The 105,303-nt window shown below is 40.7% G+C and overlaps 1 protein-coding gene across 3 annotated transcripts; it reads right to left on the bottom strand.

The window, feature by feature from the left end:
• Positions 1 to 4,898: 4,898 nt before the first annotated feature.
• Positions 4,899 to 102,005, bottom strand: LCORL (ligand dependent nuclear receptor corepressor like). 3 transcript variants are annotated; one of them, XM_014069348.2, is made up of 8 exons: positions 101,840 to 102,005; positions 65,913 to 65,978; positions 56,869 to 56,948; positions 54,953 to 55,082; positions 51,202 to 51,456; positions 45,322 to 45,409; positions 32,184 to 36,838; positions 4,899 to 13,436 (listed from the first exon to the last, which is right to left on the bottom strand). In XM_014069348.2, exons 1-8 carry the CDS (start codon positions 101,958 to 101,960, stop codon positions 13,312 to 13,314), a joined length of 5,520 nt encoding a protein of 1,839 aa, XP_013924823.2. In that variant the 5' UTR covers positions 101,961 to 102,005; the 3' UTR covers positions 4,899 to 13,311. The 3 variants fall into 3 exon arrangements, with proteins under 3 accessions (XP_013924823.2, XP_087580745.1, XP_013924824.1); XM_087724619.1 differs by having other exon boundaries at positions 101,844 to 101,973; XM_014069349.2 differs by lacking the exons at positions 4,899 to 13,436; positions 32,184 to 36,838 and adding an exon at positions 41,810 to 44,088 and having other exon boundaries at positions 101,840 to 102,003.
• Between the last annotated feature and the right edge of the window lie 3,298 nt (positions 102,006 to 105,303).

The following is a 105,303-nucleotide window of genomic DNA, read 5'->3' as shown; positions in this document are numbered from 1 at the left end:
AGACTGTCCAAAGCTGAATGTATTTAATCATAAAGAATATTGATTTTTTACGCTGAACAAATGAATATTCATTATGGTTCTTCAAACTGGATAGGTGTTGCTTCTCTTAATAGCACCTCAGAACCAAAACCATGTGTCCTAACATGTCTTGAAGTGCCAATAGTTTTACAAACTTGCAGCATCCATGTATGAAAATGTAAAGGGAGTTGAATTAGAAGACCTTCAAGGCCCCTTCAACTCTATGTACTAAACTACTGTATTTTCGCTCCATAAGATACACTCCGCGCCCCCACCCCCCACCAAACCCCACAATGGAAATATCTGTGTCTTATGGGGCGAAAAATACGGGCTGTGGTGGCAGGGTTCTTTTACAATACTGAACCCCGCCTCTTCTGTCTTTGTGGCTGTCTATTTTCCTCTAAACCTAGGTGTGTCTTATAGTCAGGTGCATCTTATAGTTTGAAAATACGATACTTTCATTGTTAGAATATATCTATCTGCTATGAGATATTCCTGGGTCTCTTGCATATGAGTCACATTCATAGACTGTGCACCAGGAGAAATTGTGTTACCCATTGCACTTGATTATAGTCAGTTGCAGCATCCTACAGTCACATGACCACAATATCAGATTTATCTTTGATTTCCAGCAAAAAACCCATTGAGTACAATGCATTAGTTAAGGACCATGGTGTTTACTTAACCACTGCATTTGGTTAATGACTGCAGTGTTCATTGAACCGCCACCATGGTGGTTCAATGATAAAATTGGTCATGGTCAAATCATGACTGCCTTAATGACTGCGACAATTTAAGATTAATTCTGTACTTGATTAGTTATAAGTCAATAACTACCATATTTTTCAGAGTATAAGGCGCACCAAGGTTTTGAAGAGGCAATTTTTTTAAAAGTAGGTAGGTAGATAGAGGGCTAGAGAGGGAAAGAGAAATACAGTAGGTAGGTAGGGGGAGAGAGAGAGTAGGTAGGTAGGTAGATAAAGGGATATATATAGATAGAGAGTGAAATAGAGAAATACAGTAGATAGGTAGGGAGAGAGAGGGTAGGTAGGTAGGTAGATGTTTCCAAGTGTATGTATCCATGTGCTGGAGAAGGAAATAGCTGACAATCTGCAGCACCCAAGACTTTGTTTCTGCTGGCACAGCACTTGATCAATGTAATTCTCATCAATCAGTTAAAGAGCTTTCCAAAAGGGGGGGAAAGTTTTTGCACTCTGCAAACCTCCCCCAAATGGCGTGTTTTTCGCGAAAATGGGCCGATTTTCCATCAAAAAAATTGCATGCATAGCCTTATGGAGCCTTATAGAGTTCTGCTGGAGGCTGGGGAGCAAAAAAATGACCCGTTTATTGCTCATTTCTGCCCTCCCCAGCCCCCAGGAGCTCTCTGAAAGTCTCCATAAGGCTATGCACGGCCATTTTGGTGAAGGAGTGGGGCTTCGGGAAGCAAAAAATGCTGCATTCAGTGTATAAGACTCACCCAGATTTTCAGCCTCTTTTTTGAGCAAAAAAGGTGCGTCTTATACTCCAAAAAATACGGTACCTGTATTCTGCATCAGCTGGCTATCAAATACATCCATATCTTCAGTTGTAAATTTAATCTACCAAAAGTGATCAAAGCAGAACTTAAGTCACTACCCAAGTTTCTTCCTAACAAGTGCAAATTAGGATGAATCCAATTAGTGTTCAACTGAATCTTTTTCTCCATTGGCATTCTGATGTCTTTCAGAGCATTTTGATAAGTGATATATAGGATTAGATGGCTTATTTTTAAAGCAAACGACAACTGGAATGGTAAACAACAAATTCAGAAAAGAAAAAGCAGGAGATAGGTTGCAACCATTTTAATCTGAGTGTAGTCTAACTTCCCACAAAATGTCACCCCGCTTCCCAATATTTAATAAAATGTTGATAAAGTGAAGGCTGGTTAAGTGACTCAAAAGGTCTTCTTTACAATCAGTGGCCTTTCAGCATTAAAAAAAAGACATTTCATACAATAAATGAAAATTATGATTTAGAAAGCATAGCATACATTCTCATTATCTGAAAGATTTTACAAACCCTTTGCATTTTTATACAGCTCTGCAGCAAGGTAAACTATTCAATTTCTGAATAACTTTTACACATCACATTACATAAATATATTAACATCTGTGCGCAAAATTAAACTAGAGAATATATAATTAGCGACAAAAAGATGGGAAAATACAACATACTGTTAAAAAGATAGCTTCTGCTTCATACAGGTCTTAGAATGAAGATACTTTTTGTATTTACATGCAAAGAATACAGCGAGTGATCAATATTTGTGATTATGGAACTATAGCATGTTATTTCATGATCAAAATGTTATTTAACGGGGAAAATCCATATAATGTACAAAACAATAGTGCAAGAAGAGCTTCAAACAACTGTTCTCTTCGTTTTTGAGCTTTTGGTTAAAAACTATACATCTGACCAAAGATGCTGCTGTGAAACTTCGCTTTTACTCCACAGGTAGATTAAGGCACATAATCATTTTCAAAGGTTGGTTGCTTCTTTATGTCAAATATGTTCCAGTTTTCACATTTTCATTTTTAGAAACCAATCAGGGTAAGGAATACTATTTTTAATAAATTATTTTGTAAAGACATAGTAGATGCATCTTTTGACTGCTAGTGTACTGTTAATAATAAAAATGCTGTTGGCTTATACAAATGTTAGCCTTGTTGGAACATAGTTCTATTTGGAGTAAACCATATCAAGTACACAGATGCCATTTAATTATATTACAAATATTTTCTTTTTGAAAAAAGTGTGGCCTCTTTTTATACCTATTTAAACAGCACAATTTTGCTTAATTTTTTAATTTTGAAGCAGAAAAAAGCTAAAGCTTGATATGCCTAGAGAGAATGTTAATCAATCCCTGATACAGGAATTAGTCAAAAGTTGATTCCTTTATTTTCAGTAAAGTTAGATACTTGTCTCTAAAATTATAATGTCTAACTTTTGGGATTCTTTTTACACATTCCAATAGTTTTCATGCCTACACATTGCTTCTCTTGCATGATGGTATTCAGGTTGGGACCTGCTGGATTACCCCCAAGTCTTTTAGTTTCAACAAGATGAATGCACCATGTACCTTCTAATCAAGGCTTTGGCCTTCTGTATATATCCTAACAGTAATGGGTGTGAATTTCTTCACAAGTTCAGATTCTCAAACCTCTTTTAAGGTGCAGAAGAAAAGGGCAAGGGACAGGTTTGTGTGTTTATATATCATCCCCTCCCAGCAAACTGGACAGTTCACTGGAGCTACAGAATCACAAATGAGAGTGCTTGTGATAACTGTTTCCCAACCGCTCCTTCCTTCTCCCCAAATGCTCCAAAATATACCAAGTGCACAAGAATGAAATATGTTTGACAAAACCAATCTAAGATCTTCTGCATTATACTTCCTCAAGGGATTCTTTCTAATGCAGTGTTATAGGTAAAAGGGAAAGAAATTTGTCAACGGTTCTTAGGAGTGAAGCAATCTGCTTTGTTAAGCATAAATACCAAATATATTTTGTTCTCAGCATTTTTAACTCTAAAATCTGACTAAATGGCTGAGCCCTTCATGCCCACAAGAGATCCAAGTCCAGCCCACCTTGAATTCCTGTGACTATTATCAACTGCCAATTTGCATGGGCATTAATAGTTCAGATTCTTGTAGAGATGTTTAAGCGTGCATTAAAATTTTATACCCTTTTGAACTGCCTGAATCTCCTGATTTCACTGGTGCTTGACAATTGCTCAATTTGCAATTCTATTAATTATACCTCAATAATAACTAGCCTCATCTTTCCCATTGTATGGCTGAATTTTTGTAGGAGAGAACAAGCGAACAGTAAGCTGTTTTTTGCTGATTTGTTTGGGTGCCTCATCTATAAATAAATCAACTATATATAGACAGTTATTCAAGTGCTAATTCAGGGATATCAGATAGTATGCCTGTACAACTGTACAATTGAAGCCCATGATAGAACCAAAGAAATAGAAAAAGTAAAAGTGTGTTACACTGACTGCCATGGAATGACTTTCCTTTTTATTAGGAAACATCAGACAAAGCCATAACTTATTCAATAGAGCAGGGGTCCCTAGCCGAGGTGGTGCAGTGGCTAGGGTGCAGTACTGAAGGCCACTACAGCTGACTGTTATCTGCAGTTCAGCGGTTCTAATCTCACCGGCTCAAGGTTAACTCAGCCTTCCATCCTTCTGAGGTAGGTGAAATGAGGACCCAGACTGTGGGGGCGATATGCTGACTCTGTAAACCGCTTAGAGAGGGCTGAAAGCCTTATGAAGCAGTATATAAGTCTAACTGCTATTGCTATTGCTATTGCCTGTGGGCTATGGCCCACTACTGAGCTGTGGCTTATCTGCAACTGGGCCATGTGAGTGGCGGGCTGGCACAGCCCAACTTGCGTGAGTGACAGTTACTGGCACGTGCAGCGCAACTTGCGAGAGCAGTGGACACTGGCACTCGCAGCCACTCTCATGTGCACAGCAGGCGCCAGTGCTCACAGCTCCACTTGCATGAGAAGCGCCTGCACCCGCCCGCTGCTCACACAAATGAAGCTGTGCATGGGTATATGTGCAAACCTACCCCTCTTCACACACACACACACCATGCAGGGCTGCCAACTCAGAATGGTTGGGGAATGTTGCAGTAGAGTTCAAAAGTTCTACACGTAATTGAACTCAATGACTTTTGCACTTTAGATGATTGCATATAATCCATCAGCTTGGAATTAGAACATAGAACCTAGGATAGCAGTTGGAAGAGACCTTGGAGGTATTCTAGTCCAACTCCTTGTTCTAGCAGGAAAACCCATCTCGTTTCAGACAAATGGCTGTAGTTTCTGTAGTTTCTTCTTGAAAACCTCCCATGATGAAGCATCCACAACTTCTGGAGGTAAGTCACTCCACTGATTAACTGTTCCGATTATTAGGAATTCTGTCCTTAGTTCTAGGTTGGATTTCAACTTGATAAATTTTCATTTGTTGATTTTTGTCCTGCTTTGGAGAATAGGTCAACTCACTTCTATGACAGCCACTCGAATACTGCAAGACAGCTATCATGTCACCACTAGTCCTTCTTTTCGTTAGACTAATTATACCTAGTTCCCTCAATCGTTGGTCATATGGTTTATCATCTAGACCCTCTTATCATCCAGATTCTGCTGCTCAGCAGTGTGACCAGAAGAGATTCTATCAGAATGATATATGGTATTTACTATATCGTAAAGGCTTTGAACCCTATCATAATTGGGCTCCATAGGTCTGATGATTCCCAATGAGGATAAAAATAGACACATATCACTTCTTGGTGGTCAGTGAAACCTAATGAAGTACACAATGTAACCCACAGGATATGGACTGTGTAAACATGGAGAAATGCCTCTTCCCCGCCAAGAGACAGGTATTGGAAATTAAAGGTAATCATTGACTTTCAACCCCAATTGATCCCAACATTTCTATTGCTAAGCAAGACAGTTATTTTGCTCCATTTTATGTTGGTAAGTTAGTAACATGGCTGTTAAGTGAATCTGGCTTTCCCATTGACTTTACTTGTCAGGTCACAAAAACGATCCTATAACTCTGGGACACTGCAACAGTCATGAATACATGCCAGTTGTCAAGCAGATGAATTTTGATCACATGACCACAGAGCTGCTGCAATGCTTCTAAGTGTGAAAAAGGGTGTTGGTACTTACCTGTCTGCCTTCTGATTGGACTGAGTCTGATTAAAGTTAAGACACGCCTCTTTTTGCTAGCCTTACCCAGCTTTTCGGCGAAGAACTTAGACTCAACGTGTCATCGCACAAACAGTTTAGTTAACAAACGTCTCAAGCAAGAAAAAATGAACCATAGTATTTACAATAACATGTTAAACGCAGAGCCCTGTTTGTAACTCATATCACGTAAGACATATCCTTATAGCATGTAACAGTACATCAACCAGATCAGCCAGAGAAGCGAGGGGATGGATGCTATCTCCATCCTATTTGAGGGGGCGTATCAGGTAAGTACCAACGCCCTTTCTCAATAGAGGTGGAGATAGCATCCATACATGGGACATACGCAAGCCCTGTTGTCCCTACGGGAGGAAACCAGATTGATCTGGAACAGGTGCAGTAGAATGAACAGCCTGCAGCCAAATGCCACATCTGCAGGAGCAAATTTATCTATTTTATAATTGGAAATGAACGGGGAAGGTGACGCCCAGGTGGCTGCCCGGCAGATTTCTTCGAGAGAAGCCTGGGTGTCCAGGCTGCCCTAGTAGCCGCACTTCTCGTAGAGTGCACCATGATGCCCCTAGGTTCTGGCTGATGTTGCGAATTATACATCCTGGCTCTGAAACTACAGATACACCTGCCAATAGTCGAGGCAGGCAGACACCTTCCTACCTAGGGTCTTGGACTGAAAGGAGACGAACAAGGCCTCCGACCTCCTAAATTCAGATATGTGACTGATGTAGACCTTAAGGGCCCGCTGCACATCCAGCTTGTGCCACCATCTCTCCAAGGGGTGAGGAGATGAGGGGCAGAAATTGGGCAAACCTACTTCTTGTGCCTTATGGAACCAAGAGGAGATCTTTGGTGTAAAGGAAGGATCTAATCGAAGCACCATTCTGTCGGTGTGGAAGATGAAAAGATCCTCCCTTATCAACATAGCGTGCAGCTCCGAGATCTTTCTGGCGGAGGTGATGGCCACCAGGAATGCCACCTTCCATGTAAAGGGCTGTAGTTCCAAAGAACGAATGGGTTCAAAGGGGGCTCCTGTTAGAGCAGACAAAACTTTGGGCAAAAGTGCGGAGGTTGCATATTGCCTCGGGTGGTGAATAGGTCCACAACTGGCAAGCCCAAGCAGGCCGAGATCTGTTGAAAGAGACACGGGTGGAGGCACCATTCCACATTGTCCACCTTGGCCTGGCTGAGCCAATCGGCCCAAACATTCGCCACCCCCAAGATGTGTTCTCCAGTCAATGAAGCCAAGTGTCTCTCCGCCCAGAGGCCCAGTTCTCTGGCTTCTTTCATAAGAGTCTTGGACTTCGTACCGCCTTGACGGTTGACGTAGGCTTTGGCAGCCACGTTGTCCATCAAGACTAGCACGTGTTGCCCAGCTATGCTGGCAAGGAATGTCTAGAGGGCCAGGTGGATGGCTCTTAGTTCCAATCAGTTTATGTTGTGAGTCCTGTCCACCTTGTCCCACTGTCCCTGGGCCATCTGCGCCTGCAGATGAGCCCCCTAGCCATAAAGACTGGCGTCCATGGTGACCATCAGCTGTGAACCACCCTGAAGTGGCAATCCTTGGTGATGGCAGTAGACTTCCATCAACGGAGAGCTTGGAGGACGTCTGTTGGAATAGTCACCTTCAGCCGTGATGTGCTCCTGCGAGCCCTCTGGAATGGTAAGAAAAACCACTGAAGGTCCCTAGTGTGGAGACGTGCCCAAGGCACTATGTTAATAGCCAGCATTAGTTTCCCCAGCAAGTGGGATAAGGTGGTCACGGAGACCCTGTGCTGACTCAATACCTCCCCAACCAGATGTCTAATGCTCTTCTGCCTATCCCCTGACAGGAATATCTGACCTGAGATTGAATCGATCCACGCCCCTAGATGTAATATGCGGGTGGAGAGTTTGAGATGACTTTTTCCCCTGTTTATTGAGAAGCCATGACCCTCCAAGGTGCATATGGTAATGTCAAGGTCACGCCTTGCTCCAGATGCTGACCCGGATTACAACAACATGTCATCGAGGTAGCATTGGACCCGCACGGGCAAGAGCCTCAAATGTGCAGCCAATGCCGCCAGCACCTTGGTGAATGCCCAGGGGGAAGACAAAAGATCAAATGGTAGGGCCGTGTACTGAAAATGTTGTCTCCCGTAACAAAATCTTAGAAATTTACGGTGCTTGGGCAGAATTGGGATGTGCAGGTAAGCCTCCGTTAAGTCAATTGATGCAAAGAGGTCACCTTCCCGCACCCCTGCCAGAATGGAATGCAATGAATGCATTTTAAACTGGCGGTTAAGGCACTTTAGGTCTAGAATTGCTCTCCAACCCTCTGAGGCCTTAGGTATAACAAACAGAATAGAATAAAACCCCTGATGTAATTGGTCGTCCGGAACTGGCTGAATCGCCCTGATGTCCAGGAGATGTTGTATAGCCGAATTCATGAGGGCTTGTCTGTCTGGATTACGAGACATTGGGCAACGAATAAAGAAACTTGGAGTGGAGAGAAATCCTAGAGCTAAGCCAGACCTAATGGTCCGTTGAACCCATTCATCCGAGGTAATCTCATCCCACTGGTCGGCGAAATGTTGTAACCGCCCCCCGATAGGAATGGAGAACTCTTGGGAGCTAAGGCTTTCGGGAATTATGGTCTCTGTCCCCCCTGAAGAAAGACTTCTTGGCCTGGTTACCCCTCTGGTAACGAAAGGACTGCTAACACTGTTTCGGGTGATACCCGGGGCCCTATAGCCATTGGAGCCATACTCATGGCCTCGAAAGGAGGGACCGTAGCAGATGGCAAGATTTTTCGCTTGTCCTTGTCCTAAATAAGAAGCAGCTCCAGAGCTTCTTCAAACAGGGACCCCCCCTTTATAAGGGGCAGACACTAGCTGCCACTTATACCTCATGTCTGCCTGCCACTGGCATAGTCATAGCAGGTGGTGGGAGGCAACTTAGACGGCCATGGCCCTAGGGGCAAAGCGAGTAGCATTAAGCGTAGCGTCAGCCGTGAATTGGACAGCAGCCACTATTCTATTGAGGTCTTGATGGGTCCTCAGGTTGGTTGCAGGAATCCATTGTTGAAGTTGCTGTAGCCAAAACAGACATGAACGGGAGAAGAATGATGCCAAGGTGGAAGCCCAGACCACCCAAGCTGCCGCTTGATGGCCATGCTGCATTGTGAGATCAGCCCTTTTCTCTTCCAGCCTAAGGTCCTCCTCTTGGGAGCCGGGGATGGTGGTCGCCGAGTGAAGAGCCGCTACCGGGGTGTCGACCTTTGGAACCTGGAGGAGCTGTCCTAGGTCATTGGCCACATTATAGAATTTTTTGTCTGTGGATGATGGTGTAGGACCCGATGTTGGGGATGCCCACTGGCGTTGCACCACATCCAGAAACAATTTTGGGGCCAGAATACTGTCTGCTCAATAAAGAGTCTGCTGAAATAGAAGCTGCCACAGGCGCCTGTACAATTGGCAACGCTGCAAAGGTAGTAGATGCTTTGGCCTTAGTCAACAAAGTCTTAAAGTGGGCCAGGTGAAGAGACCTGAAAATGATTGTTTTTCCGGTACAGGCTCCTCATCCCCCGAGAAGTCCGCGTCCGTGATCTCCCCATCTTCCGAAATGGGAGACTGGCTCCCGTGAGACCTAGCCAGTGACACAGGTTGCTGCACTGATGGGACCGTCAGAACAGGTGGATGAGTGGCAGGAGGAGGTGGTTGGACAGTCCCAGGCCTCTGTTGCAGGCCAGCCGCTATGCCCTGGGCTAAAGAAATGATGTCCTGGATGTTAGGAACCGCCATTCGGGCATTTAAAAGAGCTGAGGTGGTGCAGTGGTTAAATGCAGCATTGCAGGCTACTTCAGCTGACTGCAGTTCTGCAGTTCAGCTGTTCAAATCTCACCGGCTCAGGGTTGACTCAGCCTTCCATCCTTCCAAGGTGGGTAAAATGAGGACCCAGATTGTTGGGGGCAATATGCTGACTCTGTAAACCGCTTAGAGAGAGCTGAAAGCCCTATGAAGCGGTATATAAGTCTAACTGCTATTGCTATTTGAATATCTGGGCGGAGCCCCGCAGCTATAGGAGTGAATGTGGCCATCGCAGGTCTGCTGCCCACTGCCCCAAACTGAACATCATGCAAGTTATTTTCCTGCAAGTCAGCGCCTGAGCCCTATAGCCCAGAAGTGTTTATAGGGAACAGGGGACTGAATGGACCAGGGGTCTGCTCTAGGCGAATAGGGGAGGGCTGGACAGACTTGTTGCCACCTGCCTGGGATACCCGGTTCCCTTTGGAGGAGGAAGAGGAATGCCTGAGAGGTGCCTTGGGGTCTGTCTGCCTCCGTGTCAGACCTTTTCTTTCCCTTATGATCAGAACCAGCCTGGGAGGGGTGTGTGTGGAAGCCTCCACTGCAATCAAGAGCCCTTGAGCAGAGCTAGCCATGCCCGGACTCATAGGCCCCTCAGTGCTTGGGACTGAAGCAGCAGCCTCCGCCATCTTAGAAAAGTCTGAGTCAAACAAAATGGTGGTTCGTGCCCTTTTCAAACAGTCTCTGGGACAGATGGCAGCAGAGAGAAGGAATAGGCTGATTGGAGCGCTCACTTGCCTGTCCCTCACAGCGCGTTACCTCCTTGCAACTCTGAGGCCTCTCCAGGCGCTCCAGCAGCACTGACAACAAAGCCCAATTCCACCAAATCAAGGGCTGGTGCTAGAATCCGCGTGGCTCCACAAACAGCGCTCCGGCAGTTTCCAAAGCGGGGTGGCAGACATCTGACAGCCGTGCCTGCCTCTACTCGCTCCGGCCACAGTTCAGTTCAGAAACGGCACAGTGGCAACTTGACAGCTGTGCCACTCACAGCCGCACCTCTCAGGAAGATAGCGATTGGGAAGAGCTCCAGCAGCCACAGGAACGAACGCCGCTGCTGCTGCGCAGCAAGCCACCCCTTGCGCAGAACTTCAAAGGCCTCAGTGCTGAAGCTGTCAATGTCCTCTCTGAGGAGAGCCATGGCAACGCTGCAATTAACTCTCATGCCGGAGATAAGGGGGGTCTGGGGCATACTTAGTGACCCTTCAAAAAGTGCTGCGCTCTCTCCCGCTCTGTCAATGCCTTCAGGGCAAGCAAAGGCCTCACAGGGCAAGCTATGGGCCTCAGCCCTCTCGCTCCAGCCCTCACTGACAGGTCAGCCTACAGATGTTAGTCTCAACAGTCAAGATAGAAACAAAATATAGCTAATTCTGCCAAATACACAGAAAAACAATATCTTCAGGAGATATGCGATGACACGACCGTCCCTGAAGTGGACTGAGTCGAAAAGCTGGGTAAGGCTAGCAGTAAGGGCCATGTCTTAACTAACTTTAATCAGACTCAGTCCAATCAGAAGGCGGACAATGTCAACCCATGCATGGATGCTATCTCCACCTCTATTGAGAAGCAGACAATGTAATTCAAACAGTCAATAAACTAATGGTTGTAAGTCGAGGACTACGTGTAATGTGAAACCACATTCATAACGTAATTCAATCATGTTGCTGCAAATTTAAGGGAAGATAGACTACATATTCCGATAGGTACATATTGCGATAGATCAGCACCCTCACCACCGTCCAGGCCTTCCGCACAGCCCTCAAGATCTGGCTATCCCGTCAGGCCTGGGGATAAGACTTTACTCTCACCCCTCCCGAATGTTGAATGAATGTTGTGTTTTTACCGCTAATTATTTTTACTCACATTTTCTTTTTGTGTTTTGTCCTGCACTCCCCTCCCCTATTATTGTAAGCCGCCCTGAGTCCCCTCAGGGAAAAGGGCAGCCTATAAATGTTTAATAAAACTAAAACTAAAAAACTAAGGTACAAGTAGTCCTTGACCGACAACAGTTCAATTAATGACCATTTGAAGTTACAACAACATTGAAATAAGTGACATGACCATTTTTCTTGCTTTTGTCTGTTGCAGCATCCCCATGTTGACATGATCAAAATTTGGACAACTTGACAACTGATTGATATTTACGACAGTTGCAGTGTCTCAGGGTTGTGGGATCACTTTTTGTGACCTTCTGAGGAGCAAAGTCAATAGGGAAGTCAAATTCACTTACTAACTTAACAACTGCAGTGTTTCACTTAACAACCGGGGCAAGAAAGATTGTAAAATGGAGGAAACTCACTTAACTGTCTTGCTTAGCAACAGAAATTTTGGGCTCAATTGTGGTCATCAGTCGAGGGCAACTTGTAATGCCTTGAGCACTATCCAAGAAATATATGTGTGGGTTAGCCTCTCTTGCTCTAGTCTTTCTTATGTGTCCATGCAGATATCTCAGGAGAGAAGAATAAGACCTCTGCAAAGTACAACACCAATGAAGCTCTGTATAATTGACTGGCTATTTGATGATAGTCTGGCAGACCTGTCTCTGGAGAGGACAAATAGCTTTCACCCTCCACAATGGCAACACTCCTTTTTTCCTTGTGCCTAAACCAGATATTCCAAAGCTAAGTTCTTTTGAGATTTTTGCAGTCCACCAAAGGGTATCATTTAATCAAGAGAAAGTACAAAATATGACTAGGAATTAGATTTAGAGGCAGTTTTCTTACTAGAAATATCATTGATAAACCCTACAAGTTTCAAGTGGTACATATCATCAGCCTCCATACACTTAGGACAAAATAATTTAAGAAACATCTAATCTAGTGCCTTCTGATTGTGTCTTATACTTTCTAGAACCCTGATGTAACAAGAGAAATCTGGACATAGAAACAGGCTTCCACTAACACACCAATTGAAAGTTATCATAATGTTCATTTGAACTCACTTAACCTCTTGGCTTGAACTTTAGGCTGGAGAAACCTCACCCATAACTGTGCTAAATGTTTCTCTAGATTCTAGGCCTTATATTAGTTTTCTCTTCTTTTTTTTCAGAATGCTAATGCCTTTCTTGCCTTTGGTAACTCATTATTCCTGTAAGCAGGGCCTCAAGGACAAGTTATCAGTTGTGCTGTCCACCAGAGGGGCAGTTTTTAGGACACTCTGCAAGGCAATTTTTAACACATAATGGAAAAATAAGGCTATGTCACGTTTTCTGAATTTTCTCCGGTATATTCTTCCAGATGGATTCCCTTTTAGTCTTATTTGTTGAATCTTAAGATGGATATCTTAACATGCATGCAACTTGTCACAAATAAAGAGAAAATAAGTTCCATTGTACTATTACTCACTGGGTGTGGGGATAACATTTGGAAGCCAATATGCAACCATATGATTGGAATGGTTAGCATTCTTGAGATATTTTGATAGGCATGTCCCAAGGAACCAGTCCTTAGATCCTTCACATCAACACGGCCACCATTCTATATGCAAGCTTGTCACTAATTTGTGCATCAACAGAAATAACTCTTAGCCCATCTTGCAACAATTTCAATTAAATGCAGCCTCCAGAAAGGAGTTTGAGTGTTTAGCTCTTCAAAGCAGTTTTGTTTAGTTAGTACAGCAATGACTTGCTCAGTTTGACAATCATTCACAGTACTGCATGCTTCTCTGGGATGATGACAGATGAATTCATTTTAACAATTCATGGGATTTACTTGAGAGCTTCCATGGAGAGGCAATTGGAATGGGATCATGGAGAATTCAACAGCTCTGCTAGCAAGTCCACCCAGCAAAGACAGCCCAACAGGTTTAAGAGGACCTAAAAGAAAGGAAGACTCCATGATAACTTAATTTGCAATATCTTCACATTACAAATCTGGCAGGAAAAAGTTGAAATGATACAAATTGAGAATAATGTATTTATAATTTTAATTAAGAATAATGTTTAATTTAGAATAATGTATTTATAACTTCTGTTCAATGCTGTTTTTTCTTAAAGAAATGTAGGTTGCAATTTAGCAGAGTCCCAACCTTTTCAAATCCAGAGGTTTTAATCAGAAATGTAAGCATGTTTTTATTTCTCCTACTGACAAAATGGCAAAACCTGTCTAGATGGCCAAAGCTCTCTTTTTTTCATTGGACATATTTATAAAAGTGTAAGATGATGCCAAGAATAATTGTCACTTGCTTATTAAGTAAGGTGCATGAATATATAGTACAATTCATCTTAAATCACAGTGAATTTAAATAAAAAGTCTAAATAGTTTGCTTTGTGTTCTGAGTGAACAATGTTGTATGAGGAGGAATATATAAAAAAGGGAAGCTATAGGGGGTAACTAATGAAACTGCCTAGAATCAAGCAAAGTTATAGCCAGAAGCCAATACATGTTTGTCAAAAACAAATCATATCAAACAAATCTTATTTCATTCTTTGACTAAGTTGTCTAAATCAGTGGGCCAGCAAAATGCAGTGGACATTATACACTTGAATTTCAGTAAGGCATTTGACAAAGTAGACCACAAACTATTTGTTGATAAGCTAGAAAAATGTGGGATAGGCAGCTTCACCACCAGATGGATTTGTAACTGTTTGACAAACTTCGCTCAATGTGTAATCCTTAATGCAACTACATCTACATGGAGGAAGTAAGCAGTGAGGTACCCCAATGTTCTGATTTAGGCCCAGTACCCTTCAACATTTTCATAAATGATTTAGATGAGGGAATAGAAGGGGAACTCATCAAATTTGCAGACGACACTTAACTGAAAGGAATAGCCAACAGCCCAGAAGATAGACAAAAGATAAATCCAGATGGATCTTGACACACTTGAACACTGGGCCATATCTAACAACATACCATCTTCTTGGTAAGCTAGAAAAAACTGGGATAGATAGCATCACCATCAGATAGATTTGTAATCATACTCAATGAGTAATCGTCAACTGTACTACGTCTACATGGAGGGAAGTAAGCAGTGGGGTACCACAAGGTTCCGTCTCAGGTCCAGTTCTCTTCAATATCTTCATAAATGATTTAGAAGAGGAAATAGAAGGGGAACTTATCAAATTTGCAGATGATACTAGAGTGGGAAAAACCAGGCTTAATAGCCATAACTGTGAGAGGGATCTTGGAGTCTTAGTAGAGAACCAATGTTCACTGGCAGCCAAAAAAGCTAATGCAATCCTAAATTGCATTAACAGAGGGATTTAATCACGATCATGTGAGCTGCTAATACCACTCTATAAAGCCTTAGTAAGACCACACCTAGACTATTGCATCCAGTTTTAGTCACCACACTATAAAAAAGATGTTGAGACTCTAGAAAAAGTGCAGAGAAGAGGATGATTAGGGGACTGGAAGTTATGAAGGATGGTTACAGGCTAGTCTAGTGAAGAGAAGGACCAAGAGAGACATGATAGAAGTGATCCAGTATTTGAGGGGCTGTTACAGAGAGGAGAGGGGTGTCAAACTATTTTTTCAAAGCACCTGAAGGCCAGACAAAGAATAATGGATGGAAACTGATCAAGAAGGAATTCAATCTAGAAATAAGCAGAAATTTTTATGTGAGAACAATCAATCAATTGCCTTCAGAAGTTGTGGGAGCTTCGTGTCTGGAAGCTTTCAAAAAGAGACTGGATTGCCATCTGTCAGAAAATGTGTAGGGTCTCCTGCTTGGGCGGGGGATTGGACTAGATGACCTACAGGATCCCTTCCAACTGTTATTCTGTTAAAATGAAATTCAATGTAGAGAAAAGTAAGGTTTTACACTTAAGCAAGAAAAACCAAATGTACAAGTGCAGATTAAGTGAAACCGGCTCAATAGCAGTAACTGTGAGAGGTATCTTGAAATCGTAGTGGACAATCACTTAAATATGAGCCAACAGCTCATATTTACCTAATCCTAGGATGCATTAACAGAGAGAGAATCAAGATCACATGAAATATTAGTACCACTTTATAAAGCCTTAGAACAGTGGTTCTCAACCAGGGGTGGGTTTCAACCGGTTTGCGGCAGTCCCCGCGAACCGGTTGGTCGGCAAACCCGAAAGTAAGTAACTTCCGGGAACGGCGAAGGGCCCACCCGCCCACCCACACTCCTTACCGGTCTTTGAAGGCTTCTGCACTTCCACACAGGCGCATGGCACATACAGCACCTGTGCGATTCTCCACGAGCAACTGGATGGCACATACAGCGCCTGCGCAAGTCTCCGTGAGCAGCTGGAGCATCGCACAGGCGTTAAGATGCATGCGTGAACTGCACGCGTGCACGAGGACGCCGGCGGCCCCGTTCCAACCGAACTGGTTGGAACGGGATTAGCAACCCACCACTGTTCTCAACCTTCCCAATGCTGCAATCCTTTAATAGAGTTCCTCATGTTGTGGTGATCCCCAACCATAAAATTATATTTGTTGCTACTTCATAACTGCAATTTTGCTACTGTTATGAATTTTTAATCCCGATTCACCTAACAACAGTGTTACTAACTTAATTTGCAGTGATTCACTTGACAGATGTGGCAAGAAAAAATGGTAAAACAGGGCAAAACCCACAACAAACTTCTCACTTAGCAACATAAATGTTGGGCTCAAGTGTGGGCTGGTAAGTCGAGGACTACCTGTATCTTAGGCTTGAACAAAAACAGGCCAAGAGGCGAAGGGTCTCCATTTGTCCCTATTTGTCCAGCAGGGCAACGTTTGCTTCTTAAGGATGTCAGAGAGATCCCCGCTGGATCTCTCACCAGCGGGGCAGCTTAATTGGGTCTGCTGACTGTCGCACTTTCAAGGGCGCCCCTGGACTTCCTTTGCTGCTTCCAGGAAGCTGTGGGCTGGGCCATAAGGGCAAGCACCTCTGGGGTCGTCGGAGAGCAAAGCCGGCTGTCACTCAACACACTGCCCGGCTTGTTCGCCCGCCTGGCTTTCCCGCCTCCTTACCAGGCCCAGGAAAATGGTGCAAAGAGCAGCCAAAATGCACCACTTCAGTGCCCGCTGGGAAGCCGTCACTGCCACCACCAGCTTTCTCGTGTCAAGGCCGCCACCTGCCTGGCTTCTTCGCCTGCTGCCACCGCCCACCTTTATGACAGGCTGAAGGGTGAGCGGCGCCGAGCTTCCAGGCGGCAACTCTCCGGTGGCCGCATCCTCCCCAGCGTCCCCAAGGGCTCCTGCTTCTTCTCGCACTCCCTCCTCTTCTTCCAACCGGGCAAAGTGGACCTGCTTCTTCGCCCCCACCCCCACATGTCTACTACACCCAAGGGCCGCCGCTGCAGAGCTGGGCAGGCGACACGTGACCAACTAATCCTGCAGCCAGTGGCATCTTGGCGGGTGAAAGGAGCACCTTAAGACCACACTTCCCAGAAAGCACCAGAAACCAACTGTTTACGGTGCGGAGGCTGTCGCTGCAAAACGCCTCCCTTTCCACACTGAGGTTGGAGAATGCTCCCGTTGGCTAGCATCAGGTGAATTAATTCCCCTCTCCAGTTATTGACTCTAGGCCCTAGAGGTCTTAGGCGACCCGTATGAAAGGGTCGTTCAACGCCCAAAGGGTTTGCGACCCCCAGGTTGAGAACTGCTGCCTTAGAATATTGCATCCAGTTTTGGTCACCATATTATATAAAAAAATGTTGTGACTGGAAAGTGTGCAGAAAAAGAGCATCAAAGATGATTATGGGGTTGGAAGCTAAAACATATGAAGACCAGGTTGCAGGAATTGGGTATGTCTAGTCCAGTGAAAAGAAGGACTAGGGGTGATATGATATCAGTGTTCCAATATATAGTGGGCTGCCACAAATTAGACAGGATCAATCTATTTTCCAAAGCACCAGAAGACAAGACAAGGAGAAATGGATGGAAACTAATCAGCAGGTCAGTTTTCTTTGTATAAATGAAAAAGGTATCTTTGAAAAAGTAATTAGATGGGAAAGAGAACTCCAAGGCCCCAAGCAATTTACACTGCTTACACAGTGACATAATGGGTATTATTATCAGGTATCTTTTGAAAGTGTATCATGAGGCATGATTTCTTTTTTTAAAAAAGAAATTACATTAACAGAGAGAAAAGTATTACAATAAGGGGGGCAGACATGTCCTGAGTAGTAAGAGATTATATACAATCAATGATAAACTGAATTAAATGATGGGTCAAATTGACATATGTCTCTAGTTCTTCCTATTCAACTTCCTGCTGACTGCAATTATCAAATATGAATTGGGGTAAACTGATCAGTATCAGATTTCCACTTCGCTTTTTCAGAACATCTGAAACATCAAATAGATTACACTACTGTCCAGAAAATGAATATCTAGGATCCTCAAATGCTGAAAAGCTTCAGTCCTAAATACAGTAATGTAGAATAAATCCCTCTGAATTCAGTGATATATATTTATTTTTATTTCCTATTTCTAAACCACCCATCTCCCTGGATTAAACTTAATACTTAAACAATTTCCTTAATATTTATGTAGTCAGTACAATTTTATCTATGGCCACTTTACATAAAGTACAGATACATGAAGCTAAGGCTGTTTTGTCATGGAATGCAGCATGAGCAGAAGAAAACGAGGGAAAGAAAATGAGATATATCCAACAGGGAGACTCATTTTTGGTGAAGGGAAACAAAACAAGGAAGAATGAATGTCTTCTAACCTATTTAACCAAACATAATAAGGAGCTACATGGACAGATCTCTTGCTGTAATCTTGGTACAATTGCTGTCAAAATGAATCATGATCTTGACCTAGATTAGTTTCTCTCCGCATCTTCATCAACTACCTCCATAAAAAAGGGTATTGACTTGACTCTATTGAGAAAATGAGTGTTGCCAATCAAAATAAAGACTTGAGTTCATTTATAATCAGTTCCATGTGAATCTGGATTAGAAGTTTTGAAAGCCCAACTAGAGCAAATGGACACAACCAACTAAAAGAATCAAGGTATTATATTTGCCTCTATGTTTACTAGGAACAATTATTCTGGCCAGATTTACTGATCTGAATATGGCAGTGCCATTTACAGAAATGAAGATATATTTTAGACGGTCTCAGCCATGGCTAAATAAATGGGTATACATTACTAGTGTAGAAATGGGGAGACTCTCCCCAATGGAATCTTAATGTGAAGGTCAGAAGGAGCTCTAAAAAGAACTCTGAAATTTATTTATGCCATTAGGTCTTGGCAGAAAATCCAAAGGAATGATTTGCAATTTGTGTTTACCTTTTTATTGTAAATATAGCCCTTCCTGGCAGAAGGAACCAGCAAAGACTGCGTTAAATCAACATGCCTAATTCCTCTTAGCAGACTGCATCATTTCATAAGCCTTATTAACAGCAAATGAAGGACAATTCAAATGTCATTAGTACTGCCAGGTTCGATTGTCCTCATTGGGGTAGTGTTCTCCACCTTGGCAATTTTAAGATATGTGGACTCCATCATGGTTGGCTGGGAAATCTGGGGTTTTAAGTCCACATATCTTTAACATTGCCAGGGTAGAGAAATTCTGGTGGAGAAGGGTGAGGAAAGCAGAGGTTCTTACCTGCCACTGAGATACTTCCAGTGGGCTCTGGGTCTTCCCTAGTTCATCAGAAACTTCCAAGGTTTTAAATTTTTTTAGTAAAAGTTTGGTCCCTTGTGCATATACACCTAGGTGTGACACATCAGTATCCTTAATGTTTCACACCTCTTATGCGTGGAATCTGATAGGAGCCACTGGACCATGGAAGAGCAATGTGAGTATAAGAACGGGTTCCTTGAATTGTACTTAAAGAAGCTCAGTGATGTAGAAGTAACCAGTTCTTTACTGCCAATTCCGGCAATAACAAATATGGTCAATTTGCTGCTTACCTGGAAAATATCAGCTCTCATAGAGGAAATGGTTGCTCTCACAAAGGAAGCCTGTGAATAAAACCTACTGTGGCAGATTTAAAAAAGAAGCTAAAACAACCTTGGACTAAAAAGCTACATCAGGGCACAAAATCAACCTGCCTCTATACATAGTCAAGGAGAGGTAAGGGGCTGATTGCAATGCACAAAACTCCCCTATTCATCTCTAAGGTCATATTTTATAATACCCATGGAAGAGAAGTTGTTGAATGTTTGGAGTGAAGCAGCTCAGAAGCTCAAATGGGTAAGTCATCAACTTAGAAAAATGACCAAGAAGTTCCATGTCAGTAGCAGCAAAGAATATGGAGGGGCCAGTGCAATCATTAACTTTTTATCTCTGTGTTTGGAGATACCTGCAATCAGCAGGCAAGATGCAGAGAGCTAGGACAAAGTTAATTCCCATTGCTTCCCACACATCCTAAAATATTTTTGTTGATAAACAGTGACTTCAATTCCATGGTTGAAGGATGAATTGCAGTACTGAGGCCAACTTTGTACTACCCTGTTTGTTAATAGAGTGCTACAGTTTGGAAATAAAGTATACCTTTGCAATGCCATCTTGAAAACCTCAAGGAGCTTGTATGTGTTGATATGACTGTTACAAGAACTATCCAGAATGGAGGGACAGAGGACATTTTGCCCAATATGAAGGCATCAGTAGTCAGAACCTCCATAGGCAATGGTGCGTAAAGGACAAACCTTTTAGAAGTTTGTAAAAATGAGACCACTATAGTAGTGACCACTTGATCCTAGGATAGACAGTAAGCAGGGGCCTTTCCATGCTTGAGTTCAGTTAGATATAGTATTGGTATATTAGGTGCATCTGAAATTGAGCCTAAAGTGTGACAGTGCTGGATTTGATTGTGACGGTATGACTCTGCTGTTGATGTTCAGTGAGTCTCTGAAGATAGGGAGCTCTTGGTAGAGGAAAGCTTTGACTTGCCTGGTCTTGTTTTACTAGAAAGGATGGTGAGGATTTTTCAATGTTAATGTCAAGGGGGTAGATTCATTCAATTATTGACAAACGGCCAAGGCAGATGGCCTGATCAACATAGAAAGTGGTTGGGTCAGGACTGATTTGAATACTGAAAGCACTGAACATTTGCCCTAGTGTAGCAAATTAGATGTGCAGGAACACAACTGCCAAGATAGAGTAACGTTCAAACAACTGCATGAGCCTGCAGAAAGCTATGACTGGTTTGAAGTTTAAAAATGTCTTTCATATATGCTGTTCCATTTCAAGGCACTTATTTTAATCACTTCAGACAACCAACTCTACTTCTGTTAGTAGGACATACTCTTGGCACTGTATCGCAGCCATGTTTGAAAGGGACCTTGTAAAATAGCCAACAGTGATTGTCTGGGACTTTGGAACAGCAGCAAGCGGAATGGAAAGACAAAAGCCATAGATATATAATCTAAACCGTGGGTGTTTAACTTGCGGCATCATGTTGCTGTCACATGACAATTTACAATGTTTTTCCACTTTGCAGAGCTGGCCATGTCCTGTGTGTGATGCATCCGAGCCATAGACCTCCAATTTGATACCCCCTGAAAAGCACTCAAGGCCTTAGAAGCTTTTAAGACTGCTTCCAAAATCTGATATTTAGGTTACCAGTTCTAGAAAGAATCCACTACCTCTCCCCACCCCAAAAAATGCAAATAAAGGGAAACTATGTCTGCTGAAAGGGATAAGTTTACTCTAGCATGGAAGGAGGCTTCAAAACCATAAAGACAAGGTTAAACCAGAAACTCGATAAAGTGACTCAATACTGCTTTAGAACTAACTCACTGCTTTGGACAACACCCAAAAACACAGCATTGGTTGAAGAAAAGTGGAGGGGATTGGGTCATTCCATGTCAAGTGGTCTGATGTCAGAAAAGTGCCCCACTCGACCATCATGGATTTCAATGAAATTTTGTGTGAACATGCACACATGTTCCCAATGAACATTGGTAAAGTGTTACATTTGCTGATGCAATACTTGCAGAGATACAGGTGAAACTCGAAAAATTAGAATATCGTGCAAAAGTTCATTTATTTCAGTAATGCAACTTAAAAGGTGAAACTAATATACGAGATAAGACTCATTACATGCAAAGCAAGATAGTTCAAGCTGTGATTTGTCATAATTGTGATGATTATGGCATACAGCTCATGAAAACCCCAAATCCACCATCTCAGAAAATTAGAATATTACACGCAATCAATAAAACAAGGATTGTACATAGAACAATATTGGACCTCTGAAAAGTATAAGCATGCATATTGCCAAGAGAAAAATGAGAAACATGAGACTGAACAATGCAGAAGAGGTGAAGGCTGCTATTGAATCATCCTGGTCTTCCATAACACCTCAGCAGTGCCACAGGCTGATAGCTTCCATGCCACGCCGCATTGAGGCAGTAATTGCTGCAAAAGGGGCCCAAACCAAGTACTGAGTACATATGCATGCTTATACTTTTCAGAGGTCCGATATTGTTCTATGTACAAGCCTTGTTTTATTGATTGCGTATAATATTCTAATTTTCTGAGATGGTGGATTTGGGGTTTTCATGAGCTGTATGCCATAATCATCACAATTATGACAAATCACAGCTTGAACTATCTTGCTTTGCATGTAATGAGTCTTACCTCGTATATTAGTTTCACCTTTTAAGTTGCATTACTGAAATAAATGCACTTTTGCACGATATTCTAATTTTTTGAGTTTCACCTGTATAGTCATTTGTTTGGCTCCATACTGCAGCCTTCTACAGTATGACTCTAAGGTTCCAGCAACTTTGAAACATAATATCTCTGGCAATATTTTGTTTAGAGAAACAAAACTTGGCCATTTTCTACAACGTTTTGTGCTCTATTAAACAAAATAATAAAAACACTCTCATGAGCGATCTCCCTTTGCTCTCTCTTTGGAGCAAAGTTGGCTGAAAATATTGTGGCTCGAAAAAAGGTTAAAGTTTGGGTTGTTACATCTCTGGAAGGAAAGGTATGATAAACGTGAAGCTTTTTTTTGCGTAATAATGTAGCAACACAAGGTTGTCGAATATAAAATTTCATTCTCCTACTGCTTTCCAATAGTTAACAAATCGAGTGTGAAGTTGACCGTTTTTGTAAAAATGCCAAAACTAGGGTATTTTCAGCCTGCTTTTACAAAAAAAGACCTTCTGGAAACTCTGTTAAATCATTCTTATTAGAAAGAGCATGTTTCAACCCCCCTAAAAAAGGTTGGTTTTTCCATTGCTGATGTATAAAGCCCTAAAAATAGGGATAAAGGTATACATCAACATGCATTATTTTATATTGTGCCGTTGTTATTTCATTTATCCTGGAGTTTAAAGTGTGCAATTCATTTCTTGCATGCTGTATGAATCTGTTAGTTTACTAGTGGTGCTTCTACACAAATGACAGCAGTTAAATCTGCTGTAAGTACGGTATTTTTCAGAATATAAGACGCACCTAGCTTTTGGGGAGGAGAACAAGAAAAAAAATCTGCCTCTGCCTCCCAGCAATTTGCCTCCTTTCAGCAAACAGCACAGATGATATACACTGTTTGCGGTGTATTTCTGTGCATGTGTGCCTGACCCACAGAAATAGCAAAGAATTGGAGAATTGTACATTATGGCAGTATATTAATGCCAGAAAGTTTTCTTAAATGTAGTCACACTAACTCCTCCCAAATATTTAAATAGATATGCTTGAAAAATGACTAAGTCAGGGTCTAACTCAGCTGCCTTATCTTAATACTACAACAGGATACTGTTACTGTTATATAATCTAACGGTTGGGTTGGCAATATATAAATCATGTAACAATGCTATACCTGTTTCTTTAAATCATGCTGTAGATGTGATTGGTTGCTGTTTCCTCAATTGGCCATAAGATGGAGCCAGAATCACTGTTAGATGCTGATCTGATCTGAGTGTTTTGGAAGCTGGCTGTTAGAGGTGCCGTGATCAGCATGAGCTATTGTAAGTTTTGCAACTGCTAGCAAACTTCGTGTACTGGACTGTTTGTATGATTATGGACTACGTTATTTGGATTATCCCTTAACTGAAAGACGTTGATGACTGACTGTCTTAACCGTGTATGACTTGGACTGTTTGATGGACTCTGATACCTCTATTTCCATGAAAATAAAAGCCTACTTAAACTGCAGTGCCTCTGTATGCTGATTTGTGTGTCCTCTAACAGCACTCTCACAATGCTTCTCTGAACGTACTCACTCTCCCAACGGGGAGCTTACCTAACAGATACATTTCAGACTATACTTGTACAGATGCTGTTAAAATTGATATGGCTTTCTGCAAGTATACGTTATTCTCTGCTATTTAAGCGAAGATACAATAGCACTGGGCCTCTTCAGATCAAGCATTTATTTTAAAAAGCTTCTTCATTCTGTTAAGTTGTCTAGAACAGTAATGAAGCAGACATAAAAAAATAAGTCTAATAATTTGAACATTCTATAGGCAGTTATAGTTATTGACTTGCCTCCTTGCAGCAAACAGCAAACAGCCAGTTTCAGTACAGCCTGATTTGCACAAAAAATAAAAATCTGCCTCTGTCTCCCAGCAATTTGCCTCCTTGCAGCAAACAGCAAAAGCCCAGTTTCACTTTCAGTTTTACCACAGATTCATTAGCACACGCCTCCTGACAATCAGCTGCATGGGATTGCTGCATGCCTGCAGCCTGAAACAGCTGATGGTCAAGAGGCCGACAATCAGCTGCTTGTGCTAATCAGGCTGTGCTGAAACTGAAACAGGCTGTTTGCTGCAAGGAGGCAAATTGCTGGGAGGCAGAGGTCAAAGGGTGGGGGCCGGTGGGTGGACAGGGCTACATTTGGTGTATAAGGCGCACCCAAATTTTCACCCTTTTTTGGGTGTATGTGTGCGTCTCATAGTCCAAAAAATACGATACTTTAGTGATGCCACATGTTAGCATGTTGCGGCTATAAGATTCTGAACTGTACAGGTGTAATTGTCATATTTCTGTCATTAGCACCATATATAACTTGTATGTTTCAGATTTTGCAGCAATACACTTTATATTATTGCAACTTTCCATAATATGCGAAATCAATGTCAATGAGACAACTGGCAATCCAACTTTGCCCAAAAGCATTGTTGGAGAAAAACTGAAGTCAACTTGACACCATGGTTCATTTTATTCTAACAAAATTGGGCTGCATTATGTGCACAGTTTGTTCACCGAAGAAAAAAAATAATTATTAATAATCGGCAATCAGATGTTGAGCTCACAGAGGATGACCAAATCTGCTTGCATCACAAAGCGATGTATCTGAAAAAGTATGACATGAAGCAAAAGTCATGCTGCAACTTATGTGACAAACAAAATCACATAGCTAAACATGGGCTGTTGAAAGTCGATCTAGACATGTCCAATGATTTAAAAAGAGTGGCAAAAACAAATGTGAAGCCAGGTCAAAAGATTTGTTTCAAGTGTAAAGTCAAATACATTTCCATGGTCTAAAGCACAGCAGACTCTTCATCTTTGGATAATTACGATATTAACATTTTGGACACTGCTAATCAAAGTTTCACCAATTTAGGGACTTCTCCATTAAAATTTAGAAGTTGAGCAGTAGAGATAAAGCTGGCTATGTGAAACAAAATATTGAACCCGTGCAGAAAGTGGTAGCAGACAAAATAACGTTAGCGGTTGGAGTAGCAGCTGAAGTTATTGGGTAAACTAGCGAGTCTGCTGCTAAGGAATGCCAGTCATGCCAGGATTATGCTGACCTAATCGAAGACATGAAAATGAAAATATCTGATAGTTTGACAATAGTTCAATAATTAACTTTGGCCCCAAAGAGTTAGTTGATACAGGTGACAGCAAAAATGTTTGGCGTTTCAGAACGTATGTTTAAAACAGCGAGAAAAATAAAGAGAGAGGCATTTGTGTACTACCAGATGCAAAAATTGGCAAATTGATGCCAAAGGAAATTGCTGACAGAGTTCGAGATTTCTACAAGGATGACGAATTTAGCAGGATGTGCCCCAGCAAAAAGGATTATTTCCATTTGGCTTGATGGCGTCAAGGTTCACAAACGAAAGCAGTTGCTACTGTGCAATCTGAAAGAACTTTATGTGGCATATCGACCTAGGATAAGCTGCCCAATTGTCAACTTGGGAACTGGACAGATACCCACACAAGGCTTTGGAACCTTGAGGAAGAAACCAAACTACAAGCTTGGGATCCTGAATCAAGAAACCCAGCTGTGGCTGGTATTGCACAGCTATTAGACAAACCCCTTATGGCGATGGGGTTGCTGGGACAAGTGCCTGAACTGGTAGTGACAATGTCACCATGGACCAACACAATATAATAGTAGTAATGATGTCTATATAAAACAAACAAGTCAAAACAATAATATAATACATGTGACATTGCCATACAACATTGTCACCTTTGTCCCTATTTTTAGGCTTTAGAAGTCAGCAATAAAAAACCAACATTACTTTTTTAGGGGGTTTGAAACATGCTCTTTCTAATTTAGCAGAGTTTCCAGGTGGTCTTTAAAAAAAAAAACTAGCTGAAAATATACTATTTTTGGTGTTTTTACAGAAACTGTCAACTTTACACTCAATTTGTGAACTATTGGAAAGCAGTAGAATGAAATTTTATATTCGACACAACCTTGTGTTGCTAAGTTAGTACACACAAAGTTTCATGGTTATCATACCTTTCCTTCCAGAGACATAACAAGCCCAACTTTAATCTTTTATCAAGCAGCAATATTTTCAGCCAAATTTGGTCCAAATTATCTAAATGGAGATCGCTCATGAGAATGCTTTTATTGTTTTTTTTTTAAATAGAGCACAAAAAGTTGTACAAGATGGCCAAGTTTTGTTTCTCTCAACAAAATAGTCCCAGAGATATTATGTCTCAAAGTTGCTGGAACCTCAGAGTCATACTGTAGAAGGTTGCAGTATGGGGCCAAACAAATGACTATATCTCTGCAAGTATTGCATCAGCAAATGTAACACTTTTACCAATTTTAATTGGGGACATATGTGCATGTTCACACAAAATACTGGATGATCCAGCAGGGACCCCCAGCATGTAGGTCAATGCTTTCCCCAAATCTCAAAACTCTGGAAGGTTCTGACTGGAACTCCATGTGAGAGCCAAACCTTTGATTCAGAAAATTTCAATGAAGAAACCTGATACAGTTCCAATCTGTACTCTAAAAGGATTTCCATGAGCAACAGTTTAATGCTTCATTCGTATTGTTCTTGGCATAAAAAACCAAGTTCACAACAAGTATATATACCTACCGCCCACTTTTGTGTCTCTGTTAGTAGTAAAATTTTCTAACCGCCCACTGGTTCCACAGTAATGGTGATTTATAAAGTGGGGAAGTAACTTTACTTTATAAAATTTATAAAGCAGAGTTACAGCAAACCCCTACCGCCCACCATGAAAGCTGGAACGCCCACTAGTGGGAGGTAGGGACCAGGTTGACTACCACTGCTATAACAACTATAGGTATCTCAGGTAAAAAAAAAAGTCAAAATGGAAAATCACATCCAATGATTAAAGGGCAAAACTTCAATTGCAGACTTAGGGCTCCTATTTTTATTTATTTTTTACTCCTTTTCTGGAAATAACCCTAAGTATCCTGATTTTATGTTGACTTCCAGCAGAACATAACTACTGTTTTACTTCTTAAAAAGTAAGAATTTGTTGAGAAACAAAAGGTATAGCTGTTTCCCCATGCATGTTTGCCTTTTATAAATTCTATAAATAATATCTCTTTTAAATAATTTAAATAACAAATTGTCAGTGAATGTTACAATATGTATTTTGCATTTCATTTCATATTCAGGAATATGTTTTAGAATATTTTTCATCTTCTCTTACAGTGGTAGAAAATCAGCATTTAATTTTAGATTTTGAAAAAAAACTTTCAATTCTACAAAATATCAAAATCTAACTATTTTAGATCTGAAAGAAAAAAGTCCGAGACCATCTGAACATTCCTGCTATCTCTTTTCAAATGATGAAACAGAATGAGACGGAAAAAGAAATACCAACTAATATGAATGACGTGCATTTATGTACATATATATGTAAGGAATGCTATGTTTCTGGTGCAAGCAAAGAGGCAGATATTGGGCATAAGTGTTTGCCTAATGTAAGAGTGTGTCTGAGGACACAAGGGTGTAAATTCTGCCACAGGTCTATTCTCACAAAGAGGAATTGTTTTCAGTATTAAGTGAACTTTATGCTAACTTTTTATTTTCGTACTTGGTTCTTAAGTTCTAGCCTTTTTCTTTCAAAAATTTACTATGGCTCTCAGTTGTCTGCATAATCTATAACCTCAGGTTTTCCAAGAAACTTCACAATCACAAGAGAGGACAACTGCTTGTAAAAGCAGCAAAGGAAAAGCACAGTTGGATAGTTATTCATAATGGAGAGATTGAAGAAACAAAATTTTCTCAAGCTCTGCTTTTGGTTTTATACTTTTTAAATGAACTTGGGATGTGTAATAAGTTTGTCACATTTGGACTAATCCAAAGTGATAAAATAAAAATGGATGAAGAATTCTAGAAAATCACTTCAAAGTGGATCAATAGCAGTGAAATAGATATAGTATATATTATGACCTTTTTGCCTTCTCCTGAGATGTTTTTTTTGGATTTCTCCTGGATTTCCCCCATACATTTTCCCCAAGGGCCAATCAAGTCAGCAAGCCATGGATTACTATCTTTAGAATAAGCACTAATAGGTATAGATGCAGTCCTTAATTTATAACCAGTCGCTTAGCAACCTTTCAAATGACAAAGGATCTATCTGGAGGCTACTTATGACCTGGATTTGAAGTTCCAACAGTCAGTCTCCTCCAGGGCCACATGACCAAACTTTGGGCACTCAGCAACCAGGTTGCAGTTATGGCTGTTTCCTGCTGCTATGTGGCCTGGGTTTTATGAAAGCTGAAAGCTGGCATTTACTTCTCGCTTAACCATAGTGACTTGTTTAACAAGCACTACAATAGACAGGTTCCATGCCATTCTAAGTCAAGGACTACCTATATTTCTAATAGCTGCAGACAGAAGAGGGCTACTGCTCTCAATCAGACATCTGGGCTGGAAAACTGGAGCAAGACAGTGGTGTAAATGGGTCTAAAATAGCAGTGGACTTTTAAGGACGGTAATCTTCCAAGGCAGTATAATAAATATTGACAGAAAAGCTTGATGTCAGATGGCCTAATATAAACTCAGTAGGAGAAACTAGGTTAAAAGAAATGATTCATGTACCTTACAGAACTATTTAGTTGTTTGTCCATAACCACAGGACAGTCATTCTTTTTAGAAACACTAAGGTTGCTATCAGTACTGTACATTGTGAATTCATTTCATTTATTTTCCAATGAAAACCCCATCCCACAAGAAACACTGTCGAATCATACCCTGATCATAGAGTTAAATTTTATACTTTTCCACTAAACACTGAGTAGAGAGCAGCAGCCAAGCCCTCAAGATTGGGCAGTTGTAAGAACCTGGAAATACAAATGATATCATAGAAGACATGCTGACATTGCTCATGAAGCTGAGAACTAGAGAGGATGCTTGAAGACAGGAAATCTAATGGAACTTGCCACCAACGATTTAGAGCCACTTACGTTATCATTTTTAATTTATAATAAAATTTGGAAAAAAGAGTTTTGGAGGGGAGAATACTATAAAACTCCTAGAAGATAAGCACTGCAGTGCCTCGCAGAACGAAGAATTGGTTTGCTAAGGTTATAGGGACTTTTTTTTTTTAAAAAAAAAAAGAATGCTATAGGAGCAAGGTCATTTTGTCCTTCATTGGAAGCTCCCAACTATACTGTTGCTCTTCAAATTACAAGTTATACAGATGTTTAGAGAGGGAAAGAGAGATGTAGCACCAGGGACTCAATGCTGAAAGTCAACATTGATATGCTTGGTTCAAGATTCACTTTCCTTCTGCAGGACAGGAGAGGCTGTTCTAGCTGACAGCACATTCAAGTTGGTGTCTCCCTTTTGCATCATTTCCTAGTATGAAATGTTCAAGGATACTGGATAGGAAGCCAGCTGAAATCCAGACATTCCTTTTTATTACACATAGTTAACTGTTTTATTGAACTCAGTGGGGCTTTCTTATGATCTACCATGTACAAGGTCCATCTTATTTATTTAAGATGCAATGGCATTCTAGGTTTCTAATAATAATAAAAAGAGCTTATGCCTGTGGTTGTTAATCCCTGGAAGCAAAAATGTGAAAAACAAAAGTATCCCTGAGAAATTATCCCCCTGTGTTTTGAAATACTACGTGGAAGAATGAACTCTCTCGCTTTAAATACATATGGAAAATTTGGTAAGAGGATTCCATATGGTAATGCCTGAAGTGTCTTATTTTTGACCACATTCTTATGTGCTATATTCATGCAATTACTTACACTTGTGATTGAAGAATCCATTGTACAGACTGCCCTGAAGTGTGGGCATTTCCTCGTGATTTGTTGGAAAAGGAAAAGGAACTCTTAATAATGCAACTACAACTACAACAGCTTTGAAAGAAAATGAATGCAGGGTTATCATGGAATTGTCCACCGAGTGTTGGTATATTTTCTGTAAATGCTTATGTACTGGAAACTTTGAACAACAGAGAAAACAACATAACAAAAATCTGAAATAAACAATGAAAAACTATGAAAAAGTTATCAGGGTTTGTTCGTTTGAAAGATGCATGACTATTAGAGATTTGTGTAGTGCCTAGCACTGTCTCCCAAAGTTGCAAGATCTAAACCTCTGGGAGAGCAAATCTGAAGCACTGCCAAGCCAAATTGTCTTAAACTTCCTTTTTATCAGTTTTTAAGAAGTGCTCTCTGTTTGACTGCTGTGAAGGCTAAATTGGTCAAGTCACTCATCTCTTCTTTCATTTTAAAATATATAGGCAGCAGAGTAGCAGTTACATGGGCCTCTGTTGGTCTCTTATCCCCCCACTTCCTTTTGCTGAAGTGGGGGGACAGGCTATGCAATAGGGCCCAGGTGGAGCTGGAATCCTGTTGAAATTTTAGGGATATCAATGAAAGAGGCTCCATCTCTGGGTGGCAATCTAACAATCCTAGCCTTGAAAAAAGTAGACAGTCATGAGAGAGCTCTTTGTACACATTAGAAATAAATCAATGGGAATTCCATGTTCTGACAGGGGATCCTGAGTTGGATTTGAATTTAAGGTATTTGAAGGGCAGAGTCCAAATTGAAATATCCCTCTCCTCCTCTAATAACCCTGCATGCTTAAACAATACTGCTGCTCTTCTGAAAAGAAAAAGCAATTAATTCCATACAGCAGCAATTCCCAACCTTTGCAGCTTGGCGGATCTGCTGGAGGGGGAGAGAGGGGAACTGGACCATGTAAATGGCAGGCTGGCATGTATGCAAATACATGCATCTATTGCATGAGTGGCAGGCCGGCGTGCACAGCTCAACGTGAAAACAGCACCACCAGTGTGCACATGCATGAGTGCCCGCCACTTGTGCAAGATGAGCTACGTGTGCGCACACACACGCATGTGCTCCAGCCAGCCAGTCGTGGGATCCTATTCCGAATAGGCCACAGCCTGGGACCTACTGGGGACACCTGCCATACAGCATTTCTTTTCTTCTATTTCTGGAGGGCAAAAGCAACCTGATGTTTTGCATCGCTGTTTTAATTTGTTTTATTTAACAGCGTCATTAAACAAAACACGGGACAGAACATTCTATTTTCGATTTAATCACTACTAGATGCAAATTTTATTGCAAAACACCTAGTCCTTTTCCCAGTTTGGCATAATGCAGTGTTTTTAAAGTTTGCTCTCCATATTTTTTTTTATTGAACTTCCATCCCACCTACACATATCACAAAGTCAGTCAATGTGGCACTTGGCCTACTTCTTTCCCTCTTTTTAAATTATAGGCCCAAAAATATAAGGAATATGTAATTCAATAAGGAATATGTTTCAGCCTCGTGGTATTGTCTTTCCCTGATCAGAAGAATGGAGAATTTGGTAATACATTAACAATTATTATGAATTAAATAAAAAAAGTAATTTTTGCATAATACAGACTTTTGGAATAACCAATTGTCTCACCCCCCTCCCAGACAATTGAGGCAGAAAGGAAGCCTACTCTACCCCCTCAAATAGCAGTAGACTTAGCAATAGCAGTAGACTTATATACCGCTTCATAGGCCTTTCAGGCCTCTCTAAGCGGTTTACAGAGAGTCAGCATATTGCCCCCAACAATCTGGGTCCTCATTTTACCCACCTCGGAAGGATGGAAGGCTGAGTCAACCCTGAGCCGGTGAGATTTGAACCGCTGACCTGCTGATCTAGCAGTAGCCTGCAGTGCTGCATTTAACCACTGCGCCACCTTGGCTCTTCAAATAACACTTTGGGGTGAATGACACCCCTTCAGATGTATTACACTTTCCTGGCATAGCTTTTCTGGACTCTTCAGAATGCAGTATTAATAAAAATGAACAGAAAATCTTTTAAAAACACTATTTAAGCTGCATGATCAGCAATGGGAAGTTTTAGACTATTGCCCTGGTTTTGTGAAATCTATTTTCCTATATTTAGCTTTTTCTTGAATTATTTCACCTGCATGTAAAGTTAATAGAAGTTTGTCAAGGGATGAGAGGGAGATGAAAGAAACTTACCCAGGTGGTATTTTGGGTAACAGTTTGATATTTGGCCAGTACTACATAACCGCTTCTTATTCCTTTTTCTTCTGTTCAGCTCAGTGAACTTGCATTGCGTCTTCTTCCGCTTCCTCATTTTTTTAGGGGTCTCGATTGGGCCATCCTCAAAAGCGACACGTTTGCTTGACTTCTTGACTTCATTGAGCAAGCTGGAATGCCTGCTTCTGTCAGAAGCCCCTCCATTCCTTTCATCATTTTCAGCCATACTCGGCTGAACACAGGGGGACCTCAAAGGGCAACCATTTTTTTCTGGGCAATAGATGTGGCTGCTGCAATGTTCCATAGATTCTGAAGTAGAGATGGCAAAGTTCTTATTAAACACATGCTGTTTATCCACTGGATTAATTTTCTTCAAAAATATTCGACAATCCTTAAAAGTCTGCCCTCTCCGTGCACTTTCATTACATTCATTAGGGGCATGTGCTTGTCCAATACTTTGCTGATTGCTGTACTTGGATTTACTACTTGGCCTACAGTTTGAGAGTGAGTCACACTTTGTGCTGAGGTCAGACAATTGTGTATCTTGTTGAATAAATGCATCTCCGATTTCATTTCCAGTTGCTGAAGTGATTCTGTAAGATTCCAACAAAGTTGTTGGCTGAGTTTCTACTGGGTCATTCTCAAGGCTTGTACATAGTTTGTTAAGTTTCCCAGTTGCATCATTCAAACACTGACTTTGGGAGAAGAATCTCAAGTTTTTCTTTTTTGATTTCCAGTCAGATGTTCCATGATTATACAGTTTTTTCACTTGTCGCCATCGAGCATGTTGCAAGTTCTCAAATTTAGTTCTCAATTTAGTTAAGGTAAAGCTATGCTCCCTGCTTAAGACTTGAGATCTGACAATGTTATGTAGAAGCTGCAACTTTCCTGTTGATTTTGAAGGTGTGGACAGTGCAAATTTTTTAAAGTGCTTTCTCAAAGGACTAGTATTACAATCATTTTGTCTTGTTCCCATTTTGAATTGACTTGTATTGATTACTTCAAAAGGATTACGAGCATTTGCTTTTCTGACTAGTGATAGTGATTGTGTTTCTGTTGTTTGCATAAACCATGCACATAAGTCATCTATGCTGCATTTTTTCTGGAAAAGCATTCTTATAGGTGAATTTTCCAGTTCCAAAATGCAGGAGTCCAAAGGATTTGATACTTCAATGCTACTATCTTGTTCAACATGACATGTTCCATTATATGGCCATTTCTCATATTCTTCTCCATTCTCCCTTCTCACATGCAACCAAGTCTTAGTTATCTGGTCATATCTACTGTTTAGTTCTTTTAACAAAGAATCATTAGAAATGGAAGGATCCCACCATCTAAGGGAATTGGATGAAATTAAAGGATCCAAAGTAATATCACCAATGGATCTGGATTTACTATTCTCAGAACTATTTTTTGCATTGTCTGCCCTTGTATTTATTGAGGTATTTTTGGGTGGCATTTTTGAATGCTTTACTTTGCGATCTTTACTATTTTTCAAACGGAGTTTACACGGTTTCTGCAAAAAGGCACGTTTACAAGAAAATGAGCTAGAAGATGCTGATGAATGTACAAAAGGCAATGATGGTCTTCTAAGGGAGTGTCTCAAATGAGTTTCAGACCTTCTTGAAGCAATGATAATCTTGGGTGAAAAATTCCCTGCTTCATCATTGCAAAGGCTTTTAAAATCATCGCTTTTATTGCATTGCTTAGGATCCTTCTTAGATGGTTCACAAGCTTCTTGTTCTAAGGGAGGCAGACAGCTGCTGATACACACTTTTCTTTCCTGAGATGAAATCTGATTAACAGTCACTGATATGCCAGATATTTTTACTTTTGCTGGTCTGCCAGGTTTTCTAATAATATTTAAAGGCTTTTGGTTTGGTCTGATATTGCTGCAATGGGATGGTAGCACAAGGCTGCTTTCTAGTGGTCTAACATCCTCATAGCCACATGTAGAGGTTTTTTCTTTTGTAGAATATTGCATAATTTTAGATTCTGGCAAGTTGTTCCTGGCATCTGAGCTTAGTGTTATTTGATCAAGGTCACATACAACACTGCAGTAGCTGTGAGGTTCTGGTGCAGTTTTAACTATATTTAGGCTACCTTCAGAAACACACCTCTTAATCCTTCGAGATCTTCCAAAAACAACAGTCACTGTAATATTTTTGTAAATGTTCTCTTCCTCTAGACATTCCATGTTAGAGTTGGCATTTTTTGCAACACCAATGGAGTCCTTCCTATGACTACCATTATTACTCACATCAACTTTTGGTTTGGGAGGTCGTCCAATCGGACGCTTAATTTGTTTTACAACCTGAGGACCAATTTTTTTGGGTCTCCCAGGTTTTCTTTTCAGGGAGGATCCAATGTTGCCTTGTTCCACAGGTTCTTCCTTAGGCTTAGGATTGGTTACAGTGGCAACTGTTGTAGGAAAACCAGTTCTCATTTTATTTGTATCTGTATTTTCATTATAGCTGCATTTATCAATAGATACTTTTTCATCAGAATCCTTGGCCTCCAACTGTTTTCCCAACAGCTTATTTGTTTTCTCCTGAAGAGAATAAAGATCAATGTTTAATTTGGATGAATCATTCACAGAGGTTAGTGTGTACTTGATTCCTTCACTGCTATTAATCTTGGAAAGGAACATAAGTTTTATGGGGCTAGTGTAATTCAATGTTGATGAATTGTCCTCCAAATGAGAATTTCCTTGGGATTCTTCCTTATTTAAGGTCAACATATTTGAATCTAATATTGAGGGTTTCAAAAGTCTTTCATATCCTTCTTCACAAGATACATTTTCTTTTTTTGGCATACAATCACTTCTGTTGCTATTTCTAGCTGGTAAATGACTCTGTGATAACACACATTGCCCCTTACTTCCAGTTTCACTCACGCTAGTAAGGAGGCCAATTTTAGATTTACTGTTCACATCAGAATTTTGAACGTCTTTCATTTTGCCCAATATTTTATAACCATTACACATGGGCTGTGTGGCCTTTTGAGCCATATTTATTGTATCTTCCAAATGCTTTACAACAACATGTAGACTGGTTTTCTGCATAATCTTATTTATATTTTCATTGCTACATGACTTAGCTTGAAAATCTTTGAGAATTTTATCCCCTTCTATGCTAGCAGCAGGTTTTGATTTTATGTTTTTCCTTAATAAAAAATTATTTGCTACATACAACGAGCACCATTTAGGAGAGAAAATATTATGTCTGGTTCTCTCCAGGCCTCTATCATAATCTCCTTTCACACCAGCTGGATCCACATCTAGTTCAAGTCCACATTGTGTTTTAGCCAAAACCGTTTGAGAGGTTGTAGAGCTGTTTGCTGCAAATGTTACAAAATCATAACTGGTTTCTGAGCTGATGAGAGGTAGTACTATAGTTTCTTTTTGACCTAGTGGCAAAAGCTTCGACTTAGAAGAAAATGTCCCATCTTTATTTTCATAGCCTTGTACATCAAGCTCTTTTAATGTATTGTATTTGTCATTTTTTGTATATTTTTTAACTTTTCTCTGTGAATTTGCCTTCTTTCTTAAGAAAGTTTCATCAAGGCTAGCCAACTCTCTTTTGATTTGCAAAGACTTTCGTCTAAATAGACATGAATTGGGAGAACTATGCATTGCAAACAAAGTTTCTTGTCGTTTGCGAAATCTTGTTTGGATAATTTTATTTTCCACTTGCTTATCATGTTGATTCAGTAATTCTGTAAAATTGTAATCATTGGTCTTAGCATCATGTAAGAGAGATGTAATGAAGTTCCGTAATTTAGAATCAGTTTCTGTTCTTTCATCGCTCTTAGGTAATTTTGCCAATATTTCTGTATCAGTAGTTTCTATTGATTTCAACTTCTCATTGATTCGATCCATTAAATTCTGAAATACATCAGCATTTTCAAGCTTTTCAAGCTTATCAGAAATTGTAAGGCTATTTTCTTGATTCACAGTTGCAATGCCTTCCTGCAGGTTATCGGGCACTTCTGCAAGATATGTTTGATATGTTTGATTTTTCTCCTTGTGTTCAGTGGGAAATAGTGAAGGAGGCTGGTTATAGGGTTTTTCAGGTGTGTTATCTTCAGCCAATTCCTTTGGAGAATTGTACCCATCAGCTTCCACAGGAGACAATGGCGGTGGTGAAGGGCTGCGGCCTTGGCTACCCCTATTAATTTTTTCCCCCCTTGGAAAGAGGTATGTATACAAATCTGCCTGGATAGAATGGATCTTACATAGTTGTAGCTGTTTGGGACAGTGCCCATGAGGATGGCAAAGCAAAGAATTTTCTTTGTTCATTATTGTGTTAACAAAGCCTGGGGCCATTGAGTGGCATGTCAAACAATCCTTATTTGGTCTTATATTTTGTGAACGGCACCTTTTCATCAGCATGTTGTCATCACAACTGAAGCCTGGAATATGAATCTCATCTTCCTCTCTCTCAGAATATTTAGGGTAAGGCAGTTGACTACTGCAACCTGAATAACATGATTCTTGGATGAAAAATTTCAACATGGCTAAAGTCTGATGCCAATGATATGAACATAAGGAAGTCAACACCTTGTTTAGAGTAGAATTTCCTCTTTCCAATTTAGTTGTTTCCTCTAGTTTTGCACCAGCAGCTGTACTTGAACTGAAAACATAAAGCAGATCGAAACAAAAAGTAAATTACAATTAAATATGGAACATATGATAAAAAACCTAATGAAAATATGGTATCATTCAAAGCTTATAAAAATGTTATATTTATAAAAATGTTACACTTCTGCTCAATGCATTTTGTAAACACATTGTAAAGGGGGAAAAAAACTTAGCAAAAAAGCTTAGCAAGATGTGTTTCCATGTAATGCATTCCGTAGCATTCTGTTTACTATTTCAAGAGCAATTAAAGAATTTTTTAAAATCCAACAAACTGTTTAAATAAAGAAATTATAGTTATGATTCTAACTATATTTTAATCATACACAAACTATATTGAAATCAACAAGGACTCAGATGTCTTCTGTATAAATTCCACTTTAAAGTAAGAAATCCCATGTATCTTAAAAGAACATTTTGGGATATATACCTGGCACAGAGATGACATATGTACAAGACACAATTTTTGTACTTGTGTCATATTTATGGAGGAAAGTGACAGTTTGCTGAGCAACCCCTTATTTTTAATAATGATATTTAGGATTAGGGAGGAGAACATATACAAATTAAATGCCATTTTGAAGCTTTTCTATGAGATGTCCAATGGAATAAAAACCAATTCCTTTTTAAGATCTTATTTTAGAGGGAAAGTATACAATTAAGCAAATTAGTATATTTAATTCCTTATTACATTAATGAAAATAAAAAAGCTTCTTATTCTGCCTATGCTTAACTTAATCTACCTATGTGCTTAACTTGATCAATTTCTTGAAAATAAGTATCTTCTCAGAGAATCAATTCTTTTTAAGTCTTTGCCACAAAATATTTCCCTGTCTTTCTCTTGTTGTGTATAATTGGAATTTAACCTGTGGATTTCCTAGGACATTGAGGGACAAGATTAACAAACTGTAATATATAATGTATACTTTTCTGGTAAACTAAACTATATACAGAGCTCTATTTTATTAATTATTAAAGTGGCTTTCAGATGGCAGATATATATTTATCTGTATATATTTTAGTTTATAAAAAACTATATACACACAGTGACTACACACACCCACACTCACACCATTATGTGTATAAATATGTGTCTTCCTCTAGAAGTAAATAAGTTAAGTCAGCTATAACTAAGAATTCACCTACACCTACTGCCTGAAATATTCCAACTACAAAATATTAAAAATTGTTACTACTTACCAAGTCATTAATTCAAACTGAAAATTGTTCACAACAAAAAGTAAATAGTGATTTAACGGGGGAATTTGCATAATGTAGCCTCAAATATTAATGTCTATCAATAGTTTTAAATGTAAGTAATATACAATTCTGTTTCAGAAAAGTAATGTATTTCAAACAGATCACCAAACTCTGAACATGACACACTATCCCAGCAATGGTGAAATCTACTCCAAAATTACAACCATATGATAGTAATCAATCCTGTCTAATCAATTTAAGAAATGACTGTTTTGATTCCTGCCTTTCTGAAGAAACCAGTTAATAGGATGCAACATCAATAACGTGTCTTTGGAAATCTGTGTAAAATCATATTAAATTTCCATTATCTCCAGCTAAATTATCTCAGGGTTCTACCGATTAGGTTGACAAGTCACTGCTAATCTGAGAATTAATCGGCATTTAGATGACTGAATGATGTGATCCTTCAAAGGGGGACTCTATCTACAAAGTATGAATGTTTCTTTGCAATGGAAGTACTGACCATAAAGAGTTATTCAAAGCAGGGCTGATGAAACTATTTGGTAAATATATTGTAGACAAAAATGATAAATCTTGCTCTTAACTCTGCAGGTATATGTTCACACAGTATGCAAGCATGTAGTATAGAAAGGGATATCTCTTATAGTTCTTCAGTAATCTGTCCCTTCACAATCTTTATTAAGGTTTATTTGCTGATCCTCAGTTCAGACATTTAGTAGAAATGCATATACTATGGTGTGTGTGTGTGTGTGTGTGTGTGTGTGTGTGTGTGTGTGTGTGTGTATGTATGTATGTATGTATGTATGTATGTATATATATATATATATATATATATATATATATATATATATATATATATATATATATATATATAGTGTGTGTGTATGTATGTATCAACAATTCAAACTTCATAATCTTTTCCTCTCCTATATGATAATAGAAAAATTGTAAAGTTATTAAATAGAATGTGTTTATTAACATATTTTGCACCATAAAAGTCACACAATTCTGAAGTTCTGGAAACTGAGGCTTAATTGAACTATGCAGTCTGCAAATGAAAATTTATGAACATAATTTAGTATTAATTTATAATTATAGTTATAATGCTACAATTCAATTTCTTAAACTTAACAAACCAAGGGCACAATCATGAAGTCTTACTGCACAAAGAAATATGTAGATGTGCAAAAGAGCAGCACTTTATCTATTAAGTTATCTTTCCTGGTGTCTAATGTGCCTTGCTTTATAGTTCAGTCTGCACTGCCATTTTACCAATAAAATTAGGCCCATAGAGTAAATCAAGTAAGCCATCATGAAGCATTTTTCTTTTACTGAATGACGAATCAATCACACATCAGTGTTGTAAATTTATGTGCAAAAGCATTGAAGTGCTTTACTAAAAATTACAACATAGAAACACATTAAGAAATTCATACAATCAGATCTGGAAATATAACAACACAAAGAGGAAACAGAATTACAGTACATGTACAACACAAGACAAATACATGGAATTCATTAGAAAATATTGTAATAAATAATTCATGAATTATAGTGCAATTGATTTATGCATAAATAGAACTAATTGCCTAGATATTGGTTATTAACAAAATCTGTCAAAAATCAAGGCAGCCACAGAGTATTACTAAATTACTGCAACAATGAAAATACTGCAATTTAAAACAAAAACAAAACACAAATACAAGTATTTGTACTGTAAACAACTAAAAAAAATCAGTCTCACTAAAGTTATTATACAATTTAATGTAATATAAAATAGTCATTAGCTACCAGAAATGGTTTAATTTACTGAGCAGTAGTTCTAAAAACAGAGGCACTGTTTTTTTTCTTTTTAATATAAAATACTTGAGAAACATTCAAATAAATAGAAAGCAAGAAGGCCTGCTTTCATCTTCATTTAAAAGTCTACTGAAATATGAATTTTCAAAAACTTGTCAATTTCTAAGTAGTGACTGGTAACTGAATTTGAAAAATTATAATTTAAAATTATAATTTAAATAGCCTTTTGAATGGATACAATGGGGCAGATGAGGGGGGAGTTTATGTATTTCCCTGCTTTTCCTCAGTTGTATAATCAAAGATTCAGCCTATTCATTACAAATAATTAACGTTTCTTTTTAAAACTTACAGATTGAACATTATCTACAAACTATCAAAAAATATTTTAATATACTATTTCTGGCCAAAAATAAATACAAGTACGAAAATGCTGAAAATTAATTGTAACATTACATACAAAACTACCACAGTTAAAGTCAATAGCAAAATGATCCCTGATTTTATGAATCCTGTTACTTTTTGGTCAGGCCACCATTTAAATGATATTAAAAGAGTACTGCAATTTGTCTTTGATATAGACCTGAATTTAATATTGTCTAAAACATTTTAAAAAATGGCTGGGAACAAGCAAGTCCCAATCGTGAATGGGTGTATTCTTCCTCCTTCCTTGATCATCCTATCCTTATCTCATAACCTTCAGGAATAAGCTGGGGGAATTAAGGAGTTGTAACAGGAAGTTGGATGTAAAAGCTTTGTATCCCAAGTCCACACATCAAGCAATGAACCACAGATCCTAGCAGTCCTCCAAATAAACCTGAAATCTTGTTTTCTATTGGGGAAATATATTATTAATGAATAATCTTAATCCTGATGAACATATGGCTTAGTTCTTTAAAATGAAGGATGACCTTGACAAATGTTAATCTCATCTGTGGTATGACTTTTAATTTTTGAGCTTGTTTTCCATGCAGTTGAGCTGAAGAAAATTCAGCACAGATCACGTAAATTCTCAATGAATTGATTACATGGTTGTGTTGCTTTCATTTGTAAGTAACCCCAATTTATTAGGGGTCAAATCTCTTCCTAGTCTATTCTGAAATTACCAAGTTGAATGACATCTTCAAAAAGTATCAAATGTGAATATACTATAGACAGTACAATTCACAGAATTTAAAGAATGAACTCTTATATTAAGTGAAGTTAAACATATTCAGTCAACCATATATGGGAAAAAGAACAATTTTGGAAATATTAATTTTCCTCATATAAAATCTAGTTTTTTCAATGAAAAATTGATGTCTTCATTCATATGTAGAAATGGTAGGAAATGATAAAGTTATGTAATATATAAAATCAAATGAGTATGGTCCTTCTAGTAAGCAATTGCTTACCCACAGTGAAACTACTGTAGAGCTCCAGAGAAATTTATTCCTCCCTTTGCTCCCTAACTAAAGATGCATTGAGGCATATGATCGATCGATCAATCGATCGATCAATCAATCAGTCAGTCAATAACTGCAAGTTTTTGAATTCCCACACTGATAGATATTTGATAAAGATAACACAAATGCAAGAACTTGTATAATTTTAGTAAGTAGTGCAATTGCCTAGGAATACATGAAAAGCATGCAAACCTTTTAATTCCCTTGAAGCTCAAAGGTCTGTTAGCACATTTGTAAGGTGAGCACATTTCTTTCTGAATCCTACTGGATTTTCTCTGTGAGAAGGATCATTTCCAATTATGAGTTATCTGAAGATCATTCAAAAACTGTAATATAAAGCACTGTCCTCTGAGGTTTCTCATATATATATATATATATATATATATATATATATATATATATATATATATATATATATATATATATATATATATATATATATATATATATATCTGTGTGTGTGTATTACATACATATATATGTGTATATATATATGTATACACACACACACGCACAATAGTTCTTATATTATAAAATAAATAAAATGAAATGTCCAGCTTCCATATAGTAAATACACAAAGAAATTCTAGTACTGAAAATTCAAAACAGTTTTTACTGTTTTTTAAATCGGTAATTCTATCAAGACCCTGAACTGCAAGATTTGGTTATTAGCAAAATGATGATGTATCGGCCCACCAAAATGAAAACCTGATATTCATTTTGATAAACTGAAAAAGGTTTGAAATGTCACAGCAGCGAACACGTTACTGTTATCATGAGGTTTTCAGTAGGAGTGTTAAACAATCCTTAAATAAATGTAAGTAGTCATAAAACCAACTAACTACCAGCACACTTAAATTAATATAACCATTTTCAAGCTCATTCTGTGCACATTATGAAACATGCTCTAATATGCATTCCAACTTTTCTCTTCAACCCTTATAAGTTAGCTTATTTTCTATACTAAAGGAAAACCATTTTATGTATGCCTTTAGTATTCCATCTCATTTCATAGTTATTCTATCGCTACAACTAAATTTGTCAGTTTTTACAAGCATATATTTTGTAAACACCAATTTCTTGCTAAACCAACAATAACATTTTAATAATCCAGTTTTGTTGCTAACACACTTTTAAAAATGAAATATTTACTTTATATCCAATGTTACGCTCTAATGTACTTTCTTTTTCATTGTCTGGTTTTAACTAATACTTCATATCAGTTTCCACATTAAGAAACTAGAACTGTCCTCTTCCCTTGATTTGCTTATTTTCAGTTGCGAGCGACTTCTGAAAATATTTTGAGAGGATAAATGCCCTAAAAGCACGAATCATGTATTTCCTTAATAGGATGGATTACTGAGCTAGCGTCAATCTTCAACAGTAAAAAGTAATATTTCACATGACAAATAGAAGTTGTTCCCAACATTTTATGCTGACAACTAAATAAAACCTGAATCCTTTTCACTTATTTGTACAAGGATTATATTAAATACAAACTATCACAATTGTGATCAATTCTATCATATTGTCCACAGTGAAAACCCTGAATAAAATTATTCTTCAAAAAGGCATGTATGTGGTTTCTGAACTGCAAAATTTCATTTCTTCTAAGTGAACATTTGTTTCTCCCGCATATATGCTTACACCTGCACACGCACGCACACACTCACACACGTGTACACAAACACACGCGCGCGCACACACACACACACATGCACACATACAAACACAGTGTTTCTAACAAATTAACTACATAGGCTTGCTGCTATTTTTGCAGGTGCCAGTCCCTGAATCAGTGATATTAAACATCCCAGTGTCTGGTAATCGGAGCTTCTTCTTCGGAGGTGTCTTCAGAGTTCCAGATCTCTCTTTAACTTTGTATTCTAAAGTGCTGTGAGGTACTCCATAGATCCCTTGTGCTTTGGAAACGCTCATTTTCCCGCTCATTACCATTGCAATAGCTTCCTCCATTATTTCATGATCATATTGCCGGTAGCGACCACGTTTTTTCCTTGGTTGTTTATTATCCTTACGGTCTAAGCCGTCTTCTGTGGATTCGGAGGTGCCATCAACAATGCCGTTCTTAGTATTAAGACACAAAGGAGAGAGGTCCCCATGCAAAAAATAGGTGTCCAGACTTGAAGGAGTTACAGATGCAGAACATTCCACTTTGCTCTGTTTGGGGAATATAGTTTTCAGTTTTTGAAGAGCTGATCCTTCTAAGACTGATGAGGTTTTGGAAACATGGTACATAACATCCAGAAGTCCAGCATTCTCATGCTGTTTGGGAACAGCACTGATCCTCAGCTGAGGAATTTTTAATTGCACAGCTGGAGCTGACATTTCATATTGTACACTTTCATTTTTTTCTTTAAACTGAGTGACCATTCTTTGCAAAGTTAACTGGTGGAGGTAATTGGAAGCTGTTGGGAATCTTAATTCTGAGGTTTCAAGTAGACTAAGTTTATTTTTTTCTGTGCACTTTGCTTGAGCTTTTGCCCACAAGGCTACTTTTTGCAGCACGGCACAGGGTTCTGGACTGTCCTTGTAAGAACAGATATCCTTGAAATCTCGAGTTTTGTTTTTAAAGAGTGCAGGGTTTCCTGCTGGTAAGGCTTCTAAGTGGAGAAGTAAAGTTTTTTGAGGTATGCCATAAAGGATGCCTGCTTTATTAATGTCCAGTGCTCCAGACTGAACGTCTTTCAAGGCTTTTGAGAGCAAACCATCTGCAAACTCAGCACTTCTTTCCACAAAGTCCTCTCTGTTTCTGTGGAGTCTCCTGGATGGATGGAATGAAACGATGGTGAACTGATGCATGAGAGACTCTCACACAGCTATGGAAGGGAAGGGTCCACTCCTTTATTATACTCCTTGCTTAGGTAACATCACTGCTTCTGACACTTTTAAGGCTTTGAGTTGTGGTAGCTATTGATTACCATAGCAAATGTTATAGAGTTCTGGTAGGACCATGTGAGAAAATGATAGCCCAGCTTCTAGAGCAGCCCTTCCAAGAACTTTAAATCCTAGCTCAGGATTTGGCAACTTTGTCATCTGTTTTCAATTCCCTTTTGACAGATGCTCGCAGAGTAACACTTAAAACTTCTCTTTTCACAATCTAACATCCACTGAATGTCCCCATCCTAAAGGAGTTTTGTTAGTAGAAACGTGACGTTACCGCTAAACAAGTAATAAAAGAGTCAACCCCCTTATAGAAACGTTGTTTATAACTATTAAAAAGAACCTTAACATATCCAGTTTTTGTAAAAAATGCAATTAAAAGTCCTAAATACTACTTCTAATTTCTAGTAAAGTTAGAAATGTGTGTGACTAGTAGGGGGACAGGGAGATAGAAAGAAAGATACGTAATGCAAGCAGTTTTTCTGGGGTTTTTTCCCCCCAAAAGAATAATTCTATTACACAAATGATAAGTGACTGTTATGACTGGAAAGATGTCAGAATTATAACATGTTACTTTAATGTAATTTCAGTAAATATTGATCACAGCAGCATATTAACCATTCATAAATGGTATCTCGGTAGCATGTCATCACATACCATAGTAAAATAAAAATGCAAGAGCCTTCTCTTTTTGGGGTACTAAAATTGTAGTTCCTTTAATTTTCTTCTAACATCCAAAATCTATTAAAATGTAAAATATTTTTCTTTTTCCAATGGTAAAGGTTTAAACTCATATCAAATAGTTTTGATTCTATTACTTAGTTTCCTAATTGCATTATGTACATAAGCATTTTATTTTATTTTTAGGAACATGAACTAAAGTTTGGTGATTGTTCTGATAACTTTTCTTTAACAGAAAAAAGTGAAAAACACAAAATGAATTATATGAGTTGTACACAAACATACAATTATGAGTGAAACCCTGGCATAAGCAAAGAAGAAGAGTGTGTCAACATACATTTTATATAAGTCAATTCCAAAATAAATCTTCACATTTCTCTTACTTCCACCTACTCCCTTTAAAATAAAGCAGAGTAATGCTTATTATGCTTACCCAGACAATGAATTTTCAGAACATGACCCATCATACTGTGACTGTTCCAAGTTTGTTTTCTTCGTAGAGAGATCTAGCACTCCATCTCCTATTATAAAAATGGAGCATGAAAACATATACTATTATCAATAACAAAATGACAAAGGGCAACTGCTAAGACACTCTCATGCTATACATCAATTTCTGTTATTAACCTTTATGTCTTGTGCTGTGCAACTCAAGGATGATGCCAGTACTATTATTGCAAACACTCATTACTTTAAAAAAAAATTCAGTTGGTCTCTGAAGACTGCAGGTGCCTGCAAATGTTGCCCATTTGACTTTCTTTATTCTTGCTAATAGGAGGACAGCACTAAGTAGATAAACCCTATCCATCAGAATTACATTGTGGAGTCTGAATTAGATTAGAACAGTATTCTGCTCTTTTTCAACAGTTCCCAATATTTAAAAACTTCTGGACAGTAAAATCAATTCCAGGATTTAAAAATTAAAAAGATTTAAACATTGTACTTGTGGGAATATTCCAATAGGGGGAATATTTCAAAATGCAATATTCAGCTAATGTGGAACAATGTATCATAGAACAGACGCATTGAGAAAGATAATTGTAAATACCATATTTTTCGGACTATAAGACGCACCAGAGTATAAGACGCACCATGATTTTGAAGAGGTAAATTTTTTTAAAAAGTTTTTGCACTCTGCATGCCTCCCAAGCCCTCTGCACTCATTTTTTGCAAAAAAAGGGGGGGCATGCAGAGGCTTGGGAGGCTTGTAGAGTGCTCCTGGGGGATAGGAGGACCAAAAACAAGAAAAAAATGGCCTGTTTTTTGCTTTTTTTTTGCTCTCCCTAGCCCCCAGGAGCACTTTGCAAACCTCCCAAACCCTCTGCACGTCCATTTTTGCAAAGAGGGCGGAGTTTTGGTAGGCCAAAAATGCTGTATTCAGTGTATAAGACGCAATCAGATTTTCACTCTTTTTTGAGGGAAAAGGGTGCGTCTTATACTCCGAAAAATTTGGTAGTTATCTTTCGCAACCACCAACAGTACACACTGGAAACTCAGATTGAACAACAGGCCCAAAATGAAAAATGGCTCTTCACTACCACAGGACCTATTAACCAATAGTGCAAATCCCATAGCTGAGAATTGTATACATTTCTTATTTTTCAAAGTGGCTCTTTGATGATGAAGATGATAACTTAATTTGAAGATTTATTTAAGCAGAATTTTTAAAAAAAATCTCAGTAAAATATCAGGTATTAATAATGAATTATAATCTTGTATTAAATCATAGGTTAGTAAGTTTCCATTATTGTTAATTCCTGGTATTATCAAAAGAAAACTCAAGGAAAAAGTTCTATGCTATTTTTTATAATAATAATAACATATACAGGTAATTCCCAAGTTACAACAGTTCACTTAGCGACTGTTTGAAGTAATGACCTACCTCCCCAACTACTTACGAACCAGTCCCAAAATTATGAATGTTGCAGCACCATGGCCATTGTTCACACTTACGAATGACAGCAGAGGTGCTGCAACATTTGCCTTGCCTATTCCCCCCACCCCTCCTCTCGAGACTCATTTACCTTGCACAGATCAGTCACGGTTTCTTTGCCTGCTTTGTTGTTTCAGACCTTCAGTGCATTCACAGAGAACAGAGGCCTCTGTGCAAGATTAGTAGCGCAAAATCTCGTGCTACTGATCTTGTGTAATCTCGCACTACTTTAGGCCTCTGTTCTCTGAGAATTGAGGCCTAGAAGCCTGAATATTTGCAAACAGAGGGAAGACTTAGGTCCTTCAGGCCTTCCCTCTGTTTCCTTGCCGAAGTCTACAGGGAAATTGCATTCCTGGAGGCTTCGGCAACCCTTTGCAAAATGCCTGTCGGCACCAGCGGAGCTTGGGAGGGGTGGACGCATCCCTCTGAAGATCTGTTCCTACCAGCAAAAGCTTTTTACACAAGGCTGCGGAAGACTAGTGGGATGCAATCCTCAAGCACTTTTCCAAGAGAAAGGAGGTACAGAGGGGGGTGCGAGTGCCTCTGGACTTCCTTTCTCATCACTGAAGGCCTCCTCAAGCACTTTGGCAACAATAAAGGCGGCCCGAAGAGGCATGTGCATCCTTCCAGGCCTTTTTCGTTGCTGAAGGCCTCCTCATGGGTCACCAAAGGTCTCCTCAAGTGCTTGGCGGCACTAAAGGAGTCCTGGAGGGGTGCGCGCATCCCTCTGGGCCTCCTTTTTCATCACTGAGGGCCTCCTCAAGTGCTTTGTCGATGAGAAAGGGGGGAGCAGGAAAAGAAACAGAGAGGCTGGAGAGGAGACAGATCTTCATGATCAGGTAAGTGACCCGGAATGGCAGGATGGGGGAGAGCACTTCAGGTAAGTGACCCGGAATGGCAGGATGGGGGAGAGCACTTGTAGGGACCCCAGAGGAGGGGGAAAGATATCTCAGTTGATCAGGGGAGGTCTTGGGTGGTCCAAAGCAGATGGCCTGTTCCACTGCTAGGCCGCCCCTTGACTTCCCACTCTGAGATACCTCATGTGCAGTTAACAATCCATGCATTCGATTAGTGAATGCATAGGCGAAAGGAGGGAGTGATTGTGGTCAAGTCACTCCTACGAAACCTTGGCTTACAAATGTAATTGGCAGGTTCCATTACATTTGTAACTCAAGGACTACTGTAATTTCTGCAATATAGCAGAAACAAGGATTTTTTTCTGCAAAAGATTTCACTTTCTTCTCCTTTGATCAGTGGTGGGTTTCTACCGGTTTGGACTGGTTCAGTCGAACTGTTAGCTCTGACTGCAAGACGGGAGCGAACTGGTTCTCTGTTTCTGTAAAGGTGGGTCCGCCCGCCCGCCCGGGAGTTATACTGAATTAGAATTCTTATACTGACCTTTATTTCTGCTTCTGAAGCCCAGCTGATCAGTGGCAGCAGATTGAATTGCCACCCCTCAGCAGCTTTCCTTGCTCCTTTCCTTGTTTGCAATGCGGAAGTTCAATTTTTACTAAACTGTGCATGTGCGCGCAGCAAAGCGCGCATGAAGCAAACCAGTTGTTCAGCCGGTAGGAACCCACCCCTGCCTTTGATGAAAATGAACATTGACTGAAGAGCACTTTGTTTCTATGTTTCCTATTTTTTTCTGACAATTACAAAACAGAATGAAAATTTAATAGTGTTTATGTGTGTATATGATGCAAAAAATTTAAAATTATAATCATCTAATGATCATCTAATATGATTATGAATCTTAACTTCGACCACAATTTTAAAAAAAAAATTAAAATAGGATTCAAACTCAACTAACATAAAAGATGTACACTACGTAAGATGTTTGGTCTCAAAGGCAGTTCTGGGTTGTACAATTAGCTTTCTTTCTCAGCTTTTTCCTTATATTAACATATTCATCCTTTTCAGCTATATTAAGGAGAAGTTGCATATTTTTCTGCATGCTTTTCTACACTAAGAGAACGCATGTATTGTTATTTATAATATGTATTTTTACCTTTTATTTCAAATATGCTGCAAAGAAAACTTAACAGAAAAAAATTCAAATGCAGCAGGAAATTGCAAACAAACTGATAAAAGCAATAACATCTATAAAATGGTTATGATGTTTAGAATTTGGGCAGGGACAAATGGAAACAGTTGAATTAAAATATATTCTAGTCTTAGGTATGAAGTTTATTAAAAGGTTAGAACAGTACTAATTTGAGCTCAAATACTATTAGAGGTCCAAAAAAGTAACTCCACATTAATAAAAAGTACAGGATTTTTAAAAGAAACGTATTAGGATTAGTAGACCTCAAAAATTTTGGCTTTGGTGCTAATAACACCAATAGTGGCACATAAGTAGTTCCAAATCAATAAAGGCACACATGCCTTTACTTTAGTGTCTACCGGTACTTTGCTTAAGAGGGAATGAAAACAAGGCACATGTACATTTTCGTAATTGCAAAGCAGACTCTGTTTTTTTTTTTTATTCTCAGATATCATAAATAAATTTTAGGATTGAAGTGGGTGGGTGTGGCCAGCACAAGAGGCACTTGGCCTCCGGTTTCTTTTGCAGCAACAATCAGCTGCAAAAATGGCCATGCTTACTGGAGGACACCTGTGAATCAGCTGTTTCGTGAACTTGCTGCAACTCTTCGAGAAGCTGGCATGGAGGGCCACTTGCCCCACCCCCTACCTTATACTGATACATGGGGGAGGGGAAATAGGACCCCTCCCCCCAAAAAGAAGCGCTAGCTGATTTTTCAGGGGTCAAAAGAAAGTAAGACCCAGTCTTATTCTTGGGGAAACACAATAGCACCATGGCTGCTTTTTCTTCCTTTTTTCTTCTCTGGATGTTTTATCATTTTGCCAAAGGAAGAGTTCCTGAAAAGGGGTATGCTTGCAACCATTTGGTGAATCATGAATGAGAATCCTTATGACAGCCAATTTAGCAGTAGCGTATGACAGTCCATTTAGCAGGAGCATTGTATCTCTGTCTTGTAATCAGCCACTTGCCTCTAAATTGTTGGCACTGTTCATGAGCAGACATCTAAATGATTCTAACTCCTTGCCAGAAGAGCATCTAGGAAATCAAGAAGCAAATCAAGACTGGTTGGACCAGATGGATGGGCTGGTGGCTGGATCAGAAATGGTTACAAGCTCCATTTGACTCAGATGCAAGGGTAGGTGAATACTAGTATGTGCTGGTATTATGAAAGATGAGCTAGTTGGACCTTTTCTGGTTGAAGATGGACTCAAAATGAACTCCAAAGCCTCCTGCCAGTTTTTAGAAGACACTTTCTTCAAGCAGTGGTACAGGAAAAAGTCTGCATCTTTCAAGAAGACCATAATTTTTATGTAGGAAAATGCTCCATCACATCCATCAAAATACTCCATTGTGTTGCTAGCAAGTAAAGGCCTTAAAGATGAAAGAATTATGACATGACACCTTCCTCACCTGACTTAAACCCTATTGAGAACTTGTGGGTCCTTCTTAAACAGGAGATTTATGGTGAAGGAAAATAGTACACCTCTCTGAAAAGTGTCTGGGAGGCTGTGGTTGATGCTGCACAAAAAGTTGATTATCAACAGATCAAGAAACTGATAGACTCCATGAATGGAAAGCTTATGACTATTATTGAAAAGAAGTGTGGCTATATTGGTCACTTTTTCTGGAAATGTCAGAAATGTTCATTTGTACATTTTGAGTTGTTTGTTTATTATTCTCACTTTAACATATACAAATAAACAAGTGAGATGTGCAAATTTTCATTTTTTATTTAGTTGCATAATAATTGTGCACACTAATAGCTGCCCAATAATTGTGCAGATATTCTCCTAAGAAAGCCAAAACCCCATTTTTATTTTAATATTCAGGTTTGAGGTTTATTAATATTTTGGATTGACTGAGAGCACTGTAGTTGTTCAATAATAAAATTAATCATCCAAAATATGTGTCTAATAATTATGCACAGTGTATAGCTAATGAAAGCACTGAAAACAGCAATCACCTCTGCAGGAGCTGGTTCCAAAATATTAGCAATTGTTTTTAACAGAGATTTCACTGCTTCAGCAATTATTTCAAAGTCACAGAAATAATTCACCCCATGGCTAAAATCATCCATCATTTCAACTGCAGATTCAGTGAGCAGAGTGAAAAAATGCTACACTAAATTCATATCCATATGCTCCTGGTTGTCACTAAGTGCAATCTATAGGTATTCAAAACAGATTTTCTAGTCTCAAGTCTAATCTAATAGCAATACCAAAATTTTCAACACTGTTTTCAGATATATTATAATTATTTTTTTAAATTTTTTAAATTTAATTTAATTTATAATATTCATCTTTAACAATATCAAATGAATAACTCAAAGGGATTACCTTGCTGAGTATCCTGTTCTTGTGTTCGATTCACAGTGAGGTCTAGAGGGCTATCTTGTTCTTCCTGAAGTGGATTTTCGGTTTGGTTCATTTGGAAATCTTTACATATCAGACTCATTTCATATGACGAACCATTTCGATTTTCTTGCAGTTTACTATTTTTTGAAATATATTCAATTGCAAATTGACGAATCATCTTTTTCATTAATTCCTGAGCAACTAGGGGAATGTTAGGATCACAGTTCTGAGGAAGATCTGTGGGAAGAAAAGAGTACCATTCACATACACATTAAAATATATTCCAGCATATCTTTAACAAGACAGAACAGCAAGAGGGACCTTGGAGGCCTTCTGATCCAACCCGCTGTTTAAGCAGGAGACCCTATACTATTTCAGACAAATGGCTGTCCTGTCTTTTTGTAAAAGCCTCCTGTGATGGAGCACCACAACCTCTGAAAATAAGCCATTCCATTGGCTTATTGTTCTCACTGCCAGGAAATTTCTCCTTAATTCTAGGTTGCTTCTCTCCTTGGTTAGTTTCATCCATTGCTTCTTGTCTTTCCTTCTGGTGCTTTGGAAATCAGCTTGACCCTCTCTTCTTTGTGGCAGCCCCTCAAATATTGATACACTGCTATCATGTTGCCCCCTACTCCTTCTTTTCACTACTAGACATATTGAATCCTGCAACCGTTCTTCAGATGTTTTAGCAAGTCTAGGACAAGTCAGTGCAGGCATCTTGGCACGGCCATCTCACCACTCTGCCAATTTACTACTGCCAAGTTGTCGCAGGGTAACTCAACACAACCAATTCACTATGGGGACAACTCACCATGGGCAGCTGGAGGCAAAGCCAGGGGAGCAGGCGAGTGCTCAGAGCAATGGCTAGAAGCTTCCCACAGAGGGAGAGTTGGCAAGCAGGTGAGCAAGCAGGTGGGCAGAGTGCAAAGCGCAGCTGGGAGCTACCTATTTTCACACCCTCTGTCACTACTGTCATGGGCCATTTGGCAGCAGTGGCAGTGTTCGGCCCATTCAGGGGTGATGGGTAAGGTGGGCAGCAGGGAGGCAGTGGAGGTTGGACACATCTCGTTTTCACACACCCTCACTGCACTGAGTTCAATCGCTTGCTTGAGTTCGGCACGGTGGCAGCAGCGAACTGTGTCTCTGCCACCTCCTCTGGTAGCCCTCTTCTCTTAGCCCCATATGTTTGCCCACTTCAGCTTGGGTCTTTAATTTAAATGATACACCAGCATATATTTCATTGAGTCTGAATGATCATTTATTCCATGTGAAAAAGCCAAATTAACATGTAACTGTTTTACTGCATCAAATTCAGAAGAAGCTTCTTTGGATATTTTATTGTTTAATTTTGTTTTTGACAACTGATAGTTCTTTGTGCAAATTTCCATCAATGCATTCTGAATTATTCCTATAATTCCTTTTGTGCTTTTCAGGACCATTCACAAAAAGCACAACAAAAATAACACACGAGCTAATTTCATCAACAATTAAAGCACTGCATGCCAAAAAGAGCTTACTTTTCAGCCTATCAAGCAACTTGGAGTAGAGGAGTCCAATTCAACGTCTGTGGAGTCCAACTGAAAAGTTCCTACTATATTAGAAGGGGCTACTTTTTGGAGGGTTATTTTTCTTGTAAATATACCATCTGAAGTCACAATAGCATTAAATAAATAAAATAACTAGTTTTGCAACCAGTTTTTCTATTTACAATTGTTGCAGTGTCCCACAGCCACCTGATCTCCATTTGCATGCTTCCCAACCAGCTTGTGATAATTAAGTTAGTGGAGAACAGTTCTAGACATGAAAGTTGCCTGGGGATCTTGGACCAGTCATTGTCTCTCAACCCAGCCCACCTTACAGGATTGTTATTGCAGGGAAAATAGGAGGAGGAATGAATATTATGCACATTTGCCCTCTTGAGTTACTTACAAGGTAATAAAGGTGGGATAAAAATCTAACAAAATAAATGAGTAAGGTAAATAAATTGTAAGTTTCAGTTATGCAATATTTTGTCTACAACTATAGTGACTCGCTTAATGACTAAATGGGAAGTGAGATTGCAAGCCTATTGTGATATTATTTTTTATTTGCCAACTGCAAAGCTTAGCTCTAGAATTACTGGTCTCTCTTACGGCTGCTAAAGAAAGATTACCTGTATATCTTATATATATCATAAATCAGTGTCTCCCCAACCATTTGGGTGCCAGGGACCAGTTCTGTGGAGAGGGGCTTTTCCACGGACTGGAAGGGGCATGGTTTTGCATGCTGCCTGCATCCTGTGCAGATGGGGCTTTGTTGTTTGCGTGGACCCGTTTCTGGCACCCTGTGGACTGGTGCCAGTCTGAGGCCCAGGGGTTGGAGATCCCTGGCATAAGGTATAAAAATAAAACTTTGGAACTAAGAATTTGACTTCAGTTATGGCAAATAGAATAATATTACCCGTTTGCCATAAAAATGTAGCTCGAAGTATTTCAACTCAGTTTTAAGTCTTGATATCTTTTCATGATAAAATTGCATTAATTTTATTTACGCTTCTTTATTTAAAATACTTTTCTATTTTTCTCCTACCAAAACATTTTGCAAACTATGAAGAAAACAAACCAGTTGACATTGTAACAGAATGTAAAAGATTACATAGAGTTGGTAAATTAACATAAATTAACCGTATAACATGACATTTGAAATATAAAATTCCTGGGCAAATACATAGGGTTGTTTTCTGGTGCTAAAAAGAATATAATTTTACACCTTTGACCCTCCAAGGTCAGAGGTTATTAGCATTTGAATCTGAGATGCTTGTTATGCAGAAATAGATATGGAAAATATTCTGTATAATCGATAAGTAAAAGCCCTATAAATATTCTATGTCCTTTTCTTAGTGATTTATACAGATTTGGTTGTATTTTTTTACCCCATAATTTTGTTCTATGAGATTAATTCCAAAGGTATATAAAAAAGAAAACCACAAGAATCTAACCAGCCCACTCCTAATAGCGCATGCAGTATGCAATGAAATTTAAATACTCTTCTGAGTATTTATGTCCATAAATTAGCTTTAGTTTTTTTAAAACATGCAAAGAAGAAACTATTAAAAAGAAACTGTCAACTTTAAAATGTAGCTTTTTAAAATTCAGCTAATTTAATGTTGCTTGACTTAACAACTCAAACTCAATAAAGGACCCTGCATCTCAAAGTTAAAAAAGAAACAAGTTTATATACCAAACCAGGTTTGCGGACAGAATACTAATTTCATACTTCCTCACCTTCGAACACTAATCATTACCCCACAAAAATGAATCTTTTTCTTTGTGGGATAATTAAAAACAACTGTCTGAAAACTGGATGCATGCTTCCTGCAAGTATTCTGTGAGGTAGGAAAACAGATGTCTTGCAAATTTTCCTTCACTGCACTCCAAAATATTATGTGCAGCACATGAGCATAGAAAGATGTATAATATTATATTAAACTAATGCTCAGTTTAAATTACTTGAAATGTTACAAGATTTTTAAAAATTGGAAAATAAATAAGTTTTTCTCTCTTTAAAAATTAATTTCCTCATAAACTAAATGCATATGAACAGCTCAACTCGAGAAAAGCTATTTCAACTGCAGAACTTAAGTTACAGAACTTAAACTAGACCTGGAGAAGAAGGTTTTTTTAAAGAAAAAAGTTACATTTTATGTACAATTTCTGTTGAGCACTATATATCACAATATGAAGTTAAGTCTTACCTTCCTTACGAAAGAGTGCATTTAGGTAAGTCTCTGCTTGGCACTCAATTTTATCAGTGTTGGACTGGCCCTGAGATGACAACTCCTCTGTAGCTGTTGACTGCAAAGAACCAAGAACCACTGTAGGATCCTAAAATGAATTTAAAAAACCCCAATTTTCTAAGTAAAAGTAAATCTTAATAGAGATGAGCAAGAAAAAAGTTCCATTATATTACATACAGTTGCAAGAAAAAGTATATGAACCCCTTGGGATTACGTGGAATTTTGTATGAATTGGTCATAAAATGTGCTCTGAACTTCATCTAAGTCACAACAATAGAAAAACACAGTCTGCTGAAAATAATACTACACAAACGTTAGATGTTGCCATGGTTTAATTGCACATAACATGTAAACATTCACAGTGCAGGGAAGAAAAAGTATGTGAGCACCTAGCCTAATGACTTCTCCAAGAGCTAATTGGAGCCAGGAGTGAGCCAACCTTGACTCCAATCAGTGTGATGATATTGGATGTGTTGCTGACAGGTGTTCTGCCCTTTAAAAACACACACCTGTTTTGGGTTTACTGGTTTCAAGAAGCACTGTCTGATGTGAACCATGCCTCGCAGAAAAGAGCTCTCAGAAGACCTATGATCAAGAATTATTGACTTGCATGAAGCTGGAAAGGGTTACAAAAGTATCTCCAAAAGCCTTGATGTTCATGTGTCCACGGTAAGGCAATCTGTCTACAAATGGAGAAAGTTTAGCACTGTTGCTACTCTCCCTAGGTGTGGTCATCCTGTAAAAATGACTGCAAGAGCACAGCGTAGAATGCTTCATGAGGCAAAGAAGAATCCTAGAGTGTCGGCTAAAGACCTACAGAAATCTCTGGCACTGCTAACATTTTTGTTGACACATCTACAATAAGGAAAACATTAAACAAGAATGGAGTACGTGGAAGGACACCAAGGAGGAAGCCATTGCTGTCCCAAAAAAATATTGCAGCATGTTTGAAGTTTGCAAAAGAGCACCTGGATGTTCCACAGCACTACTGGCAAACTATACTATGGACAGATGAAACAAAAATTGAGTTGTTTGGGAAAAACACACAACACTATGTGTGGAGAAAAAAAGGCACAGCACACCAACATCAAAACCTCATCCCCACTGTAAAACATGGCGGAGGGAGCATCATGGTTTGGGGCTGCTTTGTTGCCTCAGGCCCTGGACGGATTGTTGTCATTGATGGGAAAATGAATTCCAGAGTTTATCAAGACATTTTGCAGGAAAACGTACGACTATCTGTCTGCCAACTGAAGCTCCGCAGAGAATGGGTGATGCAACAGGACAATGACCCAAAGCATACAAGTAAGTCAACACAAAAATGGCTTCAACAGCACAGAATATGCCCTCTGGAGTGGCCCAGTCAGAGTCCTGACCTCAACCCAACTGAAATGCTGTGGCATGACCTTAAGAGAGCGATTCACACCAGACATCCCAAGAATATTGCTACAATGAAACAGTTTTGTGAAGAGGAGTGGTCCAAAATTACTGTGCAGGTCTGATCTGCAACTACAGGAAACGTTTGGTTGAGGTTATTGCTGCCAAAGGAGGGTCAACCAGTTATTATATCCAACGGTTCACATACTTTTTCCTCCCTGCACTGTGAATGTTTACATGTTATGTGCAATTAAACCATGGCAACATCTAATGTTTGTGTAGTATTATTTTCAGCAGACTGTTTTTCTATTGTTGTGACTTAGATGAAGTTCAGAGCACATTTTATAACCAATTCATGCAAAACTCCACGTAATCCCAAGGGGTTCACATACTTTTTCTTGCAACTGTATTTATCAATGTTTTATATAGCACAATAGTTTAAATAACATTGGAAATTTGAACAAAATGTGTGTCGAGTTAAAAGATCATATACTTACGCTGACTATTTCTTTATGTAAATTACAAAAGGAACATTTTTCATCCATAGACCAGTCAGTCACTTCTTCTGGTTCACAGTCTGGAGATGAAGAGCAAAGGAAGAGATAGGATGACAAAAAATAAATATCATTCCAACACCTAAATTGTAACCAAAACTTCAAATTTGCTCCCCTGCCAAAAATGAGCCAAGAAAATATTTTAGATCAGTGTTGGCGAACCTTTGGGAATCGTGCCCAAACTGCACGTGCATGCATGCCCAAACTGAAAGGGGCACACACGTGAACTTAGTTATGCATGGACATGCATGCATGCATGCATATGCACAAATGTGTACATGTGGGTACATGCACATGCGTGGACATGCACACATATGCAGAAGTGACCTAAAGACCAACTGGCTGGCGGAAGGCAGAGCATCCCAACACCGGCAGCACAGTATAGCTCATAAGATAAACTATGACACACTAAAAGAACTAAGAACTATCATTCTATGTGCTAATACAAATGCAAGGTCCTCTGCACACCATCTTACTGTTACGGTAAATTGATTTTAGTAAATAATAGATTCTTTTCATTGTCATTAAGATCTTATTTCCTTTTCCAACCTTAGTAGGAAGATTTTAGGACTTCTCAATTATCAATTATTTTTCTATAAATTTGCTTTTTGGTGGATTCTGCATATATATTGCTTAAAAAATAACTGCCTTGACAGAAGCTATCTAGCTATTTGATTCCTGAGAATGGGTAATGATCTACTAACTTTGACTAATGCTCTGGTTCTCCATCACAAATCTCTCCATATACTAATAACATACATGTTTATAGTTTTTTTAAAACAACAACACTGTCAGAAATGCTGTGAAAAAAAGATTCCTGGTGTACCACATTAACTCTTTCTAGAAAATAAAGAACTTTATTAAATTGAATTGAACTGAAGGCTGCCCATCATCAAGTATATGATTTTGACTAACAAATCTTACAATTACCGTATTTTTTGGAGTATAAGATGCACTGGAGTATAAGACGCACCAAGGTTTTGAAGAGGCAAATAAAAAAAAGTTTTTGCACTCTGTAAACCTCCCAAAAATGGCCCATTTTTCACGAAAATGGGCCTGTTTCCCCCCCCCAAAAAGGCATGAATAGCCTTTAGGGGCTTGCAGAGTGCTCCGGGGAAAGGGCAAAAACGAGCAAAAAACAGCCCATTTTTCATTTTAAAAAGGGCATAGATAGCCTTTAGAAAGCTTATAGAGTGCTCCTGGGGGCTGGGGTGGGGGGTAAAAGTGAGCAAAAAACAGGCCTTTTTTGCTCATTTCTACCGTCCCCAGCCCCATGAGCTCCCTAAAAGCTTCCTACAAGCTATGCATGGCCATTTTGGTGAAGGGGGTGGGGTTTCAGGAGGCAAAATAATGCTGTATTCAGTGTATAAGACACACCCAGATTTTTTTATGTACAGTGAATATATTACCATGGGATTACACATTTAAAAGTGCCCCCCCCCATCCCAATAAAGTACTGTTGCAGCTTGTAACTTAAATGATCTTTTCACTAACAATATTGGCTTAGGTTGCCTTTATTACTTTTTTATAGTGCCATTTCCAATGATTCTTGGTAGTTAATAGTGCTAACATCAAAAACTCAACATTTAACTATTAGAATTATCCATCTCCTCCTTTAAAGGTGCTCCCTTTCCATTCAATTCAATCCTTTAAAACAGGGGTCCCCAACTCCCAGTCTGTGGACTGGTACCAGGCTGCAGCATGCGAGAAACAAGGCTGCGTAAACAAGCAAGATGCAGGCAGCACATGAAACCACATCCCCTCTGGTCCATGAAAAAAACCTCTCCCCATGGAACCGGTCCTAGGTGCCCAAAAGGTTGGGGGCTGCTGCTTTAAAACATCTAAGCTGAAGAATCATTACTTCACAGATAATTGTTAAACCATGGTTAATTTTATAGGAATATCCAGAATCTCAGATAGGTCAACTGGCATAGTCATAGAAGTCTCAGCTTCTATAAGAGAACAACTGCAAGTTGAATGAATATTCAAACATTAAACAGTGCTTAATTTTAATTGTGATTGTTGAAACAAGCTGCTCCATAAATTATAACTTGAATTTTGGTTGATCATGTTCTGATGGCAGAATAAGCTGTGGACTCTCTCAGCTCAACCTATTTCACAAAGTTGCTATTATGAGAAAAACAGGTGGAGTAGTTTTATGTATTCCATCTAGAGCTCCTGAATTAAAGGTAGTATAGAACTGTAATAAAATAATAATAAAAACTGAAGTAGAAATTTCAAAACTCCCATTTGTTGAAGTGAGGGAGCATATAGGCAAAAGGTTATACTGCAACAGAAATAACTTTTAACTAACCATTTAACTGGACTTCTGATTGCAGTAATTCTAAGGTGCATACTAAAACCAAAGGAATTAATTACAGTCTATTTCAACAACTATTTTTTTAAAAAAAACCAAACAGATACAGTGGTTAAGAAATCTATGGTGCAGTATCACAGTGGCAAATCTCATATATGTCCATTAGTATGACCTTAATTATGAAAACATAAATGTCATTGTATAATTAATTCTGATGAAATCTGTATGATACATTTTGCTATTTTAAGTATTTATGATACTAAGCATTATGCCAAATCTCAAAACTGCAAGCTGAGCAAGATATATTTATATCTTTCCAACATAAATCAGCTGAAATGTGTGTCTGTCTCATTTGGGATTCACACACATGCACACGCACACACACATTAAATAAATATGTTTGTACAGTTAAGCAAATTACATCTTTACAGTTTTATTTTAAATTACAGTATGTCCCTGCAGGTTAATGAAACAGATAAGTAGTAAACAAAATGGTAATTAAGAACAATTTTAAACATTTATTTAGCAAATATTTAAAGGTCAGCAAATTTAATGCTAAACATATTTTTATGCATAAAGCACTTTATAACTTTGAAGATGTTGTTGAAAAAGATGCTATAATAAATATAAACCTCATTTTCAACAAAATATACATAACTTAAAATTAGCCTGCACAGATATAAATACTGTCCCCGCATCGCCCTTCCCAGGATCTTTTTTATTCTTTTCTTTCATATTCTTACAATGGAAGCAAACAAAAGGTTAAGATTTCCCACTGAGGTACAGTGAGATTCATGCTCTGATCTCTTAACACTTAACTCAAAAATAATGTTATATCAGCTATTTTTTGAATTAATCCAAACTGAAAATTTATTTTGCATATTTATGTGGAAATAAGTTCCTCTGTACAGGTAGTCTCGAGTTATGACAGTTTACTAAGTGATGATTCAAATTTACGACACCACCCACAAAAGTACTTATGGCAGTTCCGAAGTTATGAATGTTGCAGCAGCACTGCAATTGTTCACCCTGACAACCGATTGCAGAGATGCTGCAACAATCCCCTGCCTATTCCCCCCCCTCCCATCACTGATTGCTCACTTACATTTCGAAATGTGCAGAGTCAGGGCCATGTGGCAGAAAAGTGGCTGTCTTCTTACATACCTTTCTGTCCCCTTTGCAAAAGGGTTTTGGTGCGAAGAACAGAAGCCTTCAAGGGCCTGATCTTGTGCTCCTTCAGGCCCCCGTCCTCCACACCAAAAAGCTTTTGCAAAGGGAACAGAAACCTTTTGAAGTGTAATCTCCTGCTCCTTCAGGCCTCATGTGAACTTAACGATCTATGCATTCGATTAACGAATGCATTGGGGTAAAGCAGGGAGGAGTCACATTCATTTAATTTGATCCAATTAACGAATTCTAAGGTTACGAATGTAATTGACAGGCTCTATTACTTTCTAGGATTACCTGTATTCTGTGAGGGAAATGAGCAGTTGTAAAATTTGATGAATAAATAATAAAATAAATAAATAATTTAACAAGATTGATTAGACATATGGAAGATTACAAAGGCCAAATGCTTCTTCCTACTTTCTACAGGAGGCTTTAAAAATGAAACCTAAATTAAAAATGCTGCTTATTAACATGTTTGCAAAATATCATATTTAAAAAAAAACAATAAAGTCTGTGATTTAAATTACTCTCCCAAACTTCTAACAAGTTTGACATTATTTTCTGATGTCATCTATACAGCCCAGATTGCATAACTTCCATGAGTTTATGGCAAACATAAGATTTTAAAAAATGGATTTCTGGTTTTCTCTCTTAAACAGAATTTTACATCATAGTCTCTACCATTTCAGACTCCAAACTGGAGATCACATGTATAAAATGTTCCATTTGAAGTATTCCTTTTCTGTTTGACATTTTTCCTACTTTAATTTTTAGTATATTTCTATTATTGATTCTGCTCAGTGACCACAATAAAAATTCTTTTTTAAAGCATAATTGTGTGTTTGTCCTTCCTTTAAGATCCTTTTTTTTCTGAATTTATATGAAAATTAAATTACAAACTTGTGCAAGAGTCTTTAATTTTAATTGACTATGTCAAAGTCTCTGGGTAGCAATAGACAGGCCTCCATTTAGTTATTTACTCATCAAATTTTTAAGCCTCCTGATACTTCCTGACAATTCTGGACAGGTTCACAACTAAAAATAAATAGAAAACAGTATCACAGAAGAACAGAAAGGGAGTCAACCACAGGGAATAAATTAAAAAGAACATCTGCTCCATCCTCCAATTGAGATTGGCCAACCATTCACTAACCCAAGGCCTGGGGGATGAGCCAAAATGTAAAGGCCATTTAAACATGGTAGCTATACAAGTATCCAGGGAGACCCTGTTTTCAGATGGCAGGTGCAGCAATAGGGAAGGATTGTTTCCTGGGTCCTGGTTGTTTAATTAATATAATCCAAAACAAGCCAACTCTGTTGGATTGTATGGAATGGTCAGACTCTATGGGAGACAGATGAGCATTTTGATAACTATGTCTTCTGCCATATATAGTTTTAAACGTAATACAAGAACCCTGAATTCCATCTGGAATCTGATTAAAACAGCTAATTCAGCATAGGTATTACATGGGCAGATGTTTGCACCACCTGTAGCTTCTGAATATCTCTTTAAGAACAACCCCATGTACAATTTACTGTAACAGTATATCTGCATGGTGGTGAAGAGTGACTGGAAGGAGAGACTCTCTGTCCAAGAATGGGCACAACTCCCATATAGGTTGATCCTCTGCCACCTGCTCCTCGAACTGGAAATGGCAATCAACCCAGATTACACTAGTTCTGATTGGGGCAATGCAAGCCCATTCAGGACTAGAAGATTCATCGAACCAAACCAAGTGATTGAAGGAGAAGGTTGTCACAAGTACCTTGAGTGCTTTTAAGCAAGCTCACCAGACTCCTTTCACACAGGACCTATTTAGGGGAAATATAGCCAGTGGCCAGTTGAAGACTACCCCAAGAATCTACATTCTTTGACTGCTCCTATTCTAAGACAGGCAACGGCAGATTTTCCTATCTGACTCTATATTCCAAAATTGTGATGATTGCCATGTTCAATAAATGTCACTGCCATTGGCAAATAACTTTTTAAAATCTTGCATAAATCATGCTATTAAGACTCTGTCAGATCATTAATCTATTACCACTAAAGTACAGTAACTCAAATAAAAACAATATTTCTGCCTGATATAAAAATGTATTCTTCTGGAAATCCTGAGATTCCTCCAGGGCTGCTAAAATTTCTGTTTTGAGAATACAAATGCTGTTTGATTAATTAAAGACTGATGAATAGAGAATTAAAATCTGAGAGATCTGTCAAAATAGAAAGATTGCTTAATTTTTAATAACTAATACTCAAATGGATCAAAAAATTAGTAATATAGAACTGGACAATTTCCTTCAACTCAAATTCTTTGGAATCACGAAGCCACTACATGTTTGACTGTCGTGTTAGAATGGAACATAGTTAGATTCTGGGATTTGTAGTAGTGGAGGTTGAAAGGCTTTTATAAAACATTAATGGAACTGCTCTTCCAATCCTAACTATTTGCCTACTATAAGTAACAAGGAAAAGCAAAACTAAAGTATACAATTGATTAGTCTCATAACTCCAAAAATTCTACCCACATTTTCAGGTAGTGCAAAACAGGGAACATTCAGCTTATGATATATTTCTCACAGATAATCCAAAATCATTATCAGTGCTATTTCCAATTAACACCATTATGTATGTTTAACTGGTCACAGAAAACTTTGAAGATTCTTTTATATTTGTCTGAGGCTCATGATACATACCATTGTGATACTAACTACTGTATGCTGAAAAATTACATGGCAAACAGTGTTCACACATAAAGGGAGAAAAATTGAAATATACCCTAGTTTCCTTCATTCAGAATCATCACAGGTTTTCCTCTAGCATTACTCCAATCATTATTATTTCCAGAACATCCAAGTCCCCTGAATTCAGGCTCCAATAAGACTCAGAGATTATCTTGTCAATACCCTAGCCCAGTGATGGCGAACCTTTTTTGGCTCGCGTGCCAAAAATGGGGGGAGAGCAGGGGGGTCATGCACAGGCGTGTCACACCCATAATGCTATGCGCACGACCCCACTGTGCATGTGTACACGACCAGCATTCTCTCCCCCCAATTTTGGTGGGCTTTCTCCCCCCATCAGCTTCCAGAGGCTTTATAGGAGCCTGGGAAGGGTGAAAACAGCCTCTCCTCCCCCAGAGGCTTCAGGAGCTTCCCCGAAGCCTCTGGAGAGTGAAAAACCAGCCCTATCAGTAAACCGAAAATTTGGGAACGGACTTCCGGTTTGCTTGTAGGTCTGGTTTTAGCCCTCCAGAGCCTTTAGGGACTTTCAGGAAGCTTCCCTGAAGGCTCTGGGGGGCAAAAAATGACCCTATGAGCAAACTTCCAGTTTGTCTGTAGGGCTGTTTTTTGTCCTCCGGAGCCTTCAGGGAAGCCTCCTGAAGGCTTCTGAACACTCCGGAGGGCTACGAGCAAACCCGAAGTCACTTCCGGTTTGCTTGTAGGGTCAGTTTTAGCCCTCTGGAGCCTTCAGGAGGCTTCCCTGAAGTCTGTTCCTCAACTTCCGGTTTGTGCGTAGAGCTGGTTTTTCAGGGAAGCCTTCGGAGGGCGAAAAATGGCCTCAAGGCTGAAGTCAGCTGACCAGTGCGCATGCGCACTGGTCAGTTGTGAGGGCAGCGCCTCGCATGCCCTGACAAATGGCTCAGTGTGCCACCTGTGGCACGCATGCCATAGGTTCGCCATCACGGCCCTAGCCATTTCCTCATTAGACCTCAATGAGAATTTAGTAACATCAGCATTTTCTAAATAAAGAATTGGCAATGTTGATCTTTCAGGTGTTAAACTCCAGGTCCTAACAGCCCTAGCCAATATGGTAAGATATGGAAGATAATGAGAATTACAATCCAACAATATCCACAGGGACATACATTGCTTATTACTCATATCAATCTTCAGTTAACTCAAAGGTAGGGAACTATGGCCCCTTTATGACTTGTGGACTTTAACTCCCAGAATTCCTGAGCCAGCATCAATTTCAGCTTCAACTTTAGAGTTGAAGTCCAAAAGTTGTCAAAGTTCTAAGTAATAGCCCCACAGAAAGCAGAATTCCGAGACAGTTTCCTCAAAGAAAAGTTTTATTAGAGATATCATATTGGCACAAACTGGTGAAAATGACTCTGAAAGTTCCTGCGGTTTTCACCTGATTAAAAAGGTGAAAGTTCCCCCTTTCCCCAAACAATCAGTCACATTGTCCAATCAAAGTGCTGGCTGGTTACCTAGTTACTTCACCCCTTCTTCCCCAGCCACCTGTTGGAATGTCCTTGGTTCCCACAGAAAACTATTTTGTTGTAGCTACAAAAACCCCATCTAATTATTTCCCCCCTCCCTATCCCTTCTTCGCATTGTGGCAAGACTCCAAAATGGCCCCAGTCAGGTTTGCTTCAGGGTTGACACAGGTCATAAAAGAGGCATCGTTCCCTACCCCCGAGTTAGCTAATCTAACTCCACATTACACATCCATATAGAGGAAAATAATCCTGGTAAAACTAAAAAGATTTTAGATTTAATTTGTCTATGTTAAAAGAACGATCATAGTTACCCATCTATAGATCAGGTATCTCTCATAAAGATATCATGGAAGTCATAAAATCATGAGGCATGTTTATCAATTGGCTTTTAATATTCTCTAAAATCACACCTCTGCAGTAGTCCAAGAGCACCTATATCTATTTTGGCAAGAAGATCCTTGGATTGTGGAAGAAAACATATACCACCAGAACCACTATCCTGACACTTATCATTCTGGTGACTGCTGATGGGATACTTGAGATGAAAGAACCTCAATCCTCCTTATTAACTGCAACATAAAACAAAAATAAAACAAAATCACACACTAGCACTAGCACTGAAGGTTAAATATGTGCTTCTCTTTATGCTACTGTGCTCTGAACTGCCTCTGAGCATCATCTTTACCATACACCACTAATGATCAAGATGATACTGTCTGGGAAACTATATATCCCAGGGAAATATAAATATCTACTGAGAATTCTAAAATTTCAGCCACCCCTAAAATGTCTTGTCTGATTCTATCGACTCTGGGTAGCTAAATCAGTTCTCATTAAAGAATTGTCCTGTTATGTTCCAAAGAAATGGCATTCTTTTACCAAAAAAAGAAACAAATTATATTGCAGGGCATATTAAATAAGAGCAAATTGATATGAAATCATTGTACTTTTCAGGTTTAATCACTTTCTACACAATTCAATGCTATTACTATAATTTCATTTTCTAAGATTCCTAATGAAAGGAATAAGAGTTAAAGTATTCCAAATGCTACAGATTACTCTAGATTGACTTAATTAATTCAAGGAGTTTATAGATTAAAAATCTAACTGCATGTTTGCCGTTTTAAGCAATAACTTTGAAAGAAAATGAACATGAATCAATGTTAAATTGTGATATTTACATTAAAACGATCAAGTAAGATTTCTCAATGTTAACAATGTTTTGAACATTTAACCGACAATTAAGATGTTAGTTTTTTAAAATAGTTATTATTTACCTTCAAATAAACTGAGGTCTCTTCGTAGCCTTGATCCATAAAGCCCTTCTAAAATACTTTCAAAGCCTAACAAAAAACAAAAATTAAACATTTTACTATACAGTATATCAAATAGTTTCACAAATGTAGCAGCTGAAAACTACTGCATAAGCACATTGTTACAGAAAAGGAAATGTTTCTGGATACAGGTAGTTCTTGGTTTACGATCACAATTTAAGTTGCTAAGTGAGACATTTGTTAACTGAGTTTTACCCCGTTTTACTACCTTTCTTGAATCACTACAGTTGTTAAAGTTAGTAACATGGTTGCTAAGTGAATCTGACTTCCCCATTGTCTTTGCTTTTCAGAAGGTAGCAAAAGATGATAAATGGACCTACAAATTGCAACCATCATACATGTGTCAGTTGCCAAGCACCTGAATTTTGATCAGATGACCATACGGATGCCATGATGATCGCAAGTATGAAAACAAATAATAACTAGCTTTTTTCAGTAATACTGAAACTTTGAACAATCATAAAATGAACTGTTGTAAGTTGAGGATTACCTTTACAGAGATTTCAAAGAAAAACTCGATCTAAAACAGGGGTGTCAAACTCAATTTCTGTGAGGGCCACATCATCATTATGGTTGCCCTAAAAGGGCGAGGTGCATGTAAGACTATGATGAATCACGCAGCTAAGTGAGCATGGCTGGGTAGACATGGCTGGTGGAATGCTGCTCACTAGGCACGGCTGACTCAGGTTGTCTCGACTTGGGGACAATTTGGTGCCCCATAAGCTCCTTGCCTCCCCAAACTGCTGGCAGCCAAGCACATGCGTGCACCCACACATACTGTATTCTAAGTTTGGGGACTTTTATCTACAGAGGAAGGAGAGGGCCTTCTCCCCAAGCTCAGGCATGATTGGCAGTTTGCAAGCTCAAATGTGGATGAAAGTCTCCAAGCTTGGAACTGTGTTCTTCTCCCAATCCCAGACACAGTTGGACATTGTTTCCCTGTCCGATATCCCCTCCCAGCAAAGCAGGAGACAGAGGATGATGCTGCATGTGGAAGTATAGAGGACAAAGTTTGCAGGAAGCAGTTTCCTCTGAATCCAAGTACTGCCTTGACAGATCTCTGGAGAGCAAGAGGCGGCGGCAGGAGAGCAGTACTTCCCAGTCCAGCATGGAGGCTGGCCGTTCTCGAAAGGGAATCCCTATTTCCAATCGTGTAAGGATTTTTAGGGCAGTCTTACCTCATGCAGCTCCCCACCACCACCACCTCCTCCTCTCCAGAGATCTGTCAAAGCAGAGGTTGGACTGTCAGGGAGCGGTGGGAATGACGCCTTGATGGTAAGCGCACCCATCCCCCCCTTTGCCATCAAAGCCAAACCCATAGTGCCCAAGACAAGGGTAGAAGGGGAAGTTGACACAATTGTGGACATAGGCTGCATCCGATGCTTAATCAGCATGTCTATCGTGGAGCAGCTAGGCATACACACAAGACCCCTAGCCAATCCCATTCGGTTTGAGCAAGTGGATAGGATGCTAATTGGAGAGGCCCCTGCCAAACTAATTACCGACTTGGTAAAGTTGCAGATAGGGCGCCACTAACTCCTCAGATTCATCGTAGCTCCAAAAATGCATGAATCAATTATCTTGGGGCTTGCGTGGCTGGACAAGAGGACAACTACCACAAAGTGGGAGGACAGCGTTTGAAAATGCCGCCTACCCTCAGCCAGGGCAAGCTGACTGCAGCAATGAAATTGGTGCTGTTGGCAGACCCCTGGCTCAACAACAAGGACATCCAGACGATGAGAGATTCTTAGCCTGGAAAGGATCCAAACCGTACGTTCCCGCGAACTTGAGGCTGGAAGTACTACAGTGAGGCCACGCAGCAAAGTTAGGAGGCTACTTTGGATTCCTAAAAACGCTCCACCTTGCCAGGCGTCAATTTTGGTCGCCAAAAATGAAAGCTGAAGTGGAAGACTATGTAAAAAGCTGTGCCACTTGCACAACCATGAAAATACGGCCAGGATTACTGCAACGGATGGCCAACCCCAGCCAACAATGGGAAGAGATCGCAATAGACTTTATCGTCAAGCTCCCAGACAGCAGTGGAAATAAAGTAATTTGAACAGTCATTGACTTATCTTCCAAGCAAACCCATTTCATTGCTTGCTCAGGACTACCATCTGCAAAGAAGATAGCGAAAATGTTTGTTAAACACATTTACTGCCTACACAGAGTACCCAGGAGGATCATCTCAGACCGTGAAGTTCAGTTCACTGCCAAGTTCTGGAGAGAGTTCCTGAGGTCCATTGGATCCACACAAGGACATAGCTTGGCTTTTCATCCGAGCACAAATGGGGCAGCGGAAAAAGCCAATGTGATGGTGGAACACTATATCCGTTGCTATGTGGATTACCAGCAAGACAACTGGTCGGATTTGCTACTTTTCGCCGAAGTCACATACAACAACGCTGTCCAAAGCAGCACTGGATTAACTCCTTTTCAAGTTACCAGTGGCATGGAATTTGTTCCCATGCCCAAACTGCCCAGAGAAATCCCCCCTCTTCCATGTCTCTGTCTGAATGGATGGACGCTCTTAAAAAGGAGTGCGAAAATACGAAAAAAGCTCTGGCAGAAGCAGCAGAAGAATACAAGAAACAAGCTGATAAACACAGCTCGCGACAATACCCCTTCCATGTGGGGGATAAAGTTTTCATGTCTACCAAATACATAAAGTTAAGAATGCCTAGCAAGAAATTAGGCCCAGTTTCTAGGTCCATTCCCAATAGTGAAAATAATTAACCCAGTTACGGTTCATGTCAGTCTGCCCAGAATTCTAGGGAAAATTCACCCAGTCTTTCATTGCAGCTTACTGAAGCCAGTGATGGGGTCCAGCCTAAGATCGTTCACCCAACCTCCCCCTCCTCCAGTAGTGATAGAAGGAGAAAAACACTACGAAGTGAAGAAAATTTTAGACTCTAGGTTGTATAGAGGTCGTTTGCAACATTTAGTGCATTGGAAGGGATACCCTTTGTCCGAAGCTACTTGGGTAAAAGTTGGAATGTAAAAGCTGATAAATTAGTAAAACAATTCCATGATAAGTTTCCTGATAAGCCAAAGGGTCCCCCTTGGGGGGGGGAGATGTAGTTAGTTCTGCTTGTTAACCCCTACATTATTCTCTTTTCAAGGAAACACTTTTCTTCTGAGGAGATGCCGTGTGTCAGGCCCGCAGCCATATTTCTTTTGTATCTTTGGCCTGCCACACTTTCTATTATTCTACTATGCCTTTTCTATTGTGGAAAATGGGAGGGGGGATAGTACAGAGTTAAATGCTATGTACCCAAAATAAAATTCCTTTCTAGAAAACCAAGATCATCCTTTGTCTCTGCATCTCTGCACCTTGCTGGAATTGGATGGGTGGAACTGCCACCATGGCAGTGGAAGATTGGATCATGTGATGGACTTTTGGATGTGGGGGCAAGATCTTAAACTTTCAACTGGGTGGATAAAACCTGGAAGCTTTCAGATTCAGGTTTTCCCAGATGTGCCAACATGGCTCTCTTAATAAATTGGAACTTTGAGCAATACTTTGCCTTGGACTTTGATTTAATTTTGGATGCTATTTGGAACCCTGACAAGGAAACTGTTTCCTGCAGTTTCTCCTCTGCACCTTGACATGCAGCAGCGTCATCCTCCCAGTCTCCTGTGGGGGCCAGGCAAGGCTGGGAGGGGGAATCCAGAGGTCTCCATTGGAGGAAGACAAGACCAGGGTGAGCGTCAAAGTCTCATACACCAGAGAAGCCTCACTGTCCCTCTCAATACATGCTGAGGACCATCAGAGGGCAACGGGGGCTAAACAGAGGCCTAGGCAGTGGATGGCAAGCGCCCAGCCTGGCCCTCAAACTTCCAGAGTAGCAGGACTCTGCAGCCCAGTGCTGCCTGCCCTAGGGGTGCCCAGTCGCGGTTACCTTCTCCTCAAGGCAGCTGCTGCTGTGCTTGCTCTCCTTGGTCGGGATGCTCATGATGAGTGTGGGAGGGCAAAAGAGCGTGGGTCAGAGGGAGGCCCACTCCTTCTCTATGCAAGGAGACTCAGCTTTGTAAGCAAAGCATCCCGAGCAATAGGATGGGAGACCACCGGAAAAGGCCACGACAGGATGGTGACAGGGCAGCAGGGCTGCTGGTGGTCAAGTGCTAAGACAGGACTTCCCTCAGACTCTCCCTCCATGTCATTCCAATCTACCTCCCTCCCTCTTATTCCCATCTCCTTCCGTCCGTCCGTCCGTCTTTTGTGTGTAGAAAGAGATGATGGGAGGGGGAGATGGCAGCAGGAGGCCAGGAAGCCCCCTAGGACAGGAGACCACCAAGAAAGCCCAGAAGGAGGGGACATGGGGAGGACAAGAGGGTGGCAGCAATGCTGTTGGCCATAGCTTTCCCATACAGGAGTGGGGCGGGAGCCATCTCAATGAATGGGAAGCCCTCGTGGGCTGCGGGTCCAGTGGGTGAGGCCGAGCCAGCGAATAGGCCATGGAAGCATTGGAGATGCTGGCAGCAGGCACAGCACTGCTGCCAGCGCTCTACACACGGCAGCCACTCAGTGACAGAACATAGTCAGCCTGTGAGATATGACAATGCTCATTACAGGTCTGCTGTGCGCCAATACTCACAAGCTTGTGGCCTCCTGTGTGCGCACACAGGGAAAAATGCCTGGCTGGGCTGGGCCAAGCGGTGGGGACCAGCCCCTTGCTGTCACCCGGGCAGCCCTGCAGACCAAATCTAATCACATTGCAGGATGGATATGGCCCGCAGGCCTTGAGTCTGACATGTCTGATCTAAAGGCACTGGTATACATCTGCCCCCAACACACATACAGGTAGTCCTCAAGTTATGAATGTAATGGAACCTGCCCATTCCATTTGTAACCCGAGGATTCATGAGAGTGAATCTCATATCTTGAATGGGATCACTCCCTCCTTTCACCCACATATTTGCTAATTGAATGCAAGGCTCGTTAACTGCATAAGAAGTATTTCGGGGGGGAAGGCCATGGGGGCCTACTGATGGAACAGGCCACCTGCCTAAGACCACTCAAGGCCTCCCTGACCCACTGAAATACCTCATATTCCCCACAATTGTTTTCCCCCTCCCGACCTGCTGCGCTGAATCCACCCCCCCTCCCAAAAGCTCCATTTCAGCCTGCAAAGGGTTGGGTGAGGCCATGGAGGGTGAAACAGAGTGTCAGAAGGGTGGATTCTCCCCTCAGAAGCTCCATTTTGGCCGGCAACCTCCAGTTGAGGTCTGCGGAGGCCTGAGTAAAATTGCAGAAGAGCGTGAATCTGACCCTTAGAAGCTCCATTTTGGCCGGCAAAGTTCAGGATGAATGTTGCAGAGCCTCTGTGGTTTTGTGTAAGGGCGAACAACTGCCATGATGCCGCAAGATTCGTAGTTTCTGGACTTGTTTACAAATGCCAGGTGGTGCTTATCGCATAACTTCCAATGTTCACTAAGGAAACACATTATTCAGGGATTACCTGTACTCAGTCTCAATTTACAGTTGCAAATTCTAAAATCACACACTTTCTACTGTACCTCGTGCCTCTAGATAAATGGGATTTATGTGAAAAGTGATTCCATTCACATCACCTATTTTAAAAAATGACACAACTTAGAAAGGATTGAACTGATTCAACAAATGGTCTAAGACATAAAGTTTATCATGAACACATTCTGTATATTCAGGGCTGTGTGAAAACTAAACTAGTTTTCAAAATAGTAAATACCTAAAAGCCTCGGTTGCCATAAGAATGTAAGGAGATATTTTCTAGAACTATGAAAAGGGTAATTTGTAAAGAATGAATGTGCCAATAAAATTCAAAAAGGTGAGCTGAATCAGAAGAAAATCCAGTCTAAAGCATCTACTAATCCAGGAGTGTCAAACTTGCAGCCCATGGACCAGATGAGTCATGTGTTGGCCATGCCCACCCCGTTTAGTGAAAGGGGGGGTCACAATATGTAATGTGACATCGCAAGTTGGACATCCCTGCACTAATCTATCAAGTTGCACTGTGCTCTGATTTATTATTTTAATAGGGAATATGGTTTGTTAAAAATATAATGCAACATAATACAATATAATGCATAATACCGTGTTTCCCCAAAATAAGACGGGGTCGTATTTTCTTTTTACACACAAAATATGGCTTGGGCCTTATTATGAGGGGAGGGTTTATTGTTTTGGGGTGCCGGGTGGCTGCTCTCTTGCAAGCGGGCTCCCAAAGAGCTGGGCACAGCCTCATGGGTGAATGGCTGTGTTGCACTATCGCAGCAGCACAAAACAGCAGCCATGAAGCGATCACGCTCATGAGCAGCCACCCGACAAACCCTCTTTCCAGGTGGGCACAGCGCCATTCACTGACCTAGGGGTATTGCCAAGCCACGTGAGTGCCTGTTTGCCGCCACCCGGCTCCCACGGCTTGGCGGCTTTGAAATGGCAGTGAATGGTGCTCTGCACGGCTGGAGGGGTGTTGCGCGAGTGGCTGTTCCGCTCTCGCTCGTGCGCCTCCCAGCCTCACGATGCCCTGGCCCAGTTCTCTCTGCAGAGCCAAGGAACCTCTGCTGCTGCCGCTGCCACATGGCTTTTTCGGCGGCTTCCAAACTGAGTCTTCTGGCAGTGGCTGCTCTCGGCGTACACTCTATGGTTGTGGGTCAGCTGCCAGCAGAGCATACAACCATGGAGCGTACACCCAGAGCCACTACCAGAAGACTCGGTTTGGAAGCCATAGAAAGAGCCATGCGGCGGCGGCAGCAAAGGTTCCCTGGCTCAGCAGGGAGAGCTGGGCCAGGGCATCATGAGGCGAAGAGGTGCGCAAGCGAGAGTGGAACAGCTGCTCGCGCAACCCCCCTCTCCAGCTGTGCAGAGCGCCATTCACTGCCATTTCGAAGGCGCCAAGCCACGGGAGCCGGGTGGTGGCGAACAGGCACTCACGCGGCTTGGTGATACCCCTAGGTCAGTGAATGGCGCTGCGCCCGGCTGGAAGGGGTTTGTCGGGTGGCTGCTCATGAGTGTGGTCGCTTCATGGCTGCTGTGTTGCACTGCTGTGACAACGCCACACAGCCATTCGGCCATGCCCGGCTCTTTGGAAGCCCGCTCACAAGAGAGCAGCTGCCTGGCAACCCCCCTCTTCAGCTGGGCACAGAGCCACTCACCAACCTAGCGGTATCCCGAAGGTGCTAAGCAACACAATCACCTTTGCCTTCCCCCTAGGATACCGCTAGGTTGGTGAGCGGCGCTCTGCCTGGCCGGAGGTGGGGGTTCCTGGGGGCTTATTTGCGGGGGAAGGCTTATATTATTGCCCACCAGAAAAATGTTGCATGGCTTGAGTTTCAGGACGGGCCATAAGTACCACAAGTCAATTGGCAAGCCCAAAGGATGGTAAAACACTACTCCTTTTTTAAAAAAACGATTTTTATTTATTTTTCAACAAAGATAAACAAACATAAAAATAAACTAAAAAAGCCATCTTCCATTACAAATTGTAGAAAGTGTGTCAGTTGGTTACAGTATTTCCATGCATCTCTTCCATAGCCATCACCTGCTTTTCATATCAAATCGCATATTTTAAATTCACATATATTCATGTATATCACGATTATTATATCTCAACCTTACTTTGACTATAATTATTTTTACATCATTTTATATATAATATTCGAAATCTAGAATAGGATTATATAACATTGTTAAATCATCCCAAAATCATCCAATCACAATACATCTTTATAACATATTCTAAATAAAGCTTTTAGACCTCCTCTCATAATTTCCATATATTTATATAAAATTTCATATTATCAAACGTGTGTGTGTGTGTGTGTGTGTGTGTGTGTGTGTGTGTATGTATGTATGTATGTATGTATGTATGTATGTATTTAGTGTCACAACCCCTGGTATGCCCAAATATGACACTAAATACATACCTACTTCCCTGGCTCAGCTGATAAGGAGGAGAAGCTTGTGGCTTAGTGGTTAATACAACTGCTTAATACGTAATACAGCACAGGTTCAAATCCCAGTAAGGGTATGGCTAGCTGATGAGAGATAAATAGCTTGAAATAGATCTATACTAGTCTCCCTTTATTTATTTATCAACACAAATGCAACACACACACACACACACACACTATTATTAATCATTATTTAACTGTTGTGGCCCAGCAGGATCCGGTTGAGCTGCTGATGGACTTGGATAGCGAGGAACCATATGAGTCTGCCCTGGACGATGTGGAGGACCCTGGGCAGGGTTCAGACTCAGAGAAGGGACCAGAGAGGCTGACTGGCCACCAGGAAGTGCCTGAGGCATGGAGCAGTGGGGAGGATCAAAGGCAGTTTGTCCCTGCTGCTAGATTGAGAAGGGCTGAGAAACGGAAGCAGCAACTCCGTAGGCAGACTCACAGAAGATTAAGCACAGGTGGTTGTTGATTGGCCCCTCCCAAGAGAGATTATAGGTGAGACGTTGGGAGGGGACATTTGTAGGAAACAAACGTTCAAATTAGTAGTTAAGAAAATCTATCTGTGTATTCTAGCCGTGTCTGTTCATTTGGACTATCTGCGTTCTTTGTTTGAACTATCTGGGTTGCTGCAGAGCTACTCTATTGTACGTGAGTTGCCTGGGCCCTCAGCCAAAGGATTCGCTATTTCAGTAATTGAATAGTGGCAAACAGCCAAGCCTGTGTTCTGGTTTATTCACAGGCCGGGGTGGTGGTGGTGGTGAGGGATCAGAACAGTTTGTTTCCTGCCCAAACAATATACATTAAGCCACCATGGAACAGCTCCGTGCCGAAAATGCTCAACTGGCACAGCAGGTGGCCTTGCTTACAGGCTAGATAGCTCAGCTTCAAGGGAATGCTATCCCCCCCCCCAGCCTCGGAGGAAATGTCTGGTTGCCATGCCTGATAAGTTTGACAGTACCTAACCCATGTTTCTAGCTTTCTTGGGACAATGCCAGCTCTTTATCAGTCTGAGAGCGGAGGACTTTCCCACTGACTGGGCTAAAGTGGGGTTTATCATCAGCTTACTCTCCGGCTCCACAGCTCGTTGGCGCGGGCTAGCCCTTTGCTGGACGATTTCAGGGGGTTTTGCCATCACCTCAGACTCATGTATGAGGACCCCATTAAGGAGTAAACAGCCACCAGAATGTTTCAAGATGCTGAAGCAGGGTCGGGGTTCCTTGCAGGACTATGTCAGTGAATTCCGGCTCCTTAACCAAGATTCAGCCTGGAATGAGGCAGCCCTTATGGACACCTTTCAAGATGGGTTATCAGACGACCTGTAGGATGAGCTGGTGCGGGTGGACAGGCCACCGACGTTCAACACGCTGATCCACCTGTGCCTCCAGATAGATGCCCGGTTGCAGAGGCAGGGGTGTCGCCGCGCCTCCCAGGAGACCAGAGGGGTGCCGATCCAGCGAGAGGCCATAGCTCCACGGGAGGAGCCCATGGACTTGGGTGCCGCAAAACCCCGCTTGTCACGAACTGACGTGGACAGACGGCGCACAGGGGGCTTGTGCTTTTATTGTGGGGATCTTGGGTACCTGGCAGTGGTTTGCCCCAAGAAAAGTAGGGGGCTGCGAGATCTGGGGCCTACCCCTCAGCTCCAAAACAACTTGTCGGGAAACGGGCAGAGCCCGATCTGAGGGGGACCTTAGATCGGGCACACACTGAGACAGAGATTGACAGCCCTCCCCGGCACTTGATCTTGGCAGCACGTATTATCCTGTTTGGTAGTTGGCTGGGGATTCTGGCCCATGCCCTGGTCAATTCCTGGGCTACCACGAACTTCATGGATGAGGCGTTTGCGACCAAATATGCCGTCCCTCTGTGTCCGGTGGACCCACCGATGCTGGTCAAGACCATTGACGGCCGGGTGCTTCTGTCTGGGCCTATCAAGGCCGCCATGCAGCCCTTGCACCTGGTCATCAGGGATCACGAGGAGGCCATCCAGTTTTACATTGCCTCGTGCCTGCATTTCCCTGTGGTCCTGGGCTTGGCCTGGCTGCAGGCGCACGGCCCCCAGATTTATTGGTCCCAGAACCTGGTCACGTTCCCGTCCCTGCAATGTGTCGACCATACCTGTCACGTCTCTGCAGGCCAGGTGCTGAGTTCACCCAGGGTTCACCCAGGGTGTCCTTGCCACCGGACTTAGCAGAGTTAGCGGAGTTCACGGACGTCTTCAGCGAGCAGGAGGCAGACCGCTCAGCCTTATGACTGCCCCTTGCTGCCGCTCAGCCTTATGACTGCCCCATTGACTTGGTGCCGGATGTGCAGCTCCCTGTGGGTCGCCTGTACTCCATGTCCGAGCCAGAGTTGGCCACATTGCAGGACTTTCTGGACAAGAACCCCGCCTGTGGTTTTATCTGGCCCTCGTCTTTGCCACTGTCTGCCCTGGTCTTGTTCATCAAGAAGACCGGGGATCTGAGACTCTGTTGTGATTATCATCGCTTGAATGCGATCATGGTGCGCAACCGTTACCCTCTGCCCCTGATTCCTGCGTTGTTGGAGCGGCTCCGGGAGGCGACGGTGTTCACGAAACTGGACTTGCGTGGCGCCTATAATCTGGTCCGAGTCCGGGCAGGGGACGAATGGAAGACGGCCTTCGGCACCCGGTACGGTCATTTTGAGTACACAGTCATGCCATCTTCCAGCATTTTATGAATGATATCTTCCGGGACCTCTTGGACCAGTTTGTCATCATTTACCTGGACGATATTTTGATTTACTCGGCTTCTCGGGAGGGTCATCGGCAGCCCCTACATTTGCTTATGACTCCGGGAGCATCATCTGTATGCGAAGCTGGAGAAGTGTCAGTGCTAGTAGACTACCATCGAGTTCCTGGGGCACTGTATCTCCCCTGAAGGAATTGAGATGGAGCCGGGCAAGGTAAGTCTTTGCACAGTTGGCAACCTCCTTGGCAGGCAAAGGATGTACAGCGACACCTTGGGTTTGCGACTACTACCAGACCTTCATCCCCAGCTTCGCTTCCCTGACCGCGCCCCTCACTCGGCAGAATGTTAATGTTAATGTTTAATAAATTTATATGCCGCCCAATCCCGAAGGACTCCGGGCGGCTTACATAAAAGCAATTTAAAAGAATACTAAAAAGTTTAAAAAGTAGAAGACAAGGCAAGTTAAAAGACACAACATGCACTCAATCTTAGTGGGCTGGACCTCATTCAAGAGGTCAACAGCCCCAGCCTGCCGACAAAGCCAGGTCTTAATAGACTTTCGGAAGGCCCTGCGAGTGGGGAGGGTCCGGATCTCTGGGGGTAGATCGTTCCATAGGGCCGGGGCAGCTACAGAGAAGGCCCTCCCCCGAGTAGCCACCAAAAAACATTGTCTAGTTGATGGCACCCGGAGAAGGCCCATCCTGTGAGATCTTATTGGACGCTGGGAGGTATGTGGCAGAAGACGGTCCCGTAGATATCCAGGTCCTAAGCCATGTAGGGCTTTAAAGGTGATAACCAGCACCTTGAAGTGTGTTCGGAGACCGATCAGGAGCCAGTGCAGCTCGCAGATAGGTGTAACATGGGTATATCTTGGTACATCCAATATTGCTCGCGCGGCTGCATTCTGGACCAGTTGTAGTCTCCGAACGCTTTTCAGGGGCAGCCCCATGCAGAGCGCAGTAGTCAAGTCTTGAGGTGACGAGGGCATGAGTGACCATTTGAAGTGCCTCCTGGTCCAGGTAGGGCCGCAACTGGTGCACCAGGCGAACCTGGGCAAAAGCTCCTCTGGTCACAGCTGACAAATGGTTTTCTAGTGTCAGCTGTGGTCCAGGAGGACACCCAAGTTGCGGGCCCTCTCTGAGGGGTGTAAGATTTCACCCCCCAGGCTTAAAGATGGAGTATCTGGACTATCTTTGGGGGGCAACATCCATAGCCACTCGGTCTTGTCAGGTTTGATGTACAAAACATTCTGGGTACAAAACAGCCAGTTCTGGGAGCTTTGTATTTGGACTGAAATATGTATTCTAGGCAGGTTCTGTTGAAGAAAAAATCAGTGACATGGACCGAAAGTAAAAGGAGGTGTGTATTTGATCTTCCTAACTGAAATAAACTTGGTATAAAATACTCAACTTGCCCCTGGAAGGACTGGCATTGTATTTTTAAAAACCCTGAAAAATAGATACAGCTTCTCATGCTATATGTGCCAAACTATCCAAAGTATATTGCAAAGCTCTAAATAGTTATGTTTGTTATGTAACAAAACCATTTTTTTCATCAAAATTTATTTTCTTCAAAGTGGCTTCAAGTTTCAATTTTAATTTTGCCATACCTAACTCTAGAGCCATGATGGTGAACCTATGGCACGCGGAGCCATTTCTGAGGGCACACAAGGCGTTGCCCTGTCAGCTCCAGCGTGCATGCGCATGCTGGCCAGCTAATTTTCGACGGTTTTTCGCTCTCTAGAGGATTCCCTGAAGCCTACAAAGGTGAAAAACAGCCCAACGCAAACCGGAAATGAGGACAGAGCTATCTGCACGAGGGAAAGACATGCAGCAAGGAAAGAAGAAGAGGCTTCTTTCGCTCGTGCTGGGTGCTCTGCTCCCCCCTCCTCGTGTTACTAAAGAGGCTCCTGCCTGGTTGCTGGAATCCAAAGAGAAATGAGGAGAGAGCTGCCAGCTCAGGGGAAAGACAAGCGGCAAGGAGAAAAGAGGCTTTTTGAGGGCGCCGCCGAAACCATGACGAGACGACGTGCGATTTCAAAGCTCTGAGATCACAGTTGACACTTTTATTACTGGGGGGTCCCAACGGACCTAAATCATCCCGAAGAGATGGTGAATAGGAAGATTACGTCTTGCTGATCTCGGGGATATTGCAAAATCTCCGAAAGAAGCAAGAAAAGATCTTCAAGCCGGTAATAAAAATTCCAGTCAGGACTGACAAAGTCAGGGCAGCCCCAAAATGGAACGATGTGGAAAGAAAAAGTGTTTTCAACTGGTGAGAAACTTTTATTGTTTTTTAAAAAACGGACTGCCTGTAAAACCTAAAATTTAACTTAAATCAAAGAATAGAAGAACTTAGCGGTGAATTTGATCGTTGTAATGGTTCTGGACAGTAGTTATCTTACTTTTAAAATGCTATTTACATGGATTGAATCTAAGCAAACCTTTTTCAAATGGATGGATTAAGCTTTCTTCTTCTAACATTTCTTTGTGACTTTCTGCAAGCTACAGATTGATTGTTTTGACTTCGGCATTACAAGGTTTTACTGCCTGGCTGTTTGGCTTAAGATCCAATAAGATTCCACAGTTGTCCTTTTGAAATTTGTTTTCGCTTACAGAGAACTTGTGAATGTATATTTTAATCTTGTTGACCTTCTAAGAAAAAAACAACTGTGTATGAATATGGCGGATGCAGAGTGTTTGAATTTGCAAGGAATACTTTCAGAACTGCAAAAATTATTAAGTACAGAGGAAAAAATTGAGAGAAAAATGGAATATTTGGAGCATCTAACAATAAAATATGATGAAAAACTGAGGATGTTTTTCAAATACAAAATGAGATTGAAACTCAAAAAACTGAAATGGAACACGAATATAAAGAGATTAAATCTGTTGATATTCATTGCAATTGGTTTACTTCTGAAAAAAGAAAGAATGGAATATTGAAAGAGGAATTAAATGGAGAGAAAATTTATTTCAAAGGACAGGACATAGAAGAAGAAAACATTAAAGAATCTATGGACTATGAAATACTATTTGCAAAATATTTGATAACACTGCTGATAATTAAAGACAAGCTGAATAAGGAAACAGAAAGAGGGCGTCAAGACTACATGAGAGATATTACAAGCAAGGAGTTGCTAAGAGGAGTCCATACAGATTTGATCGAGGATATTTGGAGGACTGGATCCACAAATGGCAGAAGACATTAGATTGTTTTGCTATTGGAAAGATACAGGTTGATAGATGGAAGAGTATAATTTAAAACTAGCTAAACCTAGTTAAATTTAGTGGCAATAGGTATAGTTAAATAAAAATTGATAATGATAGTAATGTATACAATGTGTAGTGTTATGATAAGTAATAATTGTATATGAATATTGAATGTTACCTGTGAAGGGAAGGTTAGAAATCCTTTTCGACTATATATAAAGGTTATTAATAATAATAATACCAATAAAAAAGAACAAAATTAGACACAGCTTTAATTATTAGGGGAGGAAATGTTATGATATAGGATATAGTTAAATAAAGAAAGGATAATGATAACAAATTATATACATGTATGGGTATAATATAAGGGAATTGGATGTAAATGGTAAACAGGGATTTGGAGAGGAGGATTAGAAAATTTTGGTATTAAATATTATGGAAGTTTAGCTAGAATAGGATATGAGGATTTAATGTTAATGGAGGATTTTATAAATAAGTAAATGAAATGCCAGTATGTGGTTATGTATTAAATCTTGGTATATTTTATGATGAAGGATGTTTAAATAATCAGTCAAATAAAAATGGAGGTATGATGATGGTAATATAATAAATATCTGAGTTAAGATATTAGAGTTAATATGCACTATATTTGATGACGGTGGAAGAGATGCACAAAAGCCTTTTGTAACCAACTGATACACTTTTTACAGTATGTAAAGAAGGAGGATTTGTATGTTTGTTTTGAAAATAAATATATATTTTTTTAAAAAGAAAAGAGGCTTCTTTTGCTCATGCTGGCTGCTCTGTTCCCCCACCTTCCCCCGTGCTACTAAAGAGGATCCTGCCTAGTCGCTGGAATCCAAAGGGAAATGAGGAGAGAGCTGCCGGTACGGGGACAAACGGCAAGGAAAAAAGGCTTCTTTCGCTCATGCTGGCTGCTGTTGCTCTTTTCTCCATTTCAGTGCCACACCACTGAGGTTGCCCCACCCACCATCGCCCAGGCCCTCGCTTCTCCCAAGCATTTCTTTGGCTACCTGATTTCCAGCTTCATTGCGTTTCTTGCCATCGTGGGCAGAGAAACAAAGTTTGTGGGACTAAAAAAAAACTTCAATAAATCAATTACAACTTGGGGAGAAGGGAGTGATCTCACAAAGTTGGAATTGATTGATTGAAGGGTTTTTTTTAGTCCCACACACTTTGTTTTCCTGCCCAAAATGGCAAGAAACACAATGGAAAAATGCAACAGAGGGGAAATCCGATAGGAAAAGAAATGCTTGGGGGAAGGGAGGACCTGGGCGATGGTGGATGGGGCAGGCTCCATGGCGTGGTGCTGAAATGGAGAAAAGGGCAACAGAGCAGCCACCTTGAGGAAAAGAAGCCCCTTTTCTTCTTTCCTTACTGCTTGTCTTTCCATTGTGCAGATAGCTCTCTTCCTCATTTCTCTTTGGATTGCAGTGACCAGGCAGGATCCTGTGTTAACACAGGGCAGGGGGGAAACAGAGCAGGCAGTAAGAGGGAAAAAAGCTGCTTTTCCCCCCCTTGCTGCTTGTCTTTCCCCTGTGCAGATACCTCTCTTCTTCATTTATCTATTCGCTGTAGTGCCCAGGATCCTCTTTGATTGGGGGGGGGGGAGATTTAGCAACCGGACTCACACCTGCCGGAGTAAAAAGGGCCCAATCTTTACACAGGAGAATAAGGGAAGGTTTTTTGACGCAGTAGCACACTTGAGCATCGCCTCCCCACCCTCTACCTGTTTGTGGCAGAGCAACTTCTCCCATTGCTCCGTGTTAGCCAAGGGGAAGCAGCCAGAGCAGGGAGTGGTGAGGAAGCCTTTGTCCTGGTGAAACTCCTCTTTGAAAGGACAATCTGCAGGTGTGCGTATGGGGGGGATTTCCTGCACTTCGGCAGTGGCGTCACCTCACAGAGTTTTTTCCGATGTTCCAGGTATATGGATTTCCATGCTTATGGGAGGTTGCTTCTCACTTGCATATTAACATTGAAGGCTCGGAATGGGGCATTTTTGCAAACAGCTTGAAAATGTGGAAGGGGGATTTTTCTCTTATCCTGTTCTCAGTCTGTGCTGAGCTTCAGAACAGGGAGAGACGCAGGGAAACCTCCCCTCCACATTTTCAAGCCATTTGCAAGAAGTTGGAAGGTATCTTCTGGTGATTTCTGGTATTTTTTTTTTAACCACACTCGCACAGACTACTTTTCTTGTCCTGCATGTTTAGAGGAGAACGGAGCTGGAAAGCAAGTTAGTGAAGGGATGTGACTGCCTTGGAGGGTGTGTGTGAGGGACTTGTGTGTGTGTGTGTGTGTGTGTGTGTGTGTGTGTGTGTGTGTGTAAGAGAGATCTGATCCAACCTCAGATAGTTGGATCGGTCGGGCTGGCAGTGGTGTACAATCTCTATCTCTCTCACACAAACAGAGGTTTCATCTTTCACTCGCTCTCCCTTCCTTCCTTCCACTGTGAGGTTTTGTATGGAGGAGCAGATCGTTTCTTGTAGGGTTGGCCTCGGCACGCTTTGGACAGCAAACAGAAGAGCTTTGATCTTTTTCTCTTTCTTGTTTGCATGCTGTGTCTCAGGAGAGGCCTCATGGAGAAGCAGTTCTGCCAGGAGGGCGAAGAGCCCCTGCGAGCCAGAGCAGTCAGCTGTTCGGCAGCCAGCCACCAAGCAGGGTAGGCTAAGGCCAGGGCACGCTGAGAATTTGGGTCACTGCGGCCTCAAGCTACCAGGTGGTGGGACGGAGAGGGTGGGGCTGGTGGACTTGCTGCCTCCTGCACCTGAAAAATAATAAAAGCCTCCCCAAAAAAATTGAAGGGTGGTGGGGCACCCTGTCTAAAGTTGCTGATATATTGATAAAGTCTAAAATGTCAAATGCAAACCTATACAAATGAGGGAAGGGGGGACTGCATCGCCATCATCATCCGCCACATCATGAGTAATGTCAAGCCCTTCAAGCCAAAGGTCAATAAAAAGTTTAATTCAGCAGGAAAAAATGAATACAATTCAGAAAGATATGCAAGCATTGTTCCAATTGTTACAAGTGGCCGTAACCAAGAACCAATAATGAAATAAAGACCAAGATGAATGAGATGAGAACTGAGATGGGAGAGATCAAGGGAAAAATGCAAAGTATGGATGAAACACTTTCATCCATACTTTGACTTTTCAACAAACGCTAGACAAAAATGAAGCAAAGATTAAAACAATTGAAGAGAAATCAGAACAAGTAGAGAAAAAAGTGGAGGAAATGAATCAGTGACTAACAGGCCAATAAAGAACTTGAAGTTGTATGGTATTGCTTTTGCAGATCTCTAAATCTTCTGGGCACTTGTTTTAAAACCACGATCTCTCTTCCTTTATATTTTAGGGATTCCTCTCTTTTTTTTAAGAATTCCTGCTCTTGTTGATTTTTTCATAAATCTTACACGCACCTTCCTTAGAAGTTTCTTCTTTTTGGCATAGCTAGTGTGAATTCTGAACACTTCATCTATCTCACTCCTCACCTCATGTGTCGTTATCCATAAGTTTGAACCAGTAACTCTACCATAAACTGAGCTAAGTTTTCCTCTTTTTCTTCCTCAATATTGTGGAACCTCAGGAAGTGTTCAGCCTTTTTCATTTGCGACCTGTCTGTGAATGGTGTTTGGGGATAGACCTTTGTCAAGCCCCTCTTGTAAAAACTCCAGAATCTGAGCCACCGTTACTGAGATAGGGTCTACTCCATTCTTGGAGCACCAACTACAAAAGGCTTTCCATGTCAAATCATAGATCCTGTTAGTTGAAGATCTCCTGGAGGCCTAGATTCTTCTGATTAACCTGATAGACAACTTGCCCTGTGTCAGGGATCTCCGCTCAAATGCCAGGCAGTCAGCTGCAACTATTGTGGCTCTGGATGCAGTAGGGCCCCCTGACTGAGGGATATCTTTTCCTGTGGAATCTTCCAGGGTCTGGCTATCGATAGGCTGACCAAGTCTGCAAACCAAAGTTTCCTGGGCCAGTGGGGTGCTAGGAGTAATACTTCCACCTTCTCCTTCTCCTCCAGCACCTTCCTGATTACCCTCGGGATCAAGGGAAGAGGAGGAAAGATGCATAGGAGTCCTCTTGGCCATGGAATGCATTTGTCCCCTTTGCCCAGGGTGTTATGAATCAGGAGTAAAATCTTGGCAGCTGGCTGTTTAAATGGCGTGGTGAACAGGTCCAGGACTGAAGACCCGAACTGTTCTGTCATTTCCTTGAACAGCTCTGGATGAAGGCACCACTCGACCTGATCGATTGTGGTCCTCCTGAGCCAGTCTGCCTGGACATTTGTTGTCCCCGATATGTGCTCCACTCTGATGGAAAGAAGATGTTCTCTGCCCAGAGGCCCAGCTGTTCTGCCTCTCTCATGAGTACTCTGGAATGTGTGCCCCCTTTACAGTTGATGTGGGCCTTGGTGGCTACATTGTTCATCAGGATGAGAATGTGATGGCCAGATATTTTGTCCTGGAACCCCCTCAAGGCCAAGTGAACTGCCCTGAGTTTCAGACAGTTGATATAGTTTGCTAGGTCCTCCTGAGACCACTATCCCTGTGCCATCTGCGCCTGGAAGTGGGTACCCCAGCCAAAGAGTTGCGATAGTTAGGCGATTGGTCTCCTTGAAGGCGCAACCCCTGTCCATGGCCCGAGACGTCCACCAATGGAAGGACTGTGGTAACCTGTGTTGGACCAGAACTCTGGTCTTTGAATTGCTTTCTCCAGACCTCTGGTAAGGTAAGAGAAACCACTGTAAGATCCTTGCATGTAGGCACGCCAAGGGAACTATCACATTGCACGATACCATTTTGCCTAGGAGCTTTGAGAGAAGGGCTAGTGGAACCCTGCGGTCTGCCAAAATTTGATTTACTAATGACTTTGTGCTGTCCTGTCACTCCTGTGACAGGTAGTCCTCACATAGAGAAGTGTTTATGATCGCCCCAGGTGAGGTAAAGGGTGGTAGGAGTCAGATGACCCTTCCCATAATTTATGGGAAAACGGTGATCCTGAAGAATCCAGATTGTGACCTGTACATCCTCTGTTGCCCGATGGTGGGAAAAGGACTGAATCAGAATGTTGTACAGATAACATTGTACTCAGATCGGTAATGCCCTGATGTTGGCCAAAAGTGCTGCCAGAACCTTGGAAAACACCCTGGGTACGGAAGACAGGCTGAATGGTAAGGGTCTGTATTGATAATGCTGTCCTGCATAGTAGAATCTGAGGAACCATTGGTGTGACAGTAGGATGGGCACATGGAGATATGCCTCTGTCAGGTCAATGGATGTTAAGAAGTCGCCCTCGCGGGTGCATTCTCCAAAATGGACTGGAGAGATTGCATTTTGAACCTCTTGTAGATGAGGTGCCTGTTTAATCGTTTCAATCTGGAATTGCTCTTCACCCCCACCCCCACCCGCAAGGCCTTGGGAACTATAAACAGTATGGAGTAAAATCCCTGCCCCTGTTGGGGCGCCAGGAGCAGCTGGATAGCTTGAATGCCCAACAGGTGTTTTTTCGTGAAAACAGACCCATTTTTTTCAAAACAAAAGGCATGAATAGCCGGGAGGGGGAGCTTGCAGTGTGCTCCTGCGGGTTGGGGGTGGGGCAAAAATGAGTAAAAAACAGCCCATTTTTCACGAAAACAGGCCCATTTTTGTCAAAAAAAATTGCATACATAGCCTTATGCAGGCTTAGACAGTGCTGTTGGGGGCTGGGAGGGCAAAAAATGGCCCATTTTTTGCTCATTTTTCCCCTCCCTAGCCCCCAGGAGGTCTCTGAAAGCCTCCATAAGGCTATGCATGGCCATTTGGGTGAAGGAGCGGGGCTTCAGGAAGCAAAAATGTTGTATTCAGTGTATAAGACACACCCAGATTTTCAGCCTTTTTTAGGAAAAAGGTGCATCTTATACTCCAAAAAATATGGTACATCAGGACAGTCCGCAAAATATTAAAATCAAAACTGAATGCTAGAAACGTGATCAAAGCCATTAATACATGGGCAATGCCAGTGATGTGCTATCCAGGTAGAATCAACAACTGGACTGTGGCTGAACTGGAAAACCTGGAGTGAAAAACGTGGAAATTCTTGAATATGTACCACGCTTTACATCCACAAAGTGACACCGGCAGGTTGTACCTGCCAAAAAGAAAAGGGGGTAGAGGGCTATTGCAAATCCAACAAACTGCAGAAGAAGAAAAATTACGTTTGAATGATTATGTGAACCAAAGCACATAAATATTGCTGTATACTGTGAAAACAGAGAACATTATAAAAACAACAGAAACAAAAACAGAATATAAGGAAAAACAGCAGGATGACAGATTAAATGGATGGAAAACTAAAGCTTTGCATGAACAGGACTTCAGAAACGTTGAAGGAAAATGTGATAACAACTTGACATGGGCATGGCTTAAGAGAGGAACCCTCAAGAAAGAAATGGAGGGTTTAATACTGGCTGCTCAAGAATAAGCACTACAAACTAATTCCATGAAAGCAAAGATACAAAAATCAATCCAATCCAAACTGCCGACTATGCAACAACAAAGTTGAAACTGTTTCACAATATGTGAGTGCAGCAAAAACATGCAAACTGATTACAAAGCCAAACACGATTGAGTTGCTAAATTAGTCCACTGGCCATTATGTTAAAAATACGACATACCTGTATCCAAAAAGTCATGGGAGCAGAAAATGGAAAAAGTCACCAAAAATGGGACAGTGAAGATCTTATAGGACTTTTGAATACAGAGGGATAGTCATTTGGAACACAATACGCCAGATATCACGGTTGTCGAGGGCCGAAACGTACAGTTTATTGATATCAGTGTACCAGGAGATGCCAGAGTTGAAGAAAAAGAACTGGAAGAAATTACGAAATATCGCGACGGCCATTGAAACTACATGGCTATGGATGTAACAGTGATATCCATTGCCTCCCAACCATCAGCTGTTTCAGACTGCAGAAATAGCCCATTGCCTACTGCCGTCTCTGTGAACCCCATTTTCGGCCACTGCACCCATTTTCGGCCTCCATGTGTCCTGTTTTTGGCCTCCGCATATCCCATTTTCGGCCCATTCAGATCCCCCACTGCCCGAAATGGGTGGAAATTGGGGCACGGAGGAGGAAAACGGGATGCAGAGGCCAAAAATGGGGAGCACGGAGGCGGCAATAGGCTATGGCAATCCCTGCAGCCTGAAACAACTAATTGTCAGGAGGCTAATCAGGCTGTGCTGAAAATGAATATGAAATGGGCTGTTTGCTGCAAGGAGGCAAATTGCTGGGAGGCAGAGTCAGATTTTTTTTCTTGTTTTTCTCCCCAAAAGCTAGGTGCATCTTATACTTCAGAGCGTCATACTCCAAATGGTATGTTGATGGCCCGTGGAGAAGAGCTTGGTAAAGTTGAAGTCAAATGAGGAATCTTCCAAGGCAACTCATTGTCATCTCTGTTATTTGTACTTTTGTTGGCACCACTAACAAGTATTTTGAACAAGACAACTGTGGCTATGAATTGGCTAAAAAGGGCGAAAAAATTCCCATTTGCTCCATATGGTTGTTTTTAAATTGTTTGAAAAAACAAAAGTTGAATTGAGCTCATTGCTGAAAAGCACTGAGGAGTGTAGCAGAGAGATTGAAATGTAACATGACATTGACAACTGTGCAACAATTGCTGTTAAGGCAAATTGTTATGGGTGAAATCCTGATTTCACAAAAACCACCCTACTTGGAACTGCTTATACACTCAGATGCTACCTTAACAGCTCTTAGGTCTTGCAAAAATGTCAGTAAAAACAACAAATATCGCTTATGTAACAAGAAAGATGAAACAGTGAATCATCTTCTCAGTGGCTGCAGCAAAATCTCACAAACTGATTAGCTACAACATCATGATATGAGTTGCCAAAATTATACACTGGAAAATTTGTCAGCAGTTTGGGTGCAATTGTAGCAAAAATTACTGGGAACACCAAGTTGACAAAGTTATTGAAAATGAAGAGGTCAAGATCTTGTGGGACTTTCAAATCCAAACAGAGAGACACATCTGTCCCACAACACCCCTGACATCATGATTTTGGAAAAGAAAAAACTCTGATCATCGATATTGCAATACGAGGTGATGCACAAATTGAAGACAAACAACTAGAAAAAAAACAAAATATCACAATCTGATCTAAAGGTAAAGCTGGCTGATCAAAGGGTGGAATGCCGCTTGGTCTGATGTCCTCGTATCTGCATACACCCTTTGCAGGACTCTCCGTCCAAAGGATGCTTCTGCCGAAGCAAATACATCCAATTTGTAATGGAGGGTTCAGGTTTGCTGCCCCCTAATAAATCTCCAAATGACCAGAAGGTGAGTCAGAGATTCCCTTTCCCCATACGTCAAAGCTGTTGCAAGAGTTGTCCCTTGCCTGTGGATGGTGTTGTGTGACAGGCCTTTGTCCAGTCCTTCTGGAGAAATTCCAGGACTTGTGGTACTGACGCTGAAATGGGAACAATACTAGCCTTAAGGCACCAGCTAGTAAAAGCTGTCCAAGTAGAATTGTAGATTCTGTTTGTGGATGACCTTCTTGAGGTCTTATCACCCTGGAGAAGTTACCCTTTCTCAGGAGGCTCCTCTCAAATGCCGGACGGTCAGTTGGAGCCACCGAGGCTCTGGATGGAATAACACCACCTGGCTGAAGGAGATTCTCTCCTGAGGGATCCTCCAGGGCCAAGATATAGGCCTACCAGGTCTGCAAACTATGGGCATTTGGGCCAGTGGAGAGCAAGGAGCAGGATCTCCACCAGTGGTGGGTTTCTGCCGGTTCACACTGGCTCGGGAGAACCGGTTCATGAAATTTACTAATCTGGTGAGAGGTTAGACCGGTGGACCCGGAAGTAACTTCCAGAATGCCTGTCCCGGCCCTGTTGATCGCTTGTCTTTGCCGTGCCATTGCAGCTCGCTCGCTCCCCTGCCCGTCTGCACTAAACTAGCCCAGCCCACAGCTCACTGATTGGCTAAAGTCCAGCCAATCAGTGAGCAGGCTGGAGTCGAACCGCCAGCTCTAACACCTGTTTAAAAGCGTGGTGGGTCCTCCCTTCATTTTTTGTTTTGCTTCGCCTTCAAGCAGGTAAATAACTAAGCGCGAGGAGGGGCGGTGGGAGGCTAGCTTATGCCATCTCACAAAAGCCGCGAGCTGGCGTATGCCACGTGGGCCGAAAGCAGGTGGGCGGCGGCGGCGGCAGGCTAGCTTTCATGAGGGATGGCCTTCAGGCCTTCCCTAGCAAAAGCTGCAAGCTGGTGTATGCCACGCGGCCAAAAGCGGGTGAGCAGCAGCGGCAGGCTAGCTTTCGTGGCTTTTGCAAGGGAAGGCCTGAAGGCCTTCTCTCGCGAAAGCCGCGAGCTGACGTATGCCATGCGGCTGAAAGCACCCCGCCCTCCCAGCCTCACCTCACTGACTAAGCCTTCCAGGCGGCGTGCCTAGCTAACCGACAACTCTTGTCCCTCCAGTCTAGTAACTTTACCTGTCCTGCTGCCTCGTTGCCTGCCTGCTCCCTGCTGCATCCATCGCATCAAAGAGCTGCTGATTTTACCTGCTGGTAAGTAACCCTTTTTTTCTTTTTAATGTTTTTTAAAAGAATATTTTATTTATTGTTCATAGAATATTTTAAATTGTTTTACTTAAACGTTTTGAGTATAGAATATTTTAAAATGGTTTACTTCAATTTATTGTGTGTGGATTCTTTTTTTTTATTGTCTTAGACTATTTTAAAAAAGATTCCACCCAAAATAAATTAAAATAAACCATTTTTAAAAATTCGATAGTCAATACTTTAAAATGTATTGTGTATATAATTTTTTAAAATTGTTTTATTGTAATTTATTGTGTATAGAATATTTTTAATGGTTTCATTTTAAATTATTGTGTGTGGAATACTTTGAAATGGTTACAGTATAAATTATTGCTGGTACAATACCTTGAAATGGTTACAGTATAAATTATTGCTGGTGGAATACTTGCAAGAGTTACAGTATAACTTATTGCTGGTAGAATATCTTGAAATGGTTACAGTATAAATTATTGTGTGTGGAATACTTAACAATGGTTTTTAAGGATTTTTTTTATTTATAGAATATCTTTTTAAAAATTATTTTTAGGGAATTTTTATTTTTTAATTGTTTATAAAATATATTTACTACAAGAAATGTTATTCCTTTTTGCAAATGTTTTCTTTGTGATGAAATATGTTGCTTTTAAGTGTTCAGACCAGGTTTATGTGTCTCAAAGTGGCTGCTTTTCTATGGGCAGGCCAGGTTGCTGCAAGGCAGGTTTGCCAGATTTAGTGTGTTTCACCCTGGTTGTTTAGGTAATTTTGAGGTGGTTGCTGGTTCTGTGAGCTTCCTGGCACTATCCTTTATAATTTCCCACAATGCCTTGATGGTTTTTATTCCAGTGGCTTTATCTTTCCTGTCCTTAGGGTTATGGGAAAAAAAACTGGTTTCATTTGCAGTCTTTTGGGGAGGGGAATTCTTATTTTTTGGTGTTTTCCTGGCACTGTCATAGTTTGTGTGGGTATGGGTGTGTAATGTCCCGCAGTTATCTACGCATTGATAATGATCTAGAAATATTTCCTCATACATTTTAGTGACCTTTCCTTACATAATTGGTGTTTTCTTTCATACTTTTGGATTTCTAATTTCTGTTTCTGTTAGTTGGCAATAGCTAAAACCAATCCCACGTGAAAAAGTATTCAAAGCCTTCTTGATTTTAATTGTCAATTTATTTATTCCTGCACATTGTAATATTTATTCATTTTCATATCTCTGTTTTTCCACTGTTGTGCAAATACAATTCCAGAAGCTGCTAACATGTGTAAAATTAAATATATATTGTACTCCCTTTCAAATAGCCAATAAAATTTTCTGGTTTTAATTCCATATCTTGCTTTACCATTGCTTCTAACTACTAACTTCTGAATAGCTACTTGACCGACCTAAGTACCGAACCTAATTCATATATTCCTGTTTTTTGGAACTGAGAACTACGTTTCAGAAAAAGGAAATCTGTATTGCTCTGGGAATCTACCTATGATATTCATTCTTGAACTAACTTCTTGTTGAGGTGATGGTGCAGAAGACGCAAAAAAGGACAGTAAATTTGTGAATGTAATAATATAATAGATCTTATCAAAAAGTCTTTCCATAATTCCAACTTTTACAAAAAGCAAAAGCTAGATGTGTCTAAAGTAGATGAATATTTGTTAAGACTCTCACCAACTCAGAGACAACTTATGAATGATTCAATAACTACCTATTAAATATCAGAAGCCATTAAAAAATGAATCAGGCAAAGCTCCAGTCCAGATAGCCTTTCAAGCCAATATTGTATATGCTTTGAAGATGAACTTCTTTAGCCATTAAAAGATATAATGAATGATATATTACCGGGGGGGGGGGGGAATACCTCAATTTGGAAAGAAGCTAATATATAGTGTTATTACTGAAGATTGCCCAAAACATCAGAAGGATAAAGAATTATAGACCAATTTCATTACTAAACAATGACTATAAACTTTTTGCTGAAATGGTGGCATATATTCATATATCTGGGTTTCTGCCACAAAGACAGTTAAGGGATAATGTCAGGACTGTTTTCAACATTATTGAATATTTATAGAATCATAACAAGAAACAGGCAGCTTTAATATTCTTGGATGCAGAGAAGCCTTTGACAATTTTAGTTGGGCTTTTATGTTTAGTTTTGGAAGATATGGTTTTTGGGGAGAATTTTATTCAAGCAGTTAGTGTAGTTTGTACATCACAGCAAACAAAGGCAATGGAGATATAACCAATTCATGTGAAATTCAAAAGGTTACAAGACAAGGATGCCCCTTATCTCCCTTGTTATTTACATTGGTGTTGGAAGTCTCGAACAGAGATGTTAGGCAAGATGAGAAAATAGCATAAATATAAAAAGGAAGTTTGTAATTTGAGGGCATTTGCTGATGACTTGGATTATATGTTTGCAAAACCCAAAATACAACATAGAATATTTGATGAAATCAAATGAGTTTGGGGCTTTAGTGGGTTTTAAAATAAACAGAAAACAACAATGCTTATTAAGGATATGACCTCTCAGGACAGTGATATACTGACTAAAAAGTCAGGTTTAAGGCTGAGAAAAGGTTAAATTCTTGGAACTAAAATTGACAAATACAAACGCAAAACTGTTTCAAAATAATTATGTGACTGTTTGGAATAATAAAAAAAAGGATTTACTGCATTAACGTTATTGGGTAGAATTTCTGTGAATGTATTACAAAGATGTTTTTTTTTTGTTTCATACGTTGCCAATACTTGCAACTGACACTCCATTTAAACAATGGCAGAGGGATATTTCTAAATTTATATATTGTGGGGGGGGGGGGGAATACCCAAGAATTATATATAAAGGAAAGAGAAAGTTTGGGTTTATCAGATTTGAAATTGTATTTCGGTGCTTGCTGTTAGATCTGGCTAAAAGAGTGGGTGAACCTCCAAAATAAGAGGCTACTTGACTTAAGAGGGTCATGATTTAAAATTTGGATGGCACAGGTATTTATGATGTAACAAGTTTAAAGTAAATGTTGATTTTAATAACCATTTTGTTACATGTACCATCTAAAAATTTGGAGTAAATATAAAACAAAACTTTCTGTGAAGATGCCTCCTTGGGTGTTGCCCTAGGAAGCTTTTTTAAGAAAAGAAATAATGGTAAAGTCAGACTGGTGGACATGGTCAAATAATATCTTTTAATTTCGGTTGTCCTATCCTTAAGTCTAAGGAGGAGTTAGAATCAAAAGGATGTGTCTGCCATTGGTTTACATATTTACAATTGAAAGATTTAAATGAATGAATGACTGCAAAAGGTGATGGAGTTAGCAGAGATGGCTAAACTGACTGCCTTGACTGAAGAAAAAATAGTTATTTCTACTGTACTTGGAAACCATTTCTGGACTTTGTGCTTGAAAGAAACTTTGGGTTTTGAGTTTTACCAATTAATAGGTTTATTATAGAAATGACTGGTGTATACTATTATGTAAAGGTAAAAAGTTGAGGTTTGATGTCATTATCTTATTTTACTACATCAAATGGAGTTGGAAATCAAGGCCTTTGCTGTCTTTTTTCCGTTTTCCCTTCCCTTTTTCCTCCCCATCTTTCCAACTGTTTTCTTTTATATTTTATATTATAATAAAAAGTATTTTTGTAAAAAAAAAAAAAAAAACCCAGCAAATACAGCCTACTACATGGATAAATAGAAATAAGACAATATTATGGAAATTAGGAGTTCAGCAGAGTGATGCGATGAAGGAAAAACAGTTTCTATGACTAGTTGTTTTGGCATGCAATGCCCTGCAGTGATGTCCTGAAAGGAAAGGTTGAAGCAGTTTATGTCCAGGTATGAGGGTTCTGTAGATATTTTCTCACATCTCTTTCTGATTCATGTAGTACATAGAAGCTCAATGGAAGACAGGATGGTTGGAATTTTTTTTTCCAGTCCTAAATATCTTTTGAAGTCTGTTTGGTTGCTGTACCAAGCCAGGCAGTTATAGAAGTACAAACAACAGACTCAATAATTCCTCTGTAAAACTCTTATCAACAGCTCCTGGGGCAGTCTGAATTTTCTGAGTTGATACAGGAAGAAAATTCTTTGCTGTGTCTTTTTAATGATGATTCTAATGTTTGTTGTCCATTTCAAATGCGGAGAGATTATAAAATCCAAAAACTTGAAGGTCTCTACTGTTGATACTGTGTTGTCTAATATAGTAAGAGGTGGTAAAATAGGAAGACCCCTCCTAAAATCCACTCACATCTCTATAATTTTAAGTGTTCAGCTCTGAATTATTCTGGCTAATCCACAGAGTCAACCATTCAACCTCCCATCTATATGCAACTCATCACTGTCTTGATTGAAACTAATGACTGTTGTATCATCTGCAAACTTCTGTACTTTAATAGAGGGCTCCTTCGATATGCAGTCATTAGTATACAGTTGTGATGGTGAACCTATGGCACAGAGTCCTCTGCGTGCACACGAGCTGTTGCCCCAGCTCAGCTTTTCTGCGCATACATGCGCCTCCTGCCGGCCAGCTGATTTTCGGGTCTCCGCCACACGTGTAAGGGGTGGGGCACATGCAGGAGATGCATGCATGGGGGAAAGGAGGTCGCACACAGAGCCATGCCCCCCCCCCACGATTTGGTTCCAGGAGGCTGCAGGGAGACCTGCTAGGCCCAAAACGGGGCACGGCGTGGTTGCACAGGAGGGAGCGCGCACATGCGCAGGGTGCACAGGTATTTGTGTCGTGCCCGCATTGCATTATGGATGTGGGAACGCACGCACGGTCGGGCGCTTTCGGCTTGTGACAAAAAGGTTATTCATCTCTGGTATAGAGAGAAAATAATAACGAAGAAAGCACACAGCTCTGCAGGGTACCTATGCTAATTGAATATATATTCAATGTAATTTTACCTAGCTCCACCTGCTGCTTTCTATCTGTTAGAAAGGTTATAATCCACCTACAAGTGTGGTTAGGCAGTTAGCTGAATCAGTTTAGATGAAAATTTTCTGAAATGATGGTATTGAATGCCAAGCAGAAGTCTACAAAAAGACGCTCTATTTCTATGAGCAGTGGACCGAGTGCATGCACGCACGCTCCATTTTTGCGAGCAGTGGGCGTGCACATATGTGCTTACCCACACTTGCATGGAACCATCTCCTCTCCCCTATCCACTCTTGAACAGAATAAAAGTGTTGAATTCTTAAATTCTCTTTAACCCAACACTATATCATAAAGTGTGTGTGTGTGTGTGTGTGTGTGTGTGCATGCACACATACACAAATATGTCTGCAGCCATCCAGTCATTTGAAAAAGTTAAATCCACCTCCATTGATTTTTACTTTTTCTACATGCAGATATTTGATTTCATTTCCACAATGTTGCTATATATTGAGCCGAGGTGGCGCAATGGTTAGAGTGCAGTACTGCAGGCCACTTCAGCTGACTGTTATATGCAGTTCAGCGGTTCAAATCTCACCGGCTCAAGGTTGACTCAACCTTCCATCCTTCCGAGGTGGGTGAAATGAGGACCCAGACTATGGGGGCAATATACTGACTCTGTAAACCGCTTAGAGAGGGCTGAAAGCCCTATGAAGCGGTATATAAGTCTAACTGCTATTGCTATATAAAGTGATATCATTCATTATTTACATTTTGTAATCCATTGTGTAATTTAAATACAAGTTGTCCTCACTTAACTAGCTTTTGTTTAGCAACTGTTCAAAGTTACAGTGACTCCAAATAGATTGTAGTTATGCCTGGTCCCTGAAATTATGGCGGTTACAGCATCCCCACAATCATGTGATCAAAATGTGGGTGCTTTGGCAGCTTACCCAGTTATTACTACAGGAGCACTTCAATTGCTCCCCACCTATCTCCTCCCTCATCTCTGCCCTTTTGGCCACTCTGATCCACTGGCCCTGTTGTCCTCAGCTGGTGTTCATCTTCTTCTTCCTGCTGCCGACAAGATATGGATAGCTTGGACCTTCCTGTGCAGCTGCTGGCTGAGCCAGGCTTTTCTCTGAAGATCATGTACACTTGTCCAAATCACCATGAAGGGCCAAGCCAGATGTGTACCAGTATCAAGAGGAAGCCATAGAAGGCTAACTGGTGTGGCAGGTCCAGTGGAGTGGAGGAAAGCAAAGGCAGTGGGGGAAAAGTGCAAGATGCCCAAAAGGATAAAGATGGGGAAGGAAGACACGTGGGGGCAGTTGAAGAGGAGGTTGCCCCTTACCTTATGACAGCTTGGAGCTGGAAGCAACCAAAGTAGGAATGGATTAGATCATGTGGACCCTTGCCTAACTACCACTGGTAACTATGACAACTCAGATTGGCATGATTGCTGTTGCTAAGTGACATGGTCATGTGGTATTGCAATTTATCACCTCATTGCTTAGTGCTGAAATCCCAGTCCCAATTACCATCATAACCCAATAAACCTATAAATATAAATGCAAATGCTGCATTTGGAAAAAGAACATCTGCATTTTTACTACCTCCAATACTAGAATTAGATTCAGGTGCACTTATCAGGTGTAGATGATTTCTACATTATTAGAGAGGATCTGGATCTGGGAGGAGCCTCTCTAATTCAAACCTCAGACATTTATTTGCTCCTTCGCTGTGTGGTATCACTATCCCTAGATCAAAGGAGATAAGACTTTCAGAAATAAGGCTATCAATACCACCAAGTCTGGGAACAGATTTAAAAATCAATCAATGAGATTGGTTTTTGAAGGTCTTCTAATTCAACCCCCTAAAGCAGGATACCCTATACCCATGATGGCCAACCTATGACACATGTGCCACAAGTGGCACGCAGAGCCATTTGTTAGGGCGTTGCCCTATCAGCTCCAGCGCACAAGAGTGTGCTGGCCAGCTGACTTCAGCCTTCTTTTTCGGCCATTTTTCGCCCTTCAGGGAAGCCTCTGGCGGGCGAAAAACCACCCAACATGCAAACCGGAAGTTCGGGATGCCTCCTGAAGACTCCGGAGGGCGAAAAACAGTTATACAGGCAACCTGGAAGTTCAGAACGGTGATTTCTGGTTTATCCATAGGGCTGTTTTTCACCCTCTGGAGGCTTCAGGAGGCCTACGGGCAACCCGGACTTCCGGTCATGTGCGCATGTGCGCATGCACACAGGGAGGGGTCACATGCACATGGTATCATGGGTGTGGGCACACCCAGGCACGATCCCCCTGCACTCCCCCCGTTTTTGACACCCGATCCGAAAAAGGACCATTTCAGACATGTGACTGTCCAGTACTTTCTTTAAAACCTCCAGAGATGAAACACCCACAACTTCTGACAGCAAGCTGTTTCACTGGTTAATTGTCTTCACTGTTAGTTAGTGCCCTTCTCCTTAATTCCAGGTTGCTTTTCTTGATTAGTTTCCCTTGTATTTTTTGTCCTGCCCTCTGGTGCTTTGGAAAATAAGTTGACCCCCTCTTTTTTGTGTCAGCCTCTCAAATACAGTACTGGAATACTGCTATTATGTCCACCCTAGTCCTTCTTTTTTCTAGACTAGCCAAATTCAAATCCTGCAACTGTTCTACGTACATTCTAGTATTCAAGACTTTAATCATTGTAGTTGCTCTTCTCTGCACTTTTTTTCAAAGTCTCAACATTAATATTAATAACAATGTTGTTTCTAAACAAACAATATTGCTAAACAAATTATATCAATCTGTCCGAAAAATTATCTGCAAATACGTGTTCAAAAAATAGCCAACTTTCCTAGGCCAAGCAACTCCAGCAAATTCAGCCCAAGAACAGATTGCAAGATTAAGAAATAAATCTCTCAGAACCCCAGAATTTCATGATGTGTAGCTTTGCTACTATGATGCTAAAATGCATGACTGTATTATTAGAAGGAAATTGCACAAATCAGATTCTACACGGGAGGTGTGCCAGAAGGAAAGCTTTATTACCAGATACTAACGTTTGCTCATTGATACCCAGATAAAAACCAGGACTTCTGCAACAATGCTTTGGATAGAGCAGGGAAGATGGAGTTTATTGGGTGAAAACCAAATACAGCATTTCACCAAAAGAACTTGATACCAACAGTAACCATTGTGGTAGAAATGTTAGTTTGGAGCTGTTTTGCTGCATCAGGGTTTGGGCACCTCATATTCACAGAATCTACTATAATACCAATCTCATTATATCATGGGATAACATGAGACCATGAAGACTGAATGTTAACAAAAAATGACAATGACTAAACCAGGGTTTCTCAAAATGTGAGATTTACTTCCCTTGGGGAGGTGCAGAGTGTGTTCAGGTGAAGTGTGAAGCAAATTTTAATTACATTGCTATAATACATCTCTATTTCCCAAAGTTTCATTGTCTTCTTCTCATAGTTCATTTGTGTTTATTTTGGTGTTTGGATTTTTAGAGATGTGTATATTAAAGATTATACTAAATGGAGGAGTGATTGCAAAAAAAAATCTATAAAATTGCAATATTTTATTTTAATCAAATGGCACTCTCTGCTAATATTTCAATTTTCAAATTCCTGAACTTTCATACCCTTAAAATTTAGCAGAAACGCATTAAAGTGCAGTGTTTCAAGATTCCAAATATAGCAACAAATCATTTGTCCATTATTTAATGTAAGTTCAATTTAACAATATAATTTATCTAAAAGCCAAAGTATTCAATAAGCTGCCAGCATACCACTCTAATTTTAAAGAAACGTAATTCCTTATTATAGCCTTAATTGTTAAATATATGCAAAAATATATCAAATAAAGGTAAGGAATTGACAGTCAGTCATTATGCCCTCAAGACAGATAAAAGCAAATAATGCAATAAAATAGATTTAATAAGTTCTACTTGGAGAACAAATAGAATGAAATGAAACCACAGGTCTCAATATTGATTGTGTTATCTTATTCACAAACTCTTCAATCACAATTTGAAATATTTTATAGAAAATACTATGCGATAAATAAAGTGCACCTTTATAAATCAACCGAAATGCAGGTTTCCAGACTAAAGAGAAAGGAGTTAGATGAAAAATGGAATTTGGAGCAAACCACCTTGATAGGAAAGGACAAAATGGCAACAGATACTGATGCAAAGGATAAATAGGACTAAGATAGTTTATACATAGGAAATGAGGCATTCAAATAGAAAAAAACCGCTATTTGAATCTTGAGCTATTGGAAATGAATAATTAGTGAAATGAATCAGGATGGAATTGATTTAAATCAAGTGGATTTAAATCACAATTTAAATCATGATTTAATCACTAGTAAAAAGGCTTGATTTAAATCAACTGGGTTTAAATCATAATTTTTAAAGAGCAACTATCATCTCTGTCCTACAACAGCTCCTCCTCTCACCCACTGTTGACTCACCCATTCACTTGGGATGGCTGGTGATGTGGCAGTGAAACAAGGTGAGGGATGTGGCAGGCAGCAGGTGAGTGGATGCCCACTAACAGGCGCTGCCCTCATGGATCTGAAATGACTCTTTAATATTATGTTCTTTAATATTATATTTATAAGCTGCTTAGGTTTCACTTTCATTTTTACTACTTGCCCTTCCTCCTCACATTTAGAGCCTGGTGGTACAGATGCATTTCTCTTCAAACAATCATAGAGTTTGTGGTATACATAAATTTGCAAAATAATGGGATAAAGGAATGTTCCTGAACTTTGTTTTATGCTTGATCTCATGGTTACTGTGAAAATGCGTGAATGCATCAATGCAGTGCATGTTATCTCAGCTTGCAGAGCTTGGATTCATTCATTGAATGAGTTTACCAAAAATGTAAATATTGCAGAATATACAGCCTCATGCTACCTAACTAATCTCCATTTCATGTTGACAAATCTATCTTTAGATTTCTACTCCAAAAGCATTTTTTAAAAATAAATTTGATAGATTTAAAAAAAATATTTAAAATTTAAAAATCTGATTTTTTTAAAAAAAGATTTTTATTCACCCAGAAATTAATATAAAACAGAACAGATAGGGGCAAATTCAGTTTACAAATTTAACTAACTTGCATCCTAGGAAAAGTGCAAACTTAAATCATATACAGACAATAACTATTACAAAGATGTGAATGAATTTTGGAAGATTTTTATTATCAGCAAAAAAATACAATGAAATGATCTAACAGGAAGAGAAAAAAAACTGAGTGAAATCAAATTTGACTAGTTCATGCTTTTCTAATTAAACACAACTCAGAAATGGGAGTCCTGTCACAATAAGACCTATTGGAATTTCAAGATGAATTAGGCTCATCATGCATATTACCATCAATTTTTTGTGTAAGTAGTAATATATATATATACTAGTTGTACATCCCTTTATGGAATTCTTTCTTCCTATTTTTAGCAATATCAAGGTATTATTGTTACTAAGCAAACAAGTCCATGTATAGTAATCAACAGGTGTCAAGCTTAACAAGATTACTTTATGCCTTGATTTCTGATTTGTAAAAAAGCACTGCTAGCCTCCTTTGAGAAGCAGACAAGTTACCCCCAAAATATATTTTTTATCAGGGGCTATGAATCATTTGTTGCAAAACCAAGATTTACCAGTCACACAGAAAATACCCATTTACTTAATAAACATCATGACATGATCCAACACGTGTTTTAAATATATATTCTAAATCTTCTGTTAATAAATAGCATTCCTTGGAAGACAATTTGAACTAGAACTTTTTCCCAGATTTGTGAAGTCTGTAGTAATATACAGTGAATTATATTCACACCACATCTCATTTGTCAAAGGAATATGACATCTCATTCAGCACTATAAACAAGTGGTTTTTCTCTGCTTGCAAATAACAATAGTATGCCTTTTCAAAGCTTGAAATAAAAATGTCAGATATGCAAACATCAATTTGCATCATGCAAAGAATTGGTTCTAATGCTAAATCTATACTTTCATCTTTAAAAAGCATATACTGTGCAAGAGATAAAAATCTTCAGAAGCAGATTGGAGAATGAAAATTCCTTCCCTCCCCCCTTTCTGTAGTCTTTCTTTCAGAAAAAGACTACTAGATAGGCAAATGCTAAAAGCAATAGTTGGGATATTGGGATTTTTAGGCACATATGTAACCCCACTCAGAAACTGCAAAATGTGCAAAAAAAGGAAGACCTTGTATACTTGTTAGCTTGAATAAGCCCCCTAAAAAGATGATCACTGCTCTGTCCCAAGCCTATCCTATTGCTATTTTAATACCTTCCAATATTCTATCAAGCTGGCATGTTTATTTTTAGCCACAAAATAATTGATGTACTACCATTACTGATTTTACAAAGCAGAGTCCATTTGTCAACATAAAGTCATTCCAGAAACCCTACACAGTCAGATATATAGGAGGAAGTTATATCTCTTAAAAACCATATAAATTTGTCTTTTCTGAAAACGGGGAAGGGCAGAGTGCTGAATAATGATGCTCTCTAGAAGAAGGGCAGACTCTAATGTGTAGCTGGGCATGATTACATTCTACAATTAAATAAGCCCAAGGATGGACGCCCTGGGGAGCGTTTGGATGAAAACACAACCCCCAGGCCACGCGCGTGGGGACGTCTCCATTGTGTAGGAGGGATGGGAAAAGTCTGCAGGTGGAAAAAAGAAAGGAACAAGAGCAGACTTCCGGCTAGAGACCGAGACGGTCGTTACAGACCGAGGACGATGACCTTCTCCTGCTCCCCATCCCTTGCATTCTGGCCGAGTCTGCTGGACGAAAACTTTTCCCTGGACCCGGAACTTTGCAAAGTGAGATCCGTTTTTTTCTCCCTCTCATCCGGGGACGGCTCTCTGCAGCCGATCTCATTACTTGCTCTGAAGCCCTTGGGCTGGAAGGGAGCCATAAATGCCCGCGGCTCGTCTCTGCAGAAGCTCTCGACCCAGACTAGGCTCTTTCCTAGGCTGCCTACCCCCCATCCACTCGGGGGAAGCCCCCACCACCACCGCTCGGAAAGACCAGAGCGCGCCCGCGTTAGGGAGAGGGAGCCGGGACAGGAACTTCTTTGGACCGCCGCTGCCGCCATCCGCTTCCAGGCCGGAAAGTTTTGGAAGCGGCGAGAAGGGAGGAGCAAGAGCCCCGCCGGACGCTGGCGGGAGGGCGGACGGCGAGGACCGAGAACAGCCGTTGTTATGGCAACACCGAGGAGGGGAGGGAGGGGAACTTCAAATCCCAACCGTCAACGCCGAGTGGCTTTCCTTCTTAAAGGGGCCGGCGCACTCTCGTCCGGCCGCCCAGGACAAAAGGGATGGCGCCCAAGCAGCCGAACCGAGTGGCGTAGACTGGATCGACAACGGCCGCCTGCCATTCTCGGCCCGATTACGGAGAATGACCGCAGCGGCGGCGGGGGTCAGTCCCTATGCTCAGCCCGCGTCCGCCCTCCCGCGCCGGGATCAGCCCGGCTTTCCTTACCCACACAGTGCATAAGCCGGTGCCGCCAGGAGTCGAGCTCGCGGCGGACGCCCCGGCGCTCCGCCGTGCAGCGTGGGCTCCGGCACTGCGAGGAGCCCGGAGCGGGAGCCGCGGCGGCCATTCCGTTTGTTCCCTTTTCCAACTGCCGCTGACCTCACGCCCGCTCATTTGCATGCAGGAGCGCGCGCGCCCCTTCAGGCCCCGCCCAGCGCGCGCGTTCCCCCCTTCCCGGAGGGAGACGCTGTTCAGGCTGCTGGCGCAGACGACCGGGAGGCTGGCAGGAGCGCCAAACAGAGCCAGGTAGACCCTGGCGAAAGCTTCATTCGTTGATGGGTCGCTTAATTAGAAACGACTTTTCCCTGCCCTGTAGACGCAGCCACTGCGGGACGATCTTTCCCCAGCCTAGTCTTTTCCAAGGTGAACCCCATCGCCCGCGACACCTGAGCCGTCTACCTTCCTGCTGTGAGTCACCTTTCCTTCCTTCTGCCTTTCCCAAGATATAAGCTGCTTCTTCATGCTGATATAAGTGCCGTCAAGTCGTGGCCGACTCTTAGCAACGGGATCGATTTTCTCCATCCCTAATCTGGTCCTTCGGATCTTCCAAAAATGCACTTATCACCCCTGTAACTGAGTCCATCTACTTCATCCTCTTCTCAGTTACTTCCACCTTTCCCAGTATAGACTTGTCTAGAGAGCTGGCTCTTTGGATTGATTATGTGCCACCAAGTCATTTGGTGGTAGTAACCTACCAATCACATGGATTTTGACCAAGACAATTAGTCCCTAACACGCCCTATGATCACAATAATTGAATCTGTCTGCCTTGCTGCTAGTTACCAGGGGTGGGTTTCAACCGGTTCACGGCGGTTCCTGCGAACCGGTTGGTCGCCGAACCCGGAAGTAAGTAACTTCCGGGAACGGCGAAGGGCGCGCCCGCCCGCCCGCGGTCCTTACCCGGTTTTGACGAGTTCTGCGCTTCCACGCATGCGCAGGACGCATACAGCGCATGCGCGATCGTCCAGGAGCAGGTGGAGCATCGCGCAGACGCTAGTACACATGCGTGCATGAGGACGCCGCCGGCCCCGTTCCAACCGAACCGGTTGGAACGGGGCGAGAAACCCACCCCTGCTAGTTACCCTCTTCATTTCTTTCTTCCATCATTCTCAGCATTATGGACTTCTCCAAAAAGTTAAGTCTTCTTATGGATTGATTATATGCCATCAATTTGAGGTCAACTCTTAATGACCATGTAGTTAGCTTTCCTCCAGTATGATTTGTCACTATTCTGGTCCTTCGTACCTTCCAACTGTGCCCTAATTGTGTCTGTATCTGAATATATCTACCCTTCTGTTGATGGTCATCCTCTCCCCTTTTCTATCTTTCCCAGCATTCGAGCCTTCCCTGGAGCAATAACATTGAATTTTAGTCCCATGTTAACCATGAAAACCAGCTGGATGACCTTGGCCCAGTCACTCTCTCTCACCAGCCTCACATGAAAAATAGGAGGAAGATGTGATGGATACGTTCACTACCTTGAGTATTTGTAAAATAATAACGTTGGGATATAAATAAATAAAATAAATTAATCTTTTTGCAATGCAATAAATCAGGAGTGTCAAACTCATGTCATCACAACAATATCATGTGACATATCAGGACTTTTTTTCCCTTTGCTAAACTGGGCATGGGCATGGCCAGCACATGATGCATCCAACATTCTATGGGCCGGGAGTTTGACAGCCCTGGCATAGATTTGATAGGATAATACATCCTAAATCTGGTCTTTTGTGTGTTCCAATGGTTCACTCACTGCTGCTGTAAACTAGTTTCCCTTGCTGCTGATGGTCATATTCTCATTTCTTCCAGGACATGCTTCTCCACAGAGCTTTGTAGTCCAAAAGTAGGATAATTTGAGCCTGGTCACTTGTTTGATGAGATTGGATATTAGGAAAAAAATCAATCTCTAACAGAAAGCACCACTGGATGAAGTTAACCAAGAAGCTAAAAGGAATGGATTCAGAGCAGCTCTGCTTGCAGCTCTAAAGCTGGTAGCATTGACATGAGAACTCTTCTCTTATTTGTCCCAAAACTGCTTTTTCAAGAGGCAACTAGACTTTTTGACTTTTTGAAGCTTAAGTGCCTTTCACCAACCAGCAAGCTGATTGCTATGTTCTGCACCAGTTTCTAGGTAGTTTTTAAAGGAAGCCATTACTATAAAATAGCAAGGGCAAGTTAGGTCAATCATAGAGATGTGTTGGCAATAATATGTCCTATTCTAGCTAAACATCCATAATATTTAATAACAAAATTTTCTAATCCTCCTTTCCAAATCACTGTTTAGAATTTACATCCAGTTTCCTTATGTAAATCCCATATCTATATATACATTGTTATTCTTGCCCCTCCTTTATTTAACTATATCCTGTATCATAACATTTTCCCCCCAATAACCAAAACTTTAACTGTATCTAACTTGGTTCTTTTTTTAATTAACCTTTATATATAATCCAAAGGGATTTCTAATCTTCCTTACATGGGTACCATTCAATATTCATATCCAATTATACTCATCATAACACTACACGTTGTATACATTAGTAACATTATCAATTATTTATTTAAACTATATCTATTGTCAATAAATTTCACTAAGTTTAACTAGTTTTAAATTATATTCTTCCATCTATCAATCTGTATCTTTCCACTAGCAAAACAGTCTCATATCTTCTGTCATTTGTGGTGCCAGTCCTCTTATCATCTCCTTGATCAACTTTGTATGGACTGCTCTTAGCAACTCCTTGCTTATAAGATCTCTCATGTAATCTTGATGCCCTTCTGTTCCCTTAGTCAGCATCTTTGATTGTCAGTAGTGTTATCAATGCTATTGTTAATCTTTTTAAATCCATAGATTCTTTGATTTTTTCTTCTTCTGTATCTTGCCATCTGGGATAGATTTCCCCTCCATTTAATTCCACTTTCAGTATTCCACTCTTTCCATTTTCAGAGACAAACCAATCACCATAAATATCAGTAAATTTAATCTCTTTATATTCATTTTCCACTTTGATTTTTTTTGGGTTTTAACCACTACGTTTTCCATTTGATAAACATACTCAACTTCATCATATTTTGCTGTTAAATGCTCTAAGTCTTCCAGTTTCTTCTCTATCCTCTCATATGTATTTGATAATTTCTGTATTTCTGAAAATATCTTTTGCAAGCTTAAGGTTTGTTTCTGCTGTTGAAATTGTGCCATTATCTCCAGCTAACAAACACAGCTCCTCTAGCTTGGAAGGTTAATAAAATTAAGCATAGATTCACAAAAATGTTTTTTTTTCACTTTTCTCTGGTTAAAGATATACTTCAAAGGGACGTATGCTTCCCTTCTTATCACTCTCTATAACCAAGCAGTTAGACCTTGTAGTGCCAAGCCAAAACAATCAGTGAAGAAGAAAAAAGTTTTC

The sequence above is a fragment of the Thamnophis sirtalis genome, unplaced genomic scaffold (assembly GCF_051295495.1).
Source record: "Thamnophis sirtalis isolate CommonGarterSnake01/CBP01778 unplaced genomic scaffold, rThaSir2_p1.2 scaffold_10, whole genome shotgun sequence".
NCBI classification, from domain to species: Eukaryota; Metazoa; Chordata; class Lepidosauria; order Squamata; family Natricidae; genus Thamnophis; species Thamnophis sirtalis.
Note: the sequence above shows the minus strand (reverse complement) of the source record. Positions and strands in the feature narration are given on the sequence as shown.

What these genes read in the sequence shown, in the direction of transcription:
- LCORL (XM_014069348.2), bottom strand. Translation starts at nt 101,960, where the DNA reads ATGGCCGCCGCGGCTCCCGCTCCGGGCTCCTCGCAGTGCCGGAGCCCA. An exon ending in AGACCTCAGTTTATTTGAAG is followed by an intron (nt 56,949 to 65,912) that starts GTAAATAATAAC and finishes CTTCATCTCCAG; the next exon opens with ACTGTGAACCAGAAGAAGTG. An exon ending in TACATAAAGAAATAGTCAGC is followed by an intron (nt 55,083 to 56,868) that starts GTAAGTATATGA and finishes AATTCATTTTAG; the next exon opens with GATCCTACAGTGGTTCTTGG.